This window comes from Platalea leucorodia, assembly GCF_965183815.1.
Source record: "Platalea leucorodia genome assembly, chromosome: 7".
In the NCBI taxonomy this organism is placed as follows: Eukaryota; Metazoa; Chordata; class Aves; order Pelecaniformes; family Threskiornithidae; genus Platalea; species Platalea leucorodia.
Window position 1 is genome coordinate 63,422,622 of NC_138829.1, and position 144,179 is coordinate 63,566,800.

At 38.8% G+C, this 144,179-nt stretch overlaps 1 protein-coding gene across 1 annotated transcript; it reads right to left on the reverse strand.

Moving 5' to 3' along the window:
- Positions 1-19,033: 19,033 nt before the first annotated feature.
- On the reverse strand, positions 19,034-85,540 carry SYT9 (synaptotagmin 9; the record flags this gene model as incomplete). Its single annotated transcript, XM_082317403.1, has 7 exons — positions 85,384-85,540; positions 51,334-51,685; positions 47,829-48,375; positions 21,698-21,818; positions 20,486-20,657; positions 19,716-19,845; positions 19,034-19,141 (listed from the first exon to the last, which is right to left on the reverse strand). The coding sequence occupies exons 1-7, from the start codon at positions 85,529-85,531 to the stop codon at positions 19,034-19,036; spliced, it is 1,578 nt and encodes a 525-aa protein (XP_082173529.1). The 5' UTR covers positions 85,532-85,540.
- Positions 85,541-144,179: the final 58,639 nt, after the last annotated feature.

Here is a 144,179-nt window from a genome sequence, read left to right on the forward strand (position 1 = left end):
TACTTTCCTTTGCTACCATCCAGTCATTCTACTTCTATTCTGACATCTGTAAGTGCAACATATCCCTCCAAAAAGGGTGGCTTGCACACTACCAGGTTAATAATACCAAGTTAATAATATCCTTAAACGAGGATTTAGGTTTTTTAATACTGAACAAAAAGAAGCACTGCAGTCTTTTGTTAATGTCCTAGCTCTGTCTGCCCTATGTGTTCAGGTCCTTGTATTTTATGTGTAAAAATAAATGAACAGATATGCACCTTGTTAAGCAACTTGTTGACTTAGCACTTCATAAACTGAAGCATATATTAAACTAGGTTTTCTTTTTCCTCACTGTAGTCAATGGCAATATTCCCGATAGTGTTAGTGAGTGCAAGGATAGGCCAGAAAGCTGCTTTCGCTTGAATTAAATGAGGGTACGATAGATTATTCTTTCAAGAAGTTGGAGCCTATTTAAAACATTTGTGGGGTTTTTTGTATTGTTTTTATGAGAGAGCAACATGCAGTCATTTTTTGCATGAAAAGTGCACTAAAACTTGACTAAAATGTTTTATTGAGTCACTGAAGGACTATACTAATGCCTTCATCTTTTAGGTTATATGCAAAACGAAGGACTGTATCATTCAAGCTCAGTGCTCTGAAACAGAATGTAGATCTCTAACAGGGACTGTTCACTGCAATTAGGAAGCAGCAACAGTTGTCTGAAATACAGAGACTCCATGTTAGTCTAGACTAAAGGCATTCTAGCAAAGATAATGGAGAGCTTCCTTCAGAAACTAGATGGAGTCAGTAGCACTTTGTGGTTTTTCAGTTTCTCAGCAGATGGCCAGAAGGTCTCCAAAAACTAAGTACAAAAGAAGAGCTCTAATTCTACCATTTCAAAGGACTTGACTTGCCATTTCAAAATTATGACTGCGACGAGGTTGCAGCACAGCCTGAGAGCACCACGGAATCCACCGTGAGAACTCCACACCCACCAGATACTTAAAACTATGCAAACAGAAAAGCCGAAGTTTATTAGACAGTCACAAATTCAAAAATCATAGGTCATGTGAAGATCACATGAAAATACCTTGGAAGTCTAGAAGTAACTAATATGGATTGGTTAATTTACTCTCTGATTTCTGAACACTCAGATTTCTTTAGAAACCTTATCAGAAACTAAGTGAAAGCTGAGATACTCATTCAGTGTTTTGGTTCTACATTGATATTAAGGAAAAATGCTGAACATGTAATACTGATGAAAAAATTGTGATATTTTTTGTCACTGATGATCAGAATGGATTTAAAGGTATGAAGCAGGTATTTGGATGGAATTTAGGTGTCTAAATCCAAAGCTGCAGTTTTGAATATTTTTACTCTATTAAGATATTTATGTGAGGTTTGCAAAAGCATTAGGTCTGTGAGATACAAAGGTTTTAAGTGACTTGCCAAAATTATATGTGGCAAGTGGCTGAAGAAGACCTGGATATCCAGTTATATTTTATATGAAGAAGACAATGAACAAAATACTGAAACAGCCTTGAACCACATCATGGACCAGAACATGGGTTTGACTCTTCCAATTAACAGACAGAACCTTGACTGTGATTTTTTTTTTCTTCTTTCACTTATTCAGCCACTCCATGTCACTCCATTTCTTCCCTGCAAACTTCAGAAAAATGGACAGTATCAGCACACTCTCCTCGCATAACCTGTTACTACATTGTAGTCTAACCTGTTACTACATTATATTCTAATCTATTATCACATTAGTTACTCACTTTGTATTCTTTTGGGAGGTGGCAGCTGGTCGTTTCAAACCCCCAGCTAAGAAAGTCCTTGTAGATCCTACATACATTGTTTATTTCTCTGTTGTCTACTCCAATTAAAAAAAAGTATGACCATTGATTCAAATCATAAGTTCACATTTTCTTCATAGCATCTGGCTATAGCTAGTTAATATCTACCATTATTACAAAATCTGCTTTATGCCTGGCTGGTTTGACTCATCTTCAATTAGCATCCCATTGTGAAGTGTGCATCATCCTAACTCCAAAGAGGCTGTTTTCATCAAACAGCGAAAGTGATCATTCATTACAACACCCTTCATAACTGTCAAATGTTGTATTTGTCATCTGATGCCAAATAACTGCATAATGCTGAAAAGAGGCAAATGGCTATGCAATGATATGTTAAAAGATCAGAAGTAGAAGAAATTGTTGTTACTTCAGAAAAATTACAAGCTATGGTACATTTTACTATTTCATTTTAACTGTAACTTAGCTTGAATATTTTCACATTAATTACTGAAGTCATATTTCATTGACTGTACACTGGCAGACCTTGTTCAAATCTTAAGAGCTAATTTAGGAAATAATATTAAATGACTAAAATTCTCTAATAAAACATTTTGGTTTGTTTTATAAGTTTATAAGTATTTATATGATTTCTATTATTACTGTCCTTTGACATTGCAAGTAATTTGGATGATCACACTTGTAAAACATTTTGAAATTTATAATTTCTCAAATAATGTTTATTATGTTTTGTAAATGTTCCTTTTTCAAATGTTTTTTGAGATTTAATGATGGCTTATTTACAATTGGGAACACATAACGGTGGGTCATTAAAAACCTATGCCCATTTTCTCTGAGTTAGTTTCAGGAGTAATTTAGATTAATAAAGCAAAAATAATATTTATTTGATTAATTATAGAATAAACTGTCACTCAGTTACTGTAGCCTTTGTCATATACACAGCTTGATATATTTCACAGGTGAAAATATTTATCCCTGATTTACAGAGAGGGAAATTGAGGCATGGGTTGATGACTCAGACTTATGGAAACCAACACCATAAATGGCGGAATAAAAGCCCATGTTCTTGCTCCAACAAGGGTAACATAACTTCTTGCTGAGAAGATTAAGAAAAATGGCTGATCCTTTGACATATGTTTAGCTAGAGAAGACATGATTCGTGGGACAGAGTTTGAATAAATTCTATGTGTCTGTAGGAGGAATACTCTTCTAATGGAAAATACGCATACCCAGGGAAAACCTTCTAAGTATGTGCAGCCAAAGGAGTTGCAGGGAGGCAGAGGAAGGAGGAGATTACTTGTAAAAGAATGAATGAAGTAAAATTATTTTGGAGATGAGTAATAGACCTACACAGTACTTTTCTTAGTATTTGCCAGGATATGTCCTGTGTTTTTCATTTTATTGGCTTAAGGGAAACAAATTTAGAAATCATGGCACAGAAGAAGAATGCCCAGAGCAGGTAGCACAAAAGAAAATGTCAGGGACTGCAGGCATAATACTTGTTGAAAATGAATTTATGACTGATGTAATTAAAAAAGATAACATTAGAGAGAATTCGTTTATAGAATTACCTAGCAAATACAGGTTGTGATTAATAGTTAAAGATAGACCAAAGGAAATACTGCAAATCCCTGAGGTCTCTCTATTGCTGGTACTTACTGGAAATGGGGCATTACTTTTTGTCCCTGCTGTTGTTGTGCCTAATGCATTCTGCCATAATGCTAGTTCCCTTCAGTGATGCCATGTATATATATGTTGTGGGAGCACTCAGATGCTTCAGATTTGGAAGATCAAAAATGTTACTGCCATTATTACTTTTATCATTGATAGCCAATCCTAGAAGGATTCAACACAGTTTGGAAAAAAATGAGTGGAGAGTAAATCTGGTGATGTTCTGAGTGCTCAGCTTTGGACTTTTCACAGTAGGTTCCTATTCAGTGATCTTTGTCTGAATGTACAGAAGTAAATGGAACTGTAACAAGCTGAAACTTTCTATTTGTAGATCTAGAGGAAAAATAAAAGAAAAAGAAAATTAAACACCCAGGCACAGTAAAAGTGATGGATGCACTTTTTAAAAAAAAACAACCAAAACCAACAAAAATCAACCAAAACCCTGGGTACTTTACTGGTGTTTGGGTGAGTATCTCAGAGTGACTCAGATTAAAAGGACTAGGCATCTCACATCCATGGTTCATGAGTATTAATGGCCACTGGCGGTGCAGGCTGAGATGCACACATTCTTGTCCCCTGAAAAATGATCCAGAGTTAGGTCATTCTTGGCCATACCATAAAAGTTAAAATTGCAGTCTAAGTCCTTTCCCGATGTGCATGTAAGTAGCCAGTGTCTCTTCCTATTTGTGTTATCCAGTCTTCACTCTCTCACTCACTTTCCAGATGTTTGGTGCATTGCTTCTTCAGCTAGTGCTCTGAAAAGAAGTCAGGCTTTTTTGGAATGCCTAGCGTGGCAGGCCTCTCAGAATTACCAGAACATAAGCACTGAATAGTAATAATAATGATCATGTGAAGTCTGAAATAGTCCTGAAGCTTTTTGATCTGTTATTAAATGAGGATACAGCTGTAAATGGAATTGTCAGTTCTTTTTAGCATGGGACAGACTATACATAGCAAGTGAGCGTTAGTTAACTGCTGCTTTTAGAAGTAAATCCACGACTGACTTCTGTTCCCATTTCTATTGTTGAGAGGTGTGTTTTTCAAGTATCTATGCAGATCACTGGAGAACATTTGATGTAAGTAGTAAAATGGATCAGAATAACATTTCTTCAAAGATAGATATGTAGTCCCTGGTGTCTGCTGAAGTAGCTTTGTGACAATAAAGCAGTTTTACCAGCTGACAAACAACAGAAGTTTAGTGACTTCAACAGTGCTATCCTTTATAAGTATTTTTCTCCCTTAGCTGTACAACATGGGTTAGGTAGCTGAAAACCCAGACCAGCTGGTCGGCTGACTTCCCAGGCTCTCTTTTTCATGCTGTTGAAAAGTAAAGAAAGTAGCTAAGTTTACCTTAAGTGAATTAATAAAATGTCTGCATAGTTGAAATTTTTTGACAGGTTTCTTGCCACAGTCTAATTGCAGCAAAATTGGAGTCAGTAGAATGACACTAAGGGAATTTGGATAACAGTTTCTGTTCTAGATACATTCCTTTGGCCATCAGTAAAGGGATGGAGCATTCTTTACATTGGAGAAAAATAAGTCTTTGTGTCAGAGATTATCTGTATTTAAGACATTGCAGCACAAGGGAAAAAAATGAAAAAAAGGTCTCACACAGTCTTCCCAACAGCTTCAAGGCACTGAGAGTGGTGTGAAGGCTTTAAAAGCCCATCAGAGAAGAATAAATGCCGCCTCCACCTACTGTAGTCTGGTGGTTCTTTCCACAAGTGCCCCGAAACGGAACACTGAGTTCTCCGCTAACTCCTTGCAGAACATCCCTGACATTATGCTGGTTTTGAGCTGTCGCATTTGGCATAGAAATTGTGTCAGTCGGTGGAAGAAGATCAAGAAGAGACCAAGCATATTTTTTAGGCTCTTCAAATATATACCAGTCCCTCGAGTTTGTCTGACACGCAGCCCTGGGCAGCCCAAAGATGATGTGTGCTTCTGCTACCATTCTACTGTCCTGTTCCTTTCGTAAGCATATCAGAATGAAGAATTGGGCTCAAAAGCTTTATGAGTGTCAGACGGGTGTGGACAGTTGCAGGGAAAAAAAAAAAAAAAATTACATCAGTGAAGGCAGAAACTGGGAAGCCTGGGCAAAATTCTGGAGTACAAAAGCTATGCTGCCAGACTGAAGTTGTGATGGCAGATGCAGCTGGGATTTGTGTGGTACCCTACAAAACTCAGCATTGCACACACGTTTGAGTTGAATTGGCCTTTATCCCACCTACCTGCAGTGTATAAACAATACTTGATTTTACCCCTTAATTAGCAACTTGGCAATTGTATGTCCTTTCATTGAGAAAAGAGATAAAAGGCTTTGCTTGCAGCCCTGATCTCCATAGAAGAAGTATGCTTTTCTTAAGTCATTCTATAAATGTAGTAATTTTTTACTTGGAAACAAGTTTTTGTATGCTCAGGAATTTGGGAATCTGTGAAATTCCATTTATGAGCAGGATTAGATGGTAATGATTTAATTGATGGTTGAGCATGCAGACAAACTATGCATACAAGATCTTTTCAATAATTATAACTTTTCATGGAGTGACAAGTTTTTGTAATTTAGGTCTCAGACAGTAATTACAAACCAGATGCTATTTTAGGCACAGTCTGCAGCACACCCATTGTACTTATTTTGGAATTCAAAACAAACAAAAAACCAGTGTTGGAGCACTTAAGGCAGAAAGATGAATTAAGTCACTTAGGGTAATGTGGCATCCTGCATAGATACATGAATTGCTATAAGAGTACTATATGTATTAGTATAATAATCTTTATGTGGGTTCACTGTCATGGACCATAACAGTGGTTTTGGTGGAATTTTTTTTTTTTAAGTTCTGTGTTGAATCTTCTGAGTCAAAAAGCTCAGGTTTCATTTGCAGACTGTGTTGCATAAAAATCACTGTGTGTTCGCATTTGGGGGCTTGGAAGAGTCAGGGTGAACTGTTTCCTGATAAAAATTGAGGCTTGTTAACATACTGTGAAGGCCCTTCCAGTAATGGTATGTTAGGAGAGTCTGGATAAGAGACATAATGCAGCTTAGGAACAAGATAATGTCATATTCTACCTCTACTCCCCATGCTTCTGCCGTATTCAAAGCAGACTGCATTCTCTGGAGTAATGACGGATGTGTGGTAATCAGCTGTCTATTCGACCACTGTCTTGTTTGTTGAGGCAACACGAAGGCTATGATACATCAGGCTGGGAATTCTCCAAAGAGAAAGGAGGGTCTCCTGGCTGAAGGCAGTAACTTGGGTGCTCTGTGCCTGCTTTTCCCAAAGCGTTCCTATACAATGCTAAGCAGGTTATTTATGTTGCAGATTTCATGATTCATCATGCCTTGTATTCTGTCTGTGTCCAGACTGCTTTCCTTAGAGGGGGGGATACTGAACTCTTAGCATAATACCTGTGCTTGTGCAGAACTCTATTTTGCAGAAATAACCTGCTCCAAGATGCTTATTATTGCAAACCCACACCCTTAGTTTTTGAACTGGCACCTGAATGAATATGTTAATATTATTTTTCTCTGTGCTCCTGCACTCCGTATATAAAATGGAGATGATATGCCAAGGTACTTTCATCCTTCCTTTACAGTAGCTCATTTTATACCTGTTGCTTTGAGTATAGGACAAGTAAAGTGAAATCTGTGTTCTGGAGAGCCATGTAGGAGAACTCTCTCAGAATGTGCTGTAGAAATTTGTTATGAACTTAAAAGACAGGTTGTTTCTGTGCTGTTGAGGCTGATCATAGTCAGCTGTTGTGGGATTGGCTTTAAATTTCTTGCCATCTATTGGCTTACTCTACATGGGAAAGAACTGGGGGAAGTTAATCCAACATGCCAGCTGCTAAGGAGACAGGAAGATTTTCTTCCACTCCTTTATCTTGCTTGATTGTCATCTGCTGCTCTGAATGAGGTAGAAAGAAACTACCAAGACGCATTTTTCTTTATAGTGACATGTTTCTATTTGTAAAACAAAGGACTAAATGACAGGAGATGTGAGCAAAGGTCTGATACTATATCTATGTTCCTACAGGAAACCTATTTAGGAGAGAAGGGCAGTGGTGGCTGTAAACTGGTTTGATGTTTCTCACATTATACAGGAGCTATAGTTTTGTCCAGAGCAAAACAGACAGCCTTCCAGACTCAGGATTTCCCTAGTTCTGTTTTCCATGGCTTACTATGTACCCAAATATTTCTCTGATGTACATATGGGGTGTACTCTTTGTACGGCATATGAGCATGCATATTGTACATATGTTGTTTCCATGCATGTTTTCAAGAAGTTATTCAGAAGGATATACCCAAAAGGATGTGTAATAGGGTCTTGACAGGAGAACAGAAAATCAGCTAATTCTTTTACTTCTGTGAGTAGCTAGCAATCATTAGTACTAGATGCATGATATTTTGCATTCCTCGCACATTGAAGAGCTGCTGACTTGTCTTATGCCCTGAAATGTGCTTTTTACTCAAGCATCCCAAACAAATAATGATTTTGAGATTTCAGGTTTTTTGCTTTGCCTCATGTTATTAACCTTTTTGAAACAGATCTTAGAAGGTGCAGGATGTGGCAAAGGGGAAAGGAAATTAACCCAGAGTAGTAAATCCAAATCTCCTTTCTTTAGAGGTCCTTTCTCTTAAAGATAGTAAACTAGAGGTTTGCTGTGCCTTTGGTTTAAATAAAACTTCCAGAAGATATTTCTCAATTAATTGTTGTTATTTGGGAAGTTGGATAGAGTATTATGCTAGTTCACCTGAATCCTACGGTAACACCTTTTCTAAACACAGCTCTCTTGCCTGTCCATTTGCTCTCTGAGAGCAAACGTTACTGTGTTCCTGAACATTACTTTTGTCAGAATACTTTGACATTTCAGGCTATGTTATGACCTGAAATATTTTATTAATGTACTTTTTCAAACTTCACGTGTATTGACAAATGTTTGATGTCTTTAGGAACAGACATGACTAGCTATTGATTTTGTGATTTGCTGTCACCTTGGATTTTGCAACATTCATCAAAAGTGGTTCAGGCCTGGCTATTACTATTAACTCATTAAATTTCAATCTGGCAATTTATTCTACCATGTTCTGACATTCTGTAGCAGCCCTTATGTCCCTACACTTTTGGTCCGCTACCTGAAGACAAAACACACACCTTTCTAGTGAAAATGTTATTACTGTGAGGTAATAGCAGACGAACCATGAGTAAAGGTTGAAAGAGCTCATTGCCAGTCTTGTCTGTTGGACCTGGTCTCACTGGGAAAACTGCAGGAGAAATCAACGTGTTCAGGGAAGTTTCCTTATATATGAAGAATGAGAATGATTGAAACCATCCGTCTAGTAAAAATCACTGAGGGAAAGATGATGAGGGAAAGCTTGTGAGGAAAGAATAAGAGGAGAAGAAAAGGCAGATATCAGAAATGGAAAAAAAGTAAAAGCAGTAGACAATTAAAATGAAAATTGATTGGACACATATTTAGATGCAACTTTAGATGTTATTTCTAATTGCAATGGAATTTCCAAGGCAAAGCATCTTAGATCTTGTCTGAAAAACTCCAGACTTTTTGAAGGTTTGGCTGAAATGTGCTATTCTGCCTTAGCAGAAAGGGGAGTGGGAGAGAATGGCACTCCAGTTCTCAGAGAAATTGGAGGAAATGAAAAAGCGATTCAGCAGAGCCCCACACCCAAACCTAAAGATGCTCCTGATGAAAGGCAGGAATTTCCTTTTTGAGTGAGCTCAACCTGTTATTTGGCAGTGTTTGGAACAATTAATTTTAATTTAAAGTGGATTTAAATTAAGAGTAGGAGGAAATAGCTTCCTGTCCTTTCTCACAGAGAGGAGATTCAGCTCCAGTGTCATACTGAGAATTCTTACTTCCATTTCAATTCACTTTAACTTTTCAAGTAGTTCAAGTAGTATAGAAAGGGAAGAAGTCTTGGGACATTTACAAACAACTGGATAAAGATGCCAGAAATGAATTAACTTGGGAAAATATGAGAGAAAACCTTAGCTCCTGCTACCAATAGCAAGAAAACCATCCATAGTAGTAAAACGTTTGTTCCCAATTACCGTTGCTGGAACTGTATGCTACTGAACAGAGTATAATCATCATCCCAGGCATACAGTAGGTTTCTGCTACCTTTGATGCATAGTACCAATTTAGGGAGTCTTCTACCATTTGTGATGACCTAAATTTATTTTATTTATTGACCAGAAATGTACCTATGTTTCTAATTGGTGCAGCCATAAGACTTACAGATGTTCGCAGTTCCTGTAGGTCCCAAATTCCTTTTCCATTAGATTTAAAAGATTTAATTTTTTGTAATATATTAGTAATGAGATTCAAAATGAAGCAGAATATCTTTTAAAAGTTATTTGAACTTCACAATTATGTATGTTGTTGCATGGCCTGCCAAAGCTAGGAGCTTTGAGATTCCTCAAGGGTAACTGAGGAGAGGGGACCAGGGCCAGACTTAGCAAAGACTTTTTGAACTCTTAATGTTCTTTTCCTGAAACATGTGGTATATATTAAAGCACTTTGAACTGACAGTAAAATTGCATCACGTTTGGAGAGCTGAGGTTTTGAAGTGAGGAAATACCAGTAGCATGATCAAAAGATTGCTTTCCGGAAGAAGGAAGAGGTGTTTCTACTAGAACAGTAAATCTTTGGAATTGAGTTTCAGTAAGATACAAGAACTGATTGATGAGTTTGGAATTGTTTTTTAAGCTAAGTTATGTGATTATTTATTAAATGTTATTTAGTGATTTATTTTTTTATTTTATGTAGTGAACTATCATCTTTTTAAAAAAAAAAAAAAAAGGTGACAGTCATTCAAAAGGTCCAAAACCGTTACATTTTTAAAAGATGCTTTTTAAAATTATATTTCTTTTTTTGGAGTCTTAATGTAGCTAAACTTTATTAATCTATTGTTTTAAGAATGTTTTTGTGTCAGTTACCAGGATATAGATGATATAATTATAGTAACATTCCAGAAAGAGAATTCTGCCTGCTAAACTGAAAATTAAAAAACTTTATAAAAGATCGGTATAGAATTTTGTTGTTATTATTAAGAACGCTTTCCCCAACAAAGATATTTTTATTGACATTTTTTCCTTTGGGTAAGGATCTAACACTAGCTGGCTTATTGACATTTCTCACACTTCTAAATGATTCTTTAATATTAAAGCTGCTTTAGTTAGGCTCTTTGAACCAGACTGTCTGTTCAGGCACATCTCACATTACGGAACATTTACAGATTTTCCTACTTGTTCTTGTATTGGAACATAAATTCACTGAATGTTATTTGCAAGTTATTAAGTGGTTTAAGGCCATGACTTTTTGGATGGTGTGGTGGACCAGATTGAAGTGTGTGGTTAATTAATTTGGAAATGATAAATGCATAAGTGTAGCCAGCGAATTATTTGATGCTGTTTAAATGGCAATATTAGAATACCCGTCGGGGTGATAAAAACAGTGGCTTGAAATAGGCTTTGTTCTTGTCAGTACCAAGGGACAATTTCAGCTCTCAATTCTGAGTGTTGGAACCTCCTATTTGCACAAGGTATGCAGGGGAAGGATTCAGCCCTGATCAATCTACTGATTTCTCTTTCAGGGCAGCGAGGTGTTTTTTTATTTTGCTTAGAATTTATAACCACAAGTCTCATAAAAATTTGCATGTTGCTTATATTAGAAACCTCTGTTAGGGCCCACCGTGACAAATTTTAGTGACAATATTGTCAGACATGAACGGAATTAGCTTGCGGTACAAAATGCTACGTGATTTCCTTCCCTGGAAAGGTTACTTTTGGAGTCAGAAGGTTTGCCAACTTGACCATGTGTTTAGATGCAGAGGTTTGGCCATGTTCTGTGTCTCTGCTACTTTCTGAGTTACTGATTTCTTACTGTAACAGCCCGTGTCTTCGGCTCTTCAGGGACATCACTCTGCACTCGCACTCCTGTTCCATCACTTCAGGTGTTTTCTAGAATTCGTTGTGTGTCCTCACTAGGCATTCCCCTGTGGAAAGTCATAGTCAGCTGCTTGTTATTAACAAGGTATCTCCCTTAATTTTCATCTTACTGGGTATTAGCTGTGCAGGATCATTAGGCTTCTCAGGTTTAACGTTATGTGGGATGTCTTACTTGTTATTGATTAGGCTTTTTCAGTGAGGATTCTTGACATTTGGCTTCTCACTTTCAGTTCGTTAACAGGCTGTTGCAATCAGTCTTTCAGCTGTCCTAGTCTTAATGGAGTTTTGTTTCAAGTCTGTAGGCTACATATAAAGGCTTAAAGGATGATTCTGCTGGAAAAGTGTCTTGAAAGGAGAGATGTGTGGGCCTGTTTTGACAGAGGAAAAGGCTTTTGCTTTTTAACAAAGAAATAGAAACATGAAAATAGTATTTTTGAAAGACATTAAAAACAATTTTGAAGTTCATACACCTCCTCTGCTGTAGTGTAGTTTAGTTTATAGTGGCTTATGGGACAGAGAGGGATAATTAGCACCACATTCATTGCCAGGGACCGAATGCCTATACATGTCTCCTTCGTTAATCTTCCATCTCTCTTGTTATCCTGGTACACCAGCTGTCTGGAGCACCATTTCCTTTGCAGGTACCCGTATATAATGCAGAAAACAGGAGTCTACATAGAGCCTAAAGCTGTTACCATTATTAAGGATAATATCAACTTCAAAGCTACAGGCGTGTTCTCATTTTTTTTCCATGTGTCTGTGTTATCAAATAGTCCCAAGAAGAGAACAGAACTATATTCAATGCTTTCTTACTTGCATGAAATTATTGTTTTGTGCCACATTTTGTATGTCAGTGGTCCTTTATTAATGCAGTATGTGCAAGTAGGCTAGCTCTTCCAAATGAGAAGAGACTGAGCTTATCCCTAAAGAGACAGAGAAACGCTTACTTAATTAGATGTCATGTACGTGTACAACCCTTGCTACGTAATTTCAGTTGCTGTGAAAAAAGACAAGGAAAAAAGATAAGAATATTGCCTTTTTAGGTGCAGTTTGTATGGTCGTACCAAATACATCTGTGTTCTCTTTTCCATTTGTTTCTGGGCTCTGCCAAGGGACCCCTGGGAATTTCCCTGAGCTACATGTCAGGTGTTGACAGGAGGATTGCTAATTTTGCTGGCCTGCCATGCTAAATACTAATTTTGGTAATTTAACTCACTGTCACTTGGTAGAAGCTTCTTGGTCGAAGCAAGTAGCTTCTTGGTTTTCTTCTTAATATTAAAGTATATATGAGATTCATGTTTGATATCTCTAAAAATCTTTCTGTAATGATGATTGTGGCCATGGGACAAAATAAGAGGAGGTTTCAGTATCCAAACCCCCAAATTATGTTTGAGTGCTGTAAAATAACTGTCATGTTAACAGCTTTGTCTCTCTGGTTTCATTTATTTTATCAAAACACAACATCTATGGAGAAGAATTGAGTTAAAACATTTCCGAAGTGTTTGCTGTCTTTCTGAATAATGAATTGAACTTTAATATATTAAATACAAAATAGTAATAAATTACAATTCCACAATTTCTTACAGAGTTTTTATTAAGATCAAAACTTATTTGTTCAGACTAGATTTATATAAATAAATCACAGTACATTTTTACCTGTGTTTAGAAGATTGTAATACATATTATAAAATTAAGAAATTTTTTGTCCCTCAAACCATCACTGCGAAAGGAATCATGCATTATTTCTACTAAACGAACAAAATGCCCACCTAATAGAGAGAGCCTTGATACAGGTATGGCTCTACTCTCCAAAATTAGACATGAAACACAGAGATACCAGGACTATTTATTGAACAAGAAATAATAAAGCATAGTACAAAGTTCATGTGTTATTAAAAACAAAAGTATACCAAAACAACACACCTCTCTTTACACACCTTTTCAATGGGTATTAAAAATGAGAGCTGGCCAGCATGCAACTGAATAAAACATTCCAGTTTTACAATGTCTACGTTTGAGCAAAAGAAGAAGGAACTAAAAAACCCAGACAAAACAAACGAATGAACAGCCCAGATGCTTACAAGTCCTCATGTCATCTTCCTCTCTGTGCCATGTGTGCTGTGTTCGGTCAGCAGTTGAGGTATGTCCTGATGATACCTTTCCTGAATAGTGTCCGTCACGGCCATCTGGATCAGTGCACTTTACGGACCTTCAAGGAGATGGAGGTCCTTTCAGAGAACTGCAAGACTCTGGAGAACTTCCAGCTGTAGTTCCTTGCCCAACCCACTGTATTAGAAATTAACTGTAAAAGCAGCTCTTGAAACTATTCAGCCCTGAATGTGCAGTGCCCTTACAAGATGATTCACACCTTGCACAGCTCGGTTCACATATTGTGAGGCGGTCACTTTAGAACAGAATTATGGTTGCAAGCAAGGCCTTGCACTAATTACAGCAAGATTCAAGGTGACACTAAGTCTGTCCTGCTGCCATTTTTCCCAGCACAGAGGGCTTCTATTAAATTCTACAGTATTGTGGATTACTTTCTCTACATGCTTTTTTCCTTATAGATAAGAAAGCTGTTGTTTTCTCACTTGATACTGAGGTGTAATCATTTGACAATGCACTGTTCTAGAGGGAAGAAAGCATTTAACTGATGACATTTCAGATTGAGTCACCTAGTCTATGTTTTTTCACTTCTTTCCATTCAAACAAAATGCATTAACAGCAAAGGAATTTCAGATAGATTTCTAACTGGGTCAAACAGATTTTTCAAACAATTTTCCAGTCTTCTTTCTCCCTTCCTGTTTATTGTTTGTTACTTTTAAACTAAAAGAGAGTTTGCAGGTTTTTTTTTTTAATGGCAAATAGGTCCCCTCAGTGCTCTAATGTTGCCAAGTGATAAACACATAAATATGTCTCTTGTCTCTCTGACTTTGGGTACTCATGTTGACATCGCTACATATCATGTTTGGTGTTTAAAAACACATAAGTGAAACCAAACCAAACCAAAAAAACCCAAAGAACAAAAACAACCAAAAAAACTCCCCAACATCTATCCCCTCAAGCCAAGAAGGATGGACTAAAATAACCTCTTATTTTTCATTTTTTTGTGTTGCCGTTTGCTGTTGTCTCACTTTGGATTGAACCAGCAGTTCCCTTACTGTTAAGTTAAATTGGATCTCTGTATAACAAGTTTCTCATATGTACTGCTTTGCTGTTTTACGGATCCGCTGGCATAGAAAGCTGAAGTGTGCACTGACTGGTAGGAACAGTTTGAGCCCTGGGTCTTTTATACTACAGGTTTTTGCTTTCTGTTCTGGTAGTCCCTGCTTCCCCAGATTAAGATGTGTGTGTGTTTGTCCACTGCCAGGATTATTTACAGGGGAAAATGAAACAAAAGAAACCAGAAATGTTTTTGATGTCTGGTGATTTCAGTGGAAACAGATAAAGAAATATTTGAGCACTCAACTGCAGAAGGGTTGCGTTGTGAGTATTTTGGCATGGGAATATCACACAACTGTCCATTATACTCTGCCTCAGTGTCAGTAGCTTGGAAGGCTTTCCCATTGGCACTCACTGCTGCTTCATATAACAACATCTGAAATGGTGGCTTGTTATGGAAAACTAAAACTAACAGTTTAATAGCACATCGTTAATGAGTGAGGTGGGATTAAAATCTTGCTGAGATGCATTTCTAAGGGATTTCCTTTTCTATTTTAGAATTGCGATACTTGTCATACAGCGTAATTATGCATTCACAAGAAATAAGAAAACAAATGAGGGTTGCAGATTGAAATTATTCTTGTAAGCCTTCTACTAATTTACCTCTGAGAATCATAGTTCAGAAAAGAAAGACTGAACAGTATTGGGATCATGGTTTTCTCTGGGTTTCCAGGTGATTTTGTAGCCATAGATCCTCTGTTCCTTCCAGTATGCTGTTGTATTGTTGTACTGCAGTCCAAAGACAGAAGCAAGTGTACTGGCCCACCAGAACCATAACCTGAAAATTTCAGGTCTATGGAATAGCATTGGTTAAGTGGAGTATAAAGGTGAAAAGTGAAGTATCCAAATATAGAAAATAGCTGTCATTCCAGATATGCACTGCTATGATAAGGCAGATATTTGTAAAAAGCACATAGTAATGTTACAGGCTGAGTAACAATTTGCAACTCATAAGTCATTAAAAATTAGTGAATTTAATAAAAAATTATGTTTTCTTCCTCATCCCTAAGCCTTTGAGGTATGCTGGATTCCACTTTAAATGCTCACTGAATAGAGGTTTGGGGTTTTTTTAATTTTTAATAGAACTGTGTTCTAAATCATTTTCTTGATGCCAGACCCTTGAGCATTAAATAAACTGAGTATGGTAATAAAATAAAAAACACTGGCAAGTATAATGATACCACTTTTCAGCTGATGCCCCTTTGAGTTGCTAGAGGCAAATCTTAGAAAGGCTTCTGCACTCTTCCATGGACCCAAAATGAGCCTGCTGCACAGGTGTTTTCCTTTTTACAGAAGCTACTGTTGCTAACATTGCAGTGAGAAAGCGTGCAGCTGCCTGCTCTGCATTCCAGGCAGGGATGCGTGTATAATGATTTGTCCAGGAAATCAAAGAACTCTACTCCAAAGGAACAGGTCCTCCTTCTTTGCTCATGCACATCTCACCATATTGACTCCTGGGAGATGGGCCTGAGTAAAGAGTGCAGGATTTTACCTGAAGTGAGGATCACGCATGAACAGAGATGAACATTATATTGTATCACTGGCTGCTGATATAAAGCTTCAGTTGAAAGTGTAGTGAAATAGTTTTGCCAGGGCAACTTTATACCTGTATTTTTCATTCTTCTGGAAATGCCCAGTTACCCATCTGAAATTTTGCTTGGGCAGGTTTTGAAAAGCTGTTTAGTTTGCCAGGTGTATCCTTGTATGTGGTAGCTGTATTCTCCATAGCATGTCATGAGATTTTTGAAAACTACTGTACTTACAGGACTTCTGCTTTATAGCTGCAGCACACATTTACAACAGATCCAAGATTTCCTGCAAGTGTCGAGCTGTGCTTTACCCATTAGCAATTCTCATTTTCTGGAAGATCCTCAATTGATAGGTTATAAAACTAATTTTTCAGATTTTGAATCAAAATTTCAAATATTTTCTTCAATCTGTGCATGCATATTTGTGTCAGCAAAACTGCAAACACAAAATGCTTGGTGAGCATTCAACACATACAAGATATGAAGCAATGTGTGTGCACATAAATTTATCTGAACTATATCTAAAGACAAGGGCTCCCTATCTGTATGTAGCAGGCAACTAGACTGTATAAAATACCCATACTTCGCATTTTCATTTTTAAAATAAAAATCCCCGTGTAAAGACTAGAATCAAATTCTCTCTAGAAAAGTTTGAAGGAAGAGAGAACTCCATGCATGGCTAAGTGGCAAAAATTTATCCCAGGGGTCCTCGTTCCGGGGCATAGATTTCATCATGTGAAAGAGTTCAGTGCTTTCATTTTTTTTTTTAATGGACAGAATTTGTCAGCATTTACAATATACCATGATGTAAGATAGCACAGTTAATTCGACTACAAATAATAAAGAAAGACTTCACAGGCACTATATATTTGGAACAACATTTTAAAATGGCATTGGGGGGGTGTGCACATGCACACCCATGTGTGTGCTTTTGTGTATGATAAAGCACAGCCACCTGTGATATGCTTCCAACTTTTTGCAGCGTCATGGACACAACTAAGAAACATTGACTGGAAAATCATCTACAAAGATTGAGGACTAACAACCTCCGTGTTATACAGATGGCTATCTTCTTTCTAAAAGAACATACTGTCATTACAAATACCATATGTATCTTGTTCTCACCCAACAGAACTTTTTTTCAGTTTTTCAGATTTGAAGGATTTCTGTGAAGAACCATATTAATTTGTTTTCATGTAAGGTGAGAGGAGGCACCAACTGAGACTGAGGATGCAACTTGTCATCAAAAAATAAATGTCTGATGACAATCATTCTTGAAAAAAAATTATTTAGAAAGCTATCCATTCACAATACTGCACCTTTTTTGCAAATACAAGAACCATATTTGTTGCTGCTTCCCATATTTGTTGGTTTTCATTGCTATCACGTTGCTTGTAAAACCTGGGTTATCCTAATGAACAGAAATTATGACTTGAATTTGGGTAATGCTTAGGACCATACAAATAATCTATCAGTAGCAATAGTGTCAGCTGGAGGATTAATGCTACTAGTGGATAACATTACACTACTTGAAACCAATAGCTCTTCACACAGTAGAAGACTGAGGGTCCTATTCAGCAAATATTCAGCGTCCTATGGCTGTGGCCACAGAGGTTCCAGAAGCTCTCGCTGAGTCTAATCCTGATTCAGGAACCAAAATGATACGCTGTGTATATATTTCTCTGCACAGCCTGGATGCGCTGGACACCCTCCCCCACTTGATTCCTGGGAAGGAAAAAAATATGTCTCTGTTTAGCTCAGTGACGTGAAAAGCAATCCACAGTAATGAAATCTAAAGAAGTTAGCCAGGCATGTATGAAAAGAACAGGATGCCTGTAAAAAGGGAAGAGCTGTCAAAACCTAATTGTGGGCTCTGGCTGCAATAGAATTTATCAAAGAGGGAAGACAAGTTGAATATAAGGATGTAGACAACTTCTGCTAAGAGACACTTCTCGTGTTCTGGGAAATAGTAACCATTACACTACTCCTCACGTGCTTTGTCAAGCCATTCCTATCAATGCTTGGCTACAGCTGAGAGCTGGGTGGTGTGCTTTCTAAATCCAGCTCCCACATGCCCAGGTAGGCATTTCAAGTGTGGCACTTCAGCTAGTACCTAGCTTGTTACTGAGGGCACAAAGATATAGGTGGAGCTGCCCCAGTTTGCTCGGTCTTCTTTCACAGCATACTTGCATGTAGGCAGCACCCATGCTCTGAAAAGGCATGGTGCATTCCCACTGCAACAGAGCCTGTGAGCACTCAAAGGTCTCCCTGCTGAAACTGTGCTGCTCTGGTCCCCAGGCACCAGTAAATGTAATGCCTTATGGAGACAGGGCAAGACTGGTATTTTTGCCATTTTGTAGCATCTTCCTATCACCTGACAATTATTTATGGAACTGCCTAGGGTTAGTGCTTACAACCAAATGGGTAAAGTCCTCAGTTGCGTTCCAGTAACAAGGTTGTATTCTCATGCACAAAGTATATGCAGAGAGGCTGCAAACTGCCTGCCTCTATATATTAGGTGCTTACAGCATTGTTCGTGGCTTGATATGAATACGATCGTCTTTCCTGTCTTTCAGCATTGGGGGTAACATTGTGGCTGTTCATAAACATACTGGTTTCTTTTGACTGGGATTACTGCCTGACTTTAGCCAGTGATAACAACAATAAAGGTAAATCATGGTAACTCTTAGGAAGCAATTTAGTTAGATCTTTGATGAATTTTTGTGTCTCGTGAATCAGGATTAGCATTCCCTGTATTGGGGAGAGGATTAGACAGAGGGATTAAAAGGACATCTTTACCCCACTGGACTCTGTGGAATAGCCCCTGAGGATATGGCTAAGAAAGAGTTCAACAGGAATGCCAAATTTCTGCTGAATAGGTTAAAAGGGTGAGGAAGCCTCTTCGGCAGCCATCCAAGCGCAGAAGACCTGCATAACATTTCTGCTGAATAGGGCCCTAAAGACAAAAAACAAAACAAAACAAAACAAAAAAACATAGGAACCTTGAAAAGCTTTTCTGATTGTGTGGATTCTTATCAACGCCTCAGATCTCCAGAGACACTTAAACATTTTTTTTTCAGTGCAGTTAGGCATCCCTTGAGATGTGCTAGTGGCATGGATGATATATTCTTACAAGAGAAGAAGTCAGATTAGGTTGTTATCTATAAAAAGATTAGGTCTTGGTTGTTCTGTAAACAGGGTCAATTTCTTTATATCAATTATCAGTGAAAGTTACCCAAGATCCTATTTAAAAAACAAAACCAAACCCTTAATCCAGTGTATAATGTTTGGTGTTTTCATGTATATATTAAAGACATTAACTGCTTTCTGTGCCCCTAAAATTGAAAGGAGCAGGCTTAACTTGCGTGTTATGTTTGACATTTAACATTGGTGTTTCCAAGCCCTTTTCTAGTATTCAGTGCATGCATGCGGATCTTGGTTTTGTTCACAAAATTTTATCTAACTTCTAATGCCATATGGAAGAATTTTCACAATTATAGTAAAGGGGAAGCAAGAAATAAAAGTCTTACCTCTGCAAGAGGATGCCAGTGAGCGATCGGTTTCCGAGGGTATGAAAGCATTTCGTTCCAGTGGTCACGACCTAGACTTTCTGCATCGTTGCCTACTTGACATACTCCAATGACCTCATTGTGACCTACACTGTGAAAATGTTCCATAATATTTTTTTCTTAAAATTTTACCTTTAGAACTATACCATTCACATATTTAGTTAGAAACATTAATCACAGATTTTTAGAATTAATTCTTGCCAGAAAAATGTAATGAACTATAAAATACGTAGGTTTGCTCTTTGCATTTCCCAGTAATCAGAATAATTTAGTATTTTCCCCATAATAGCATACACTGTGTGTCTGTGTGCATTTGTTTCATATTTTTGCATGAAGAATATAAAAAGTTCTTTGCCTGTGTTCTGTAATTAGCTGCAAATACAGTAAACTGTAGGCCACAATTTTAGAAATGGAGGCGTGTGTCTGAGGGGTTAGTGTAATTGTGCACAAACAGAACATCAGTGTGTGGACTGTCTGATTCAGTTATTTCAGTTCTGGTAAGCATATATGCAGCTTAGTTATGTCAGTTATGGATGCAAATATGGATTTTAAAATTTAGAAAGGAAAATCTGCCTGGCAATTCAAGAAATTTTAGTCTTCTACCAAAGTTAAATGACGTTAATTTCCCACTTATTGGGAAATAATCATAACTTTGTTTCTGGATGCAAATCTACTGTACAAGATTTTATAAGCCAATAGATGATGCTATTTTACAGCTACAGGTATCTCACCGGTCATAATCCATAACAGCTATCGACAAGCTAATTTGGTCAATGTTTTCTGGAGGGACGTCAAAGACTATGGCTTCATTGTAAACGGGATTAAGGGTATTCCTCTTGGTGGAAGTTTTTCTTTTCTTTAGTCGCCTTCCTTCACACATTAAAGAAACCTTCACGTAGGGATCTGTGTGAATCATAAGAACAACGTTGGTTTTCTTTTGCTGTTTTTAAGCAAACATACATGGAAAGTGAAGGGAGCAGCCTTTTTGTATGCCCATACCTGCTTGCAGAATTAGTCACCTGGACCTGACTGGAATCTGAGCTTCTGTATTACCATGGAATGCCTGGGAGGCAATGGAGCTTTGAAAGCTTTACCTGGCTGACTGCTTATAATGAACAATTTAAGATCAAGAAGCTTCTTGTTGTGTACTGACTTCTCAAACAGTATTAAAATATCCACTGAACCATGTTATACATGACTCTTTTATACAACAGCCTGTGCATCAGCCTATTTATAACAGCCTAATTACTTGTACAGATTTGTAGGACAGACAGAAGATGACAATATTTTACACAGTGGGATTTACTGATGTATGGTTAAATATAATTCAAAGTGTAACAATTAGTGGCTTATATTTCTCAAGAGAATTATAATTATTTTTAAACTCCTGAATGTAGTAAAAAAAGCTATTTCTTTGTAGCTCCTTTCTGGGAGCTCTACAACTCCCTGCTAGTATTTAGAAGTCATCTATGAACTCTTATTTACTTTAGTTTCTTGTTTTCATCATCAAATTTTGAAAGGGTTGCTGAAAGGAGTCTGGGATGATCTCTGTTTTGTCCATATGCCAACAACAGCAGAATTGGCTCAGTGGCTCTCGGAGACTGTCAGAGAGGGTCGGTCTGCCTCTGTGCCACAGCCGTAACAAATAGTCTGCTGTTATGAACGCAGTTTGGCCAACTCATGCTATTCTGAATCACAGTGGCTTTAGAAATAATAATCTTGCTGTCTTTTTAAGAGCAGATTATTTTAAACGGTTGGTTGCAACAGAACGAACTAAAATATATTATTTACTTCTCAGAAACTCCTGTACTCAAGTAACTCAAGAGCTTGCAGTATAAGAACCCTCTTCTCAAAAATCATTCTGAGAATTCACAGTGCTGAGTTCTGTGACTCAGGAGGGAAATGGGACAGAAATCCACATTGAGCATTAAATTCATTCCTACCTGATGCTCCTGTGATATCCATTGCCTTTAAATTTCTTGCCTTTATTATTGTAATAGTTAGTCTACCAGCTGTTGGAAGGTAGCAGAGTGAAAACATCAGGTCACCAAGATCCACATTATCCTGTTCCAAGGAAAGAGAGACAATGTGAAGCAGAACAATTTTCCCTAGCCATAACAGGAGCTAAAGGTAAAATATACATGTGGGGATTTGAAGTTATGCAAGCAAAAGCTGAATTCTCGTTGTGAAACATATCTGAAAATAGGCACATATCTCCATACAATGTTGAAGTCATTACGTTTGTTGCTAGACCACCAAAGTTCTCAAGTGTAAATGTGGTTATAGTTTCTAGCACTCAGTCCTTGGAGGTGAAACACATTCAGGTGATGAGGTACAGCGTGAGGCACTGGAATACCTTTGTTCTGTTCTATGTTTTGTAGTGATTTGTGTGTATATCATTGACAAGTTGCAACAAATGTCGGTGCCTTTCCTTCTGGCCTGCAGAATACCCATAGAGAGGTTCACAGGAAGAACATTGGTTGGGCAGGGCAAAGTTTTATGCAACTCTCAAGCTTGCATAAACTCAGGTGTGATAGGGGTGAAGTCACTGTGGTAATAGTGCAGTCTCCACCAGAAGCAGAGTAAGGACATTACTTCCTGTGCCTGCGCAGACAAGGAAGCTCCCTCAAGGAAGCTTATCTACCTGCTTCATTGATAGAATGATTTGCAACCCTTTCCTCTATCAATGGCATCAAGGTTTCAGAAAGGTAGTAGAAAATGAGCAAAGCCTGTTTGCAGTTACAAAGCATCCATCTTTTTTTTTAAAAGGAAATCCAGCTCCTTTGTAAAATATATAGTGAATAAAGATTGTATTAAATGATTTCTGGGATTTGATTTGCATTTTTTTGACTGAGCAGTGAACTGGTACTTTTATAGACCTATCTCCTGTAACATAATTTTTCATTCTTGACTGAAAAAAGTTATCCTGTCCAGCAAATTCAAAGCTACATTCTAGATTTTATAGGGAAGGGAAATACAGCTGTTGTGGAATATGTGTATCTTGCCCACTTAGCTTTGTGCAATAGCTTCTCTCCTTTCCCAGGTTGGCTTCTTCCAAAAAAGGAAGGGTGGTGGATGACACAGAAGGTGAGTGAAAATACCTTGAAACAGCACCTAACAGGTTAGTGTTTGTCTCTGAGCTAGCTGCTTTATAGACCAATGCACGGAGCCTATGCAGTAACTTCGTGTAGCTTCATGAGTTAGCAGGGGAGACATGAAGGACAGAAAGAATTGCTGTCATGGAGTTGCAGAAAAATGTTATGTTGGAAGGCATTTCTAGAGGTCACTTGATCCAACCCCTTGCTCAAGAGGCATCTTCGCCTTAGTTCTTCTCAGCTCATGCAAGGGAAAAACAAAATCACGTACATTCATTCAGAAACAGGTCCTTTGCTTGTGCTGTTACTGGAGAGAGCTGCTGTCAAAGAAGGAAAAAGCTGATATTATGGGCCCTTTGTCAGTAATAACTAGCTTTTAACCCTCACTTGACTTCATCAACTATCATCTTTTCCATTCTAAAGATCAGTGTTTCATGGTAGCTGTAAAGCTAATAAAGGTTGTGACAATATCAAGATAGCTGATATGACTCACCCTGTTTAGTGTCTTGGAAGCAGACCTGCTGCAACAAACTCTCTGTCACTGACTCACTTCGACTGTGGGAGGATCAAAGTGCTGTTTGAGAAGGTGATGCTGTAAGAAGTCCTACAAGCTAAAGTGATGTCAGCACATCCAGAAGAAATTTCTCTTGGCTATCACCTGCACTTAACATTACAGGAGGAATAACTGATCTCTGAAATTTTCCCAGTGGTCAGCTGGAGCTTGATACCAATAACCTGGGAAACAGGAAGCAAAGATTTCACTTATCCTTCCCATTGTGAGGAAGAAAAAGTGTTGAACTTCCCCAGCTCTGCGGTGCTGAGATTTGTAGCTGTGGAATTCTCTGTCGTGCTGCTAACCATACAACTCTGGGGGGAGCAGAATTTCGCGAGCCATTTAAAGAAATTACTGAGTGAAGCCAGCCTTCGACAATTTGGGGAATTTGTTGCTCTGGCAAACTTTGATTGAGAGGTTATTTTTCATGAATTGGTCACAAACTTTTAGGAGAAGATAGCATCGTTGAATCACTCGCTTTTCCCCTGACCATAAAGAAGGCCATCAGGCATCTGTTGATTTAACTGTGTATCTTGGTATTCTTAGATATTGTCAACCATGTCAAAGTCATTCTGTATTCATCTCCAGTGCTCCACTTGGTGACTAGGTAATTCATTATGTGGGTACCATAAATGCTTTACCGTTACTACCAAATACCAGAGTTTCCATTCCAGACTTGATCATCCTGAATGAGCATTTTAAAACCTTTTATCAGTTCTTACCAAGAAGTTAATAGGTAAATGAATTACTATAAAATTTCTTTAGATACAAATTCTAAGAAACATGTTACCCCTCTGCATAAATGGACTCATTCGGAAAGAAGAGATCATATGCGTTGAATATAGTATTAGGAATTATGCCATAATATAGTTATCGACAAACTTTGCATTACGTTTGAAAAGTAATCTTCACCTACACTGTGATGTATTTTTTATCAAATGACAAAATGACAATGACAAAAATACTTCGTTAATGCTTTTCCAAAAATTGTGCTGGGCATCATGCAAAAAAACATTGTTAAACTGGAAACAGAGCCTGCAATTCCTTCAGTCTTTTCCAGTTCTAGAAGTTGTAGGTGTTGTAGCAATAGATCACAGATGATTGTGAGATTCAGTCTGTTCATAAGCCAATGCTAGTAGTAATCTAACCATGGCAGTCTGAAAACGTAATTGAAGGAAAGCTTGCAGGTGGAAGCAGGAAAGAGACATTTTGGCATGCAAATCCTTCTCTGAGTCTGAAAAAGAAGCCCTGCCTTCTAACACTTTCATTTTGATTTGTAGAGAATTAACTACTACTTCATAATACTGGTTACTTGTAAATGTTTTCTTAATTTTGGAAAGAGAAGATTTTCTAACAGAGTGAGCCTTTCCCAGTGCCCTGGCTACTCCACCCTGCTTACCCCTATCTTCTGTAATTGAAGGGCAACATTTTTAACTGTTCGGAACATTCTAAATTTTGCTGTTGGGGCTTCAAGGTTCAACTTAATGAGGGAATGTTCTTCAAAGAGTTCCACAAACCGTGACTGCACCACAGAATCTGCATGTGTGTGTTCATCTGCTTGGGCAACTGCAGTGGAACAGGCAACATGCTGTGACTGGAGATCAGTGGTGTCACAAGCATGGCCATTACATCCAGCAAACACAGGTCCTTACTATAAATTCAGTTTCTTAACAGAACCAAGGTCTATGTAACAGAGCACAGAGAGGATTATTGCACATCTTCACTAGTTTAAAATCACCGAACCGCATGGCTTAAGCCATGGATCGTCACTAAAGGTGTACTGTGTTATCAAGAAATAGCTTTAAGGAACAGAATTAACAAGCACAGAGGGTAGGATCTTCTGCAAGGATTATGCTTCTGTTTGAATGGAGTACTTATGTGTTACTATGTATGCTTGACAAAATGTGGTGATATAAATATTACACTGCCAGAGACATTTTTAAATTCCTGCTTAGGAAAAGATTTCATAATATTGTAGGTTATCAAGTCATGTATTTTGTACATTCCAAATTGGTGTCTAACTTTATTTAGTGTGGTAGTAATACCATACTGTCCAAGTTACAGTGCAACCAGGACAGTCCTAATATAACCAGACCAAAAGGCTGGTTAATAGTATTAATACCTTAAAAGAAAATATTGGAAAGATAATTAAATTGCAATCATAATTTATTTATAGGAATATGGCCTATATTATTTTTATTTTGGTCCTGTTGAGCAGGAAGGATATTGTAAGAACTGAACAAATATGCTATGATAAACAGCAGGTCCAAGCTCCTCTTCCATTGTCCTCAAAAATTGTCCATGATCAGAGGAAGAAAGCACTGCCTCCATTTTTAATCTATAAGCTGTTCATTCCTGTATTCTAAAAAAGGTAGAACAAGATTGGTGTCTGCTTTGCTTTTCCAGTGCCCCAGGCCTCAGCTTTGTGCTTGGGGTGATGGCTGAGTGGCTTGGTGTTGTTAGCTGTGCCTTACAGCAAGCCGCACAACCTGTCTGTTGTCTGTTTCTGATAATCCTGCCTAGATTTGTCTCTGAGCCCATGTTCTGTTAATGTAGTCCTTTCTTCAACAGGGCAAGAGCATGAAGTTTCTTCCTTAAAAAAATTGCCCAGTGTTAGCTGGGAGAGTTAGATGTATTCAATACTGGCTAAGTAGTCAGCTGGAGAGTTCAAACCAGAGGTGTAAATCACAAGGTTTGCCTGAAAACTGTATCTTCACACAGGGAATGAATCCCTTACTGGAACCTCAAGATAAATAAGACCCTTTCATTGCTATAAGGAGCGTGGAGACACAACCTCCTTCACATTATGCTTCCTCCTTGTTCCATTTCTGGTGGAAATACTTTACATATCATAAAAATCATATTATCGGAATAATTTTCAGGGGCTTCTACTGAAAGGTTTATTGTTCCTTCTTTTCCCAGAAAACGTTTCCGGTTTCCCACTAACAAACTGATAACATATCTTTAAAATGCTGAATTCCAATAGTAACGTTAATAGCTTTCTAGTCTATAGTCACACAGTATTTATAGATTTTAAAATTATTAATTTCATTAGAGATTAGCCTGCAGGATAAATCACTCCCTAGTACTGTGTCAACAGCCCCGTGCTGCTGCTTAGGTGAGTGTAATAGCATATTAAACAGGGAGACGTGTAATCTTAAAGAAGACTGCAACGATGGGCCCTTAAATGGCTTCACCTTTGATTCCTTGGAGGCTGCATTAAGAAGCTCAGGGTGGATCAAACCTTCTCAGTGAAACCTGTAAGTTACCAGGTAGTTTAGCAGTTTCTGACAAATGAGGATAACACTTGGGATCAGATTTCTCCTCTCCCTTCTCATAAATACATTTGGGTGCAGAGAATGGGTATGTAAAATCATGCAAAACAGGCAGCAAGGGATGGAAGGAAACAAGACAAACTACAGGTTACACCTTCTGCTTTTGCCTCTGGTCTAGAAGAAGATATGCTGTCCTTGAGTTAGGCAATCATAAGTTTTGAGCCCTTTTCTTCAGAAACTTGCATTTTATATTCCTGGAGCAGACAATCTGTGATAGGTTTGCTATCACACAGTGCCTGTGCAACTCTAATTAAAGCATATGTCTCAATTATACCAGTTTCATCGGTTCCCCATCTATAAAAAGACAGACACTACTTTTTTACTTTTCTGATATGTTGCAAAAATAATGCTAATTATGGATTGTGAGGTGCTCTGATGTATTTTTATGCATCTCATCAACTTACCATTGATGGGAGCACTTACAGGCAGTGATGCCCTTGCTTATTTCTTTTAAAGTTGCTAAGTGTTGGCAGAGGTTTTCAAGGCACTAGTGATTTTAGAGATTTTATAAATTCTTATTGCTATGTCAGAGCTGTACAGCTCAGGCAATGGTAACTTTGCATACTACCTCCTTTAGCAGTTACACATGTCTCTGCAAAGGCCACTGGAAAAGAGAAAAATAGCAGAGGTTTCATGAAATGAGATGATATGATTTGAGCCTCTGAAGCACAGCAAGGACTGATTACTAGTTTTTAATTAAATTCTCTCTTTTTTTTTTCCTCCTAGGTGAGGAGCATTAGTTGTCTTTTAAATAAAAAAAAAAAATCTTCCTAGTTATTTCATAAACTTTACTGCAATTAATGGAATTATATTTCTGTAATGCAAGACAAATTTTACTGTACACCATTCTAATACCTGATAATGTGGGGTTTTGAATTTTACAGGGATTTATTTTAGAGAAGGTTCACTCTGCTATGATGAGGATAATTGAAGTATACTAGGTATATGTGTTAAGTCTAAATGAATTAAAAATACTGTGCTATCTGCTCTTTAGGATATATATTTATTAAATTGTTCATCTGTGTTGAGAAGTCCAGATTCAGTTTTGAGTGAGCTAAGATATTACTTCAGTTCAGGTACATGTCCAGGACACAAATATGCAAATACCATACTAAACAAATTTGTGACTCTAATCTGTTTGGGAATGATTGTAAATCTAAAGTATCTAACATGATGAACTCATGAAGTTAGCTCTACATTTTTGATTATTTTATCATAGACTTATTTTGAGTTATATGTATGAGAAATGTATATCGAGAAAAACTGTTGAGAAATGTTTGATTTTAATTGAATTTGCACGTGACTAGAAGAGTGCCAGCTGCCTTCTCATTACACATTTTAAGATGAATAGCTTATAGCTTGACTTTTCTCTATTTGTGTTTATATTAGTAATGCCGAGATGATACCACAACAGAGTTTCTATTACCTTTTCTCTGAGGTATTCTGGAGCACCTTACAATCAGCCAGACGTCTTGCCCGACAGACCAATTCTGCATACCACAACTTTGTGCTGTACTTCATAGGGACTGAAAGAAGTAGGAATCCTTCCTGCAGACTGGGTTGTAGAGAGCCACTATGATTATCAGCCCAGGGAGTGTATGTTCTTATTTTAACTTGCTCATAGCTTTCCCTAGCATCTTGGCAACTTCTTTATAAAGACAGTATGAAAAGCAAAGCATCCAGCAGATAGTATATCCTCCATCTCTGCTTCGGAGCCTGGAGATCTTTTGATGTAGGTTTTTTCTCTCCTGTTTCTATCATCCTTGTATCATGACTACTTTTCTTTAAGGCAGATCACTGCAGTCCACATAAGGAGGATCCTCCAGACGTGACTTTGTGTTGTGCCACTCAGTCAAGATATCTGAGAATGTGGGTAGCTGGAGTCAAAGGATAAACCTTTCACCCTCATGTATGTTTCAGAACAATCCAGTTAATGTCTTTGAGAAGAACAGACATGTATCTTGCTCTTGCCACAATGCCCTTAGTAAGTTAAAGACGGATGCCTTTTCCTGTAGGCAGTCAATGTACTTATCTCTCTAAAGACCCAACATCTCCATTGTCATAATTTATATCCTATAAATAGGATGGCAGTGATTAATTGAAACTGCCTTTCCAGTTGGTTAGGTGCATATTGTCCTCAGCTATCTGAATGCATTTACAGAATGTATTTGTTTTTACTGAGTCATTTAAGACTTTATTGATAAATTATTCTGTAATAAGATCCTTACTTTAAAAAAGCCTCCATTCAGTAAAGATAAACTTCATGCACATACTTATTTATAAACGTATGCTTAAATCCTGTAGATTTTACTGGCTTTGAATCCTTTATATAGATTTTCAATTCCCAACAACTAAAATGCTTTGCTGAATCCGGGCCTAAGAGTGAATCTAATGAATTATCCTGTAGCTATTGAGATAGAGATAACGTCTTAATTTGTTCCAAACTAAATTGATGAACTGGGGAGATAGTCTGAATTGAGCTAATGAAAATTAGTAGAGACATGATTGGAAAAGCTGGAGTACTTGTCCTGTTTATGTGTGTGTGGCCGTGCCAGAAATTGATTTCACAGGAAAACCAGAAATGAGTAATTCTGAAAATGAAACTTCTGTAGAAAGTTAATATAAGTAATTTTTAACTTCCTCATCAGTTATTAAGAGGGGGAAAGAGTGTCTACACAGAGTTGTTTCTGAAGGCTTGCTAGATGGCATTGTTGGTCAGAGAAAGAAGTTGTTAATTAAAGTTTCTCCTTGCAAGTTAAACTGTTCTTCTGAAAAGTATTTTGTTTCCTTGAATTGTTATTACTGTATGCAACTCTTCTATGTCTTGTAGCTTTCTACAAAATACAAAGTTCACTGCAGTTTTAATAATGCAAAAAACTCTGCCCTGACTTTTCTTTTGCAGGCATTGCAGGCTGCCTTTTATCATTTTGGTTGTTTCTGGGCGGCAAGGGGTGCATATGTGTGTGGGGAGGGGAGGATAGGGAATGCTAGAGAGCCAGAGAAGATCCTTGTATCTCCCTGATCTAATATTTAAAAATGAAAATGTCACAACCTGTAAGATATGCGTTTACAAGTGAGATGCTGTGGACAGATTTGCTCCTCCTTTTCTTCCAGTATATCCCACTTCAGTGTATCCCACCTTGTCAGTGTTTACAGGTTGCCACCTTTGGTATTGTGCTTCAAAAGTCTTTTGAAAGGGAAGCCTCTTGAGGGTGGTTTTGATTTCACAATGCTAAAGCTTTAAAGGAGAGTACTTTAGCACAGAGCTGACTCAAACCTTTCTCCCTGCAGAGAAGGCAGTGGTGCTTTAGAACTGTTGAGAAGCTTGGAGACAGCAATGAGATGTAAATTGTTCTATATAGGAACAGATGTTTGGAGGGCAACTGTTTTCTTGAAAGGAAATGTAAGGGAGAGCTTCAGTTACGAAACATGAGTTTTGATGTTAGGTGAAGATGGTAAAAATGGAAGGACAAGTGGGTCAGGCAGACAGGGGATGCCTCACAAAGGGAAGTTTCACAAAACAGCCTAACAGTGTAATCTGGAAAAATGGGCAGTAGTTTCCCAAAGTGAGGACCAAAGCTTTTAATGAATGTCCATCAGTCAAACCCCAACTGTCATGTCAAACCCCATAATTTTTCAACAGGCTGTAGCTGATTTGGATTAGACCTCAATTTTTTGTGAAATACTCATGTTGAAAGAACAAAGAAAACCAGAAGTTAATGGCATTGTAGTGCACAGTACCTTACAATACAAGCTAATCTGGGTGGGCCAACCTTGCTGACTTAAAAGAAAACTCTTGATGAACATCATGCAGATGGAAAGAGATGAGAAAATAAACCCTTGTGGCTTCAAGGCTAGATGCTGGCTTGTTGTAAGAAGGGAGGCTAAATTACATGTTAAGTGTTCACTATCTCTAGGCAAACGTGAGCTTGAAGAAAATGAAGCCGCAAATCCATTCTAACGCATAAAATTATTTCTACCATGAATTATTTGCCAGTTACCTCTTGCTTCCATTCTGACAGAAGTTGAAAGTAATGTTTAATTATCTCAGTATCCCACTAATAATGAAAATCTCAAATACATCCAAGAAAAATTGCAAGGGAGGAAACTGGTTTTAAAAATAAGCTAACTAATCAAAATATTTTGATCCAAAATGTCTTGCCTGTTAATATTTTTTCCTAGTGTGTTAAAATGAAAATGTCAATTTAAACTAAATCTGTATGCAAATTAATGGATTGGCCTTTCACTCTACCTTGAGTTACAATGGCTGCATGTGAACTTACAGCACCACTAAAATATCGAAAGATGCTCTATCTTTTAACCCCACTCAATTATCTGTTCGTGTGCAGGGACTGAAAGCAATCAGTATGTCAGGGCCCTGAGGGCATTAATGGGTCTTACTAGCCCTGACCACCCCCAGGGCCTCCCCCCACCCTGCCCATGGCCCAGGTCCCCACCTCAGCCCAGCCCGGGGTTGTTGGTCCCTGCCCCAGTGACACTGTAGGGTGCTGCTCTCCAGCTCCCCACAGACCTGCCCTGCCCGGCCGTGCGCCCCGCTGAGCCAGGCCCACCCATGGGCCCATATCACGGCCTGGCTTGGCCCATCCCCAAGGAGATGGCTGATGCCAGGGGCTGCCCCTCAGTTCCCCAGCCTGCCCCGCTCCCTGGCTGGGGTGGTGGGACGGCACCTGGCTGGCAAGGTCCTGCCCAGCAGCACAAGGGTTCCCCACTGCTCCTGGCATCCCAGCCCTAGGGAGCAGCAAGCCCTTGTGCCCTGACACAGTCTTAATTAAGGATAAAGTCTCACAGAGTGGCCATTCTGTATAAAAAAGAGCTAATATAGACATGCTGCTGAAATGAGATTAAATTAAAGCTTTGAGCCCTGCTAACAGTTCCTCACCTTTCCTTAACACTGAATGTCATTCTCAGTGCTTGCATTTTGTGTCGTGTAAAGCAGGCATCTTTTATATCATGTATTCTGAGCACATCATTCTGAGAAGGAGAGAAACTAAGTATCTGGGTAGTGCTGAAAAAAGATGGAGAGAGTCACAGTATCAGAAAAAAAAAGATGTTCTTTTCAGTCTGCATAAGCACCTATAGTGTTTGTGGATGTATTCATTATACTTACATTAGGTCTTCTCTACTGACTTCCTTTCTACGCAGGCTTAGCACAGGTTGTACGCAAAATGGGTAATAAAGAAAGGCTACTTTTATAAATCTGAATCTACTTTTAGTCTAAGTAAAATTTTCCTCTACAGTTTTGTTTTTGAAGAAGTTTATATGAAAAAGAGAATGGTCCAAATAATATAATGTGCTTGAAAACTAGAAAGTCAAACTTTATGTTGCAGTAGCATTTCTTTCTTGCCATTCCAGAGCTTTTCTCTGAGATATGTTTAATTTTTTTTTTATTTTTTTAAAAAATCAAATATCTCTTGTTGGGTTTTAGCCATCTGCTGCCTAATTCCATCCCAGGTCTAATTTCAGTAGAGAAGATATGGCGGTCTGCTATACACGTATCTGCATATGTGCCCTGGGAAGGCCAGGAGGGGATCAGTCTGCTCAGGGCTCCAGTGTAATGAATGCAGAAGCTGGAGAAGCACATGTGCATTGTTCCTTGCAAACAGGCAGTGAAGAAGCACTTTGCCTCTAGATTTTGACCACTTGAATATAATGGGCTCCTTTCACAGACCACTAAAATAACTATTAGTGAACAGTGTATTGCCATGAATCCAAACTCTGTGTAATAATTTTAAATTTTTTGTGATATATGGAAATCAAATCCAAGTTCAATGAAAATCCTTGTGTGCCCTTTCTCTCTTTCTTTCTGATCCTTTTTGGCTTCTCATCCCATTAAAAATAATAAAAGAATGATTACCTCCATTAATAAGGTATACCTAAGGCAGACTTTTCAAAAGTAATATTTTCCAGTTACGTCCAGAGGAGAGCCACAAAGATGGTGAAGGGTTTAGAGGGGAAGCCGTATAAGGAGCGGCTGAAGTCACTTGGTCTGTTCAGCCTGGAGAAGAGGAGACTGAGGGGAGACCTCGTCGCAGTCTACAGCTTCCTCACAAGGGGAAGAGGAGGGGCAGGCACCGATCTCTTCTCCCTGATGACCAATGATAGAACCCGAGGGAACAGCAGGAAGATATGCCAGGGGAGGTTTAGGTTGGACATTAGGAAAAGGTTCTTCACCCAGAGGGTGGTGGAGCACTGGAACAGCCTCCCCAGGGAGGCAGTCATGGCGCCAAGCCTGATAACATTTAAGAAGCATTTGGCCAACGCCCTCAGACGCATGGTGTGATTTTTGGGGTTGTCCTATGCAGGGACAGGAGTTGGACTCGATGATCCTTGTGGGTCCCTTCCAACTCAGGACATTCTATGATTCTATGATTCTATGATTTCTATGTGCATCTCCCTTTTAGTTTGGTGCCCATTTAGCAGGTGGGCAAAGAAGCATGGGTTTATGAATTTATTTCTCCTGTTTTTTTCCCTAAGAGTTGCAGAGATTTTCTTCATCATGATTTAAAGTAAAGTTATTTTTTCTTTCAAATAGGTACCTTTCCTGGGTTTCCTTGTAATTTTAAAGACAAGGATCAAGTATCTTTCCATTGAAGTTTCTGCATGTGTTTTGTTTCTCTGGAGACAATTCTGTTGTGTCGTGTCATGCATCCCCTCAGTTCAGGAACTACTGAGAATAATTCATGTTTTTTCTGGTAAAAAGTAGGTTTTTTTCTGGAGCTCCCAGATGTTGAAATGCTGTTACCTTTGAAATTGACTTGGTTACTATTAAGTGGTATAAATAAATACAAAAAGTTGGCTTGTGATCTGTCACCTGTACAAGCAATAGCACTGGTGCCCTGCCAGACTCAAATGCACCATCCACAGAAAGTGTCAATATAAAAGAAATGGTGAAAAGGGATCATTATGGCTTAAAAATATGTCTGAGAGCATTCCACGTAACCTTCCATTAGACTGAGAGCAGAAATAAATTTCACAACATGCATTTTACTAGTAACACTTCTCTATAAAATTACCCACTTTTAGCAATAGTAAAGCAATTTCCATAGAAGTTTCATTTACTTCTTAGTAATTTATTTAAATGGGTCATATAGAAAAGAAAATCACCGCAAATTTCAAAGCAAAGCAGCCAAGGCAACGAGACTACTTCACTGCTAGCAGTATTCTGCTAATGGATTGGGTGAAAAGGTGTGCAGTTGTACTGCTTTGATTGTCCCTGCAGAGCAATTCCATTTTAATTGCAATTTAAATGGAAGAAGAATATAATCATGGATGCTAAGGTTAATCCTAAAAAATAAATTTATTAAATATATATATAAAATATATATATCAAAATAGACAAAACCCCTAAATCTTCAATACTGCAAAATTGTCTTATTTTATAACTTAGAATCTGCCTGGTTTTCAAATACAAAAGGAGTTAAAATAGTAGAGAGAGGAAGGAAGAACGAGAATGACAATAAAATTAATGATAACAAGGCAGCATCATTCCAGAAGGGTGAAAAAGAGGACTGCTCTCATCCTTTATTTGTCAAACCATGTTGCAAAGAAAACTTCACTGTTGAATCAGGAGAGAAGTTGGGGGTTTGGTGGTTCTTTTTTCGAGGTGGGGGGAAACACGGGAGAGAAGGGAGGCTCTTCTGTTTCCTCCCAGAGATGCTACCAGCAATTTCATAAGAGACTGCTGTGTAAAATTTGCCGACCACGTAACATGCTGATACGCCGTTCGTATATAACCCTCTCAGGGCAAACCTCTCTGACTCACCTCCTGAATCAATGCCATGGAACCTGTGGTGATCTAGCAACAAGGGGTTACTTATACCACTTCTGTCAGGCGATGCCAGGAACATTTCAGTGTTTCTCAGTATCTTAGCTGCTGATGCTGCCCCAAAGCTCATGCAAATCCAGCTACCCTCTTTTCTTCGGACACAGTTCTGGACTATCACCATTAGGACACTTAGGCTACGTGGATGTTGTGAAGGAGAATTTATGCTGTTGCTGTGTATCATTCACCTACCTTGCAAACAAATAGAATATTTTAATCTTGAAGCTGTTAAGCGGTTTACCAATCCAGTACTACATCTACTTTGAAGCTGTACAAAAAAACATCTTTAAAATAAAACTAAAGACTATGAGGAACCTGAAGGAACGGGAAGGTAGAAGACAGAAATCCATTTTAGAAAATGCAGACTCTGAAATCAAGTGTATCATCCAAGTGTCTACAGCATGAGCAGGGGAAGATGTGATTGTGTAGAGTGTGATAACAGTTCTTTTTCTGTAATACTTGTTCTCTACCAGATATGCTCGTGCCTCCCTATTATATTTAGTCGTGTACTGCAGGCAACTTTAGGACCACTTTAGTGAGCATGTTTTCTCTCTTAAAGAATGCACAGAGGGTAGTGTAAGAAGTGAGATAAAGAGAGCACTAAATATAGTTTTAAAAATAAAGCTTTAGTGCTTTAAGTCCATAAAAGTGAGTCAACAGAACTTCCTCCTCTTAGAGGACTTTTCTTCTAACTTGTTTTACTTCACACATGCTACATGTGAAATGTACCTAGAGAGGAAAATGATTTTTTTCCTGTGGCTTATTTTACCCTCTTCCTGATGGCATCATGTGCATTTGTGTGAGGTGAGTCCGGTGAGCTGCCCAGACTTTTACCTGCTTATATTTGTATTCAGAATAACTAGTGTTATTACGTACATACTAGCCTATGGGTAGGAAAAAAAGTTGCATTTTTAGAAAGTCTGTGAGTGATTTAGTAAACAGTTATCTCGCAGTCACATAGATGCCTTCCCAAATTTTCGGTTTAGTTGCTTGTAACTTAAATAATTTGTTAGTTTTGAAGAAATCAAAGTTGTGAGTTGGCTTGTCCTAAATGGTGAGTTCACTTTAGAACTCTTTGTTACTTTGAGAATGATCAATGATTTTGGGTACTCAGTTTGACACCTTAAAAGGGCCTGAATTCAATTTTTTGGAAGGAAGTATGATTTTGAAAGAATTTAGTGTCATTATCTCTGACCATCCTGACACATAACTTTTGGAGCAAGACTGTCTGAAAAGAAGGATAGTATCCTTTTTTTTGGTGCTGCTTTAGCACTGAAAGGTTTCCTGAAATAAATTGTTTTTGAGAAGAACAAGAGAGTGGCTGGATGGGGGTGAAGAGAGTGAGCATCTACTGCTATATCTACTGGTTTGTTTTTAAAAAATATCTTTATTTTGATGAAAAAAGTATTATGGTTATAGATAGCATGAAAAGCTTTTTATATGTTGTTTTATAATGAAAGCTTTGTGTTGAATGAACTGTTTTTCACGGCTTTCCCAAGAATGCTGACACTCTATACTGAGTAAAGTGAAAAATTTGGAAGAGGAGCTGGCAAATGAGAAACACTGCTGAGCTACTGAGAGGAATGGGTCAGGGGTGCTCACTGCAGAAACCTTGAGGGAAAAGAATCTATTCTGTTTTCATTCTATTAGGACTGCTGCAGCCAGTCAAAAGTTGAAGATGTGGATGTATATCTCAGGTCATTTCTGATGGAGAGATTTCTATCTGCATTCTCCAGGACCAAATTTGATAGCTCACTCATATTTTAGCCATCAAATTTTGGGGGAGGGGGAGGAGGAGAAGCTGTAAATCTTTGTTGAGCAGGTCATTGTCATGTATTTATTTTGCAGAGAGGAATAAAAGGATGGTGATTTGTTTGTTCTGCTGCTCTAGTGAATTTTCTGATGTACATCTCAGGTGACTTGTTTACATTCTCTCATGTGGGTTTTTGTACTGTTTACAAGATGCTATTTCCAAACTATAGCAGGAGGGTATGCATGAAATCTGAGCTTCAGTGGGAATTCTTTCCCTGACTTTACAGTAGAGTCAAGATCTCATCCTCAGTTCTACTCATGTCTACCTGCATAAAATGTTGCGGTCCCAATGGAGTGAAGTTTATTGTTACATTAGCATTTACTGTAAGATTCTGTGCTCAGTGGAGCACAGACGTTGAAAGGTTTTCATTATTTTAAAGTGATTCCTTTCTTCCTGATGATCATAAATAACTCTCTAGGGGGCCTGAAACCAAAGTCTGCTGTTTTCTTCCTGTCTTTGTTGTACACACTTTTGTTTCCCTTTACTGCATACTTACTCGTTTTATTGTTGGGGTTGTTCAGAAGAGTTATCACAATGGAGATCAGATGGTTGATTAAACCACAGCTGGCTTTTAAAAATATTTATAAAATCCCAGCATGCTTTTAAAAAGAAAACACATAAAGAGTTCTATGAATTCTGAAAAGAAATATACAAAATATAGTGCGGGAATTGTTCTTTTGCTCTTCTGTGTTAACTTTCATGGTGTTTGGGTTTCTATATGAATAGGAAATATTAGATATTTCATGATATTGCTGATCTCCTATTCATTGCTTCTTTTAAAATAATTTTACTGCAGGAAGCCAAAAAGGAAATGTTAGGTAGGAGGAGCAGTGGATTTCAGTCACTCATATTGTGCTGTTAGTAATTGGTTGCCTGACAAGCAAGGTTATGTTTTCTGATGTTGTGATAAACTGCTGTTTTTAAGATGCCATATTTAGCCCAAGAATCTGAGTGGGGAATTTTCTCCCAATAGTTCATATGATCAACTCTGAAAACCTCCAGCTGTCAGTTGTTTTCTGCTTCCCTGCCCATCACAAACAAGATGCCATCACTAGTCGAAAATCTTCCAGATGGTGTATGTAGCTTTAATTTTGAGTTTGTCTGATGAAAGGAGTAGTGAAAGATTAAGCACTCACTAAGGTAAGCTGTAGCCTGTGACTTACTGTTTTCTTGAGTAAATAGAGCAGGGCGTTTAATCAAGCAACAAAGTGCCAGAAACATGTAGCTAGACAAACCTCAAATGTCACGATACCAAAGACATTGCTAATGCAGTCTTGTCATTTGAGCCCATCACTTCACCAAAGTACATGGTGTGAAATACTCATTCTAATTCTCTGGTAGGGAGCCATAGGAAGGCTCAGACACTGCAAACGACTGTATGCTTCATTTAGCCCTGTGAATACTTCCAGTGACTTCAGTGGGACTGACTACAGAAGTTATTACATCTGTAATTCTAGAATTTGAGTGTGCATTGCAAGTTGCCTTTCAGTGTTTGTGAGGACTGGTGCAGAATTCGAAGGTTTGCGTGTGTTTGTCATTTAATCCTCCCAGGCAAGCACAAAGTGATGTTGCAGTGGCCTGTTGGATTTTTTCAGGAAACACTATACTTTATACATTGTTCCTGAAACACATCTCTTTCTAAATGTTTAGAGAAATGTACATGCATGAGGAGAAATTAAATAAAATAGTGAGTTAAAATGAAGACCTCTGCTGTAAAAAGGTAGTAAACTTGGAACTAATAAATCTTGATAAAAAAGCTTTTAGTCAGGTTATATGTCCCTCAGTTTTGCCATTTTTTCTTTAGCTCTTCTCTCAGAAAAATAGCTCAATTGCTATGAACGAATAATGCCTTTCTGCCCCTCTTCCCTTGGGTAGTTTGGCTGCCAAGTAATCTATTTTTTACAAAGTGAAAGAATGGAAGAGCGTAGCTATGCATCTTTCTGCAATAATCCAAGCAAGGTTCTCCACTGAGCCTTGGAAGTGGCCCTCGTGCTCTGAAGGGCTGGGAACTGAAGAGAGAAAAGCTGTCATGTCCATCTCTGAGGCCTCCCAGGGACAATTAGGGCCTGTATAATATCTGGTATTGTACTTGTTGACCATATAACCAAATCTTAGCAAAATGTAGTGTGTGTCTTTTAAAGTTTCTACTCTCATTTATGTCAGTTCAATTGTTTCATCTTTTATTTCTTTCAAACTACATGATCAGCTGCTAAAGCTCTCTTAGACTTTTAGGAGAAAAGCTAGAAAAGCTGTAGATACATATAAAGGACATATTTTTCCTGCAATACGTCCTTCTCCACCAGTCAGCTCAAACTTCAGCTGCAGCTTCTAATGTTTTCCCCCCACAAAGGCAGTGGGGAGGTCTGAAGAGACCCCTCGTGTGATTATTTAGCAAATAGTGTAGCCTTATCTTAATTTCGGCAAGCTCTGTAATTTAGCCTGTAAGCACAAAAACCATGCCTCCAAAGCATTACAGTTATGGTCCAGCAATTCCTTCCTTCTGTACAGAGGATGGTGTTTTGTCCTCAGTAACAGGACTCTGGAAAGATCCTTGAATCTTCAGTGGTTGAAGTGTGAGACACGTTACGCCCTCTGATGAGAGTTTGAAAGGGGACAGACAAATCTGGTGAGAAGAGGAGCCTGTGTGTAGCGGCACTTTCTTTTCTACCTATTTACCTGGGACACAGGTGTACTAGAAAATATGAAGGCAAGACTGTACACCAGCAAGGACGCATTTTAGGTTGTGTTAGGATGCCAGCCTGGCAGGTATGATGTGCAGGAGGTGTTTCCCAAGTAGCTAGGTTATCCCCTGCACAAATATCCAGTATGTCTTGGTAAGAGTTCGGAGCACAGTTACAGTTAATCCCTAAGTAAATAACATACAATAAAAAAAAAGTCCACTTACTGCTTAAATATAAGACCATGGGAAAGTAACGTGAGAACTGGGTAAACAGACTGCACACAGAGGAAAACTGTAAAACTCTGAAATGCCCTGTTTGGTGGAGAAAAATGCCTGATGGCTGTGATATCTTGTGGGGATTAAAGACTAAAAATGGCTTGAGGCTTTTCACATAAGCACAGTATGTTCAGAGGGAAGAATACTTTCAAGTTTGGCTCCAAATATTGAAACTAAATTTAAAGAGTAGGATTTTTCAGAAATTTTGATGAATCCATAAGCTATTGAAATGCTTTCTGTGACCTCTGCTAGTAAAAAAGACAAATTAAGCATTCCCAAAACTGTTCAATAATTAAATGCATGTTTGAAGTGATTTTTTTCCCTGCCTGCCTAAATACATGTTTAAATTGAAAGTTATATAACCCTGTAGAAAAAAAAGGCTATGGCACAGTCTAATCTCGAATTATGTGCAGAATGGTTACAGCTAAGATCATCTTAATACAGCTATTTTAGCCTATTCACTGTGCGAATGCTCTTTGCTCATCTTGAAAAATTGCTGCCTATGAATTGAAAATACTAGAGCAATTTTCTTTGTGTTTGCGGCTCCCACTAACAATTTTGGATGGTATAATTGAAGGACAGGCTTGGCTGACTGCGATCACATTTTGGCTTTGCTTTATGTGCAGTGTGTATGTTATTGTGAGCTGTTTCACTGAAGGCTATCTCTGAGAGTCTTGTTTAGAGAGAGATTTCTAGAAAAAAAGAATTGGCAGAGGAAGTTGAAAAGAAAGAGGAAGGGGAATGGGTAGTAGAGGTATGGTTACAGACTCTTCTAGTAACCTAGAAAAACAGGAATGTAGGATTGGGTCTAACCTTTTTTAGCATGCAGCTAATGTGTGGAGGAAAGTGTTCTTCATACGCTATTGCTGTCCGGGGCTGGTGCTCCAGGGAAACATGCATAATACAAAGACAGAATTGGGTCCTCAAGAATATGCAGCATTGATGAGTGAGGTGAGAAGCAGCGTTGAAAGCAGGATTTTAATTTCATAAGGAATTTTGAGTTATTTCTATTTTGAAGCAGAATATCCCTCACTTGATTTGAAACATTTTGCTTTGATAAAAAACAGGGTGTTTTGTTCTCATTTCAACTTTCAAAATATTTGAAAATATTACAATAAAAGGGCATTCAAAATGAGAAATTAAAACATCAGAAATTTCAGTCTTCTTAAAATACTGACTTAATTTTTTTTCTTTCTTTTAAATTCTTCAATTGAAATGGTCCCATTTCTCCTACATGTATTTTTTTGTCTGCTTTAGTTTTGGCTTTGTTTCTTTTGTTTGTTTGTTCGTACTTATGTTTTTTGTAGAGAACTATCCAGACTGGAAAAGCTCATTTGGAAACTCTGATGTACTCCTGGGTTCTGTAAACTTCAAGTGGTACATACACATATACACAATTCTCTGAATTATCATTTTCTTAAACTAGTCCCAAAACCCCAACAAATGTTAGCTGAGCCGTCAGTGATATTATGATTCATCCTGTTTCTGACCATGCCTGTGGAGCTACAGGGCTGTTAGGTAACAACTGGCATTGAATAGTCACCATTATTTTTAGAGCCAAGCTTGGAGTGCTTGTACCACCGACTCGGAACCAGCCTAGCTGCATCTCAAACTTCAGTGCTCTTCGAGGCATTTGACTTTTTTTTACTTCAGACCCTTCCCAAGTTTTATTGAATATTATTCACACAGTTTGTTCCTCCAAACAGAATTAGGCATCTGCTGTCTTTAAGTTTTCTGAAAACACATGTCAATATTTTATCTCTACCGCATATAATTGTGTATAACTGTATCTGTCCTTTGTTTAGCCATGCTGAGTGCTCTCATCGCCTAATCATTTAAACATAGTTTCTGACAAATCTTCTCCTACAAAGTAATTAGCAAAATCATTAGATTAAAAAAGAAACATAAAAAGACAAAAGGAAAAGCCTAGTTTTTTAAAATGAACCCATTTAAATAGATGGTTATTAAAAAATGTAAAAACCATAGGAAAAACACTGGCTGCAGCTGTTCTCCAATGTACAATGACTATTATACCTGTTGTGCTGATGCTGAAGGCTAATTAATTACTTTTTCGTCCTTACTGTGGTGATCCTTAGAAATCTGAAGGATTAAAGATCTATGCCTTTTCAGTATCTTTTGGCTATGAAATGATTCATTACACATGGACTTTTATTTTTTCTGTACATTTGATTAAGTAAGAACAGTCAGAAAAAATCATAAAACAGAGTGACCTTTGTGACTTAAGAGAAGGTCAATATCCAGTGATCTGCCCCTTGAAGGCAATTATGCTTTCTGTATTTTTGAGTACCCCTGGGTTTGGTTGTGGTTTTGGGGTTTTTTTTTAATAAATCTAAAATTTAAGTGAGGTGAATCTTACCTCTTGTGTTTACTGCCTTAATTTGTCTAGCCATGAAATAATTGTTGTTGCTCCTTAAACTTATGGCATGCTTTAACATGGGCAAGATACATGGGTTTGCAAATCTATCTCTTCTAGAGAGACTTGCATTTGCAAATCAGTTAAATAGGTACATGTCTACATCAACAACTGATTGCCTCTCTGATGCCAAAGCCTACCTGTTTTAAACAAATGGAACATCAGGTTAATACTGGATATATTTTCTGTATTACAAAAAAAAAAATCAACTAGTGTTTCCTGTTTACTGCTACAGTCCTAAAAAGTAGATACAGCACTTAACATTGATGGTTTGGATTTGAATTCATACGTAGAGCCAGAGATTTGGTTTGTTTCTGTTCCTTCTCAAACTGTTGACTCAAAAATTTTGGTTAACCATTGTAAACATTTAAAATGCTTTTCTGAGATCTTGCTCAATGCCATCGCTTTTCTAAACCCAGTGATTTGCCAAAGCAGGAATTTTAGAAATACTGGCTAAAACATCTTGACAAGCTAAACATTTTTTAAAAGTGGAGTAGGTGGACTTAGTTGACTTACTTCCAGCTACAGTATCTGTACACTGTCAAAGGAGATAAGCATTGCTACACAGAGTGGATTAAGGCTGGTGCCAGGAATCTGCAGATTCTGGACCCGGTCTCATTTCTGCTATGAAGTAGTGTCATGTCTTAAGCAAGTCACATCCTTTTTATCTGAGTCTGTTCCACTGTCCATGAATTAGGGACAGTATTTACCTACTTCTTTGGAAGAAGGAAGTTTATTTTCCTCAAGTTTTGAGGGTGTAAATCCTAAGGATTATGACCTGCAACTATGCATGTGCATTTGGCACACATTAAATTGCTCGCAGCCTCTTAGCAGGAGTGGTCCTGAGCAATGCAACCTTTGAGGAAGTTTTTTTCAGTTTGAGGACAGAATAGTTTTGAAATGCAGAAAATCTGGTAGGTTTGGTCAGGTTTCAAAATTTTAGACTTTTATTGTGCTTTCCATAAACAACTGACTGAAATAATTTATTCTCTTTTTGTCTTCTCTTGGCATTAACATCTCTGAAACAGGGAACTTGAAACTTCCTTCTGGTGATGTTATGATTCCAGTTGCATCTCAGTTATACAACATAAATGCCTAAAAATACAAATTCTCAAATCTTTCTTTCTTGGGCAAACTTGAGAACAACATCAGTGAACAATTAGCATTTCTAGAATGCAGAATTGTAAATACTTATAACCATCCTATTTTTTAACTCTCTGTCAAAACACTAGCATGTATACCACCGACATGCAACTGAAATGCATTACTTTTTTAAAATACATTTTTGTTTACTGCTTCTGTGCAGAAGGAATTCAGCATTATCTGACACTGTTGTATCCTTGACCACTACATATACTCCAAAAGAGCTTGAAGATTCTTAAAAACAGATGCAATCAATTTCTTGGCTTTGCAACTTCTAGCATATGCTGGCTCTTTCTGGATGTCAGAGTAAACAACTTGATATACAGCTTGTGTTTCCTTATAGTTTTGAACTCTCCATACCTATCTTTTGGGTTTTCAGCGAACCATATGCATTCTCTAAAGTCTGACATGTTACTTCTCAAATTCTGTATGTATTACCCAGGGTTTTCTTTCTGTAATCTTTTCTCTCTTTCAGAAATATTTTTCTTCTATATTTTCACTCTCCTTTTGTACCCTGATATATTGTTTTTTAACTTTGGGGGCTGGATGCTACACTCTTCAATGCTTAGCTAGAAACAAAAGTACAAGTACTTCAAAATAGCCATATTCAAAAAAGAATCACCTTTTGAATCCTTTCTAGTACTCTGATTATTTGTAGGTAAACAATAAACCATGGTTTGAATCTGACCAGCTGCTTTCACCCATATCAGAGTTTCAATTTACTTCACACCTTCACAGGAGGGGGATAGAGCAAAGAGCCTCAAAGGAACCACAAGATAAGGATAAATGGTAGCAGCCAATATGGTAGCTGCAATTGACAGAATATTAGGTGCATAATCACTGCAAATCTTGTTGTCAATGTCCTTTGAGAATGGAATGTTATAGAAAGATTCACGAAAACAGGTTAGTCTGGGATGTTCAACCTCAGGGTGAGATGAGAGAAAGGTGCCAATGGGGTGTTATGAATAAGATTTTTTTTTAAAGTGTATATATAAGCTTAGACATTCAGAAAAAGAACAGTTTTCATTGTACCATGCCTAGATCTCAAGTATAACTATATTTCACAACTGAAAAGATAGCACCAGTGTCAAAAGCTATAGATACCATAAGACCAAAGTCACAAATTTGCCTCCTAAAATGAGTAGTCATTTTGGAAAATGATGGCCCAGCTAAGAATGGAACTTCACATTGTTCTTTCTTACTCCAGTTATTCCCCTGCTCTAAGTGGAGGCCACTTTTAAATACTCCTCTTGCCTAGAAAGATCACCTGCTTAGCAAGTGACAAAGGCCAAGCATTTTGAGAATCCAAACAGCCAGTATGAACCAGAGCTAGATTTCCAGTTCCCAGAAATCCTTCTCTGTGCCCTGTAGCTGCCTGGTGATGTTTAACAAGCAATTCTTGAGAAAAGATTTTCGTTTCTGGGTGCACAGCAAGTTATACAAATGGATACTTAGCATCTTCTGAAAGAGAAGGCTCTCTTTTACCTGAAATGGACTATCTATGTCCTTCATAGTTGTTTTATTTTATTTTGTGACAAAGACATGTATTTTTGCCTGATCACATTTTAGTTTGAAGTTAGCAACCAAGGAAATACTAACAACTCTTTTCTCTTCAAAACATGTCATCAGTCTATGAACATTATAAAAAGAAACAAAAAGCCCCACCCCAAACCCTGAATATGTTTTAGAGGCTACTAAACAAAACATACCAACTACTGAAACGCAGCCTAAAAATAAAGAGTATCTTTTTTTCTTGATGAGCCAGAAACCAGTGCAATCTGTCTGGTATATATACAAAAAGCTTATCTAGTTCATTTCATGTTCGTCTAAAGTTGATCCACTTAATTATCTCTTCCATTAAACAGCCCACTGCTGCTTTTTTTTCTGGTTGGAAAAAGTGTCAGTGTTACAGGAGAGAGATTTTATGCTCAGAGGACCTGGGATTAGAAGAACAATCATTTTGATATTGGAGATTTGTGTTTAGAGGCAGATTGCTTTTGAGCACGTAGAAAATTTTTATGCTGACATGTGTCTGTGTTACGAAATAATTTCAAACTCTGGGATAGCAGCAGATGTTATAGTCCAAAGAATCAAAACTGTTAGTTTTGGGTAAAAAAATCTTCCAGTGTTATTAGAAAACAGAAGAAAGCACATGGCATAATAGGTCAATTTAATGGCATTGTTTGCAGTAAAGCTGACATTTCAGGCATAATCTGCAAGTGCTCACTTGAAGTAGGCCATTTTGCTGGGCAGAGAAGAATTTGATACATTCTTTTATATTACTGCGTCAAATTGGATTAGAACATAATAAAATGGAGAATGTAAAATAAAGGCCTTTGGGATTGCTGGTTATGCAGTGTAATAAGATGCACAAGGAATTAAAATGAATGTACTCTTCAGAAGTATGACAACCTTGTCATGTGTAGTTGTGTGGACCTTCCCTTCTTTCTAGTACATTTCCTTGGTTTATCCCTTCTGTGCCGCACTCTCTGTTGATCTACATCAAGTGAATTTCCTTCAGTAAGTTTACCCAGCATTTGTCTGGTTTGTAATTATTATTATTTGAAACAAGACATTCAAAGATAAAATGATTGAAAACCTTCTACAGTTGATACAGTTTCTGTTTGCAACCATAAACTGCCCAACAGTGCTCAAAACTTTGCTAAAATGTATTTCAGAGATTCACTAATACTGCCTGCTGCCCTGGTTTGGAGTGCAGCCACAGGAGTATTCACTTCAGCAGCTTCACCGAGTAGCCCGTGTGATTCAGCTTCTGCTGTCAGTCTCCGAGATATCTAAGCTACACAGACAAGAAAATGTGCTGAAACTTGGTTTCTTAAATGATGCTTGGAGGGTTTCTCATAACTTTATGGAGTAAGGTCTAACCTTTGAAATTTTGGAAATGTTAATTAGTAAGCTGAGTACTCCATACTTTCATTTATCTGATACTTTTATCTCAGAACTCACATTAGCCAAAATTGGATTGTGTCTCCTATGTACTATGAGTCATTTGCTTTGAAAAGGTCTCTGTCAGCTGAAAACCCAGTGACAAGTCTAGATGGCAGGTCATGTGTTCTGTTTGGATAAACAGGGTTACACTTCACACAGGAATTAATATTAGTAGGAATTAATAAATGACTCATGTTTCAGTCCTGAATTTAATTTTAGAGATTACAGAAAATCTGAATACACACTATATGCCGCATTGCTTTTGAAATTTGGAAAGGGATTAAAAGGAAAAGACCAGAGCCAATCTTTTGCCTAAGTTAAAGCATGGAAAAAGGACTCGTACATATCAAAGTAACTCTAGCGTGCATGTGCATTCAACTTTCAGTTGATTGTAAAACTGAAAAGTTGAGCTTGGGACGTTCAAAGCTGTACGAAGGCAGGCTTTCGCTTGGAATGACCGTAGTCTGCTCTGTCAGATTCTTACTGTACCTTTGTGGGTGAAGAGCAGTAACTTTTCATAGAAAAGCCAGGTTCATGCCCCAGTGTGTACCCTGAGTGAGGGAACTGCTAGTGCTGCTGCTGCAGTTCCATCCTAGGGTGGACGAGGATTGTGCAGCAGTTGCACAGCACATTCCACACATGGATACATAACACTAAGAACACTGAGAATCACCTTAAAACAAGGACTATATCAATTTTTAAAAAGAAATTCCAAACAAAAAAATGGATTTAATCCATTTGGTCTGTAATATGGGCATGCTACCAGACAACAGAGGTATAAGCTGAGGGTCTGAATTCAGGAAAGTATTTGTCTCAGAACATCCTTTACTTTTCAATGGATTCTTACACTCAGCTAAACATATGTTTAAATGCTTTCCTGAACTGAAGTCTAACAAACTTACACTTTGATCTTGCTGTTAATGATGTTTGGTTTATTTGACTAAAGTGTGCACTCCATTCGAGTATGGTTTGACATAGCAAATTAAATATTTACTGACTCTTGGCACTAGTAGCTTCACCTTTGTGGATTTCTGTAATGTATCATTCTCATTGAAGATCTGTTCTCCATAGGATGCACATGATTAATTCCTAATAGCATTACAAGGAGGTTGCCTCATGCTTTGAGAGAGAAGAAAGCTCTTTCTTTTCCAAAAGTAATTTTTGTAGTTTTGTACCTAATCACTAGTGAGATTCCTGCATAGAATTTGATACCAGAGACTTTGGGACAACAGAAATATAGACTTATTTTATAACTTCCCCATTTCCCTGTGTAACAAAGTAATGCCAAACAAAGAGTTAAACCAATTCAGTGTGTTTCATTGCTTTCATGGAACATGTGCTGAGGTGGTTGTTATGTTTTTAAGTTTGTATAGGCTTTATACTTAATAGACTTTATAGTTTTTATAGCTTTACTTTTTATAGGCTGACCGATGACACTTGTGTTTTGGACAGCATTGTCTGCACTCTGTTTGTCCAGATTACAGATGTGGTGTTATCTCACTTTATGAGAATATAGTCTCTAGAAGGACTGAAGATTACTACATAAGAAATCTTGAATCTGCAGTTCTGGCTGATTCATATGCTATAGTTTATGTGGGAAATAATGCAAAACACAGAAAGACAGGCAAAAATAAGAAAAGTAGTATTTCCTTAAGTAAATTTTAGATTAAGTGAGATTAAGAGAAAAACATTCTCCAGCTTTTCTACCCTATCAGAACAGCAATGACTAAACCCACTATCTCCTACATAAGACATTCTTTAATATATCCAAAGAACGAGAAATGAGGACTGAAAATGTACTGTCAGTTTCCTTGGATTAAGGTCAAAGCTTGAGAAAGAGAGAGAATAGAGTATTTTCCTTCATAAATTTATCAGGCAATTTAAGTTATAATCAGATTAAGGAAATAAAATCAGAAACAAACAAATCTCAAAAAGAAAAATTATAATACTTACATTGGTGACATATTCAATATCCTTCCAAATATTACATTCTCTGGGAAAATCTGCCAAATCTAAAAAATTATCCACTATCACTTGGCCAATCAAGTCATGCCTGGAGAATCTGTCAAAGTCATACACAGAGAAATGGAGTTTCCTTGCATTCAGATCATTGTATGGGACAGTAAATAAAAAAACTTCATCAAATACTGGATTTAGGGTCTTTCTGTGCACTTTAGTCTGGTGTTTTGTTTTCCTATCAGGAAGCAGATATATCTTCACATATGGATCTGAAGTTCCAGAGAAGTCCTTTGCTGGCAGATTGATGGCCTTGTGTATCTTCACTATCAGCTGCTCTAAATCACAATCATATTTCAGAATAAAGTTCAGTTTTCCACATGCCTTGCTATTACTCCTCCGGCCATCGTCTGTGTCCACTGATCTTTGTTTATATAGCTCTGGCTTAATGCGGCCAATCCCCGTCAACTGCTCCTGTTTCTGAACCTGCTGGATGTTGAAGTCAGGGTTGGAGAGGTTGAGCTGTCTTCGGATTGAATTATGCCTTAAGTGAAAATGAAAGAATTGAAATAGATTGTGTTGAAGATTAGAAGAATCTGTGCACACACATTAAAGATCCTGTTCTCATTTAACATGTTTTTGTAATGTACGCCAGGGTCAGATTTTTACTCGCATGAAGTGATAAAGCCTGATACTCAACAGTTGTGGGAGCTCACCTTCAGCATTAGACTGCTAATATCACATAATTTTATGTTCGTATGGCTCAAGCTAGTGGTATGCACCCTCCAAACCTGGCCGAAGAAAATAACAAATGCAAATTCATGGCCATTGCAAATCCAAAGGATCTACCTTATTGGCAAGTATAATGTGATATGATAAGAACTGTAGCTGTTCTTATCAGTTACCATTTTCAACTGAATCCTTTGGATTAATGCCTATGAAATGAGTTACATTATGTAAATGGCAGCAGGATCTGGCCTATTATGCCAGCTAGGCTTGCTGATTTCTGGTTCTAAGACAAAGCTGGACAAAGGAGGATACTTCCTGACATCTCTGCATTTTAGTTACTAGTTGATCTCTACAACTACTTCATTTACAAGTGAGCTGTTCTGTTCTGAAATGGTTTGTTGACCACCCCAGCAATTGTTTCGGTTTTTCTCTCATACCTGATGTAATAAGCTCTGTCGTACTTTGGCTGAAAAGCTCCTTTAGTTTCATTACTTCGAGGAGAGAAAGTTGCTTTTAGCTTCGGTCCAGTGAAATTTATTACCTGGAGTCACTCAGTTATTGAGATTGAAATTTCCACTTCATGAGATGATAACAGAAATGAAATTTGCAAACCCTGTCAGGGTAGTGGGATGTGAAAGTTGGATTAGGTAAAATCCTAATCTTACATGAGTTGGTTTCCACTTTTTTGTCCTATTCATATGCAGCAATCATTCAGCGTATTGGAGTACCATAAGCTGTGGTTGAACATAGAAAGAGCACGTGGAAAATGCTAGCACAGGATTAGTCCAAAGCTATTTATGTTGAATGTAATCAGCAATAGTTCCTCTGCTATCATTGTTCATTCATTCCTTGTAAATATGTGTTTATGCAAGCTTAAAACAGGAACAGCCTCTTATATACTATCCTAATTTTTTTCTCTTGTTGCATAATAAATACATAATTTCATAGATATACCTCAGTAATTTCCATTATAAAATATTATCCTGTCACAAAAAAAGATTTATATTGCTCAACCCTTAAGCTCCTCATCACAGTGGGAGGTGCAGAATATCCTGGAGAGGAATAAAAAGGAGGGCGCTGGAGAGCCAACTGAACAAGGATTGTAGCAGGGGCAGGTGCCTGCTCTCTGTGGCCACACAGGAAAGCCACAGCTGGCTACCCAGTTATGCCAAAAAGCAGCAGAGACAAAGGTGAACAAACGAAGGATGCAGTACAAGGAAGACGGGCCCCTCCTGCTCAGTGAAAGAGTCTTTTGGAGAAGACCTGGGCAAAAGTAAGGGGCAATGAAAAAGAGCAAAGCCTCTATCAGAAAATGGTATAGGGCAGGGATGGGACCTGGACAAGTCATGCCCTTGTGGACAGAGAGCCACTCTAACACCAGCTGGATAGAGCCAGGCTGGGAACAGTTGCCAGAAGAAAGATCTCCAGAGATTCACAGGAGTGAAGACATTGTCCATGCACTGAGGATGCTGAGGCAAATTCTTTTATGGACCAGGATTGCTGCTTCTTCTTGTGAGATGACTATGCTGTGGTGATATTGTGCATTTGTCATTTGGTTAAGTATCAGACTTGCTGCCCTGTTGTAGCACAGAAAGCCTGCATCTGACTCAATACTTTCACAATATTGAAGACACACATGAGAGCTCTTGGTGTTAGATGTCAGGTATGAATCTTCTGTTGTTAATGAATCTCATGACATGCTTATTTCCCAGCAGTTTGAAAACACGGCAGCACCAGCCCTGTACCGTACTTCTGGGCTATTAGTCCTTAGTTGGAATTCAACCTTGTGTGTGGTAGGGTGCAAGCTTTGGTATCCATAATTATGGCTTTGACCTCCCTATACATTCCTACAACAATATAAGCCCAAGCCATTCTTATGCTAATCTAAGGAGGAAGGGCACCTGGAGCTTTTGCTGCATAGCATTAAAATGTTCTGGGGACTTCTCAAATTCTTTCTGAGGCACGTTTTGGACAACGGGCAATTACTAAACTGGCTGCTAGCTGCTGTCATCTTACCCACGTTCAGGTGTGCCTGCAGGCAAGAGTCTTGGCTAAGCTTGCTCTCCCAGCTGGTCAGAAAGAAGGCTAGCAAAGAGCAATTGGGCTAGTGCTGTACCTTCTCCAGCTGAAGTGCTTTGACTCAGAAATTTACTGGCTTTTCACATGCTGATCCTTTTTCTTACCGTGTGAAACAAAACCTGCCCCTGCACATACTCTCACCCTCCCTCTTTCCTCCTCCCTCCTGGACTGGTTCTCCACTTCCCCCGGAGACCTCACTGACTCTTGTTCAGTCACTTTTCCCCCCACAGTCATGATTGTGGCTAAAATCTACGATTTTTAATCCTGTTTCTAACTCTTGCAAGTGTTTCATTAGCTTGCCCTACTTTTCTTCTTTGGCTGTTTTAAAAATCTTTGAGGAGATATTACTGAGCGTTCAGCATCAGTGCTAAGTGCAAATGAATATGCTTTACAAGCTAAATCTAGGCTGTTCTGGTGCTTTAAGGGACGTACAGTGCTCTGTGTTGTCCAGCTTCTGAGGTAGAGGCACAAATGAGACAGTAGTTGATAGAAGAGTGGAATAGCATTGTGATCCTGTCCTTTCAACCTAGGAGGTTTGTGCACATCAAAGAATAACTTCTATGTAATTTTTTTTAAAAAGAATGTGGAAAGTAAATTATGCATTTTTAAAAGATCAGCGTACTGGATAATCAAGCTGTGCTCTTCTGACTGTATCTGTATTCATTAATAGCAGAGAGAAATCGGAGTTACTGACCGAGCAGAAGAGGTTGGTTCAGTGATCTGACGATGCATTCGCACATTGTGTACGCAGTTCTCCTTTGTTCCCGTCTGGGCATCTAACGGAATATCAGGGGAGGTGTGGCTGATCTTCATGGAGGACTCTGGGTAGGCTGTAGGCTGGCCCAGATAATCCTCACTGTAGTCATGGTCATTGGTCTCTGTATCTGTGTAGTTCAGTGATTCTTGTTTGTTGTCTTTGTTCCCAAATGGCAGACCACGCTCCCGCCAAGGGATCCAGCAAAGCTTCCAGGACACGAACAGAGAGACACCAAACAGGGCAAGACCACAGGCTGTGACAACTAGGGAGAGCAAGCTTATTGAGATATCTGCAAACAAGAAAAACACATGCATGTCACATCTTTGTGCTTTTCGGAGCTCTGCATCTCCAAGGCATACAATATGGGAAGTAAACATCCTTGGATTGCAGATCTACAAAAATTAAATTCTGGTCCCTGCAACAGTCATATAATAAAAACATATTAAATGTTCTATTCTTTTTTTTTTCCCCAAGAAAAAAAAAAATAACCTTGTTTGGAATTCAGTATAAGGCTCATCCTTATAGAACTTAATTTATATTTTCCCTCCAACAGCTGGGGGGGGGATGAAGGGTCATCCTAAATATGAAAAGGGCTGTTCACTTATTCACTCAACTTTCTACTGATGAAAGAGTAGTGCCTGCAGTACATTTTTTTTTTCTTTATTTTCATTCTATGTAGTGCAGTTTCCTCCATCTCCTGTACCAGATCTTACCATCTTCTCTTCCAGACACTATATTATACAACAACCATGAATACATGCACACATGCACATAAGTGGCATGAATTTTTTTTTAGGTATTTAACTGAAGTATCTTGTTTCATCACTTTAATTCCATTCATTCTAATCTTAAACTCATTCTTATCTTCGCAAATGATTTTTGTCTATCAATACGTCTTGCTTTTTATCATTTAGTTTAGGTACCAATATCTCTTCAAAACTGAGGTTTTTCTTGGTTTTAACTCCAAAGGCTTTTTTTCTGTTTCAAACTTCTGGTATAAAAGGAATATGGAGATGAGTTTTCTGTTTTTCCCCACATTCCTAGCATTATCCTACTCCATAATCATATCAACAGAAATAAGTTAAAACTGGGAGAGGCTGTTCCCCTGTTTTGCTTTGGTTTAAGTTACACGTTGGGAAAGTGACTCAGTGGAACAGCTGTTTTTATGGTTACAGTGTTTCTGAAATGAGTTTCTCTGTGGATTACACGATACATCATGCCTTAAACACAATTAGTAAGAATTCTATTTTACTGCCTCAAATTATAAAAACAACCTTATCAAAGCAATTTTTCACACTGCGTGTAGGTTCAGAATGTCAGGCTGCATCTCTCTAGCTAACAGCTAGCCTAAATTTTCAAACGATGGCATGCGGTTGAAATGTACTGCTCCTACTAGGACAATTATTTAAGAATGACAATTCAGATGAAACAGCCTCAGTCAATTTGGGGGGAAAAAAAAAAAAAAAAGATTTTTCAAAAAAGTGGAAAAGTCAATACCTTCTGCCCCTGCTGTGAGTCTCATTCTCACTAGCCAGACAGATTAAATTTCTGCGGGGGGGTGTGCGTGTGTGACACTACAATCAGTTTCACGCAGGAGCTGCCCAGTTTATTTTGCATGCTGAAAACCAATTTTAAACAATTTCAGCCAGCATGGCCCTTTCTGTCCTTCTCCCAGTCACATGAAGACAAAGCTCATTAACAGTGAGGACAGCACAGCAGCTGTTTGGAATTATAGCAAAGAGTTTCAGAGCTGAAATTAATTAAAGAAATTCCTCCCATGCATAAAAGACAATTTGGGAGAAAGTAGAATGGTGGGTCTTGATATTTTTGGAATATTTACTGGTAAACAAGTCTGGCACTGGAGGCAGAGTGCAATCTCTCCGTTTGATTAAAAAGCAGAGGAACTGGGATGCAGTAGTGAAAGAAGACCTTCAGAATAAAGCAATTTGTCTTGGATTCCCTGGAGGAGAAGCAAGAAATACATCAGAGGTCTGCAAAAAGGTCACTTTTTCAAAGAACTGATTCAAGTAAATGATCCAGCATTGAAAGAAATGAGAAACTGGGAGTTGTCAGAACCAGCCAGAAGATTACAAGGTGAGAACTGGAGACTGCCCAATACCAAGGATGTGTGAAGGTAAGGAACAATTTGACAGGTAGAGCAACAGTCCCCTACTTTGAGGATGACTTTAGCAGAGGACAGAGTCATCTAGAGAACTGACATCATGAGAAAAAATACATGAGAGCAATATGAACTACTTCTCATTTGGAGAGTTTGAAGCTTTAATAATATACCTCTGCATTTAATAACATAACACTGAGAACCCTTATCTCACAGCTTACTTTCAGAGCAGCTGGCTAATAAACAGTTCAGGTAACTTGCCAAGTCACAGAAAAAGAAGGGATTATTTTTCATCATCTTGGTTTTACTTCTTTCTGACTCCTTAGGAACCATTTTTGTGTGAAATTTTTGTTTCTGTGGATGGAAAAGGGACAGTCATCTATCTGTCTTACTTCTATGAAAGACAGTGGGGCTAAAGGGCAGTGCTCTAAACTGTTACCTGTCACTGGACAGTGATTTTCAGATACTGCACTTCTGGCTGGCAGTTTTCAGGAACTGGGCAGATCCAGTGTGAATAGCTGAGGTGAGTGCAGTCCTAAGTGAGGAGATTTTTGGCTGCATCCTGGAGCTGCTTTTACATTAGCCATTCGTGCTGTTACATACTGTATCTTCTGTATAATTTTTACTCCATCTTTCCAGATGTCTCAGTTTTTATAAGTCTGTTTATGTGTATTCCCATGTGGTAGCAGTACTTATCTGATGCCAGTGACTTCCTCTGCTTTGTAATGAGAGCAGAGTAAGTCTTGTTTGTCCTTACAAAAATTGGAGATCTGCAGCACAGAAAGTGTTCCTCAAAAATCCAGTTGCTTCTCAATTCACTCCGCTTTCACCAGAATTAGTGCAATGTGTTTTCCAGAGCAGTACCTGATGTAAGTCTAAACTGCAACTGTGAACCAAAGTGCAGGCAAGCACTGTAGACAAGGCTGAGCAGTTTACAAGTAGGCACGGATGTTGGGACCAGTGAGGAATGGTGCTAAGTATTTCAGAAGGAACGGGATTTTTTCAGTAGCGTTGCAACGCATAAATGTAGTGCACATGTTTTGCTATGTTTTTGATGATCACCTGTGCTCACTTTCAGCATCTGGCCAGTTCCATTAGTGGCTAACTGATATATTTAGTCTCTGTACCTACTCTGCATTGATACAAGCTCTTGATGCTTTGCAATGGAGAATCTCATGCACACAAGGAAGGCCCCTGTGCCATAGGTACTTGCATTGATCACTTTCCTGGTGCAACCATGATGCCAGCCAAGTGTCCTGAGGTGTTGATATGAATCCAAGTCAAAATTTCATAAATATAGCTTCTTGATCATGGCTGCAGTGTGACCTGAGCTCCCAAACTCCAGCATATCAGAATACCTGGACAGTATTATAGCATGTTAATAATGGGTAATGTGTTCCATAGAAAGTAAGTCCAAAGTTTTTGTTAAAAACATACTTTTAAAATGGGCTAAAGGAACCAATCAATGCAATTGCATATACGTACGGTTAATTTTTATAAACATATCCTCTGCTATGTGCTTTCATACACCAGTAAGGAGAGCTTTTGACAGACAGAAAATAAGATAACAGAGCGAGTCCAAAGGAAGGCCACGAAGATGATCAGAGGGCTGCAGCACCTCTCCTATAAGGACAGGCTGAGAGAGTTGGGGTTGTTCAGGCTGGAGAAGAGAAGGCTCCGGGGAGACCTCATAGCAGCCTTCCAGTAGCTGAAGGGGGCCTACAAGTAAGCTGGAGAGGGACTTTTTACAAGGGCATGTAGTGATAGGACAAGGGGGAATGGCCTTAAGCTGAAAGAGGGCAGATATAGATTAGATATAAGGAACGAATTCTTCACTATGAGGGTGGTGAGGCACTGGAACAGGTTGCCCAGAGAAGCTGTGGATGCACCATCCCTGGAAAAGGTCAAGGCCAGGCTGGATGGGGCTTTGAGCAACCTGGTCTAGCGGAAGGTGTCCCTGCCCATGGCAGGGGGGTTGGAACCAGATGGTCTTTAAGGTCCCTTCCAACCCAAACCATTCTATGATTCTATGATCTTCACGGTGGCCCCAGATGTGACGTTCTCAGGACTAGGGAGCTTCATCTGATTTTTTTCTCTATTAAGACTGTAACTTCATTGTTAGAGGACTTGAAAGACACTGCTATTATTTCCATGCAGTTATAACAACTCAGTACCCCAGCTGTGGTTTGCAGTAAAGCCATGGGCACGTAGGCTCTCTGAATATCTTGCTCATGGCATGTCTTACAGGTATTCTGACATACTCATCAATTTTTGACCAGGTTAGCATGTTTGAATCCCTTTTACTCCACTGACTTTCAATTTCTTATTAATCTCCTATGCTTATCAGCATAATTAGTGCATTTGTTCATTTTGTTGGTAGCAATCACAAGGTTAAAAACGATGCAGAAATAGCAAGTGAAATAGAGTTTTCCACCAATGGATCCTATCATCAGTTATTGTAACAGACTGGAGAGATGAGCATGGCCTTTCTGCAACAGATTTTATTACAATCGGTTCTATCATAGCTTTATCAAAAAGATTTAGTTCGGTTATGGAGTCATTGCTGGATTTTTTTAAAATTTTTTACTTAAATTTTAAAGTAGATATGTTGTACAAAAGAGGAAAATCCCACTCTTTATGACAAAAGACTGTATGATGGGAATATAAATTCTCAGCTTCAGATTACCCTATTAACAGATTCACACAATTGTTGGGGAAGGGACCCTCCAGATCATCTAGTTCAACACCCTGCTCAAGCAAGGTCACCTGGAGCAGGCTGTCCAGCACCATGCCCAGACAAAATTTCCCCAAGGATGGAGACTCCAAACCCTCTATAGGCAACCTATTCCAATGTCTGATCACCCTCAAATAGACTAATGACATAATTTTATTTTGGTAGGGTTAAAATACTAAGTGGGTAACATTTTTTAGATCACAATACAAAAAATATCAATAAAGCTCTAAGATATAACTGGACTTTGTAGATTATCTAGTAAAAAAAAAAAGAAACAAAATTATGCCTCTGTTTATATTGCACAGGTTTTTAATATAGATCTACTGAACATATGCTTTTATGTTAACTTTGAATGAAATCATAGATTGTTCCAAAAGCATCTGAGTTAGTATTGAATGTATACATATATATTGCATGTTTCTTGTTTGGTGTTGAAGGTTATAAGACCAAACGTAAATGTAGAATGATTCCATTCAGATTCTGACAATACAAAATTGCAGGCCTGTGACTTGTTTTTCTGACATAAATGATTGTGCCTTACCCTCTAAAACTCTGATGTTGAAAAAATTTACCAAAAAATTAAAACACGTGAAATACAGAAATAATAGTGGTGGTTTGTCTGTTCATATGTGAAAAAAGTAATGAAATATTTTTTTTTTCCTTCTTGTGTTTATTAAGTTACCATTTGGATTCCTAAATATTAAATAAAATCAAATAGCTACATTAGCCAACAATGGGAGACATCAATAGCTAATGCAGATCAATGCATGTGTCCAGATGCGCAATTGGAGTTACAGAGTCAAAAGGTACAAGCTAAACTATTTAGTTTCAGCTGAGTCTAAAAGTTGCAAATAAGAACAAACATATGAAGGAAAAAAAAACAACTCGGAATTTCTGAAAAACCAGGCATAGACAGGACATTTGATCCAAGCAACTGCTGATCAATAATATAATTATTTGGGTAATCAAGTTTTTGGTTGCCTGCATGTGATCGGTGTTCTATCAAATTAACTCCTTTCCCAACAAACTGGCTGTAATCTGGTTTAACTTGAAGCTGAAAGAGTTTTACCATAAAACCTAACTGGGAGAGTTCTTTTAACAAGTTCTTATTGAAATAAAACAAGCTTTCTTCTCTATGCTTATTTTACTCTTCTCTTTTTATTAAAATGAGTATTCAGATATTCCAGCATTATTGTAATATACACATTGATCTATTAGGTGAAGTTTGGCTAGCAAGAAGTTAAATAAATCTTAGCAATTTAAAATCTGGTGATACAGATATTTTTCATCCAATACAAACAATCTTTTCTCATTTAAAAAACAACAAATTTCAAAAGGCATTCAATTCAACATTGCAGTCAAATAGAAAATGACAAAATTAACTTGTTCTGAATAGTCATGTTACTAAACTTTAGGATATATTGGGACAAATCCATCAATCTTTGTCAATATGATTCAGTCCAAATTCAATGGTAATTTCAAGCTGTTATTTCCAGAGAAAAAATGTACCTCCTTTCATTAAGGTCTTGTTGCTTAGGGGGAAATTTTAAGGAATATGAAGTGGTTAGACATCTAACTTCTTGAAAAACAATGGAAGCATCGGTGCCAATTACTTAAATCCTAGCTGTTCTTTTGAAAATCTAAGTTGTCTTTCTTCCATGTAAATACAACTATGGAGGGTTAGCCATAATTCAGCTCAGTAATTGTACTGTAAGAGCAACTTTTTTTTAAACCTAGAAGTCTAAGACCCTAACTTTCCTAGAGGAAAAGTGTTGTTTGGATGAAGTATCTGAAGTACTTACTGAAGCAGTTTTAACCTAATATTGCAGTGTAGTTTCATTTGTGCTTCACAAGTTTTTCTTACTTAACATAGCTGGCACTTGTTCAGGATGAAAGGTGTCTCTTTGCAAAGACTCCTGAGACAAAGGAATAATTCTCAGCTAATATATTCTCTAAACTATTCCTGAACAGAGGTAATTATCTTTAACACTGTGTTTAGAAACTTTCTGGGAAATTCTTTAAGGTAAGGCAGCTGGAAACCAAGGGAGTGAATCTCAGATTATATTAATTTGACTACACATACATACTCCAACTCTTATCTGTCTGACCCTGAAATTTATGAATGTGGACCAACAAAACAGGCCTAAGTGAGATCAGTGGCAGGGTTTCATATAGCAATAACATCTTCCATGATCTAGAAAAGTATTTGTAACTGGGCTTTACTGGTATTTGAGGTTGTTATTAGCTTTTAGTGACTATTTTTTTTTTTTCCCCAAGTTATGTGTTCTACATCTTACACATAGGCCTTAGGGTATGTAAATCTCTTGTGTTGGTTAAGACACGGATCTAACCCTCTGAGTGACTTGCATATATTTTTATTCCTAAATAGTGTTACAAATTCCAGTTTATCAGCGTGTGCTTTCTCTTCATCTGCTTTGCTTGGGTTACAAATTTGTGTAATGTTTTTTCCAGGTGTTGCTTAAAATTAACTAAATTTCATAAATGAACTAGATCAATGAAATACAATCCTAGGACTTCACCAAGGTCACTATCAATTGGTTTAAATGTACATAAATTCCATCGCACCATTTCCATATGAAATCAGAATTACTAAACGGCCATTACAAAATACTCACAACAAAAAGTGCATGAGCAATAGAGATTTGTTTGCTCAGAATATTTTTCCAGCAGCAATTGCTGTGATATAATCCAAAACTGACACAAGATTGACATAATAGTTTATTGGCAAGATGACAAAATTAGAGCTTTAAGCAAAAAAAAAATGAAAGCAAATTGTTTGTGGACATTCATAAACAGGAAAAAAGGACTCAAAACATAGCAAAATATTTTTTTTTAATTTTGTATCAGCAGAAAGACTTTAGTTTTGCTTACTAAGAAGAAAAGTTATGTAAGCAGAATATCATGTTTGTAATTCAGGTAAAGTAACTTCATATTGAGATAGTTTATTAATTGCAATCAAAACTGTATATGAGCACGACATTCAAAAGTATACTTGCTGAAGAAAACTGATCAGTCTTTATGATAAAGCTTAACATCTGTAATCCAAGAAGTTAAACTTGTTCTAAGAAGAATTTCTTCTTGTTTGCACATCTATTTCCTCTTAAAATATTTAGTCTGCATTAATGCAAATTTCCTTGACAACTTAGCTGACATATAATACTCTGCTAGAGTTTGTAAGTGACAAAAAATGTCTTTATTAATCAGACAGCTGGCTGAATGAGCAGTGATTTTTAAAGACAGAGTTGAGAGGAGTCATATGTTCAAGGGCTTGCATTTTTCTTTCTGACATCTTGCAGCAGTATCTACCGACAAAGGATTATGGTGTTCCTCTTGTGAAAGCTAAAGCTTCTGTTTCACAAGAAACATGGATACAAACAAAGCATAGTAGAAAATAAAATTTGTCATGACTGCATATACACAACTGTAATAAGTTGTATCCAGGTTCCCATTCCTCAGACTTGGTCCATTTTGGACCAAGTCTTATCATATTCTCTTGGAACACATATTTCACACGACTGATAAAATATGCAAAATTACTGTATACATTTGGTCTTGTAATATTCAGTGAAAAATATTACACAGTGTAATCTAGAAAAAATGCATAAATAATAACAGAAGAGAGGACACCAGTTTTAAAGATACCATGCCAGATTGTCAAGTAGTCTATGTGTAACATGACATAGAGATGGCTTAAAAGGCTCTGTTACATCCTGTTAGGCAGAATCAGTTCGGGTGCGACGTTTGCAGGACAGGAAATGCTGCTGGAGTGAATGAATACGAAATTTTCTAAAAGCCATTTGGCATTTGAGACACGCTGGTAGCTTCTTAGCTAAAAGGAGAAGCTGGTGATATGCTGAGTGGGAAAGAAATTTTGGGGGTATACATGTCTACTGTGAATTCATATGACCATCAGGCCTGTTAGGTCCTTCATAGTGCAAAAACTGAGTAACTGTGCTTTGTAAGAGTTACGGTTCCCATGACTGTAGTCAAGAGCTGTAATGCATATTTCTGCCCATCCACTTGCTCTGCTACTTCTTGGGATATGATAAATAGAATCAGATTAATTATTTGTTTGGAATAAATAATATGATACGCTTAGACTTTTCTTTTTCTTGTAGGATCTTTCACAAAGTGAACTGGGTTGCTAATTAGTAATTTGTAGATGTTTATCCCATTTTTTTTAGGGGATGGAAAATAGTAGTTCATAGGGTTATTGAAGAGTTTAACTTCTCATCTAGTGTAGAAAGTGACTAGTCACTTTTGGCAAATACTGTCTATGTTCCCTCATTGGCAGAATGAAAGGTTTTAATAGAGAAATGAATGATGAAGAATGAATAAAGAACAACCATGCTTTCTAGCAGGAATTTTTGGACAAATCGTGTGTGTTAAAAAGTATGAAACTTTCAAGATTTGTGAACATTTTCACGAATAAGCCATCAGAGCAAACATTTACCTTGAATGTTATGACCCTATGAATAATAATGAAGAGAAATCGAGATTTATTTCTGCAATATATAGCCCGTAGCAGGAAGTCCCCACGTTATGGAAGAAGAGCAAACAGCTTATTTGAACCATGCCAATAAGCTTTAAATTCCATTATAGTCCTTGAAAGCCCAGTTAGTTGCAATAAATACTAAAGAAGCATTTGAGAGCACTAAAAGAAATGACGGAGAAGCATTTCGTTTCCCACTTGTATAAAACTGCACAGTAATATTGTACCAAAGTGCTCAAAACAGTAGTTACAGAGGTATGTTATAAAAAATAATGATGAAATAGTAACATTTTCTGAAAATTTTTAACAAATTTCTTTTAATTTTGATCTCCTTTGGGGCACAATCTTTCCAGGAGAAAAAGAAAAAAAAAAAAAGTACTTACCCAAATCTACCCCAATGTTTCACTAAATGCCTTTCTTTTGGTGAGAAAATTTGTGGAATTAAATGACTTTAAAGAACTATAGGAGATGTGGACAGACCACTGCAGGGTTTAAAGGGTTGTTTGACCTTTAGCAAAGTTTAAGTTTCGCATTCGTATCTAAAGACATGTATATGTAAATATATATATGCACACGCATCTATAATACTATGAATATGATGAAAAAAATATTTTCACAGAACTAGCCATAAGGATTAATAGGAGTTGCATTGCTCATATAGTTCTAGAACAAATCTATATAACGTATTTTTCTTTCGAATTTCCATTTTCGTTTCTACTGGAAGCACTGAATTTCATCTACCAGTTGGCTACTTGTCTTTTCAGTTGTCTACTTGTAATTTTCTTATGCCCAGTGGAAACCATTAGCCTTTCTAATTTTGAATAACCTAAAAAAATTATCTGTCTATTTTTCAACCTTACTTTCTTCATTTTGGTTTTTTTTTTTCGGAAATAAATATGTAAGAGATAAGAGGACAGTATTACTCTTCTGGGCAATTTATGTAGAATAAAAGTGCAAGCTTCTCTTTAAAGTCAGATTGCTTGGAATGGAAATGAGGTCAATTATTTCATTAGCTTCCTTTTCAGAATCAGCTACTCTAAGCCTATATTATCGGAGTCTGGCACATCACAGTGGTTCAATATTTACAATCCTTGCTTTACATTTAAGGAAGAGCCAAAATTCATTTGCTTTCTGTACACTGGAAGATCATAAAAAGGTTGCCACAAGTGCTGAAAACTCACAAGGGACTTGAGGAAGGTTGCCTGCATAGACTGATATGGATAAAGAGGAAATGTATTACTTATGACCTTCATGAACCTAATGAGATGCTTGTATCTGTTTTTCAGTTTGGTTGGTCTTTATTTTTCTTTTTCCTGAATGACTGCACTCTCATCCCTACATAATATCTGGACTAGAAAGATAGTTTACAATATTCTCAAACTGTTCCGGTTAGGACTTCTTCATATGAACTGATTGTCCTGGACTTGTTACACATTATTCTTCCTGAAAAGTAAACAATCACAAACCGCTAGCATCTTAAACTGATTAAATAGCCTGATTATCCTTTTAGGGGAGAGCTGTTGGCATAAAGGAAAATAAAGACAGCTTTGAAAGCATTTATCCTTCTCGGATGAAGAGCCAGTACTATAATGCTCACACTGACTTTTTTTTTAAAAAAGTATTTCAGAAAATGAGCCATGGTAAATGTATTATGTATCTGTTGTTCTTTGTGAACTTAGGGTTCCCATTTTATAAAATCAAGCTTTTTGCCCTGATCCATACGTATTACGGTGTGATGGAAGTCTTATTGATGGGGATATTTACTACTAGTGAATTAGTAATTTACAATCAGATCAAGTTTACTATGAATTTACTGTTAGAAAAAATATATAGAATATACTTCTTTCCCATCCACACTCCTCTTCATCTCCAGAGAGCAAAAGAAACAAGGTCAAGGCTTCTACAGACTGTTAGTAGTGCATAGTTCCGGAAATCCCATCTGTCTAAAATACTGTCTAAGAGAAAACTAGAACAGATATGAAAACAGAGAAACTAAGAGCAGAGAATCAAGAGAAATCTGAAGTGAAACAGCTTAAAAACATAACGGCCAAAGAATAGAATTCAGAAACATATTTGATAAAAAAATTATCATTCAGACTGCTCTTCTGCTTTTTCATTCCTAGGAAGTAATTATTTTAAAGCTGAGATGCCCTCGGAAGCCCTCCTAAATTTGGCAAATCCAAATACAAAGGAGAACTTCAACTTGCTTATTTTTGCAAAGCATATACTAAAGAATGTATGCTTTGTGTAAGAATTGAACATATCTGGATTTCTGCTTTCCTGGGTGTAATTGTACAGTCGTGCAAGACATTCCTTATATTAAAAGGAATCTGTAAAAAGAACTAGCAGCAACAACTCTTTGAAGTTTTCTTATGAACGACACAATTTTATGTTGTACTTAGTTGTGAATGTAAAATTGAAACTGGAAAGCTTGAGGGGTTTTTCCTCTTGTATTTAACTAGTTTTATGGAAAGGAAAGCTGATATACTATAATTATGACCAACAAAGCAAATATTAAACACCATGTAGTAGTGACACATGCCCACTCCTCCCAGATTAATGGAGCCACCCCGATCAATATTTGTTACCAAGAAGAAAGCAGTAGAGTCTAATCCTGCTGTGCCAGTGAGTGTACCCAAACTGTGCACTGGGTTACAGAAATGAATGCATTGCAGTTCTGATATTGAGCAGGATGGTAATGATCTTCATGCCCAACTTTCTGAGGCCTGTCAGTATTCTTACTCCATATCATGCAGGAGGTGTCCAAATATGTGGCTTTCTCACTGAATAGCAAGCTAGTTGACTGTAGGGGTAAATTCTGGGCTTTACTCTCGACAGCTGCTGATCTAAGCAGTTTTACTGAGCTGTAATAGATTAAAAAAAGAAAAAAATCAAGAAAATAATAAATCAGAACAGTGCATTTTAGCATTCATTTACTATCCGATCAGTGAAGTAACCATGGGATTGGTCCTCTCCGAAATCTAGATGTCAGTTTGAGTCACAGACGTGATGCGAACTGTTGTCAGTGACTGCTGAAGATTAATGTATTAACGTGTCCTTAAATTCCTGGAGCAAAATCGGGCAGAGTTATACCTGGAGAAGCCTGGCCCTACCACATGGTCAAAGGGGCATGCTCAACAAATCGGTTACTAAGAAAGGTCAGGAGTTTCTGAGAATCTGTTGGATTCGCAGGGAAAACAAATCTTTAGAAGGAGAAAGATGGGGGACAAGGGACAGATGAAAGCTTGATACGTGCTGTTTTTAACTTCTAAATTTGCCAGTCCCTCTTGTACCTTCCTGTCAACAATAAGCATAGCTGTGTGCTAGAGAAACAATCAGCTTATAATGTATAAGTGCCAAAGAACAGTATCAGTAACTAGTTCATTAAGGCTAGAAATTCTGGCAACTGTCAAGATTAAGATGTTTCAGCTTTTATGGAAAACAGCTTAGTTTTTGCCCTTACACCTATATGTAAAAACAGGGATATTTTCTAACACACACAATCCTTCAGAAAGGCCTGCCGAGTCAGAAGTTAATTTGTTTTTCATTCATCTTCACATAAAGGTCAAGATACTAATGCTTCAGCATTTCAGGATTTTAAGGCTGATAGTAACTTAACTGAATACATTAGCTTTGCATCTGTCTGGAGGTTTCAAAAGCTGCAAGGAGCCTCATGGTGCATTTTGCGCCTAAGAAAAGCAGGAAGTGTTATTATTTTAGCTATTTAAGAAACACCGCGAGCCTTTTTGCACAAATAAGGAAACATGCACTTGTGAGCACCAGAGACTCTAAGGTCAGCGAAAGGATCAGAAGCTCTTACATTTCATATAAGCAGTCATTTATAGAAATGACTGCCTGTTGAACCCTATTTACCAGTATCAACCACTGTGAAGAAGTGTGTTACTTCAATGCATCTAAAAGTGTTCAGCAATTAAAAAACTAACAGTTAATATTTTAAACATGTCCCGAAGTTGGTTTTTTTTGGTTTTTTGTTTTTTTTTTTTTTTTTTGTCTACTTCCCTCAATAATGAACAGGAGCAGTTCACACACTCCAATTTTCAAATGCTGCAGACTCAGGCAGATGGCTCCATACCGATTTACATTGTTTTGTGTGTTCAAAGGGTTCTCCACTGCTTTCTGTTCTCACTCACTCCATCCCTCCCCTCCCATACACACACTCACACGTGTACATCCCACGTCTAAGACACATCAGTGTGGGTGGAAAGCTAACATTCTGAATTAAATTCATAGAAATTAAATTCATAGAAAGTGACCACTGACATAAGCTTAATAAATTATGTTGCCTCTAGGGCTTTGGTGTTTTAAAAAATTACTAAGTTCTGATGAGTAAAATAGATACTGAGGGGTCAACAACACTCAGATCTGTAAGGCTGGAGCTACAGTTTACTGTAGGGACCTCACTCCGTTTTGACATAAGTTGTGATGAGTTGTGTGAGAAAGCATTGCCAGATGCAAGCTTCCCTCCTCGATCATACAGGTACTGAGTCTCCATCCCTGAAGGTATTTAAAAGGTGCTTAGGGACATGGTTTAGTGGTGGACTTGGCAGTGCTAGGTTAACGGTTGGACTCGATGATCTTAAGGGTCTTTTCCAACCTGAGTGATTCTATTCTATGATTCTATGAAAAAGTCATTGGTTGATGACTCATCACAGTGACCTCAGAATTACAAAAGGAAATCCTCTGCACCTAGGATACCCTGATTTTTACTAGCAGCTAGATGCAGGCTTAGTGTATGCCCAGGAATGTAACTATTTAGGAGTGATTAAGATAAGGGGTCGCCTGACACCTTTCTTGTCAATGTCTTCAGACTACCTCTCTGATGCACAATGTATTCATCATTACCATCCATTAACTAACAGTATGCCTCCCACCCTCTTGGATGATGACAAGAAGGTCCATTAAAAATAAATATTTTCCTCCAGTAATTTCAAATATCATACCAATGGAAAAAGAAATGCAAATCCAGATTTTTAAGAGAAAGATATAATTTAAAAGATTTTTAAGAGAAATTTGCAAGCTATCTTTCTTCAGATTTTGTCTTAACAGCTTAGTGACTTCTGCTGTATTGAGACATAAATGACAGCCTTCTGTCCTTATTTAACTCATTAGTAATGTTGCCATTACTGACAGGATGAGTAAATTGCTTTTTTTTTTTTTAAATCAAGGATTATTAATTAAAATTTTGCATGTATTCTCTCCGAGAGTCTGGACATACAGTTAAAAACGATTGGGAGTAAATCTGAATCTGACAAATGTTAATGGAATGTAAACAGTGCAACAAATGTGTTTAGAAATCCTAATGGATATTTGAAGAATTGTTTGTAGTGTTTTTCTACCCACATTACCAAGCAGCTTGTAGAACAAAGCTGTTAAATTATCACAATGATTAAACTGTTTATCACTAAGCAGCTTTTTCCCTTCTTCTATAAATGTCAAAGTTATTTAAATGTCTTTTTACAAATGGGCAACAGAAACCAAGATGCAGCATAGCTGCTCAAGGTGAAATTAAGTAAACCAGTTGAAAAGTTAAAAATGGAACCTGGATCTTCTCACTTCTAATTTTGAGTCTAGCAACTTTCCAGTTAGCTTCTAGCGAAACAGCATGCAACTAAATAGAAAGGGATGCAGAGAGTTTAATAATCATTGCTTAGCACACAAGCAGGATTTTGACCACTAAACAGATGGTATGGCTTTTTCAAATAATCTAGTTATAAATGAGTCAATTAAATAATTGAGTTCTAAGAAAGCTGTCATCTCTCCAAATGCACCTGCCTTCTATGAGACAACAGGCATATTGCCACCACACGTCCCGTACCAACTGACACAATGAACAGACTTTTACAGGAAGACAGTGGTACAGACAACTGAAAAGCCATGCCACCATACTCTGCAGCATAAAGGGACTGCAGCGCATCAGTTCTTAGGTTGTAAAATAAAAGAATTTATTTTTTTCAGAGTAGATACCAGGAAGCCTGAAATACCACAAAAAGCAATTACGATCAACATCTGTAATAAAAAATAATTAAACATAGGTTTTGATAAATGTAGCAATGCTGGAAGAAGCATTTTCTAAGCAGAAAATCCAAGCAATGGTATTTATGTACAGTTCTAAATGATTCCTACAGTAAAGATCTGTAAAGATTTGTACTAGTCTTCTATACCCCATGTAATATATCCCATCTTCTTGTGGTATATACTTGTGCATGTAATTGCTATCAAAGTTAATAGCCTCTTTTAACTTGGAATTGTGCAGATTTCAATCTTGCTATGCTTTCTTCTAAAGCAAACTCTGCAGTATTTCTTTTATAATCTTTTATTATGAAAACACCATTTTACATATTATATAAGAACTTTAATCTGATAATTAATTGAATGGAGAATAGCAAAATAATTAACGGGATTAAAAGTAAGGTCTAAAATAGTTTGAATGTGCTGGAAATCAGTCCATGATATTTAGGCTGGTCTTTCCACTTGCAGTAGGTAAAACAAATTCAAATCAAATAGTCTCTGTTTTCATCCTACATTCTGATAGAAGATATTTCTAATATTTTAAATGTACAATTATTATTTGTCATATCCAGACTCTTGCAGAGATTTTGTGCTTGCAGCAAGTAGAATCTACACTCTTATTCTACTGGATTTGCATTTTCTTTAATTAAGTTAATTTAGCTAGATCTGTATCTTATCTCCTGAAATCATTTTCTCCAGAAAAATTAGAACAGCTAGTTTCTTAATAAGAGGAACTAAAGAGTATCTTCGGCTTTAAAAAGGACAGCAAGGAAACCTATGATTAGCTGTTCCTTGAACAATCCACTATGAAACGAAAAGTGCAGGTGCTGTCAGTCTAAACTTGAAAAACAAGCCTGCGCTCCAACATCCAAACCCTGGGTGATACCAGGAGACAATGCAGCTCTCCATTCCCGTGAAGGGAAATTTTGCAGATCCTGTCTTTTATCTGAAGGAAAGGCTTCACTTTTTTGCTGTCCTAGAATGCTTCTTGGCAAAGCTTTTTCTTTCATTGAGGTTTCCAGACAGTCCATATCAATTCTGGAGCTTTGGCTGTTTAAATAGAAAATATTGCCAGGCTAAACTGGCAGATCAATTGATGTGAGCAGTGCTTCTTCCACCTTGTAGCCTAGAATAAGCGGAGAAAATACACTCCTTTCAAGAATTACTGGAGAGTTCCATAGGCAGAAAACAATTGCCCTGTCTCACAGATGGCATAACAATTTGTTTCAGCATCTTTAGCCGGAGTCTTCCTAAATAACATAGGATGTGTCCACATTAGTGATTTAGCATTGGAGGAGGGAGGGGGAAGGATTCTTTTGCTGCAGCTCTGCCTTGTATCTATACTTGGAGCCTGGCGGTACTCACTTGAGTGAGACACACCACTGGTGGGTGTGTTTGAAGTAGTTTTCCTCCTGGTGGAACCAGAGTTCGGCAATGCAGACACAGGGTCCTCCTGCAGGTAGTGCTCTAGGCTTGCCTGATGCATGCCTTGAGCTGGCAAATGGCACAAGTTTCACTGCTGGTAGTAGCACAACGGGGACATTTGGTCCTGTAACCAGAATGGTGTGCAGCAAATCAAGCTCCTCTCATTGTGCCACACAAGTTGCTAATGTAGATTTACCTGTCCTGTCTTTATGCACAAGTTACTCTCCCTGAAGTTAGTGGGATTTCAAGTACAGGAGGACTATGAGTTTGGAACATGAACTATGTTAAAATCTTCCTATTTTTCTACTCTGAAAAAAAAAACCAAAACAAACCCAAATGCCCACTACAAAGATCCTCTTATTTTGAACAGTATTTTTGTAAGCAATTAACTCCCAAATTTTGAGATCTAAACAACAAAGCAGTAATGTATTGTGCACTTTAGAATAAATACAGTATAGCAATTACAGTTAATTGCGTATGAGATTCTCAATGAGACCCAGGATGCAACAAAGGTGACAAACAATTTAACAGACTCCACTTTCAGTGCCAAAATCAATTAGGACATTCCAAATCCTGTAAACAGTAATAGTAATTAGTAAGCTATGTGTCACTGTGCGTCTTTGACTGATGTCCAGCATGTACTGTCTTCTTGTGTTTAGCCACAGGGAAGACTTACTAACAAATCTTTTAAGAGACAGTCTACAGCACACATTTATAGAGAGAGAACAAAATATCTGCATGTATATATACCGCTGCTGCTACTGCCAGCGGCTTGAGCATGTTTAGGCCAGCCTCTGGATGTCATTCATAGCATAAATGCAGAATAATAATTAATTACTAGGCAATGCTAACTAAAACAGAATGAGGCTGAATATGAAGCTGTGTTCCTAGCACTGAGCTTATTATTCAATTTGGCTCACTATTAGATGATGTTAGTACCAGGGGATTACAAATCCCTTCGGGGGTTATTCTGCAGTGAAATACCACCAGTTGCACAGTATCTTACTTCTTCTAAAACATAATTTCAAATGTATTAGGTTCACTCAAGCAATAAATAAGAAAAAGACGATAAACAACCTTACCAGAGAAATTATAATCACAGTATATGGCACTGTTTTTTTAAGAGTAGTTCAATTATAATCACTGATATACCCTTCATGTTTCACGATAGTCCCTCCAGGTGGGTGTACATAAACAAACGGGACGTACAGAAAGGACCATCAACTTTGCAACGTTCTTCTCGCAGACTCCCAGCTGCTCTTCCTCGGGCCCGTTCCCTGGGGACAACAACTGCTCTCCTTACCTCCCTCTCGGAATTATAGAGCATATAAAGAAGAAAATGTTGGCAGCAGCCCCTTGTTCCCAGAAGCCGTAATACCACAGCAGTGGGATACTTAACAAAACAGTGTGGAAACACTGACCCACAGCTTTCGTGTCTTCTCTCCTCCCCCAAGAATTGCTCAGCTGCATTGCTCTCAGATCTGGGGAATTCCTTGGGTTTTTGAAGAACTCCAAGAATTCTGCTACTTCTGAGGGAAAAACAAACATACGTAACAGAGTAAACTGATGGTAAATTTCTAGCCACTGTTTCACCATCTTCTGGCCTCTACATTTTTTATTCTTGTCCAGAAAAAAAATACAACTCAAAATCGTAATGTGGGTTTCTTCTCAGCTCTCCAGAGACAGCTCCAGCCCACTTTCCTTGCTAACTGGAATGCGCTGATGGGATTTGCTAATTTTTCAGCTACTTCAGCTGAATGATTTAGGATAATTTTTTTGAACACTTGGTACTTTTTTTTTTATCATCCAACATCCTTAGGTAGATAAGGCACCCACCAGTTTCCACTCCTTATCCTGGCCCCACATGGCCCCCAAAAATAAAGCAGGAAAATGGGATTAAAAGAAAAAACCCACACTTCTCATAGTTTGACCATATTATGAGAAAATATACATAAAACTATATTACATGAACATTATTTTAAATCTTCTCTCTAGAATCAGGTGCTTGTATACATTCTCCTCTCAGGAAGTGTCTGTGATCCTATTTGCTTTAAATTAACACTATTCCCACCCTGGGGTTGACATTTAACAACCTATATTTGCCTCACTAAATTAGGGAGGATCACCTTTCACACTGTAAATTTCAAACTTTTGCTGACAGTGCATAGCATTGAGGGGAAAAATTGATCATGGTTTTTTTTTTAAGGAAAAATTTGTTAATTTCTTGTTATAGCATGCATTTATTATTGAAGTAAGACAAAATGGAATAAATGAGATGAGACCATTCACAATGGATCACTATAACACTGGGATAAGTATTTTGAACAGAAGCAGTCATTTCTTAATTTATGCAACCACAAACTATAAGGCTTGCATTGTCAAAAATACATGAAGGGCGTATATATCAAATTCCCACTCAGTTTCAGTGAGGTACGAGTAATTTCACTCGTGTACCTTTCTTTGAAAATTTTACTCTCCAAGATTATTTTGAGTAAAAGTAGTAGTCATGAGGTCAGATTTAGTGGCTCTGGTTTAGCAGCATTTGGAATCTGACTGACAGTAGATTTACGTTTTGCCCCAAAATTATAGAAACTCAGATGCATGTAGGAAAAAGGAATAATTTTTTGAATGACTAAAATGTGAATGTTAAGAAAACAGAAAACATTTCACTTGTAAGGATAAGATTACATTCACTTAAGAAAAAACTGACAAAAAGGAAGAAAATGGGAAGGGGAAAGGAAGAAGAAGGGAAAGAACCGTGCACTTCAAAGAGCTGCATGTTCCAAACTTCCAGACCACTGAAAGTTGGGCTGTGAGCAGGTTGCTGAGTAGTAACCTCTCTGTTAAACAATTTCTCCAGAGGACTTTCATGTAAGGGGTGGGTGATTCATTTTGTAAGTTTCTTAAACATGAGCAAAACACACATGTTGAGGTATACAACTGAAATTAATAAACAAATATATATCCTTAATAACAAGTACATTGAGTCAGTAAAAATACACTGTTTAATCCCGGGGGGGGGAGGGAAAACTGGAGAATGAGGGCACATTAAAAAGGCTTCTCCCTCCAAGAAACATACTTTGTATTGTGCATTTCTGCTATAATAATGTGAACAGGATTACCTTTATAGTAGTCCTTTCAGTTTGAGTCTCAAATGGTATCATGCTGAGGTGTGCATTTGCAATCCAACCCAGGCCCTCAAAGTAAATGTTTGAAACTCTTATGCCGAAAAAGGGGCAGTAAACGGCAAAATGCTGGGACATGCATAAGATAACTAAAAGTTACCCTGTTAGTACTACTGCACAGTCAGATGCAGGCTAGAGTGTGGGGTGGGATTTAGGTCTGAAAACATAAATCCAAGCTTGTAAGCAGATATAATGAATAAATTCCATAGCTAAATGTTCAGATTAAGCCCAGCACAGAAACAGAGGTTTTGAAATCCTCCTTATGCTTTTATTTATTCCCATTTGAATGTGTATTCCGTCAAATCTCTGCCTCTCAATTATGGCTTCCTTGCTGGTCACAGAGGCACATTTCTATTTGCTAATGTACACAGAAGGAAAATATATTGTTTATTATTTATAAGAGTAAAGTGCTGAGAGACCCCAACAAAGCACAGGCTCTTGTTGCCTGTTCACCATGAAAACAGAGCGCGCCATATTCAGGCAGACTACTTTCTACCTAAGTCCCTGGGTCTAATGTTTTCTCTTGGCTGCTTTTTAGGCAGTTTTCTGCTCAGTGCTTTACTGACATCACACTTGAGACATGCCCTGCTTTCTCTGCTGATTACAGACAGGGGATTAGCTGGAATTTCAACTGCATATCAGTACTGAAAAGGCAACTGAAAGGGCAGCAGAAAAGCAGCACTGAGATTTCTCCAAGATGACACCCCAAGTCACTGGCACAGTTAGTAGTAAGAAAAGAGCCTTAGTTTTCACAGTCCCCAACTAGTAATCTATTCCAGTCAACTAAACCATACTACTGTCTCTAAACAACATCCCTGAATCAAACAAGTTTGTATTAACATATTGGATTCACAGGAGTTACAGTCAGATATCTCCCATGTCCTTTTGTATGTTCATAGTCCTCCTTAGCTGAGGCGAAGTCCTCCCATTATCTTGAACCAAGCGTGTCAGCATCATTGCTTTCATTCAATTGCTGAGCCAGGAAATACTCTGTAAAAGCTTGGGGTTTTTTCCTTCTTTTTTCCAAAGACTATCTAATAGGTAAAAGAATAAGCAACGTTTGGATTTTTAAACTCAACAATATTAATATTTATCTCAGAAGTATTTAAGGACTTAGCACTATTTGTTGTCATTCACTGGGGACAGCACTGCTTGAAACGTTGTAAAAGGGGTCCTTCCTTGTTAATCAAGGGCTACTTATGCAACACTTCTGTATCTAGCATTTTTCCTACTCCTGTCCTAAGAAAACAATTTCTATTTATTAGCAACGTTTCCAGATTTAATGACCCTGGCACATACTATACTATTTACAATGAATCCAAGATGTTATGTGAATACCCACTTTGAGACGATGTTTCTTTTAACATCAATGATGTTATGATTGCAATAAATACACTGGAATGGCTGCCAACCACATTTCAATCTGCTGGGACTGTTACAGAAAAGTAAGAATTGCTCCTCTTTCACAGCTTTCGACGTTTTATACTGTTGGAGTCCATGGACTTGTGTATTTCCTAGATGCAGCTGGCTGTTCTTGCTGTCATGCATTCCACTACACTCCTTTACTGATTGGTTTATCACATCTAGTTTGCTCATACATCTTTGAGATAGCATTTTAAGGCACTAATTTTACAGCTTTCTGATCTGTTCTGCTTACTGAGAAAGTAAAAAGGGATTTTTACATGGTAAACATCCTAGGTCTTGATGCAGCAGTGATGATAGAAGGGAAAACAGCAGATGGAGGGACTGTGCAGCTTCTTTGCTCCTCCATCTCCTATACAGCATACATCATACTGACTACTGTTAACACGGCTGGGGAGCAGAAAAGGACAATAGAGAGAGAAAAGCAAAGGGAAGAGAGAGGGCTGAACTCGTCTCTGTACACTGTTAAATTCACCCTTGGCAAAAGTATGTCACAAAGTCAGCAAGACTGTCCTGAGAGGAAGTCCAGTGTGGGAAACAATGAGGGATACTGCTCAAGAGAAAAAGGCCCGCTGAAATAAAAGGCAGTACTGATTTGGGGTTTTGAATTCCCTAATTCCCCTTCCCTCCTCCCTGGCTCTCATAATTTTGAATGAAACATTAATACTGCTTCAGATGCTTCTTCCCTCCAAGGCCAATCAGCTGCTCGGCAGGGCGTGAAGCGGTTGTTCATTTGAACAGCTAACGAGGGAGTGGAAGGACAGAGCGAATTCTAAGGCTGTTCCAGCACTGCTGAAGCTCACATTCGCCTTGACACACGGGGAATGACCTGAAGAGCCTTTCTCCACTTCGGAATAAGAGAAGTGGTGCTGTATTAATTCTGTGTAAACAAGCCTGACTTGTCAGAAGAGATAATTTTTCACGATACGACCATAAACATAGTATTAAGATTGGAGTAGACACCTCATGCTGCTTAGTACCATGGCAACAACTACCACTGGAAATCTTCCTCATAAGAGGGGTACAGAAAAAAGGAGGTAAACCAGCCAAACCACTGAAAAAAATTTCTGTTCCTTCTTCTCTCAGTACACAGAGCCTTTAGGATGAGAAGTGTATCCTGAGATTGAATTTTAGATGTTCCTGAAGGTGAAAAATTGCTTTCCCCCACCATTTGGGAAGGAAAAAAAGTTGAGGTGGCTGAAGGTGTTGCTGGTTCTGTTGCTATTAAGGTCTGTTCTGGTTTCCAGCTCCCAAGAAAAACAGAAAAGAAGGAAGAAAAATACATCAAAGGAAGAAAGTGCAGTTTTTGTTCACAGTACTGGGTCTCACTTGTAACACCACACCACAGAAGGACAGATACAGTAATTACTATCAAATCACTCTGGCAAACCTATACCTGTGCACTGCTATTTTGGGCACTGCTTTTAGCTATTTTATTGTCACTGGCTCATAGCAGCGGTATGAAAGAAATCATCTTGACTAGTCAAATCCCTCTTTATAACATAACGGCAACAGAATAAGAGACAGGTAGAGAATGAATAAGGTAGGCAGGAACAAGACATTAACTTGAGAATGAGAGCAGATAGAAAAATGTTACACCTTCTGCAGTTAACAGAAGCTGGCAAGAGCAGTGATGCTGCTGCATAGGAAAGAGCCAAGGTGACAGGTTTTCCTTGCTAGGTGAAGCCATGATGGCCAAGCTTTCTCTTTCCTGCTTAGCCTCAGCCCTACTGTCACTGCCAAATTATGCTTTCTCAGGCAGGCTTACCAAACTATGAACCCTCAAAAAAAAAAAAAAAAAAGAAAAAAAAAAACAAACAAACCGAAGAGCATCTGATGGGACCCCAAGACAGCCAAGGCATTTAGACAGATCCGCTTTTATCTCTTTCTACAATGAACTCCCCAAAGAAGCTCAAAAGGCTTTTAAATTCAGAAAAAAAGGCAAATTTTGCTCTAATAAAACCCAGAAATATAATTTCTTACAACAGAGGCATAACAAGGTATATTCACAACTGTCCCTGTCTACTGTGTCCCTGTAGGCAGGTCCTCAAAATCCCAGGCTTCAATTCAGTTAACTCCAATTTCCAAGTGAGAGCAAATCTGCTTGGTGCTCTTTGGTCTCTTAGGAACACGAGTGATGTCTGCCTCTTCAGAGGCTCGGCTGCCTGTTCTGCTCCTCACGTCCATCTCCTGAGCAGCACAAGCGACAGGCTTCCTGCTCGTGCCTGCTGCACCAGGAGGTTTCATCTCTCTTTGTGGGACAGCTATAAATTTAGAACAAACAAATCAAACAAACAAAAAAAAAAATAGGTCAACCCCTCACCTTTCTGTTTACCAGCTAAGACTAATTTCTGGTCTCCATTTTCCAGTCCCATACTAATTTTCTTCATGAAACATGATTTATCTCACAGTCCTTGACTTGGATGGAGAAAATTTTTTGTTTTGACTCATTAATCATCATTAATATTTGTCAATTAAAAAAAAAAGAGAGGAAAAGTTTAAGTTAGACTTCTGTTACCATGGATGCCTTAGTGGCATCTGCAGAAATAGGAGCCTTTCCTGATGACATGATCTACTGCAGAAGAGAAGACAATCATAGAATTAAACAAAATCAGAGCTATTAGTTTAGATTTCTGTCTTATATTACCCCAAGCAAATTGATAAACTTAAAAAGAATAGTACTGATAAGAAAATTTCCTGTTCAGAGCTTCCTGTATTTTTTTAAGCAATACCAGATCTGTTTTCTCTTGTATTTGGTTGCTAATAGACCTAAAAGCTCTTTTCAGCAGGTAAGAATTGCCATAATGCCACGGCTACATATCAGCCCTACTATGGGGAATAGAATAGCACTCAGCGAGAACCAACTCAGTACCTGCTTTATTTCCCTGTAGCCAGACTCAGGAAACACTCTCTTCCTTTATGCTGTGCAGAGAGACTTCAGCATAATGAATACTTGAGATCACCTACCTATTTATGGTAGGCTTCTCAAAAGAAGATAGAATAACTAGGCATTAATTTTATCCATTAAACTTCTCTAGGGGAAAAAAAAATAAAGAAACTTCTCTTTTACGTGGGTAAAACATCTGCTACAAATGGAAACAGAAGATCATAAGACTGTTGGTCTCATTGATCATTTTCTAATTAGCATTGTACATTCCTTTCTATGTATTATAGTAGGATAACTCTTACTGAATTACAAGTTGTAATTATTTATATAATTTGATAGATGTGAGAAACACCTTTTGTAATATCTTAATATGTATTAGTGAAACCATTAACTCCAGAGGCATGAACCTCTTGCAAATTACAAAATAAGTAGAAAGTTTTAAAAAGGAACTCTAAAGAGAACTTTATATAGCTGTGGCCACACGCCCAGTGAGATGATCTGTGTGTAAGATGGGTCAGACATTATATATTGATTGATTAAACAGCAATACAATTACATTCTGAAATTACACTAAATGTGAGGAGAAAATGAACCATAGTGTTGAGGTCAGAGAATTAAAGCACAGATGAATTAATAATATCAGAAATATGGGCAGTAAATAAAATGAGATGCTGCTTGAGAAATGGAGTGGGAACACCCAGATGAAAAAACATCTGAAACACAGGTATATACACACATAACCTAGAAAACGAATGGAGAAACCAGACACAAAGTAACCTGGGTGGGAATGATGAAGACTGGTTTACAAGAATAAATTTTAAAAGATAAATATTTAGTGTTTTGTGTACGGACAAAAAAGGTCCATCACATGGGGAAAGGAAATATTTGGGGAGTTTCACAGACAGTAAGATAGAATTAAGACATTTTGAACAAACTTCCTGATGGAAATGTAGCAAACTGAGGAAACATATTTCCAAGGGAAGTCAGTAAGGCTTTCTTTTTGCGTGCATGTAAAACTAAACTGGAAAAAAAAAAGTGTGAAAGTATACTGGAAGGCATGACCCTATTTCAAATCCAAATTCTTATTCGTTTACATGCCCTTTGAAAGTTTTAACTCCAAAATCATTAGTGCCTGACTTTTTTTTGTTAATATGGTAGATTTACATCAATAATCTAAAAGCTTCTTCTGATAGATTATGTATTCTTAGACCCTTCCAACATTTATCTTTGGTAGACACACATCAAATGTAAATTGGCTCAAGATGCACAGATGCATATGGCAGTTTCAACTGCATCCACTGTATTTCTGAATTCCAACTAACCATAGGAAGTATACAAGATAAAATCCTGTAGCGTACACGTCTGCCAAAGGAAGCCAATCTGACTTTACTTGGCTAATGAATGTCTAAAATAAAAAAAAAAAATGCAGCTGAACATATTGATCAACTTAAAACACACAACACTCAGAGTGATTACAATAGCTAATGTAATAAACGTGCAAACCCCCCGCTGTTATATATAACAGTTTCTTCACATGACAGAATTTTTTTGTACTCTCCAAATAAATGGATCAAGTACTCACTACTTAACAGTACTACAGAACATGCAAAAAAGACTTATCTTGTAAGATGATGAACTTTAGGAATTACGGATTTTATAAGTTGCAACTGACAGCATTTTTATGAAAAATCCTTCCATCTGTAATTAATTATTCCAAATTCTTATCCCTTGAACTAAAATTTTGTTAGCAATATGAAAGGGACAAAAAGCTTTAGACCAAAATAATCTCTCTTCATCTCTTGGTCTAAATAAAGCCACAAAAGAGCTTAAATTAATGACAAAATATAGCAAAAGATGCACAATACAATGTTCTTAAGTACAGCTTTGCACTAAACTGACAATGATCATTATTTTCAGTGGGGGAAGAACTGAAATCTATGTGGTTTTAAACATAAATACATTTTATGTTCATTTTTATACATTTTATGTTTATGTTCAACCTCTACTTATTACACACCAAAGATGCTATAGTGCTGCACAGCCTCAAGACTGAATTTAACCGCATCTGCTGTTATGACAGCAATCATTTTGGACTTAGGTTTCTAGGTCCCTGAATTGTCAGTGTAATTAAACTCTCACAAATTAGTTTGGAAAGGAAATTTCCAGAAAGTTATCTGGGGGGACAATGTGGCTGATCGTTTGTACTTGGGTCACTATATGTATGGATGACACAAAAACAACAATTCCAAATTCTACCAGTACTGAAAAACAGTGTTATTGTAACACAGGTTCATGTTTTTTGAGGAATTAATGACCCATAAATCCATTACAGTAACACCTCTACTTAAATGATCAGAGCTTTGTGTCTCCAGATGTAAACTGTTGCCTGTGGAAAGGTTATGGATATTTCTTAGGAAACTATAATTAGAAAATTATCTCCCCTCTCTCCCCCATCAAGGAGGAATGTGTAAATCCCATTGAAATACGAGTTATGACAAATGCAGTGATAAAGTTTTAGTGGCAAGTACAGTCATATGTACAAAGGCTAAATTTAGCCTACTGTTTTTCATCAGCAAAACTGGCATTTAAGATGAAAATTCAGGTGCAAGACAGACTGTATGCTATTTAGCCCTCCTAATTTTTAAAAGGTTGATGTTTCTGTCATTACTCTTTAGGTTATTTTCCATTATATATATTTTTGTTACTCACAACTCAAAAGAACCATTTTTTTTAACATTCAACACACATTTGGAAGACTTGCATAAACTGTGGGATGACTGTAGAGATAACTGACTTCTGATTCAATTGGGATGTTATTCTAACTTTTAGGATTACTTCACAAATCTGCTTGCAATGACTTCAGTAAATAAATATTATTTATATAAAGAGAGAATGAATAGAGTATATGAGTAAACATACTTTTTTTAGTTAAAACACGAAGTAGTGTAGTTGGCATCGGTCTATTTAACACAAGCATAACACAATGTTATCCCATAGTTTCAGTGCATAAGTGCATACTGTAAACAACAGGCATTTGGTATAATTCCCATGTAAGTGAGACGTAAAAACAAAATGGAAATGGAATCCCCAGAAAGCTCTTCCTTTCCACACCTATACTGAATATGGGTGCAGAGGCCAAGAGGGCTAGAAGCCACCTTCCTCTTGTCATTTTCTCATATAGTTAAACATGCTCTCCTCCCCACAATGTCCAAGAGCAGCCACAGGACAGCAGTGGCATGAGTCTTGGTCAAAGGGACCACAGAAGACCTACTCATGTTTGTCTTCTCAAGTTAGAGGAAAGTACTACTACACTGAAGTTGCTTTGCACCACTGAGAAATGCAAAGTGATTTCAGCAGTGCAAGGATCTGTCCTTTCATGTTTGAACAGTGTTTAATATGACTGTGCTCCAACCTGATCAAAGCTTGAGGTCAGTTTTATTGTAAGAATGATCTCTGTAGTCTTCCTTTTCTCTGGTTCCGAAGTGTAAATTATAACTTAAACATCTATACGTCTTTAGGTTATCTGTAAAAAGAACAAAAATCTATTCTAAAGTTATATGTGGTTACATTAAAGTAAAATCTTTAATTTACTTTACTTTTATTTAAATTAATTTAATTACAGCTTCAAGCCGTTATTAAGCACACAGGTAGTCCCTTTTCTTTCAAAATAACTTGCTCTTTTCTGCACTTTGTTTCAAAGTTTAGAGTTACCTGTTTAAGACAGATTTCCCAGGAAAAAAACAACACTAAACTCTAAGTATGACAGTAAAATCTCCGAGAGCCTATTTGTTTACAGGGAATTAAACTTGCAGAGCATCTTAGAATACAGGGAACAGGAAATAATTATTTTTACCTTCTGCAAGCTTATTCCTGATTTTTCAAAAAGAATACATATTTTTAGTCTAAAATACATAACATGACTGTATTTTTTTAAACTCTTTAAACAGTACTTTGGTTCTTGAAACCTAAAGGATCTTGGACCTCATACTTCCTCATTCATTTGACATCATGTCAGTGAATACGATTCACACTTGTCCTCTATCTTGAGAAGAGTTCTGCACTAACACGACATATACAATACTATCGATTTTGAATGGCAGTATTTTACATTCATTTTGCAGGAGGAAAATAAAATTAAAAATATGGAGAGCAATGGCTCATAATGAGTAAAATAAAAATCATACTGAAAGTTATTTCACACACTCAAATCTTTTTCATGTCTTTACAACTCTGTAAATGCTTTTTGCATTTATCTAGATAAATCTAGATGTATTTAGCATCTTGATGAAACTGTGCAGGTTGTTATGTTCCTGGAAGTCAGGGGGTGATAAATCAGTAAGTTATTTGAGTTACAAAAATTTTAAAATGCCCTCTTAAGAAATTAAACTACTTCCTGAAGACAGGCTTTGTTTTTAAACTCAGTTCTGAATTAAAGGGAAGCTTGCTGGGATACTATTCAATTGCAAGTATTAGCTTCCTAGGGAGTGACCAGTCTACAGGAATGATACTCTCCACAGAAAACCTTGACTCCCACATTGCACTGGTGGGCTGGGAGGCCACGGTTATGCCAGTTAGGCCTTTTTGTTTCTTTGTGCTTTTCTCTTTCCTGAAGTTGAAAGTACACATTAAAAAATAAAGTACTGATTAATAAGGTTCTTAAATTCTACTGAAAGACCATAACTGCACCTTCTCACACATTGTTCCTTCAATATCCATCACATGTCCGTGTCCACATGTTTTAGTTTCTTGATGGTCAACTATCTTTACCTCCATCAAATACTAAAATCTGACTTTCTGTCACTGTACAATATTCATCTCCTACTTAGGACCTGTACCATACTTTATGCCTAATGGCCATCACTATACCCACAATATTCGGCATGTATTCTGATTTAGCATGTATTAGTCAATTTTAAAACACATAATTAAGAATATTGTAAGACCATACTGGCTTATCCTCAAGATGTGCAATCCAACACAACAGAAAAGGATAGAAAACTTTACTTTTTGTTTCTATTCATTTTTCTACTATGACATCAATGAAAATTCATTATGATTAATAGCCTAGATCTTTTTTATATCCCTTATCTTCGTAAGCATCTTTTTTATCCAGTCCTCAGGTTCATAACAGCTTCCTCTGACCTTTCTAAATTTTTTATTCCAAGTTTTCAAGGGTTGTATACTTTTTAACTAAAAGAAGAAAAATTCAATCTGTAGAATGTGCTAAGGACATGAAGTTTTGTGTAAGGCAGTCTCAGTGTGCAACTCTTTTATACTTTTCTTTCATGTAACTTAATTTTAGTGATATTCACCAAATGTCAGCAAACATATAACTATGCATTAAGCACTTTGTTGCTATAGCTAGCAGTCACTGGAAGGTATGCAAGCAGCACAAGTCGCTGTGAAGTTGGCAAAACACTACAACAAAAGGCAGTGCAGAAATCCATCAGGTCTACAAAGAGCAATGGCAGCCTACCACCGCCACCTCTGGGAAGCTAATTTTTTAAAAACAAAGATTCACCACAGAACAACAACAAAAAAATCCCCAAAAGACCCAGAATCACCTACACCCAAGAACTATAACAACAACTAGTGGCAAAAGCTTTAAGGTTGATTTCTGAAATGTCTGAAATGCAACTCTAAAGCAGCCAAATCAGCTACAATGGAAGTGTAATTCACAGTCACATACCAGGCAGACTGAGAAGAGGGCACTATCTCCAGCCACCAAAAGAGTTTCTTCCTCTCTTCTATGCCAAACTCTAAACTATCCTAAATCAAAACCATGTAACTCTTCCTCTTGATTTTTTTTCCCCCCAATGTGTCCATCTTTTTAAAAGTCCAAAGTCACATGTACAAAAACATACACACCCTTTCTGGCAGGCTTGATTCATGCCACACCAAGTTTTTCACTTAAGAAGTTGCAAGGTAAATCTATTAGAGAAATGGTCCACAAGGAACTGCGACTTTTTTTGGTCTTAATTCCTCTTTTAGTGGTCACTCTCTCTACTAAGATCTACTGCCTTCATGTTTTGTTTTGGTTTCGTTTTTTGTTTGGGGTTTTTTTTTTTACACATTAGTATAATTCTTCTAGTCAAGCAACTTCCATTCCTCATCTACAGTATTTGCTTTATCTGGTGTCATGGGGTGATATTACATGATCTTGAGTGATTGTTTTCAAATGCCCATATGACTAACATGGTTTTCACTTGAGTATCTCTAAGAGGTCCGTATGACTCTCCCATATGAGTATATTACATATTTGGTGTGCTCAGACTCAGCAATTTACCCTCCTTCTATGATATAGAAATATTATCAACATTTTACAAAATAGGGAATGGAAGAATAGAACAGAAAAAGATCCAGCTTATTAAGATATCTAAATGCTTAAGGATGCTGATTGGGATTTTCAAGGGTGCTCTGACATAAAACTCTTATTGAACTAATTGAAGATTTTTCACTAAATACCTAATTTGCATTTTTAGTTTTCTGAAAACCTTTAAAATCTGACTCACCCATGTCACCCTTTAAATCCAGCGGACCAGCGCGTTAAACCTGGAACTCATTAGCCCTTAAACTTACGCTCTAAGCACTGTGCAGTACTTCCCATAATAGTGCAAATTACGTGAAAAATAAAGATGCCGTACATACCACAAGCATCCAGTCCCCTCCTGTCCCCCTCCCTCCTGCCCCCCCGCTCCGAGTCACACACCAGATACTCAGACAGCGAGGAGCCACGCAGCCAGCTGCATCAGATGTCAGGCAAGAAAGGCGTGGATCTCCAGGGATCTGGCTGCTCAGCGCTGGGACTGAGGGGCGCCGTGAGGTTGAGCTTGTAGGCGAACCCTGATATCAGGCTCAGCAACCCCTCAGCTCACTTCCAGTATTTTTCCAATAGCTACTGTGCCTGTACGGACCCCCTGCTGCTCACGTAACAGAGCCAACATACAGGAATGGCTCCAACCAAATGTGCTGTAAAATCACCTGTATCTACCATGTAGCTGGGTTCAGGCGAGTAGCCACTTTATTGGAGAAAGACTTCTACAAGCATGGGGAAATGCTTTAATTCCTGTACAAAAGCTCATCATGTATGTTTTCTAGCTGCACTTTTCTCAACTCGAACAAAGTTGTACACATTTTTAGATAGCTCTTTTGTCTGGCCTATGAGGAAGATGTTCAGTTCAGCTAACGCATGTCACCTTCATACAGGAAAAACATAGGTTATAACAAGTATAGCTTCATCTTTTGCCTAATTCTGTCAAGAAGATGCTGTCTTTCAGCACAGGGTTGCTTCACACCCCGATGTTGAGACCACTAGTGGCTGGAAAGGGAATGGATCTGCTGTCAGGGCTTTTTAATGACAGTTGGCCATTGTTAAGTCAATGAAACTCACTATGTAAATCAAGCTGGATTTGGTCAATGTCCTACCCTTTGACTGTGAATCATATTACTTCTTTTTGGAACTCAGGTACACTGTCTTCTTAAAGCCCATACCATCACATCCAAGGACCAGCTAAACGAACCTCATGGGCAGCCAGTTTACTGGGACAATATATGTATTTTAATCAAAGAAATATAAGACAAGGTAAATTAATAAATTCCTGACATCGCTACCATCCAGAAGTGGTTTCCGAGTCAGGGCTTATGGATAACGTGTTGCCTGCTAGACCCTCTGAGACTGGCTGCAGCTGCAAAAAATAAAAATGCTAAAATTGAGGCCAATCGGAAGATGCTGCCTGCAGCATAATTGCTCACTGTTGTTGCACATTGGCTGGCGAAGGTTAGGGACCGCTGCTCTGTGTAATTGAGCAGGTTTGCAACAATACCGGAAGGCTGTTGTATAATAATGGCTTAAGCAAAACAGGTAGAAATAAATACAGATTAATTTTTTTTTAGCATTAGGTAGACGTGATAAATTTTTACTGAGCACGCCATGTTTTAAAAATGCTCCAAACAGATGCCAGGTACTCTTTTTGCCTGAGGCTGATGGAAAAAAGCAGGTAGCTTCTGAAAGAAATCTGAAAAGCTGTTATCCAAGCAGCTGAGGTTAAAGTCTCCCTATGCATTTCAAGTAATTTAGTATTCAAAGTGAGCACTGATTTAAGTAGACATTTTTGGAATCATCACCTGATATACAAATATGTGATTGATCCCTTGGTAAATGAAAATTGCAGAAAATCACAGGTGTCTGTCACAAAAATTACTGCTTATATGAACAAAGCAATTAAATCTGCCTATATGAACAAAACAATTAAATTTGCCTAATTTTAAAGAATTCTTATCAAACATTGCATGAACCACTTTTATTTGAATATTTTTAAGTGAGTGAAAAGCCAGAATGGCTGCAAATAGCTCTGGAGACAAGCGAACTGAATGTCAGAAAATTCCGTATTAATTTATTGTGATAGCAGATCTTTTTTTCCCAAAAATATTTTTCCTAGTTTTACTTGTTTCCTCCAGGCCTTTTAGCATATCCAAGCATTTGTCAGTAAGTTGCACAGAGTGTTACTTCAGACTCACCAAAATACAGAAAAATATTTAAGAACAGTGTCATTAGACTGCCCCATGCTAAATGAACTAATTTATTTCAGAGGATGTTAAAGAAACTAATACTGCGCTGTGATGATCAGCTGATCTAACAGCAAGGCTTGCCAGTACCGCAAACGTTTATCAACTTCTCTTTTAACTCTCTAAATTTCTCCTCATACTGAGCAAACTCAACTTGATGGTGTAAAAATAAATATAATAAACTCCTGCTTCCAATTGCAATTTGCCTTTCCCTTATGGCCAGAGATGTACAGAACATCATCCATCTTTCAACATCTTTCTGCAGCTGGTGCTCAGCTTCCTTGTTAAAAAGCTTCCTAAGTTAAAGTTTTTAAGTCAGTGTTATGCCAAGATATGAAAAGGCAACCATAATCCAGACACACACACACACAAACCCACTCAGTCCTGTCAGACCTACAACCCCCACATCTGCTACAGAAATGCAAGCAATAGGCTTTTTAGGTTGTGAAATACAGAACTGGAAAGTTCGGTTAAATTGTGTTGCATTTCAGCCGAGCTACGAAACCCCCCTGTCTCTTACAATGAAACCCAGAGCGACGGGAAGGGCCACAGGAGCACAAGAGGAGCCCCCTCGGCTTGTGACACTGCAGCAAGCTCCGGAGGAGGCAGCGCTGGGCAGGGAGGCTCCGCCGCGCTCAGGGCCGGGCAGAGCCGAGGCCAGCGGCGGGGCACGCCGGCCAGCCGAGCAGAAAGTTGCCTGCCATCCTGCCGCACCGCGCTGCCGGCACTCGGGCGGCCGACACCCGGCTCCAGCGGGGAGAGCTGCCGAAGGAGGGTCTGCATCCCCGCCAACAGCTGGGCGCCGGGCGCCTGGCACGGAGACCCGGCAGCACCGCCCGAAACCGGCGGGCGCAGCGGCGGGCAGCCGAGCCCGGACCGGCGTCCTCCCCCGGCCGGACCGGGGCAAATCCCTGCCAGCCCCCCCGCTTCTTCCCTCCCCGGCCGCTCGCACCCCGGGGCAGCCCCCGCCGCGCCGCCAGGCCTCGCCCCGCGGCACCCGGCCTCCGAGGGATGCTCGGGGACCGTCACCCGCCTCCCGCAGCCAGGGGCCGGGGGAGGCCGCCGGTGCCCGCGCCCAGCCCGCACCCCTAACGGCGGCGGCCGTACCTGAGTCGGTGAGGCGGGGCCGGGCTCTGTCCCGCAGGTAGTAGATGAAATCCCGGCAGTTCTCGTTCTCCACCGCCCCGACGGAGCACAGCTCGGCCAGCAGCTGCAGCGCTTTCTGGCAAATCTCGTCCTCCCTGTCGCCGGGCATCGCCCCCCAGCATCCTCGGCAGCGGAGCGGAGCCCTGCGGTCAGGCGCCGCGCCGCTGCCCGCCGCCCGCCTGCAGCCGCCCGCGCCGCCGGGCCGCCGCCCGCATCCTCCGCCCGCGGCGCCCGCCCCGCCGGGCCGAGCCGGGCCGGGCCGGGCCGCCCGCCGCCGCCCCCCCGCCCCGCTGCCGCCTGCGTCCCGCCGCCTCCTGCGCGCCGCTGCCGGGGGCGGAGGAGGGGGGGTCCCACCAGTTGAGTGCGAGGGCGGGGAGGGCCGGCGCCGCGACCGCCCAGCCGCGCTGGCGCAGCGCTGCCCCGCGGCGGGAGCGGGCGGGGGGCCCGGCCGTGCCTCCGCCCGAGCGGGCCGGCCGCCGCGCCCCTCTCCGCCCCCCCCGGGCAGGGCTGCCCCGCACCCCGGCCCGCGTCCTGCCCGGGGGGACCCCGCTCGGCGGCGGGGTCCGATCGCGGCACCCCCCGCCCGCGAGCCGAGCTGCTCGGCCGTGCCTGAGAACAGGCGCGGGGGAAAACTTCAGAAGCGGCGTAGGGTCTGGTGAAGGACGGTCCTGAACGCGGGTCCCGATGGGCAGCTCCTCGTCCGCCTCCTCTCCATCACTAGCCGGGCCCAAACCTCCTCTTTGCTGGTCCGCGTTTAACGTTGACAAGCAGTTTGTTAAATACCGTGTGCTTTTTGTGTCTCACTGCCTACTCCTATTCAGAAATTGCTCCATTCACTCAGCTAATTGTCTTGAAATTACTCTCTGTAAATAATGTGTGTCCTCACTGCTGGGAACCTAGCGGAGGGGCAAATGTTAGAAATTTATTCTGGACAGAACAGCGTTCTTCAGCGGGTTCATGCTTTGGCCTGAGCGCTGAGTTAGAAAGAGTTAAAGCACCGATGAGAAGCCTCAGGCACCTGAGAACTGGCCATAGCTTGAGGGGAAGGCAGGAGAGCCTTTGCTGGAGGAGGTGGAGGCTGAGAAGCCGTCTGCCATTAAGCATGTTTATCCTGACAAGTAGGAGATTTGTAAGGTGCTGCTTCGCTTTCTGGATTTGTAGGCAGGGAGGCTGGTGGGTGTCATGAGGGGAAAAGCTGAGAACTGGCTGCTCCATTTAACTCTTTTTTTTTTTTTTTTTTCTTCTCTCTCTCTCTTTTATAATAGTTTAAGCAAATATCAGAGGCCATGATGAGCTTGGAAGGTTCAGACTGGTGTGGATGTTCAGCCTACCATTTAAAGACTGGTGATAATGGTTCTAGAAATAGTGTAGACAACAACATCTTCTAGTAGAAGCTTTTTTCTTTTTTTAAGGAAAAAAGTATATTGTTGAAATAAATTAAAATGTATTCTGTGAATGGAGTGGATGTTAACAACAAAAGTCGTTTACTGGTATACCTTGATCTCTCCTAGTGCTGTGGCAGCATTGCTTATGTCTCAAAGGCATGGCTTTTTTTTCCTCACTTTTAATAGAAAAATAATGTCTGTAAAACATGATTGGATGAAACAGGTATCATTCCATCAGTAAACAGGCAACTTTTTCATGCTGGCTTGTTCTTATTAGGAATTAATCATAGATAATAAAATGGTATGTAGCTTTTATAGTCGTTGAGGACATATTTTTGAAGCCCAGAGATTTTTATGACATATGTTTTCACATCTAAGCATGGGGAAACTTCCTATATCTCAACAAATGCTGCATAAATCTTTATCTTGGTTCTGGGAATACCAATGTGATTGGCTTGTTTCTCCAAGCATGCAGGGAGGGAGGGAAGAGAGACAATTCTGAAGAGGTACTGTCAATCACAGCTCTTTCTCTGAAACTAGGGACCAGGCTTTAGCAGTACTGCTGCTCTTCGTACTTCGGTGAAGAAGGGGTACAATTTAAAGAACTTGGTAGAACCAGAGATGATACCAGAATCCCTTTTTGGGATAAACAGCTGCAAGAGGGCTAGTGAATTATTCATAGGTACGTAAGCTTTCTGGGGGTAGAAACTTTTTCATCTATAACACAAAATCAAGTCCTGGCCAATGCTGGCACTATGTAATGAAGAGGAGGAAAGACAGAGGAGCCATCAAAGATCACTGACAGAGACATCAGTGAAGTACACTCCCAAGTAGTCCAGTGATCATGCGTGACCAGATTTTGAATGACTCTACAATTTGTGCATTGTGACTCATTTAGGCAGATTATTTGGCTATATTTTGGTAATTTGGCCCTGACCTAGATGGCTGTGCTGTTCTATAGTTTGTACTCTGTCCAGGATGATCAAATATTTCAACTGCAAAGTGATATTAATGCATTTACTAGAGCATAGTTTTTATTCTGTGGGACCACAAGCCCATCGCTAGCCTGGGATTCTGCTTGCTGCGGCGTGAACTCTGGACAGCCTGGTGATGAAGTGGTAATTTCTTTATCTTTCTCCTATAACCGAAATATCTTGTTTCATTTTTTAAACAGCAGCAATTTGAAAGTGCTGAGATGTTTGTAATGCAGGTGGTGAGGGTTGGAAATTTTTCAGTCTGGTGGAGGAAAGACCATGAAATTTTTTGGACATCACTGCTAGTAAACAAAGGCATCTATTCTCAAAACTCTAAGCCAGTACTAAGTGCACAGTGTAAGCAAATCACACAAGGAAATGCAACTTTTCCTCCCTGTGGTTGTTTGTGAAAAATGGATTATATCTGCCATTTTGTTGTCATTGATTGCATGCTTCTGTTCTTGCAGGCACGCCTAGTTGTGATGAGTTTACTCTTGCGTCAGCTGCAGATTTTGCCCATTCAGGGGATCGTGTTATGTTTGAGATCCCTAGTGAATGCAGTACTAATTAACCTTGGTCCTAGAAGGGCACTGCATGATGCAGTGGGACACTCCTGTTAACCTTATCTTGAGAGTTACAACTTGTACTGACCATAATTGTATTTTTTTTCTGTTTAGCTCAGAGCCGCCCTCACACAGTACGTTGTATTTAGAAGTTAGAAAAAAAATCCCCAAGCCTGCTACACATGGAGTCAGAATAAGTTTAACTGTTTGACCTACAACAGTTCTGTCATCATCAATTGACAGGTTTTTCTTTCTTTTCTTGAAATAAAGCTTTTCCCCAGTGTTCTGGCAGTAACACAAGGGTTGCTTGTCAATGAAATCATCTTCAAAGCTAAGGTGTTCATGAAAAAAATGCCTTTCTGGAAGAAAGTAAAGCAACTTGCATCAGAATTTTTATTACGGCTATGCTGCAACCAGAACTTACCGAGTATTTGTATCAAGTATCTATAATTGCCTGAATGACATTTGGCCTCAAATAGGTGGATATAGATCATTATGTTAATACTTTTTTAATCAAAAGGGAAGAAAGAGGCTATGTGTATTTCAGGAAATCAAGGAAGCATGTAGAGCAGTAAACTTAGTAAACGCAACATGACAAACAGGGTTTTGTTGTTTATTTTTGAAAAGTCAAAGTGGGTGAACTCTGCGATTAAAGAGTAGGAAGGCAAGGCAGAGATCAAGGAGGACATTGCTGTGGTTAAAGGATGCCATTGTGCGAAAAGCAGTCACCTGAAGTCCAGGCTGGAGATGGGAAACGCCACTGTAGGATCAAAGATTGCTACATCTATCAAACCTTTCTGTTACGGGCTGTGCCAGACTTTCTGCCTCACTCTCCCTCATGTATGTATATACTCCTTACCTTCTGTTCTTAATGGATATGCCTTTTTATGCTACTGAGAACTAGAGAATGCTTAGGTGAACATACAAGAAATAGGAACATGGGTAACTACTACTGAGTTTTTGTGAGATGGTGCTTTTCTGGGCAGCTTCATTCTTGAGATGCATTAGTTATTCTTCACAGAAGGTTTTGGGAATGCTTCTAAGGGGAGGGTAGTTAGAAAATAGATACGGCCCCATTTGGGCTTTTTACTCGTCATTGACTGCTAAAGGTCATATGGAAACAGCTTAGTGTTAACTAAAGGAAAGGTGATATCCTTTTGAGAACATCTTATAAAACTTTGATAGCTGTTCTTGGGTGCAGCTAATAATATGGAGACATTTAAAGATTTTGAGATCAGTATTAAATACTGTGTTGAAGGAACATGAGAAGGGATGGTGGTGTATGGTATTTATAAAATCTTAAGGCTTTTTATATGGAATCACATGTCATTTATTGACATCTGTTCAGATTTTTAAAACATAATGCATAAAAACAGTGTTAAGCACTGGATAGTGCAAAGCTTTGTTTTTTCCTCTGCAGGAGGCCTGTAAGCTGTACATCAGAATTATTAAAATGTCGTTACAGAGTTTTCTGAATGATGGTAGGTAGGTTGCTTTCTCACAGCTGGTCCTGAAGGAAGAGCAAAATGTCTATCCTGTATTGAGCAGAAAAAAAAATGTCAAAATCTCTTAGATATCATCAAGCATCACTAGAAGCCGTGCTGTATTAGAGGATTAGAAATATACATCTGACAGCCAATGTCCTGATACAACTGGGGCTCAGCTACATTTTATGAAGTGAGTGGAAGGGGTGTAGATAATGAATGAGATGTTAGAATGAAGGTTATGAGAAAAAGCAAGACAACTACTTTAAGTCTACTGTAGCTCGTAAATGGGATTTTTTTGTTTGGTTGTTTGGTTTTTTTTTTCCCCATGTTGCCATTGGACAAAGCTTTACCACCTAGGGAAGAGGAAGAGATGCAAGCTCAAAGTAGAAGATACTGCCTAGAAGACTGTAAACAGTATAACATGAATACAAGCTATTTCAGATGATGGATCACTTTCATGACCTCTTTATAGCAGATAACCATTTTTTTCTTGATCTTCATACCCCTCACATTGTTACTAGAGAGGACTGTGGGTGCTGTAGCTTGTCATCTGCTATCTTCATCTATCTTAAGAAAGCTTCCTCAAAACTAGAGAAAGAGGGAGGAAAACACATCTTCTCTTCTGATTTGACTTTAATTCTAATTTGACAATCTTTTCCTTGACAGCTTTTGCAAACACTACTGGGAAAAGAGAGTTTACTGAATAATTCAGTCTTGAGAGTGAATTGAGCTCGAGGAGAATTGTTGAATTCCCAAGTCTGTGGTCTGTGGTTTTTGTTATTGACTGCTCACATGGATTTAAAGTCCTGTCTCCACAGCCAGTGGTTTTTATCTCCCTTTTGGATGCTGCAGTTTTGTCTAGCTTTCCATCCCTCAATGCTAGCTCTCTGATCTTGTGAGTAAACATATGAAGAACCATCGAAGGACCTTCCTGCTACCAAGGGGAGCCATAGCTAGCATGCTACACCGAGCTCCTTTCTAGCTGCAGTTCTGCATATATCTATGCAACTATAAATCAGAATTTGACCCTGAATCTGGGTGTTGAGGAGAGTCCAATGAAAGCTGATGGAGTCAGCACACTGAGTATGAAGCCATCTTTTCTGACTTCTAAGGTCTGGTGGTTTTTTTCCTGTTCTGTGGGGTATTATTTAGGACACTTTCCCTTAATGTTTTCCTGTTAGTTGATGCTGCTTTTATTACTGAATTTTTAATCTTACAAATACACATGAAGGCATGGTATGAAAGGATATCCCAGACATAAACAATCAAATGAACGCTTTAGTTTCACCTTGCAAGTAAAGGATGGTCCAATAACCAAATCATCACCTGTGATGTCTTTCTTTTACTGCTAAAGTGTGTTCCCTAAACTGCACTATAACTGTATCTAGGTTGGAGGCACAACACTGTCTTGCTCTTTAATAGCTAGAGTTATTCTTGGATTAAGAGCAAAAGCATTGATCTTTACATTGCTTGGTGGACTATTGTTTAGAAAAAGCAAATATGCTGAAAAGAATGTTCTTATGTTAACCTGGACAACCATTGCACTGTTCTTTTCTGAGGCACTGTTCCTAGTATCCTCCCTTCATGTGCTGAAGCATCCAAGTCCTTAAGGAAGATGAAAACCTGATATCAGAAAAGAATCCCCTGAAAATGGAGTGTCTTACTCATTCCAGATATACCCGTGAAGTCTGTTATTTATATTAACATGCTAATGGGAGCCAGCGGATAGCAAGACAGGAGTTGGTCCAGTACTTTATGCGTCTACAGTCAACAAGTAACAACAAAATCTTTATAACATTTGAGTATTTGTAAATGCATAAAAAATAGAGCCCATTTTGTGTAAGGTGGAATGATGATGATGTGATAAAAGACACTGAAAGTAGCTCGTCCAGAAAAAAAGATGATAGGAATCTGGCTCATATTCAGGACCGTATATAAAATCTGAACCAGGCTTAGCAAACTTTAAAGGCACTGAATACGGTAAATGTTATTATCTCTAAAGCATTTTTTTTCTAGTTCAAGAAGCAGAATCATCTGGGACAAAAATGAGTCTCAAAATTGGTATCATGCTGTCTAGTAGGACCTTTATATAATTAACTCTTATTGATGGTCTCACTCAGTGGTAGAGTTCATACGAGTAAATATATAAGAGCTCAATCATAATGTGGACTGCAGGAAAGCTCTGCTAATGTATTTCCACTCAGCTGCTTACAGCTACATGTTACTGTTTCCTATCCAAAAGAAGGAATAAAAATGTTTTGTGGTTTTATGGCTTATAGCTTGATGAATTTGTAAGAGAATGCTAAGAAAGTACCTTTCAGTGAGGAGGATGTAGTCTCTTATTTTTGAACCTTAAAAGGTTACAGAACCTTCAGCTAAACAAGAAAATAAAACCCACCCGTAAGAAAACTTTTTTTTGATTTCTGGTAATTTAATGCTTTGTAAATTATAGCTGTCACTAGTGTTTCTGTAGTCACGGCCTTCTTTGAAAGGTAGTTAAATTTAGAAAACATTTTTAATTAAGTGATAGATCAGATGGGATCTGCTTGCAAGTAAAATAAATCCACAAGTCCCCTTGTGGATCCATGAAAAGTTTTGTTCCTTTCAGATCTACCTTTAGCTCTGGTTATATGCTCTATACCGTATAACCAGATAAGCTAGAATCCGTCCAGAAGGCAGTAGTGGTTAAAAATAGTCGATCAATTGCATCAAGAATATGCTTTCTGCTAGGTATTCTTGAAGTAGGAAGTGTAGAAACAGTAACTGAGGTAATGGAATAAATGAATTAATGTTAGCGTGTTTTTGAGGACTCACTTGGACAGAAAGTTCAATTTTTGTATTAATTACAAGAATCTGAAAAGTCTAGGTGGCCTCATTTGGCACGTTCCGTTTCAGATCCATGGTCTCTAGCGGCTATGGTCATGAGCAGATGTGTACCAATGTTGTCTCTGGTAAAGAAAGTACATGGATAGAGAGGACAAGTGTTGATCCGTTCCTCTTCATGTCTGTTGAAGAGCAGCATTTTCTTGCTCAAATTTGTTCCTGTCGCTTTATTTTAAACAGGAAAACATCATGGTGATTTATTTTCAGTCTCATTGGAGTTCTTCCTTTTTTTAACATGCATTTGCTGCTTTCTGTCTCTATTTTTTTGGACATACATAAAAGAGGAAAATCTGAAAGAAGAAGGAGAGAGGAAGTTATGAATTTGGCTTCTGGCAGTAAATACCTGTGTAATGCTTTTACCCATTATTTTTATATGCTAACTAAATTTTTGAGAAAACATGAGCACTGTAGTAACATTGTTACAAGTATGGTATCTCAACAGGCATGTTGGACCTTTGGGATCAGGCCCTTATGTTGGAGGTAAGGGATAATTGACTGGTTTCTTGAAAAGGTTACTCAATATTTTTCTTTCATAATAAAAGAGCAATATAAAGCAGAACAGTGGCATGGCTTTTGGCCACAATGTAGGTAGTATTTAATGCAAGCAAACATCTTATCTTCTTGAGAACCACTCTTAACTGTTCTAAGGGTAATGATGTTGGCCACGGCTCTGACAACACTGAGGACAGAGATTGGTGTGTATGTGTGTATCACGACGGGAGGTGCTCTGCACTGGGGTGAGGAGGGAGCGAGATGGTGCAGGGCTCTTTCTGGATCTCAGTAAGAAATGCCTAGCAACAAATGGCTTAATAAGACAACCGCTTTAATAAGACAGAATAAGAAGAGGGATATAGATAGTAAGTCTTACATCCCTTTGTGCCGCAATGGATGGAGCCTGGATGGATTTTCCTACGGTGTGCTGCGCAGAGCAGAGCAGCTCCTGTCCATGGAGAGAAGCTGTCCCTTTTGGTCATCTGAGCTATTATAGAATTTCCTTACAAGAAAACAACTCTAGTCCTAAAAGACACTTGCATGAGAACCTGTTGCTGCACTGCTAGATACAGGCAGGGCCAGGCGGGTGACGCAGGCGCTGGTGCCAAGCAAGAGCTGCCCAGGGCTCCTCTGCTGCCGTGAGCTGGCCGAGCCTGTCCTGCGGCCAAGGAGCTGTGAGCATTGCACAGCCTGACGGATACGCTGTACACTGCACTGCGCCAGCCCAGGCTCTGGTTAACTGTTAGGTGGATCACTGACTCCTAAATGTGCTGTGGTCTCTCAGTCAGGATGGGGAACATACTACTGCTCTCCCTGTGTGTATAACTTAAGCATGCGGGTTATTAAATTGTGACTATCTCTAGTAGGGGACAGTATTTTGTTAAACTTTTCCTTTCTCCTAGGTACTCAATGAACATTTTCACAGTGTGTGTGGCCCATGAGCAGACCATGTGTGTGGAAGTGTAGGGACTTAAAACCTCTTTTCACTTTTGATGCAGCATTATGCTGGTTTTTAGGAAAGGTTTTGCCTTATACATCCGGTTTTCTTCTTTTTGGAAGTTTCCTTGGCTTGACTCTTTTTGTAATAGCTCTGGAGCATGTGTCACATCCACTGCTGTTCTGGGCTCAAGGCAGAATTTGGGTGTGTAATCCCTTTTCCCACAAGCAAGAATTCAAATCAGAGTTGAAGCACATGCATGTACATTGCTTCAAGCACCAGTGTACTTCTCGTTTTAATTAAATGGGACAATCCATGTCCCTGAAGTTAGGTGCTTCCCAAGTATCACTCTGAATCAGGACTGCCTACAGTAATGCTCCTGGACTGCTTATTTGAGTTAAGATGGTAGGATCCTTTTCTCAAATCTCTGGCTAAAGATGAAAAACTTTATCCTGAAACTACCCAGCTTTTATAACAGCTAACTTGGTCAAAGCCCTGTTACTAAGCAAGCAAATGACAAAAAAAACATTGTTCAATTTCCTCTTCTCTTTGGCTTACTTCACTTGAAGAAGGAGATTAAGGAATCCCAGCTGAACATAGCGTTTTGGCCACAGTGTAACTTGCGGTACCTCAATGCAATGGTTGCTGGCCACCTGTTCCTGTGCAATCACAGGACCCAGTGCTTGGCATAAATCTGCGTAAGATGGCGAGAGTTTTATAGGTTTTATAGGTAGCTTGGACGTCTTTCTTCCCAACAGACTGACAAACAACTTCTTTTTCTATTGCAGTTGAAACATTGGGTGAATAAATGAGCTGCGCTACTGTATGAGATACTTTTGAGGGAAAAACAGGTAAGCTGTTTATTTGGCATAGGAATAACTTAAACTTATGACTGAGGCCCTATGTGCAAATGAGTTTCTTCGAGACTTACTGGCAACACAGTGGTAAACACTTTGATCAGAAGAGTAGTGGGTTTTTTTATATATCTCTCTGTGATGCTGAGGCAATAGACTCTGCAGTTTGCTTTATTGGTTGTAAGAATTACAGCTTATACCTTGGAACAGTTTTTCTTCCACCCTCTGATCATCTCCCCAAACAGTTAAGAGCTATTTTTTCTTCTCTGAGGATGTTCTGATGAAGCTGATGCTATGTGGTAGGTCCTGGCCACCTGCTTTACTTGCTCATGTGAATGCTTTCTTGAGTCATACTCCCAAAATATATTGTTGCCTAAATCTAGGGAAGACTGGCAATTGGTAGCATTGAACTTTCATATTATACCAGAGTTTATGTTAAAAATAAACTCTTACAAATTATCAGTGTCTGGAAAACGTATGGGTTGTTTGCTAAGAAACAAAGGGTGGTAAGCACCTAGTGTGCTGTGTGAGAAAGGTTTTCTCCTGCTATTAATTACTCCAGGAAGAAAAATCCACAGTAGGAAAAACATAGGAAATTGAAATTTGTTGTTAAGTACTTTTCTTGTTAAATATTGAAGCTGTCAAGGAATGTTCCCCAACCTATGCCAGCTACTGTTAGCTTTAAGAGCCACGTTCATTCTTCTTTAGGCACTGTGAATTTTCAGTTCTTTTCAACACAGTAATATCTTTTCAGCCAGAAGAGTTAAGGTTGCTTTAGCAAGGCGGAGAGCACAGGGTGTCTGTAAGTGGGCTGTTGAGTTGTTCTCTGAGCCAGAACCTGTGGGCAAAAGTCTTTTCTGTGAAGAATTGACTCCTGGTCTTGCCTCTTTGGAATGTGATCTAAGTGAGATGCTGTTATACTGACTGAGGCCCTGTTGTTTTGTCTACTATGTCTTTTGATTTTAACCTCCTGGAATAGTATCTGTCTTTGGAAATGGATTCTAAATGGTATTCCAGGTGGATGATGGGGTCCACCTTTCAGTCTGGAGGAAACAGAGGGAAAATGTAAAATATTGTGCTGATGCCAGCATTCCTCTGGGCTGTCTCTGCAGTGGTACTTGGAATGGGCTGACTCCAGCAAGCTCCTTGGTCAGTAGCTGAGCTATTTTCTGTTTTGTTGAGGCGTGTGCCTGTCCCCATGGATTATGTGTGAAAGTAAATGGCCCCTTTCCCCCGTATTAGAAAGTGGAAGGTGAAGAACCCTGCACTTGTGCTGTTTGGAATAACTGACTAGAGCAGGACTTGGAAAAGAAACTTAGGGTCATAGGGAAAAACAAACAGAGTGAGTTGACAACGTGAAGCTATTGCAAAAAGAGTCAAATGTTTATGATCAGGAATATTACATGGAAGACAGGGGACATAATTATCCTGATTTGAAATTGCTGAGGCTTCATCTAATGCAAGTCTTGGATACTGCAGTTTCAGATACAGACAAGCTGAAGGATCTCCAGAACAGAGAAACAAAAAAAAGTCTTAGAAAACAGTGTTTTATAAGCATGACCTGTGAGCAAATTCTAAAAGAAAGAGGAGTTTTTATAAGCTTTTCTAAAGAAAGAGAATGATCTTTTGACTGTTGAAAAGTTTGTTAGGTTTTCTGACTTCTTTAAATAGAAGATGAGTATGATTACATAGAAAAGTGGGAAAAAATATAATCAACTCAACAAATAGTAGAGAAAATGCTGTTTTCTGTGTAACAGAAGGCTATCTAACTGGATAAGAAAGAAATTCAAGTGAGCAATGCATTTTTGTCTTCAATGCAAATCATGCAAAAGCATTTTGTCTTGATGTCTTAGAAGTGGTGGCTTAGAAGCAAAAATTTATTTTGTTTTAAAATATTTTTTCTTGAGTAAATAAGCATACCTTTGCAGTTGCTGTTGAATATATATTAAGGTTAGACAAAACATAAATGCTTGTCTTAATTGTTTCCAAACAGCCCATCTCAGACCACTTAACATCCAGTGCAATTCCCACCTAATTCATTGTGAAGATTATGGTGACTATCTTTATACTGTATAACAGCCTTTACTCATAAAATTGGGTAAAAGCAAAGTAATATGTATGGGTGACTGTATTGGATGTTATTTGGTGCAACAGAAACATTTCAGTAGATTGCAGCAGCTGGTTCTGAGATTTGTTTGTCTGTGTGTGGTCTGGGGATTTTAGTTCAAGGTGGATCTCACCTAGTCCTCTGGACCATAGATTTCCATTTGCAAATGCTGTTCAAAGCTGGCCAATGAACCACTCATGGTTTCAAACTCCCACTGGGGTTGGAAAGCATTTGGTGGGTAGCTGGAGCATATTTCACTTCCCTCAGAAACAAATTTATTTCATTCACATCAACTTTGAACTGTCCTGGTGCACCATAAGCATGGATAATTAGGGGATTCACTTCAGTACTGCACTGTTGCATTGAACCAAAGGATTAGGAGATGAAACCTTTACAGTTCCTCCTTCTGAATCACACAGTGAACATTCTGAACTTATCACATTTTCTCTTTTGTTTTTACTTCAAAAATACAAAATTACTAAACCAGACAGATATGCCTACTTTTTAGCGTATACTTTATCACAGTACAAATGTGAGCAAACTAGGGAATGTGTGATATGATTTTTTTATTGGTAGTTCTCCTTACTGAACTGTCAAAGGTGACTTAAATTTCTCTACTGAACAAAGACGTTGTTGGTAATAACTTTCCTTTGGCAGACATGCCAAATATCAAGGGTATGGAAATTTAATCTTATTATTGATAGCAACTAGACATTTTTAAGATATTCATCAAAAGGATCTTTGAACTGTTTCGTCTGTCCAACAATTTGATACTCATGAAACAAGGAGAAATACTAATAAAATGCGAGCACCATGTTTTTTTCCGAGTGCACATCTGTCTGTCACAGGAGTTCTTTAACATTTGATCAAAGTACCGAAAACCATACAGTAAAGACCTCAATAATTAACAGGTCAAGATTTGCATTCCGTTATGTCTCACAACATAAGCTGTATTTGTTTGAAAGTAGAAACAGAGTCTTCTGACTCAATTTGCTGCTTCTCATATTGGGAACTAACATGGCTTAATAAATGTTAATTAACTTACTGTAGCCTTACATAATTGGAGTGCAACTTTTTAAGCTGACAGTTTCTGACCTTAAGGTTGTATTTATAGTTTGTATCTGAATGCAAACTTTCCTTCTGTTCATTATGGTACAACCAGAGTTGGATGAGAAATGTCTTTCCAATTTTTTGAAATTTTGAGGAATTTCATGATAACTTCTGTTCCAGTGTGGGCAGAAAACATGCTTTTTTCAGAGTGCTTTGGGGTTTTTTGTTTTGTTTTGTTTTTTTCCCTAATAAAAATGGGACTGTCTTCATTTAGCCAAAGACTTTGGCTTTTGGAACACATCTTGGGAAGAGAGCACCCAGAATCAAATGCCTAATACCTCCTTCTACACGAGTTTCCTCACACCTAGTTTTGCTATATCCAGCTGATAAGAAGGAAGAAAGACCTACCTTTTAAATTTTTTTCTTCCCTGCTCTCTCAGAATGTTTATTTTGCTTATTAATATTCCTAAACCAAATAAACAGATTGGCATTTCCTTACAGAAACTTGCTCAGTTAAAGCATTCCTAGCAATTCACATTGCAGTCTCTCAAAGGCTTTGGCAGAGTAAGGGGTGAGTGGGGCTTCCCTGTTCTAGTCCCAGCTGATGGACTTGGGTTGACTAGCAAGGTTCTTCCTCCCTTGAGACCTAAGATGACTTCCCCTTTCTCTGTCTTTTTTGTTGTTGTTTTTTTGTGATGTTTTTTTTCTTGTACAGCTTATAAAGTCTTTACTTAAAGACATGAGGGGTTGATTATCTGCTTTCCCCAGGAGTCTGAACTCTTCAGTCCTAGACTCCTTGTTGCCATTAGGTCAGTAGGGCTGATACGAGCTTGCTTACTGCAGATTGGCTTCACCCAGTGCATCCAGCTATTTTTCCCTCAAACCATGTGGAGAAGGAGAAATGATCCATAGCCAGCTATAGTCTTTGTTTTTTCCTTGCTGTTATGTTTCTGTTCATACACAGGCTTTTCAATTTCACGAAGCCAGCTTTACATGAAAGCTGAAATGTAATTGCATCCTCCTGAGTAAAATGGACAATTTCTGTGCCAACTGCCTTTTTAAAGGAAAAGATTACAGCATTCACTTTGCTGCCTGCTTTCATTGCCGATGAATCCCTTTGCTGATGTAAAGGGATTAAATATTCTAAAACACCAGCCAGACCAATTCTTTATAATTCTATAAGTGCACAGAATACCACCTTCATTATTTTTGTCAGGGGAAGAAGTAAAACATAACAGGTAGGCCTCTTCCGATACATCTTGTTTTACTTTAGCAAATACTAGTGAGGATTCAGTTCAGTATACATCATGCTTACGGTTCCTCTCAGCTCTCCATGTTAACTTACACTGTAATTTCCTTGTGGAATTTGTGGCTTTTTGATATACTTTGTAGATCTAAGGCAACATAATAAATATTGTGCAGTTTGCAGTTTTTTGTGTGTTTGTTTGTTTTAAACTGAAGACCTCAATTGTGATAATATTTGTTTATATCATGGAAAGAAATTTTTTAATAAGGATGCATGGTTGCACACAAAGCAGTTTCAAATATCTTTTTCCTCCCTTTTTTATAGTTTCTAGCATTCTTTGAATCGTTCATAATACCTTTGCACAGCCTCAGGAAATGGGTGGCTTTTACAGAGTTGAATTTAGATACAGTATTTTGTCTTTCATTGATTGCATTTTGTAAGATTTCCAGGCTTACTCATGCATTTTATGCTTGCCTATGGACAGTCACAAAATAGTTTACTTATAGTTATGTTGTGAGCATAACAATGCCGATATATCTCACTTTCTTTGAATAGTGTACAGATTTCTCTTTTCCCAGCCAGATGATGTTGCAGACTTACCTGAAAGAATACTTGATAGCAAGATTATGCAATATAGTTCTTGTTCTCAAAAGTGTGCTTCTCCAGCTCAAGTCTGAACAATCCTTCTCTTAACATTGGAATTTATTCTTTGAAAGCCATCTCTGATATCCCCCAGAGTGGTCCAAACCAGCCTAATGAATAGAGGTTAGGAAAAATGGTACTCTAGCTGTTTTGAAAAAGGTTGTATTTGCAAAAGTGGGAGAGGTTCCTAAACTCAGGACAACCTGAACTCAAGAGGCTGGGCTATCTGTGGTAAAATAGTTCTACTTCGGGCACAGCTGAGATAACTGGAAGTATAGTTAAACTGTAAGACTTGTAGTCTCCTTCAGGAGGTGCTGAAGGGCTAATTCCCATTAATGTCCAGTTCAGCAGATTCAGCAGTTCTGTATCACGGGATGAAGGGGGTGACAAGCTGCTTCTCCTTCAGTTATTGTCACAGCTACATCCATCCTAGCTATTGATTACAGCTACTGCAGGAGAGAGTCAGTGGTGCCACATCATTGACTTTTTGAGCACTGTATGTGCAGAACTGTGATAGCCTTAATCAAAACATGGGCATGAGACCTAATACCGAAGGAAATATGTTCATCTCAGCTAATCCTTAGAGACACAGCAATAACCAGACAAGCCTTACGGAAGTATTAGAACCTATGTCTATAAAATAAGATTGTGTTCTGAAAGATGCTGAACATCAACTCTGGATAAAATCAGTAAGAACAGAGAGTGTGCAGCCAACAAAAAGCAATGCAGAGGAGGTATTGTAAGTCTAAGAGCACTGCAAATATGAAAGAAACTGTTATGAAATTAAAAACAGTGACATGTATATAACTACACTCCAGTAGGCTGGATTATAAACCAATGTGAGCACTGATACTTAGAGGCCTGGGGGAGGAGAAGGTGAGTAGATCATCAGAAGAACTGTAAATGCCAAGAGAAAAGACTAAAACATCATAATACTGTAATATCCTCATGTGGGGTCAGATAAAAGAGTGAAACTTTAGGACAGGAATTGTCATCTGTGTATCTGCTTCTGTATGTGGAATTCTAATGGATTCTGAAAGACTTCTTAATGTGCAGTTTTTAAGGAGACTCTTTAACTCCTATTTTTTCCCACTAATAATAGAAATTTTCTTGCTGAGATGTAAGGTGCTACAAATGCTGTGATTTATTTTTTTTTTCTCATTAGGAAGCACAAAAAAGGTCTATAGTGCATTTTCAGAGAACAGCTGGGTCTTGATAGTATGTTTTCTTACTGTTAACTTTACTAAATCATGAGGGATGTAACCATTAACCTGATTTTAGCCAAATTAAAGCTAATTTACTCTTCAGTCTCTACCCGAACAAATGCATTCATCAGTCATCTTCATGATTTCGCAGAATCCTGAGATTTCAGGCAATTCTCATGTATTGTATAACCATCTGCAGATCTTAATGCCAGCCATCTTTTGGCAGTGTCGTCTGCCTAAAAGGAAAAATGGTTCAAAGCTGTTGTGGGAGAGGATGGAGTTGAGTTTTCTCCCTTCTAAGGCAAAACTTGCCTTTCTTCCTTCTTAGCACAAGTCTGTAACTATTTCAACCTCACAAAGTCTGCCTTTCAAGAGATGCTTTCAAATTATAGAGAGATAGTACTTCAAATCTGAAGCCAATGTTTTTTTCTACCATCTTCACTACTTAAGGTGTATTAAGACATTTGTTAAATGGTAAAAGCAAGAGCATTTTGTTGAAGGTTTATTGATGATTACTTGCTGTTTGAAGCACTGATTTTTTTTTTGTGATATTCATGTACAGCATTACTTGAGTCTAAAGTTTCAGTCTTCTATGGTAGATGTTTCTGCCAGGCCTTTAGGCCTTTCCTAGTCTAGTTGATCTTTGAGAAGGCAGAGCCTATACTGTTGGACAAATGCTAACCAAACCAGCCCTACGCGTTGTGTAGCACTCGAGAAGCTTGGCCTCTCATTTCCCAAGATTTAATCCTACTCTAAATCCAATCTTATCCCTAGCATAAACTGGTATCTGTCTTAAAAAGAGTGGTAGCTCAATTCCCTCTGCTTCCTCTAGCCCTCATTTTATCCCTGTGAGCTTTTCAAGAGTCACCATTAATTTCAGCTTTCCAGCTGTCCATTCCCAACTTTAAACCAGCCTAATCTCTCCTCTGGATTGTTGCCAGAGGCTCCATACCTGCTTTAGCAGGAGTAGTAACTCCTTTACAGTTTCTTCGATGTGTCTTCATTTTAAATCGTTCATGATCCATGACTAGTTTCACTTCTAGAGTTTCTCTTTTCCTGACTGGTCGCAGCCTAAGCTGTAGTCACGAGTCTCATACCTGCTTTAGAAGGAGAGACATTACATTTCTTCCATTTCTTCCTGTTTCTTCAAGCTCTTCTTTTAGCTGTGTGAGCATGTCAAGATCTATCACTCAGCTGCATATGCTCTCCTTTTTCAAGCTCTATCCTTAACCTAAATCCCATCTTTCAGCAATGCAGTGGGACTTGACGTACCTTACGGCCAGCGGCAGCATGTTTACACCTCTGTCCCACAGTCCTCACGTCACCCTGAAGGCTCTCAACCCGCAGCATTCATCTCAGTCCTGCTTCTCTACTTTCCTGAAAGCTTACTCTAAATGCAGTCGTAGGGCTGGTTAGTACTTGCCTTCACTGGAGTGACAGCTCTGTTAGCCCTGCTTCCTCCAACTTTCATTTCGGGAGCATCTGCAGAACTGAAGGTAGGGCTGAAGTGAGTGCTATGGACAGGAGAGGAAGATACAGTCCAGCCTGCAGGATTTGGGAGATAGAAATGCATGCTGGATTTTTTAAGGCCTGCAGGGCTAAAATGGGGCAGGTGTAAGTCGTATGTCCAGTGTAGCTTCTAACCTTATTAATATATTTTTATCATCCTTTTACCTGTGGTTTCGCATGTCTCTAGTGATCTAACACCCACTTCAGCTTCATAGGCTCTCCTTTCTTGAGCAGTCCCTAATTACAGTCTAAGCCATGACCGTTGGGCTGTTATTTGTCTTCCCGCGCTAGATCTTTAAAACAGTTTCTAGCATGTCTTCCCATGCTAGAAACTCTTTTAAAGATCTAGCGCTAAAGACTTTTTTCCCCTCATCCCTGAATATATTCCTGGCCATATGACTCCTATTTCCCATTTAAATCATAAATCATTAACTTGCGCTTTCATCATAAACGTGTCAAATGGAAGAAAGCTATACCTCTTACTCAGGTTGGAACTGGAATTAGAGTTACATTTTGGAATATTGTTCTCTGGAAGATGTCCAGCTGCAGCAGTGAGTCTAGACTAAACATACTCCAAGTTCTTATACAAAGATAGCTTTTTTTCTGATTAATCATCATCTTGGGTCTTTAGCCCTTGCTTTCCTGATCCCTGTTCATAGTTTGGTCTGAGCCTTATTGCAAGTAATAAACCTAGCCCAGTGATACCAACTTGATTCTCTGGGTAACCAGCCAAGTAATTTTTGTCCAAAATAGAGGACTAATCCAATAATAATTCTAGGTTTACATCCCCTCCTATGCTGATCCATAGCCTTAGTACTAATTAGTCCAGCTGCTCCTATCCTTTTCCTAACCTTGAGGCAGTTGTGTATGGAGTACTGAATTTAGTTCTTTATTATGTTTTCTGGAACTCAAACCTTCTCTTTGACTATCTAGCCTAGCAATACATAACTGTTACTTTCTACACTGTGTTTACTTTCATAAATAAATAAATTGAGTTTATAACCAAGCAGTACAAATCATAACTAAAATTTTAATTGAAAAGCCTGCAGAAATAATGTATTTACATAAACAACTTAATATACATATACACATTTTTATGCTTAGAGATGAATATTTCTTTTACAGAAGGCTACCATATATACTAAGAGGACTAATAAAAAGAAATATTTTTTTGTATGTAGCTTATCCCTGTGCAATTACATTACATTTTCAGAGCATAAGGAAAAAGGCTCAAACCCTGCACCCCCTCCCTTCCCTTAGGGCTAGATTTTTCCAAGAAGCTCCTCTCTTTAGGAGGAGCACAGGGAGTACTTTGTGTGCTGTGCTCTCTTGAAAAATATGTCAACCGGCTATGATCTCTACATGGCAGCTGATCTCTTCGAAAATCTGGCTTTCATCCAAGTGAACCAGCATATGTGTATGTAGTACAGCCTTCCTCAGTGGACACATGATGAGCTTATTAAAAAAGCTGTATCCATACTGTGGTTTTTCATATAGATTGAATTCATTCTAAGCACTTTTTCACTGATGCATTCAAAAATACTTCTCAAGAAGGGATGTTTCTAGGCAGCTGCTCAAGTATGTTTCTTCAACCATTTGAATGGTAGAATATTTAAAATATTTAACCCTTTTGATGATGAAGTGTATTTAGAAAATATATTCCATCTTGCAAAAACTAAGATTACTAATTTTACTAAGAACTCACTGTGAATTAAGTACAATATTCTAGCTGTAAATAGTAGAATTTAGCTGGGAAGGTTAATGTTCTCAGAGTAGATTGCAAGCAGAAAAGCCAGATTACAATTAATCTATAAACACAGTTTGTTAATATAACTTCTGTAATGGGAAAGCAGTTTTCAGGTCTTGAATTTTCAGACGGAACGAGATCTTAGCACACTTTAATGACCTACTATTAGATGAGATTAACTTTATGAAGAGATTTCAATAAATGCTCTATATCAAGTGGGCATACAATAGGCTAACTGCATACACACGGTTATTGTCAACTTTTAACACTTTTCTAAAGTGGATGATGAGAAGCATAAAAGATGACTGGCAATACCTAGGTTTCCTAGAGTTCTACACATGTTCTGAGTGCTAAGGCCTTGCCAGCATCCTGCTGCCTTAAAAGATCACCAGGCTGGTGGCTGAAGACAATGATGTTCAGTGATGTTAAGCTAAGGAGTTGCACCTAGCAGCTGTGAATCCCTGGAAGACTTTCCACTACAGGGATCCTGTGCTATCCTGGGATAAATTAGAGATAACATAGCAAATTCCATAATACAGTTTACTGCAGGTAAAGAAGGTCCTTTACTTCCCTTGGATTGAGATTGACACACAACTGCAAATATATCTTGCCTGTTTATTGGTAAATCATAAAGGGTATGCACTTAAAGAGCTTTAATTATAGTCCAGAAAAAAACCTCACTCTTAGCCAAATTATACTGCAGCTTTTTGATTTATAACCTTATGGTGTACTTGTCCTTTTTAATCTGTTACTGTGCTTTTGAGTTTGAGGAGTTTTGAACACCGACAGATGTTTTGTTGCCTGCCAGTAGGAAAGAGAAGAGCCTTTTGTAAAAGCAGCAGTTTTAGTGAGAATTCCATGGCTAAGGTTCATAGTAGTCTGACCTTTCTTTAAGCTGTATGCAGCAGTCTTTTTCTATTTTTTATGAGATGAAAAGGATTGATAACTTTACTTAGCCTTGCTCCATGCTATGTGATTTACCTTTATAAAATATCATTTTGCCTTGGACTTTCTGCTGACTGTGCTGTAAGACTTGTACCCCAAAATATGTTTGTCAGTATGTGTCACATCTCTTATCTAGCATGGTCTATCTGCCTACTTATGTAACGTTCTGTATCATCAAATGCTTATCAGCACAGGAATTCTGGAAAATGCTCTGTCACAGAGATATCAGGGCAAGAATCCTGTGTTTCTCATCTTGTTTCTGTAATGATGCTGCACACCTGTGTCAGGTTGTACCACACAGCTGTGAGTGCTAAGGATCTCATAATGAGGTGAGGCTGTGCTTCCAAGGAGAATTAAGAGTCAGCACAGGACTGTGAACACTCAACATTTGATTTCTGATTTGCTTCATTTTCCTTTCTATCTGTGTAATATGAGAATTCACAGTAGCAGGGAGATGCTATATGAATGAGCCGTATAAATTTCTCAGAGGGCCTTGAGGATAGGGAAACACAAAAGTGGTAACTTCAGCACTTTTTCTCTAAAAATAAATTTCTGTGAGTAGTGACTCTATTTGTCTGTCCTACACAAGGTGAAAGACTATCCTTTATGCAAACAGTTAGAAAGGAGAGAATTACAAACCAAATAAGAGTGTAAGGGGTGCTTGACTGGTCAAGAGGTAGACTAGGATACAGCAGTATGTGTATGTCAACAAAATCACATAAAAATGTTGAATTCTGTGGTAGAAAGAAGTCTCATTACAGCTGGCTGCCCATAAAACTCATCATGAATAGTGGTAAGTGTATGATCCAAGTAGGTGGTGAGTAAAAGAACCTGAGTGGCAACTCTGCTGTTGAGTTCATAGTGGATCAAAGCCCTGCTCAGTGGTAGGGGCACTGAAAGCATTTGCTAGGCCTCTTCAATGTGGGTTTTTTTCTATGTCTCTTGTGTATGTTTTGTCAGCTGCAGGATCAAGCAGAATAGAATTAACTAGATATCTTTTTCATTAAGATATCTTTATGATCGCGTATGTTGAGGTTTTGTGTGGTGTTGTTTTTTGTTTGGTTGGTTTTTTTTTAAACTCTTTATTCTGTTTTCTCTTATTACCAACTGTGCTTAATATCTGATCTCTTAGTCTTCTTTGAAGATTAAGCAAAACAGGTATTGAATGTATTTGGGGCTTTTGCATTTGTTATTTGCCTTATTGGGGAAGTCCTTGACTTGCATTTTTCTAGATCTTGTTTTTTATGTTTCTTATTGCTGTTTGTGTCTTTTCACTAATCCATTTTGCATTGCAACTCCTGATTCTGGTGTTACGTGCTGATGTTTTTCTCCTGTGTTTGTTAGCATTGCACTTCATTTAATGCAGCTGTGAGTTTGACCTATAGCTCTCTTGTTGCTGTTCAGCTTCTCTCACTTGTTTTCCTCAGAATCATGGGCTCTGTCTCTCATGATCTCATTCAAAACACCTTCACGCATTTATATTCTCAAATGCGTTATTAGACAGGTCCAAAATAACTGTCTCTTCCAGCTTTTTTTTCTGTCTCCTGAAACAAAACTTTTTCTCAGCACACTTCATGAAATTTTTGCTTAGCCTGTGCCCTGACGTATGTTTAGGATGCCGGGACTTACCATCAACAGTTGTGAATCTCTTAAAGCCACTTTCCCAGTCGTACCACACAAGTAGTAAAGGGCTCTAAAGCTAGTCTTGGAAACACCACAAAGAGCCTGTTCATCTACTATACAATTACAAATTAGAACTGGTATCTAGGGCTTTCAGATATTTTGATGATCTCTTGGTTTCCTTTTATTGCTGTCAGCTGAGATAGATTAGGACAGGCTGAAATTAGTCCTAACTTACCCCAGGCTTGCTATTTGCATGCTGTTTGCTCACAGCAGCACACCAGAGTCCTGCAGCTCACCATCTCCTTCTCTGTATTACTGTAGCATTCTGCCTGAAATGAGTATGTGGAAGACAGACAGCAGGAAATGAGGGTAAGGGATGCAAGGAAATCAAAATGTGTGCAGATGCCTGGGAATGGATGATAAACTTTAACTGGAAAAACTTGAAGCAGATTCTCTAAGAAAAAGCTAGTTCAATTTTTACCTAGTATGTTGTAAATGTGTGAGTGATACTTGATAGGGAAGTGGGGGAAGACAGAGAATCGCTTTAACTGTATGCTTTGCCAAAACAAATCTGCTTTTTGTAGATTAGGAGGGCATTGAAAATACAATTATATGTACTGTGGGCTCCAGTAGGTTTCCTGAGCTTGGCTGAGGAAGAAAGTAGAATCCTCCTGAGATTCTGGAAGACTAAACCAGAGAATTGCTGATACAACATAAATGTTTGCTTCGAAGAATTGCTGATGGACTTCATAATTGAAAGGATGGATTTCAGATCACAGGAAGTTTTGTCCCATGTGTGCTGAAGTTAGATTACTGCCCCGATGGTTTGTTAGTTGTAGCTCTCTGTGCTTCCATATTGGAGCAGCCTTTCTTGCCTGTATTTTTCCTTTTTTAAAATAAAGATTGGCAATATCTGTCACAGTGAATGCTCTATTAGTAGGAAGCTTGTGAACTGACACCAGTAATGAAGCTGTACTGGTAAACAAACTACCCAAGCTGTTATGCTTCAGACTAACTTCAGTTTTGAGGAGCCGATTGTCTCTGTAGCATTGAGTTACTTTCTTATGGTTTTTATGGCTTTACTTGCTATAATATGACTTTGATACACTTGTTAGGAGAAGCATGTAGAGGTCAGTTGTCTCCTTGGAAACCAGAAGATAAAATTACTCTAGTTGTATCTGTTGCCTGTGTTTTGATATAAATAATTTTTTGCTTCCTAAAGGATAGCTACCTAGACGCTGAGGCATTAACCATTTTGTAATGATTTTCTGTCTTCTGCTAAGGCAAGGGGGTCTTACAGTGGAAGAACAGTAACAGCACTCTTAATTGACCAGCTCAGATATGCTATTTGCCTCAAGTGTCTTGCATTCTAATTAGAAACCACAGCATTACAAGGTGTTCCCTTTGCCTCATACTCCTGACAGTTTGTGGAGTTTCTCTGCTTTTCCTCCAGCCTTCTCTTCAGTGCAAGGTTGTTTCTATGCAAATATTTTAAATAAGAGCCTTGTAGAATATGTTCTTCCTATAAAACTTAGACTGCTAATGGTAACAGAGCTCATTTATAATATATGTCATTGAGGTAGTTGTTATTCCCATGGCGATACTAATGCTGCACTGCAAGGAGAATGAACATGGGAAGGTGCTAAGAGTCTGATAACTGTAGGTCAGAAACACTTTAGCAAATGTAAAAGAAGAGCTATGTTCTCTTTAAAAGATAGATATGGTGTGACAGGTGATTTTTACTAATAATGTTGTGGTAACAAGTGGTAACTAGACAGTTGTGGTCTTGGGAGTTTTTTGTCTCTAAGCATCTTTATTTACTAGAATATTTCTTGTACCTTCCCTGTGTTAAACGCTGCAAAAATGACCACCTGCAGTGAGCTTTGGGTTTGATCTGTATCACAACTATTGAACTTATGACTTGTTTTTAGGCATTAGAAAGTTGATAGTGTAATAGGAACATTCTCCAGTATAATATCTACATAGGCATACAGTGTAATACCTGTACTCTAAGATAATAAAATTGCTCCTGCAATGCAGAAAAATTCGTTATCTTATCCTTTGGTCTATCTTGGATGCCTCTCCAGATGCCACCTATGATGTGTTACGTAAGTAACAGTAAAGACCTGAGCTTCTTAACTCCTAATATCCTTTATAACATCCTTTGCATATAGAGGGAAACCACAAGGTTTGCTTCAGTGAAAGAGTTTTAAGAGAACTAGAACAAATCAATTTCCAAGACTGAACAGAGCAGTGTATTGGTATGGGTTTTGACTTGTGAAAATTCCAGGTGAACACAAATCTAATATCAATTTACGTTGATCAGAGGAATTGCACACTAAGACACTCTGATTGTCCTCTGGTTGAACAAACTAGCACTGACCGTGTGTATCTCTGTGGAAGAGGATGTATTTTGTTTATTCTTTGAAGAAATTGCTAAACACTTCCTATAGACATAGCTAATTTCATTGTCAGGAGTGTGTTGCACCATTCTAGAACCACGGTTATGTTTATGCTGTCCCGTGTGCCTCTAGAGCTGACTGTATTTCACAAGTCACAGTTTATTTTGGGCTAAGGCTGTCCAACTGGCGGATCATTTCTCTAGTATTATTAACAATTTTGTAATTAGTATAGCATGACAATCCACATTGTCTCTTGTGGAGAATGCAGTCTCCGAGGCTGCTATACTGTTAAATTTCTGAGCTACTAAAAAATTAGGAAGAATTGCCCTGCTGGTGAAATGTGCATTTCCTTTCCAGCCCTTGTTGTGTGCCCTAGTTTTTATTGCGCTCTCGGAGGCTGTTGGTGATGATGGAGTTGGAGCACACTGCTTCCAGCAGCGTTCTGACTCTTTCCTGATTTTTCCTGGTCAGCAGACTTTCTCCTATCACCATGCAAACCAGCTGCAGTTCATCATGAAAGATCTTGTGACTGTGTCCACTGAATGATGATTTTGGAAGTTCAGATTTTGTACTTTTGGGTTCTGCTTTGAGCAGGTTGCTGTAGGGCTAGAAATGGTTTGACTGAAAACAGTTGGCAGATCTAAAAGTGAAGTTGAGTGTTTGGATGAGTTGCATGGCAGATGTTAGGTGGCAAGAAATCGTAATGGCATTGGAATAGTTTGCATACATGTTGTTTCTGTGACTTTCCAGCTCAGGACCTGATTTTTGGTTACTTTTGTGTTCATATGTCCTGATGAACAATGTGTGGAGCCTAGCTTGCAGTGCTAGGTTGATGCTCCTGAAGTGATAGTGCTCATTGTAATCTGAAATAAAAATATGAAGTAAACTACTTGGTGTCAGCTACTTGCTAGGGGGTTTCTAGGTGTTCAAATTAAGTTATCCATGGAGAAAGAGACACTAGTCCCTATTAATGTTCTGCAGTATTTTTCTGTGGTTAACCATTAGTAACTTTGAAAGGGACAGGAATGTGCATGATGACTAAATTGTGCAAAGTGGTGGTCTTCTATCACTTATATGAAGTTACTACTGTTTCTTTTTCCTGACTGATAATATAACAAGAAATAACAAATTGTGTAGCACTGAATGTAGAAAAAGAGATACCTGACTAAAACATTTCTGAATTTTTATTTTTTTTTAGCCTCATATTACTAGGATTATTTTTTTTTTTTTTTTTAGGGGGGCTCTGACGTTAAAACCTGCCTGTTTGCAGTATTCTTTGATGTTTTACTGGGTTTTGTACTAGACATTGTAAATATTTGTCTGGGAATCTTGGAATTTTTGTTTTTTATTAAAACAAGGCTGCTGGAAACATAACACAGGGGAACCTTAGGTATAAGGTAGCAGTCCTGGTAATAGTGTCAGTGTTTAGCTTAATTTCTTTAGCTAAAAAAAAAAAGCCCTAAGAGTCTAAGGGAGTCTGGAGGTACTAAGTGTTTTGGAGTAATTTAACAGTTCTAGTATGACAGAGAACCTTCTCAAGAAAGTAAAATGATCCTGCATTATGAATGATTGCAGAAGATATCTGCAAACATTACTCATTGTCTATATTGCACTTCCCATTCATTTAAAGTTTTTCTGACTCTGTATCATAAGCCTGCAACACTCACCAAAGCAAAAAACAGTTTAATGGGAAAAAGCATTTAATCTCTGTTCAAGGGCTAACGTAGCTTAAGGTTTGTAATATAAATTGCAAACTTTAATATTATATTGTAACACAGCTAGCAAGCAGTAAGTCAAAAATGCAAAACACAATTCACCATTTCAGAGAATGATGTTGTATTAAATGTAAGGTTGATATGGCTGCTGTGGTACAAAAAAAAAATCTCAAACACATCACTATGTAAATCTCAGTTTGAAATGTGGATTTGACTTTCAGTGAATCAATGACAAATATAGTAGTATATTAGATGAGCAAAACTGAAATAATCAACAGAATTATCCAGATCAGAATTTTTTCATTTCTGGATAACTAATCGTAGTGTACATTTCTGATGAAGCTTTGATAAGCATCTTCCATTGGTTAATTTGTTTAACGTGGTAACATAACATACCCAGTTATGTGTGGGTAAACTTGGATGAAAATTAATAGGTAGATTCTCATTAGACCTTAGCTGATTCCATACCTTATTAATACCATCTGTGAGCTATTTTTTTTTTTTTTTTAATTCTGTAAGCTGGTCTGTATTTGACTATAAGTATTTTCTAGGAAAACTCCAATAAAACTTTGACATACAGCACAATGCTTTATAAAAGCAAATGAAACTGTCTAGAAGCAGAAAAATAGGACATATATTTGAAAGTCAAAGTTGCTTTCCAAAAGACACCTGAATTTCCACCAGAAAAGATTTCATCATGTCTTTGGATGAAAACTAAAAAAATTTGAGAAGGTTAATTTTATTAACTGAGTCATCAGTAAATGAAAAAATGTTAGGAGCAAATGCCATAGTTGTCTAGAGGTGCTTGCTTTTGTGTCCTTGTAGCCAACGTGGTGTTAAGGGTCTATATAGCTTGGTGAATGATGCTGGGGATTAACCTCTGTGGGTTTCTGCCGGTCTCATAAACTAGCTTTTGAATTTGATCGAGTGACTTGCTGGGCAAATATGTCCATATTACCTGCAGACATGACAAAACCTAAGAGTCTCTTGATGCTTATCTTATTCCCAGAAGAGTAATAGCATGGAAACCTTTAATTTGGATATATAGTGTCAGTGGCAATGATATTGAAACTGGTTTGTAGCAGGGACTGTTTAGTTTATATCTTCTAGCTGTTATGAAACCATTGGTATTTGTAAAATGATAAATCATATTTTGGCGCTCATTTCTGAGGAAATGTCATGGAGGTATTTGCGAAAGGAACAAATCCAAAGGCAGCCAACTGCACAGCTGAAGAAAAAGGCTATGGAAACTTGTGAACACAATGCAATAATAAGCAAAAATCTGCATTTAAATAGTGTATGGTCCAAATAAAGCTGAAGTTGCCATTGATGAAGTCTTATGTGCAGAATTTACAGGGCCCAGGGCAAAGTCTTATCTTTTTAGGCCTATCTGAAAAGGAAGATCAAAAGCCCAAAACTTTTTTTATTTTTGCAAGTATTTTGTGAAAAATAGGAGTTTCTCTACAAACTGCGATAAAGGCCTCTATCAATTAGGTTTTTCTCTGTGGAAACTGGAGAAGACTGTTGTAGGAAGTGCAGACAAGAGGTTGGTTTTTGGTTTGTTTTTGGGGGGGGTTGGGTGGGGGTTTTGGGGTGGGGTTTTGTTTTTTGTTTTTTTTTTTGTTTTTTTTTTTTGTTGGTTTTTTTTTTTTTTTTTTAGAAAGCATGCAGCATTGACTAGTTGTTGCCCTTTCTGTATCAGAGGTATAACTCCATGTAATTTAATTCGGCTTCCAAGGAAATCAATGAATCAGGAAATTTCCAAGGAAATCAGGTGAGTTGTCTCACCGTTTCCCAGTTACTACTAAAGCATTTTAATGGTTCAGGATTGATCTAACAAGCCCTTCCTGGAATAATTAATATCAAAGTGGTTTGGTAAAGAATAATTTACTTTTTCTGACTAATACTCTGAAGTTTTTAGACCTATTAGGAATAATCACCAGAAGTGAATGGGTGTACTAAGGGGAGCTGAGGTTGCGTAACAACGCCTTGCTGGCTATGGGTGGTCTGATGTTCTTTCATTTCCAGATAAAACCCTACTTTATCTGTATGCGTCTAAGATTTTTACCCACTTTCAGTTTGTGTCTATGGCACTGATATGAGTATTTAACAGCAGAAAGAAAGCAGAATTAGTAATAGAATTAAAAAATGTTACATGATAGAAATGTATTGAAATGATAGTTTGAATGTCAGTTGAAGATAAAGTTTGTGTAATGTAGCTCTGTTTTCATTAAGGTAATTATTTGAAGTTAGCATTTTATTACTTGTGATAGATCTTTGCTTCTTGGAGGATCTCTACAGCTAGATGTATTTTAATGAATATGTTTTTCTTTGGTATGCATAGTTATATTAGTAACTAACTGCAGCTTGGCTTAAAATATTTTTATCCCACCCAGAGGGAACTGGGAAAAGAAGCTGGAAAATAAAAGCAAAACCAAGTGTTTTGTTCTAATAACAATGTTTAGTTTTCTTAAGAGTTTATAAAAAACCTGGCACTTTTAAACTATTTACTGCATAATACTGTGAATTATTTACATGAGTCAAGGTTATATGAGGCTACTCATCAGCAAGGTGGCATTTTCAATGTGAAACTTTTTTTTTTAATTGGGATGCTTTGGATGTTGTATTAGATTAGCCTAACACTTAGGTTTTGAGAGCTTTTGCAAATACTATCTCAAAAAAGCTTTTGCAGGAGACTGCAAGTGAGCTTGCTTTCCAAAATGCTTGAGGTGAATACAGCTGAAGTTAATTAAATGTAAAATTTGATGCAGAACTTCCTGTGTAATACATATAAATGTGTAGGAAGGGCAGATTGGGAAGCCCTTGTTCTGTGAAAAGGTTTTTAGTCTGTATAAAACTCAGTGACTTTGATTAAACTATTCATAGATTACAGGGCTCCTGAGCATATGCATATTTTTAATCTGGCCCTAAGGGATATGTATGAAGTTTTAACAGTGTCTGAAAGAGATACATTTGTATTATTTCAGCCATCACCTGTTATTTAGTTTGCATCACTTGATGCTGTACTGTCTGTTAAATTCTAAGCTGACCAGTTCTGAAATTTTTATTTTTTTTAAAACAATGTGTTTATATAAATAACATATTGTTAGGTCACTGGCAAAGCAGAACTCTATTGAATCATAGAATCGTTAAGGTTGGAAAAGACCCTTAAGATCATCAAGTCCAACCGTTAACCTAACACTGCCAAGTCCACCACTAAACCATGTCCCTAAGCACCACATCTATCTGTCTTTTAAATACCTCCGGGGATGGAGACTCAACCACTTCCCTGGGCAGCCTGGTCCAGTGCTTCACAACCCTTTCGGTGAAGAATTTTTTCCTAGTGTCCAATCTAAACCTCCCCTGGCACAACTTGAGATCGTTTCTTCTTGTCTTATCACTTGTTACTTGGCAGAAGAGACCGACCCCCACCTCGCTACACCCTCCTTTCAGGTAGCTGTAGAGAGCAATAAGGTCTCCCCTCAGCCTCCTCTTCTCCAAACTAAACAACCCCAGCTCCCTCAGCTGTTCCTCAGAAGACTTGTGCTCTAGACCCTTCACCAGCTTTGTTGCCCTTCTCTGGACACGCTCCAGCCCCTCGATGTCCTTCTTGTAGTGAGGGGCCCAAAGCTGAACACAGCACTCGAGGTGCGGCCTCACCAGTGCCAAGTACAGGGGCACTATCACCTCCCTGGTCCTGCTGGCCACACTATTCTTGATACAGGCCAGGATGCGATTGGCCCTCTTGGCCACCTGAACACACTGCTGGCTCATGTTCAGCCGGCTGTCAACTAGCACCTCCAGGTCCTTTTCTGCCAGGCAGCTCTCCAGCCACTTCTCCCCCAGCCTGTAGCGTTGCATGGGGTTGTTGTGACCCAAGTGCAGGACCCGGCACTGAGCCTTGTTGAATCTCATCCAGTTGGCCTCAGCCCGTTGGGGTGCTTTTTCAAAGAAAGCAACTAATTTCATAATTCTTGCAGTTTATTTGTTGTTGCTGCTATAGTGCCAGGAGAAGATAACTTACTGTTACATATCCTATTGACCTGTCCTGATTTTACAGAAACTGAAACAGAGACAATTTGTCAAGCATAGTGAGTGCAATGCACTAACACTAAAGAAGAATGCTGAAGTTTTGCAATTTCTTAGAAACGTTATATTGACTTTGCTTGTTGGTTTAAAAAGAAAAGTAAGGATGGTATGTTTGCTGCATTAGGATATTGAGGCTGTTTGCTAGAATCCATTTTGGGGCAATAACAAAAGTGCTAGATTAAGTTGCAATGTAAGAAGCAATGGAAGTGCTGATTCTACTTTTGTAAGTATTTTTGCAGGGAAGAGATACAACAGATGTGTTCAAGAGGATGTTGGGAAACAGCCAGTGTGTTAACATATCATCCAGCTGCTTCTTTTGCCTTGCCACATGGAAATAAATGTGGTAACAATTGCTATTATTTTTGCCATGTAACTCCAATCTCCTGGAGTAATTATGCTTATGGCTTCCTATAATTTATCGTGACTAGTCAGAAATCATTAGGTAAGAAATGTTATTTGGATTTTACTTAGACCAAATCTAAGTAGTACGTTCCTGGAATATGATAGAAGGCATCTAGTAGCTCTCTTATATGCATCTAAACCAACATCTGATAAACATAAATATGAAAAGTAATCAAATATTAGAGCCTTTGCTGAAGAGTCAGGGAAAAGATCTTAAAGACTTGGATAATTTCCTGTAATTATTTTTTCTGATGAATAAAAAAGGATGTTCATTACTTTAAGGTAGGCTGTATATCAAAATGAAACCTTCCTATGCATGCAATTGGAGGCAATATGCAGTAAATGGGTAGTAAGAGCTGAGAGTCATCAGATTAAAGTGCTGCTCTCCATTACAAGGATATTAGTCTCTTTTTTTTTTTTTTTTTTTTCTTTAAGGCAATTTCTGAGCCAAACAGAAATGGCTGCTCTCAGACATTCAGAAAGCAGGATTTAAGAAATAGCATATGATAGCTATGTTGGCTTCAAAGTACAGGAAGTCCTTGGAAAAATTTCTTCTTACCTAATTCCCTTTGGAGCTGCTGGCAGCAGCTGTGTGGGATACAAGTTGTAAAAATCTACTGGGAGATAAGTACTCAGATGCTAGAGTTTTTGCTAACTGAGTTTTCTGTTTCTTTATTTTGGTATCAATTCTATGCTTTGCAATCAGTACTGCAACATGTTGAATCACAGAATGAGAAGAAAGGTGAGGGTCCTTAACAGTTAGTTTTTAAGTGTGTCAGCTTTTTTTAATAAAGCAATGCTGTGCTGGACACTACTGTTATGTATTTTAAGAGCATACATAATTTGAGTGCATGTGAGTGAGAAATTGTATTGACATTAAAATTTAAAAAGAGCAGAACTTTTGGGCCCTAGCTACAAACGTTCTACCTCTAATAAAGTAGTTTATTAAGGGCTGGATGGAGCCTTTTGACTTCATTGCAATTTGAAATGCTTTTCCTCTCCAAGAGGTCTGAGAGGAGGTTGTTCCTCCAGGACACAAACTCTTCTTTCCTCTTTGTCCTCTAGAGCTCCTGTGTTAAGAGTGCCTTTGCTGTGAGATAAAAGAGGTAACCTCCAAAGTGCCGCAAAATTTATCCTGCGTGCTTAGCCATATTTTGTCCCATTCCTCGCCACCTCCTCAGTAAACCTAGTCACGTAGTCCCTGCTCTCCACATGTGCACTCAGAGTCAAGCAAGTCCTGAACAGTCAATACATTATATTTCTCAAAATGCTCATCTTGAGGTGTGGCATGGTGAAAAGTGGTCTCTGCGTGCTTTTTCCTTGTTCAAATCTAATTGTGAGATCCAGCACAAGTCAGAGTTATGATACTGAAGAGATGATGCTACTAGTAATTGAACTGGAAGCTTTAAATTGGAGAGTATGTAGCACAAATAATCTGTTTCTGATTTTGTGATTAAGACCATCTGGGAGAGGAGTAGAGTTCTGTTAAGCTGTGGGAGTAGAAGGGTGCTGCTCAACAGGTATCAACCATGCCCGGAGCAGAGCTGACAGAGATTGCTCTCCCCTCGCACTTGCGTGGAAGAAGCGGCTAAGACTTTCAATTTTGGGTCTCTGTAGGCTGGGGGAAGCTTGTCAAGAGCAGGCTGGTTTGGAAACAGAATTTTTCTTCTGATAGCTGGTTTGACTAGACTTAATACCTCTAGTGCTGTTTATCTTCTGTGTGAGGCTATGCTAAAATTAAACTGTATAGATATGCAGTGTTAATATGGAACATAACCAAGCCTGTCAGAGTTCAGGGTGCATCAGGACAATGCTCTTAGTCATATGGTTCAGTTTTAGGTAGTCCTGCGAGGAGCAGGGAGTTGGACTTGATGATCCTTATAGGTCCCTTCCAACTTGAGATATTCTATGATAACTTCTGTTTGTAGTCTTTTTTTTTTTTTTGTTTGCCAATGCTGCTTTTCCTGGGGCTTTGATATGAAGTTCCTGGGCAATAATGTTACAACAAAGGTTTGGAGCTTTTGATGATGATTTGTTTTGGTTTTCCTTTAAAATAGTTAATTAAATTGTGGTATTTACTGTTGCAGAATGCAGTTGCAGAGGGCAAAACTAAGAGTTCAGAAAGGAATTTGATATACTTATGGAGGAAAAAAACAGGGCCAGAGTGTCTAGTAGCCTGGTCATCTGAGGTTCAAGAGGCTTCCAAACAGCAGGCTTCCAGAAGGAAGTAGGATAAGCAAGAAGACCTACCTTGTTTCTTATACTTCCCCCACCCCCCCTGAATCGACTGGATTTGGATGTGGAAGGTATGACCAGAGAAGGATGGCAGCGGGGAGGAAATAATGGTCATTGGCATCCTTTGTGCCACGCCTTCCAAGGCTGTCCTCTCTAGATGAAGCCATCTATCTGGCAAGCTCCAGACATTCTGCATCCTGCCATCTGCCACAACTGGTAAAGTTAGAACAGTTTGTCCATTGATATGTCTTATTTTAAAACATACTGATGTGTTTACAAGATAATTTGCATAAAATGACATCCATGTACAAAATTTGGTAGCTCTGAGCCAGATGCTTTTCAAAATTATTTACATAATATTTGCTGAATAATTTTGGCAAGGGAAATTCTGTATGACCCACTTGTAAATAACTCATGACAGTACTTCTCATTGAAAATTTGAACTGTCTAGGTTAGAAAGAAGTAAAATCATGCAGTGTACATCCTTGATAGGACAATGCATAACTCTTAACAATTGCAAACGTGACATAGCGTTGCTTGATTGCTTCCATTTTAAGACTCTTGCTTGCAAATATGCGCAGCATTTCCATATTGTCAGTGGTTAATTCATGATTCCGCACCCCTTGCCCTCAAAAATGCAGTAATACTAATGTTAATAATTAATCTTATGAAAGAACACTGAAATAGCTGTGGAAACACTTCTTGCAATGTATACTCTCTTTGTAATTTTATTATCACCCTGAATATAAATACCTGTATTATTTCTGAGCAAATATAATTAGAAGTATGTAATGGAGTCTTGTTAGGAAAAGACCCTGCTGCTTTTCTTCTCCTATTCTACATTGTCAGCTTCTTTCTCTTCCTACCCCACACTTCTGAAACTACTTTCTTTTACTGTGCTGCATGTGCAAGAAAGATTTAGGAAATCTTTGCCTTTGGGGCTGACTTGCACAGGAGTCTTCAGGGTCCGTCTTTTGAGTTCACAGATGACTACCTGCTGGACCATCAAAAGCCATCAAAACATGCTTCCAGGTGAGCAATGCTATGTCATCTGGCTAGGAATAGTTTAGTAATCCATATTTTCTGTACATCTTTCGTTGGCTTGTATGCAGCCTACTTTTAGCACTGGAACTGGTGAAGACACTGGGCCTATGTATGTCTAAAATGTTAGTTTACAGGAGGAAAAAAAAAAAGTTGTTATGGTCAGAAAATGCTAAGTGGTGTTACAAAACTGTGTTCTAAGCTGCTTCTGTCTTAAAGTACTAAAGCATCCTCCTAGGTGTGTGCGAAATCCCACTTAGGTTGGATAACTATTGTGCAAACTATAATTGTATTTCAAACCACTTTGAATCAGTGATGCTAGTAAGAACATAAAAGCTGCTACCAACATTAACACAGGCAGGAATTTCAACAGAGGAGATGAGAGAATAATGCACAGAGCATCTTGTTCCGCTGCTTGATTCTGGTTCTCTGAAAACTTACAAAGGCACTTGTTAAATCCTGGATAGAGAGATGAATGCTTTGGAAATGCTCTTGTCTTTGTTTTCAAGACACTATCATCCTAAATTTCCTGGACACATGTTCTGTGTGTCCTGATGGCAGAATTTCAGAGAATGATTGACTGAATCTGTTACTAAAGACTATGCCTAAGGAGAAAATGCTGCTCAATCTTTTGTCTGTTGGAATTTATTCCTTTCCTTCCATATACTTCTATTAATATTAATGGCTAGTATTAATTACAACCTGTAGCTATATTTCAAATAATGCATTTTTGAAGGTTTAGCAACAATTTTTCTGTTTGTAATGTAGTAAAACTGTAGGATCCTAAATATATGTCCTAGTTTCTTTCTGTTGTGTAACTGCATCCTGGGCTATACTAATAAGAGTGAAGCCAGCACTCTTCCCACCCTTCCCCTCTGTTCAGTGCTTGCAAGACATGTGGAGTACTGTATTCAGTTTTGGGCTGAGGAGGGGGCTGGAGCTCAGGCACACAAGAGGAGGTGGAGGGCAGTCCCTGTGCCTAAGGGGCAGCAGAAGGGCACAGGGGAGCGATCCCCAGGAAAGGGTCCCTCAGCTCCCCCGACCCTCCTCCTTCTCCTACATGAGGCCATCTTTCAGGCCACAGGCCCCCCAACTCCCAGAACAGCCATACTTGACCACATGCATTGCCATCACAGTGGCCTCCTGATGTCACAAGCCACCTCACAGCTGTTTGTTCCAGACCCTATAAATACAGGGACCCTGGCAGCTGGCCCGCAATTCACTGAGCTTCAAGGCCCTTGGATTCCAAGAATGATTGGAAGAAAGGGGTCCCACAGCAGCCAGGCAAGTGGCTGCCCATGTTTGCGTGGGAAGGCAGAGAGGCAGCTGCAGGAGAGGTGGAGGAAAAGGAGGCAGTGTCAGAGGGGGAGGCACCATCAGTCGCATGGTAGCGATGGCCATCGCTCATGTGCCTGATGGTGTGGAGCCCATGGAGGTGGATCTGCCAGAAGATCAAGAAGAATCGATGGAAGTAGATCCATCTCCAGCATGGCTCCCCTTGCACCACTACACTGTGCCAGGGCTACCCTCCATGATGCCATCAACATGGTGTCACAGGAGAGCCCGGCCAGCGCCCTACCATTGGCCCACCTTCTGTACCTGGCATTAGCTGGGAGGCCCAGCCTTGGTGCCTGGCTGTCCTACGGGCTCACCCATTGCATCTCCTGCCATCAACAATTATTTTGTTGATTGCCCCAGGTGGTGGGGTGCCATCTTCTCTGCTCTGAGCCCCAAGAAAAGGGGATGAGACAACATGGCTTCTGACAGGCTGCTGTGCCGGGGTGACAGGAGTTTCTCCTCAGAGGGCCACCAAGGTCCCTGGGGCCTGGAGGTGGGGTTTCTTCACTCTGAGGACGAGAAGGTTGCCCTATAGGTGGTTGAAGATGAAGCCAGACCCTCTGTGGCGGTGCACGAAGAATAGCAACAGATCAAGCAAAGAAGTTAGAGAGACAGCTGTTCCTTTGGAGAAGCAGAAGAGTGCAGTTCTGCCAGGAAGAAGTGCTGGTCTTCAGCATGAAGGTCCCTTTTAGCTGCTTCATGAGGAGTTCTTTTCAAAGCTAGGCAATAAACAGTTAAACCCCAAAACAATACACCAAGAAAATAAGAGTAAAAATGCTTTCCTCCTCTCTTATTTGGTACTTTGGCGACTGCATCTGGACTCCTCTGTCCCCTCCTGGTCTCCCCAGTCCAGGAAAGACACTGATGGGTGGGGTGTAGGCCCAGCCTTCGAGATGGTGAGGGGCCGGGGCACATGGCACACAAGGGCAGGCTGAGGGAACGGCCTCTGGTCACGAGGGTGGTGAGGCACTGGAGCAGGTTGCCCAGAGAAGCTGTGGATGCCCCGTCCCTGGGAAGTGTTCAAGGTCAGCTTGGCTGGGGCTTTGAGCAACCTGGTCTAGTGAAAAATACCTGTCAGCCTCACCTCTGTGCCTGGGAGGATCATGGAACAGAGCCTCCTAGAAGCTATGCTAAGGCACATGGAGGACAGGGAGGTGATTTGAGACAGCCAGCATGGCTTCACCAAGGGCAAGTCTTGCCTGACCAACCTAGCGGCCTTCTATGGTGGAGTGACAACATCAGTGGACAAGGGAAGAGCTATGGATGTAATCTATCTGGACTTCTGTTAAGGCCTTTGGCATGGTCCCCCACAACATCCTTCTCGCTAAATGGGAGAGATATGAATTTGATGGATGGACTGTTGGGTGGATGAGGAATGGGCTGGATGGTCTCAGCCAGAGAGTAGTGGTCAATGGCTCAATGTCTGGATGGAGATCAGTGACGAGTGGTGTCCCTCAGGGATCCGTACTGGGACCAGTACTGTTTAATATCTTCATCAATGACATAGACAGTGGGATTGAGTGCACCCTCAGCAGATTTGCAGAGGACTCCAAGCTGAGTGGTGTGTTTGGCACACCTGAGGGATGGGATGCCACTCATAGGGACCTGGACAAGTTTGAGAAGTGGACCCATGTGAACCTCGTGAGGTTCAACAAGGCCAAGTGCAAGGTCCTGTACCTGGTTCAGGGCAACCCCCAGTATCAAGACAGGCTGGGGGATGAAGGGATTGAGAGCAGCCCTGAGGAGAAGGACTTGGGCGTATTGGTGGGTGAAAAACTGGACATGAGCTGGCAATGTGGGCTCGTAGTCCAGAAAGCCAACCGTATGCTGGGCTGCATCTAAAAAAGTGTGGCCAGCAGGTCGAGGGAGGTGATTCTGCCTGTGTTCCACTCTGATGAGACCCCCACCTGGAGTACTGTGTCCAGCTCTGGAGTCCTCACTACAATAAAGACATGGACCTGTTGGAGCAGGTCCAGAGGAGGGCCACAAAAATGATCAGAGGGATGGAACACCTCTCCAATAGGAAAGGCTGAGAGTTGTGGTTGTTCAGCCTGGAGAGGAGAAGGCTGCGGGGAGACCTTAGTGCAGCCTTTCAGTACTTAAAGGGGGCTTATAAGAAAGATGGGGACAGACTTTTTAATAGAGCCTGTTGTGATGGGACAAGGGATAATGGTTTTAAACTAAAAGAGGGGAGATTCAGACTAGATGTAAGGATGAAATTTTGTACGATGAGGGCAGTGAACCACTGGAACAGGTTGCCCAGAGAGGTGGTAGATGCGCCATCCCTGGAGACATTCAAGGCCAAGTTGGACGGGGCTCTGAGGAACCCGTTCTAGTTGAAGATGTCCCTGCTCATTGCAGGGGGGTTGGACTAGATGACCTTTACAGGCCCCTTCCAACCCAAACCATTCTATGATTCTGTGATAATGATGGTTCTGTGAGTCTATGATTCTAAAAACTGTCCAGAAATGTTTTAGCTCTAAAACGTAAATGTAACCCAAAACTCTGCTAACAAGGATAGCTGGGATTTGTTGCCATTCTTTCTTGGATGGCATGAAGCAGGATAGCTGATAGTGGTTTTCCAGCTGAGTATTATGCTGAACTTGGGGCGTCTTGGAGTGCTTCGAGTCATAGGAGAACGGTCAGGATCATGTTAAGTGTGTGCTGTAGTCTGGTAAACTCAAAACCTTTGGACTTTAGTCAGCTGAGATGGGTCAGACAAGGCCTCGTGGCTGGTCCACGTCATTTGGAAGAAATCACACCCCCATTGCAAATATCCTAAAATGTTGACTGCATCTTGTAAAACTGTCTTGGTGAAATTCTGATGGCTTTTTCAGTGCAAGCTTAGTTTAGCTTAATATTCTGTGCTCTAAAAGTCAACGATGTTCAAGATGACAAACTTATTTAATGGTATGTATTGTTGTGCTAGCTCTGCCAGGGAAGAGTCAAACCACGGCAAAAATGTTCACCAGCAGTCTTGCAAAAGAAGCTTTACAAACTAGATGTATAGTCAACATCTAAAGTCTCCCAGAAAGATTATCCACAATAAAACTAATCTCGCTAGATTGCTAACAGCTACTGCTGGAAGATAGGCTTTGGGACTTTGAAGAGGGCCCATTGCATTTTGATAGGTGGCTTAAAAAAGCAACCAAAAGAAATCAGAATAAAACTGAAATACCATGTCTAAGTTTTGTAAAACAAAATGAGGATATAAAGGAGAGTTTTGGAATATCCTAATTCTTCCAAACCTTCATTTAAGTGCTTGCTAGCTTCTTTGAAAATTCTGGAGTTAGCAAAGGAGACATAGCCATTAAGCTAAGAACAAAGCTGTGTTACTTCAATTCATGTTTTTGTAAATAGCATTCCCACACTACAATATACTAAAAGGGTTAGTACTTAAATGACTCGTAAAATATTAGTAAATTTACCTTGAGTTGTACTTTTCAAGACTGCTATATAGTATTAATTATGCAGATACAACAGTAATGGTTTATAAGGCAATATATGTTTGCTGATTCATTATTAAAAAACCCCAACAGTTTTGGGGAAAATACTGTCTAATGAGCCAAAACTTTTAGAACATAAATATTCATTTCTTATGGTTGTGTGTTTCTTTAAAACTCAAGACTTTGTCTACTAAATGTATGATATCCGTAGAGGCTCAAAGGAAAGTTAAAAAGCTATGGAAAACTACCCAATTGCTGAGTGGCAAATGAAAACAATGTTTTGGAAAATGGGCTATATTTGGTGGAGAGACTGGAAATAAGTTTGTTTTAAAATTTCCTGCACATAGCATCTGCTTGGGCACAAAAATTTTCCTTTGCTTAATTTTGCAAGAATTTCTTTAGCTGCCCCAGCTCCTGCTCTTAATAGCCAGCGGTGTTGTGTTATCAGAGCTTAGGACTGTTACATTAATATCCTGTGACAGTATGTATATTTAAAAGATGGAGTACCTTGTTAACTGGAAATGTTGCTTAGCAGTTTCTCTCAAAGGACAGATTTTGCTTCAAGTTATTGTACAGTTGTAAGAAAGTTAACTGAAAGTTAAGAACTAGCAAAGAGAATAAATTTTCTACCTACACTCTAGCGGCTTTCATGGTTTTTTTATTATTTATGCTCCATGAATATACCAATGCAAGTAAAGCCTGCTTATGAGCATATGGGTGGGAAAGATAGATGTTAGAAGAAAGAAGATTTTATGCACTGTCTCATGATTATAATTATTCAAAGAACAGTGTTTTCGCATAGAAGAGGTTTTAATAAAGACTTTAAAACTAAGCCAAATGATATGCAAAAATTAACATGGAGGTAATAATCAGATGACAAACAATTCCTGTCATCTTTTTTTTTTTTGTAAAAAATAATATAAATCCTGTCATCTTTTTTTTTTTTTTTTTTTTTTTGTAAAAAATAGTATAAAGAAGTTTGAAAATGATCAGGATGTCTGGCCCAATATTTTTCAACAGTACTGTTGACAAAATGTCCATCAAAATTGTTTACTGTGGAAATCCTTTGCAATAATAAATCATCAAAAAACCCCAGATAATATTTTTGCTGGATATGCTACAAGTTCACTGTAGCTGTCTTGGCATTTAACTTGGGGAGAGATAGAGTTTATCTTATCAGCCACTTCTTTCTTTCTGGGTCAGAGCCCATCATCGGATGCAGCCGTGCAATTCCTGTAGCGCACGACATGTGCTCATCAAGGGAGAATGAACTGTGGGAAATGTCATCCTCCCGAGGTGGCTGAGGAAAAGGGAAGCCTGGGGGAGCTGAACGCTTGCTGCCATAAGGTACTGTTGGGGCATTTCAAATTAGTGATGTGCTAGATTTTTAGAACTCCCAAACAATATATTCTGTGTAAGTAAAACATCCGTTGTTTTCTATATCCTATTTTGCAATGGTTGTAAGGGCTAGAACTGCTGTGACTAATGCCACATAAAATGAACCCATTTTTGGCTTTAAAAATCTCATGACTTTAAACCTATGTTTGAGGCTTGACTTGTGCACGTCATTGTTTTCAGTCCTGCAAGAGATAGAGTTGGACTGAAAATACTGCTGTCTGGTGCTAGGGTCCTGCCTGACAAATCTTTGTTTGAATCGTTTTCTTTTACCCGTGTGGTGCAGGTTGCAACATGGAGGTTTAAAATCAAGGATGCTTCAGGTTGCTGGTTTTTTGTTTTTTGTGGTTTCCCCCCCCCCCCCCCCCCCCCCCGTGGTAAGAAAACCCATTGCAGTATTTCTGAAATCTCCACTTAGTTTTGCATCTCCACAGGATCTTTGTTCTCTGTTCCTACTGGCCCTGTGTGGCAGGATGCCTTCTCAGGGGGCTGGTTAGTGCTTCCGTGAGAGAAGGAAGCCACTGGCTTGGACAAAAATGGGACATGTGGATTAAGATAATCTTTCTAAGAAGTAAAAAAATGCATTAAATTCCAGTAAAGTTTGCGACTGTAAAAATCGGCTTTTGTCATTTGCTAAGTTCTTCAGCTCTGCTAGGCACCTGTGCACTTATGCAAGCACCATTCAAGACACTGAATGTTTTCTTGTTATATGCTCAGTAAAGAAAAAGAAGAAAATGCGTGAAAGTTATCCTTGCTTAAAGTAAGGGACTGGATCAGATGAACTCCAAAGGTCCCTTTCAACATTAAAATTATTCTGTGATTCTTGCTGCTGGTTGGATACATTAACTGGAAGAAATGCTGGCTGTAATAATCTGTGTCTGTAGACTTCCCATAGCATTTCAGGGATCATTTATATATTTTCTGAGAGGCATCTCTATCCGCAAAAATTACTTACCAGGGCCTTTTACCCACTAATACAAAATACTTCTTTGAGAATTCTAAAGCCCGTTCAAAATAAAATCAAACCAGTTCTGCCACAGATCATCTCAGATCATTAGCTTGCTTGAATCATAGGCTTCTGTACAGAACTCCACAGCTCTGTCTCTAATGCATTTGCACTACCTGTGAGCGTCCAGCTGAAGCTACTCGTGAATGATCATCCATCCACAAGCCAGACGGCTTTGGAAAAGGGCTTTTTAAAAATGGTTATGTCCTTTGATTAGGGATAGAAACAAGTATGCAGCTTTTTGCATTAGTCTGTGCTGCATGGTTTTAATTCTGTGTTAGTTGAGTCCAGGAGGGCTGTCATCAGCAGTCACATTGTGCAAGATAGTCCTCTTTTTTGTTAAGCTGCTCTGTGATGCAATGGCACTGTTTAGTGAGATTTGCTGGTAAGAAATGTGCTGTGAAGCTAGCTCCCTTTCCGTGCTGCGCAGAAAAGTGTGCACTTCGTCTAGTGCCTCATCCTAATGACTGTCTGAGCGAGGCTGCTGTGGCCAGCCCTTGGGGAATCCTTCAGCAGGAATATCTGGCCATGACTTCCAGAGCTGGGGCTGCTATATGATACTGCAGTGATGCAAAGTAACTGGTAATGTTTACACAATGCTACCAGCATTCTGAACGTAGTGTTCCTTGGTGTAAGAATAAGAAATAACCAACAGAGAGAAGAACAGGTAATCATCTGCTAATCTGTCATTTGGCAGTTAGAAAGCATACTAAAACAGAAAAAAATATTTAAGAGACACTGTAGAAACAGCTAATGCTATAAAATATTTTTTACTTTGGTTAGACGAATAAAGTAATACCGCATGTTTGAAAACTCTTGGAAGTCCAAAAGGTGGCAAGCGCCACTTTCTGTATTTCTGAAAATACAAAGACTGTACTTTTATGGGTTTTTTTAAGTCCTGCTTCTCTCTTTGGGAGATTGATATACACAAATAGAAAAAAATATTCTGCGCTGCATCATGGTTTTGTACTAGACAAGCAGTTTAGTGCTATAGGCAAGAAAGAATACAGGTAAAATAACTTATGTCTTAATGGTTAGTTATTTCCTGTCACTTCTGCCAGGCTGCACTGAAAGTCAAGGAAAACCCTTCAGGTATAAACTTGGGGAAGCAGCTCCTGTCTAGGAGAGGGAGACCTAATTGGTATCTGACATTGTTCCGAAAGGAAGAAAGAAATTAGCACCGGTGAAATGCTGACTGCATATATCCTCACCACATGGTGGTTTGGGATGTGCAGCTTTTCATAAAGGTTATCCAGATACATGGTCAAATTAGAAAAAGGTGTGTTTCATTTCTGAGTGTGTGTACAGTGATTCTGGAAAAAGAACGAATTTATGAATTAAGTTTAGCATTACATGATGACGTGTTTCTGGTTGTGAAATCCCTGTGCCATACATTATAAAAAACAATGGCCAGTTGTAGACTCAAATAAAAACTTTTTTGACTGTAAATGACAAATTTTTTTTTTATTTTTTAAGCATGTAATTTTTGTTAAACTTGAAATCTACAAGAAGCAAACTTTCAAGGAAAATTACATTTATTTTAGAATTGCTAGTTTTTCATTTACTTTTGCTCATCTCTGTATTTTGAGAAGCATTATAAAAAGGAACAGAGTGTATCAAAATCAACTGGATATGCAGTCCTTTCCAGATGTATAAACCTAGGTACCTTCTTGTCTGATACAGTCAGTCAAACTCACTTTTTCCTTTTGGCAAGCATCCCTCTTTTCAGGGGTATGTTTTTGGTGCCGGAGGACACCTGCTTGTTTTCCAGTGGGTAGTACCCACCACAAGTGTCATTTCCCAGACCAGCGTTGCACCCTCATCCCATGGGAAGGCAGCAAAATGGGTTTGCTGTATGGGGTTGCTGAACGTGCCTCTTCTCAGCAGAACTGTTGCTGGTAGTTTAGAGGTGAAAACGATCAACAGTGCACTACTTATCCCACCACTTCAACAGATGGAGCTTGGTCTGCAGGAACGCTATGTTTGCACCATGGCTTGTATTTCTTCGTGTTACAATTGGTTGTTGAACTAGCCGTCGGGTGCAGGCATGAGAGCTGCTCAGGCTCCTTCCCGTGGCTGCCATGGTTTCCCTTGCTCAAGCAAAGGGCACTTGCTCCGTTCTTAGCTAAATAACTGCGGCACCTCCTCTGCCTCAGCCAGGTCCTTTCCTGGCTGTGTTACTTACCTTAAATCCCAGAGGCTGTCTATTTAGCAGTTTGGTTGGATGTAATTTGAGTTCTTTATGAAGGGACTCTTCATTTGGTCTGGTGTCTTCATTTTCATGGATGTGCAGCTTACGTTTAGTCTTATGTAGGTTCCCTCGCTTCCAATGTCTTTATACTGTAAGTTTTAGCACTAGTTTAGACTAACATTTTGAATTTTAAGTCATGAATCTGAGATTTGGTTGTAAATTGAAGAACCTAGCCTGTGAGTGGTTTGGAATTCAATAAACTAGTTAAAAAAGAGTTAACAAGTGGGTTGAGCTTCCCTCTTGTGGCTACACTACATAACTAAACACATTCTACAAAACACCTGAGCTTAATCCTGAGATTTTTTTTTTCATTGAGAAAAATGCCTCTGTGACCTCCCTTGAGTTGAGTTTGCTTGGGATTTGCTGGTTTTGAAGGCCCCAGTTGCTGTTCTGTTACAGGCATGTCTTATGAGTTATAGTTACTGTTCAGTTACAGTTCATGTATATTTTACATGAAATGAAAAAAACCCCAAAACCCTAAGATAAACTAAGAAGATTAAGGGTGATAAGAAGCAACAAGTAGTAATAAGTAGAAAACTTCATTTTCTCCTTCTGACACTTGCAAAAAAATTCCACTTACCTTGCTGAGGCATTTGGTCTCAGGGGTCTTCTCTGCCAACTCTCTCACTCAAGGAAGAAATTGGATATGAATGAATAAACTGTTGATCATTTCTATATTGATTAATAGCATCTACCCTTAATTTTTCCAGTTTCATATTTGCTGTAGTAGAAATATGTTGGGTTTTTTTAATTTTTGTTTTTAAATGCTGTGTCCTAAATGACCTCTGTTATTAACTGTTTATAATAGTCATCACAATGTTGTATTTGGACGTATTCCTCCAGGAGGGAGGTCTGCCACTAGGTGTGTTGCATGCATGACTGGGACGCTTACTCTCAGCGCAGGAGCCTGCAGTTCCCTGGTAGGGAGTAAAGTGCTGACAGTGGAATGATTGGCACCCTAAGCAGTTCATAACTAGAAACTACTTCTCAAATCTCGTGTGCATGGAGATTAGGTGGTATTATAGAAGAAAATGCAATGATTTTAATTTGAGATTATATTTACTCCTTCTCTCTTTGGTATTGTGGTGTTAACCTTGCAAGACCATGTGTAACTTCTTCCTCTTGTCACTTTATTGTTGTCTTGAGTAGCTTCAGCCTTTGCAGCAGCAACAGATCTTATTCCTCCAGCTGAAGGGGAATCTTTGTTAATTTTCAGGAGATAGTACAGTGATTAGAAAGCCTTACATGGAGCTTCTGCAGTCCTTCCTGCTATGTTGTATCTGATCATTTGGTTAGGACCATGCTGTGTGCATTTGGAAGATTCAATAGTGTATACAGTTAATAGAATATTTTAAGAGAATTGAAAAATGCAACTGATGTAGGTAACAATGAACCCCAACTGAAGGTTAAAAGCATCTTGAAAACACGATATTTAATGGAGTTTGAACATAAATAGAAAAAAAAAAAAAGAAGTGTGATTTTCCTCTTATTAACCATTAAGCTTCAAGGAAACTTTTTACATTAATAACCACTTTCCTGGTTTAGCTGTAATACAGGTGGTAAAGTAGAAGTTCACATTAGAAGTGTTGCTTAGCTGAAAGCATGCTAAGATTGTGTGCAGAGTGGGGAAGCTGTGTCAAGAAGTCACAAGATAATTGGTCTTAATACCTAATAAACTTACAGATGAAAGTGAAAGGACTGTAATTGCTCACCTAGAAGAATTTTTTTGTAGAAAAATAGCTACAGTACGTAGAATATTTTTATAAGTAAATTAAAAGTAAAAAACGAAGACTGTGGAGATAGTATGTTTTTCTTCACATTATTCTACTTCATTCTCTAACCTAATACTTTACTATATCATTTCAGTTAATCAATAGGAAAATCAACATGTGATCCTAATCAACCAGATGTAATTTATTGGTTAGTATACAAGACTTGACCCCTTGGGAGTATTGTGGATCAAAGATTGTCTTATAGCATAAACTATTTTTATCTTTTTGAAAGCACATTAAAGATAAAGCATTTCTGTCAATTCACAGAATAGTTAAAAACGCACCGCAGCCTGAAAGGAGAGACAAAATCAGAATCATGGTATGGATCCCAGGGACAGAAGTTACTGTGACTGAAAATCCTGAAATAAGCCTTGTGTTTCTTCTTGGTAAGACGTTGATCCCATATCCTAAAATACTCCTTGTTGTGTTAGCTTGGAATGACACGTCTTCATTTTCTGAAACACTTGATTCTAAAAAGTTTATTTAAAATAAATATTTAGCATATATTATTAAATCCATGTGTTTTCCCATTTAATAATTAATATTGTTATGACAAGCAGTGTAATGTCAGTAGTCAGTATTTAACGTTGACAACTTTATTATGTTAACATAATATGGTACGTATGGTTTTCCTTATTCCATTGCGATGCAACCTGAAAGGTCTGTGTCAGTGTTTGAAGGATGAAGAGACTAAGGATGATGTTTATAGGATAAAGGAAGTATTAGTAATTGTTTATCTTGATAAGTGGATTAGAGAAAACAATTTTAATGGTGCTTTATTTTAAGGCTGTCTAATATGGTGAAGAAGAGGTGTATGTGTGTGTGAACATCGTTAAAATTCATGCTCTTTCTATTGCTTTTGGAGTAGACTTAATGTGTTTCTGACTGTAGAACTGTAAGTGGCATTGAATCTTGCTGAGGAATTGTTGGTTTTTTTTCTTTCTTTCTGATGTATCAGAGTGCATGATGTAAAACCAAAGGTGAGGTTATACTGGTAAAGTCCTCTATTACATTGTTTTGCTTTGGTGGGAGATCAACAGGTTCCTTGGCAAGCCATGGCTTTGGGGCACACTGAAAGAGCTATGTTCTTTCCCAGCATATGTCAGCTGGTAGCAGCAGAGTGAATGTTTTATTAGGTTTTTAGTATTTTTAGGTTACTTGGTTTTAGAAAAGGTAACAATGGTATCTAACTTTTTGGCAAGGGTTCATGATGCCTGAGATTGATTTGCTTTTCTCTTTTTGAAGTAGAAAATAGCCAAATGGCATTTTGGATCCTGTAATAAATGTTATCTTGGTACCTCTAGTTTAGTACAGGTGACTTTTTAAAAGATTTCTGTTGTGTATAGATTATAAAGTGAATGGCCAGATGACAAAATGAAAGGATTTGATTCTTAGCTATTATGTGCCATGAAGTAGAGGGGGAAAAAAGCTAACTGATAAGTGCGGTTATGTTTAGACCTCAAGTGGGGATATTTAAAACCATCAGATCTCTGATCAGCGATGTGTTTAACTGTGGGGTTTTTTTCCCCTTTTGTTACTTCAGCCTTTTTTATAGAGAAATATATGTCACAACACTGTGATTAACAGCTGAGTTGTTGAAGCTATGGCAAGGATTAAGGGTGATTGTGTTCTCAGTGTTGGAAAATAACGTCTCTTCAGAATTGCAGCACTGAATTGATGGATATTAAATGTATTTTCTGAAAATATTCATTGACATGTGTAAATTTATAATTTAATGTGTATCTTAAGTCATCAGAGGAGATTCTCTTTGTACTTTGGATATAGCCATAACTCACTGCAATCTCAAATATATACTGTATTTAAAGATAGTTCTGAGGCTTATTATTGAACTTTGGCTTTATTATAGCTGGTAACACATTTCACATCAGTGTACACTGAAGTTCCATCCTCTGGTTAATTTATAAAAAATATTCCGACCCAGTTGACTGACAGGCTTTCATGTGTCCATATAGTCTGGTTTTTGAGGTCTGGTAGACAAGCATTATTTCTTCTAGTTGTGCCTCATTCTTCCAGCCTCTTGTGATTCTCTTTTGTGCTGTGAGAGGCTAATAATTCACCTCTCATCATTCAGTTACTTAGCTTTTCAAGTCATAAAGGATTTTTAAAGTCCTGAGATTCCCTGAAAGAATATGAAATGCAACTACAACTACAGAGTGCTCTGGTGGTACTCTAAAATTTCTGGCTCTGTAAAAGTGAGGAGCCTTGAAACAGTATCTCTTTAGATGTCAAGAACTGTCATTTCTGTCCTCCAGACACTGATGATCTTCAGGGGCCTGCAGAGTCTCTCAGGAGTCATTTTAGAGAGAGAAGACAGACAGAAAAGTGATGGGATAGCTGATAAAAGGGTCAGGCTTCATCACAGAAAACAAAAAGGAATTAGAGAGCAAATCATAGAGTCAAAGAATGGTTTGGGTTGGAACGGACCTTAAAGATCATCTGGTTCCAACCCCCCTGCCATGGGCAGGGACACCTTCCACTAGACCAGGTTGCTCAAAGCCCCATCCAACCTGGCCTTAAAAATTTCCAGGGATGGGACATCCACAGCTTCTCTGGGCAACCTGTTCCAGTGCCTCAGCACTCTCATAGTAAAGAACTTCTTCCTTATATCTAATCTAAATCTACCCTCTTTCAGTTTAAAGCCATTACCCCTTGTAAAAAGTCCCTCTCCAGCTTTCTTGTAGGCCCCTTTCAGGTACTGGAAGGCTGCTATAAGGTCTCCCTGGTGCCTTCTCTTCTCTGGGCTAAACAACCCCAACTCTCTCAGCCTGTCCTCATAGGAGAGGTGCTCCAGCCTCTGATCATCTTCGTGGTCCTCCTCTGGACTCTGGAAGGTGCATGTCCTTCTTGTGTTAGGGGCCCAAGAGCTGAATGCAGTACTCCAGGTGGGGTCTCATGGGAGCAGAGTAGAGGGGAAGAATCACCTCCCTCGACCTGCTGGTCACAGTTCTTTTGATGCAGCCCAGGATACGGTTGGCTTTCTGGGCTGCAAGTGCACATTGCCAGCTTGTCAACCAACACTCCCAAGTCTTTCTCCTCAGGGCTGCTCTCAATCCATTCTCTGCCCAACCTGTATTTGTGTTTGGGATTGCCCTGACCCATGTGCAGACCTTGCACTTGGCCTTGTTGAACTTCATGAGGTTCACATGGGCCCACCTCTCCAGCCTCTCATGCCTCTGGATGGCATCCCTTCCCTCCAGTGTGTTGACTGCACCACACAGCTTGGTGTCGTCAGCAAACTTGCACTGATTCCCATTGTCCATGTTGCCGACAAAGATGTTAAACAATGCCAGTCCCAATACTGACCCCTTAGGAACTCATCATGGGTCTCCACCTGGACGTTGAGCCGTTGACCACAACTCTTTGAGTACGACCATCCAGCCAATTCCTTATCCACTGAGTGGTCCATCTGTCAAATCCATCTGTCCAATTTAGAGACAAGGATGTTGTGCGGGATGGTGTCAAACGCTTTGCACAAGTCCAGGTAGATGACGTCAGTTGCTCTTCCCTTATCCACCAACGCTATAACCCCGTCGCAGAAGGCCACCAAATTTGTCAGGCACAATTTGCCCTTACTAAAGCCATGTTGGCTGTCACCAATCACTTCCTTATTTTTCATGTGCCTGAGCATAGTTTCCAGGAGGATCTGCTCCATGATCTTGCCGGGTACAGAGGTGAGACTGACTGGCCTGTAGTTCTCCAGGTCTTCCTTTTTTCCCTTTTTAAAAATGGGGGTTATGTTTCCCCTTTTCCAGTCAGCGGGAACTTCACTGGACTGCCATGACTTCTCAAATATGATGGATAGTGGCTTAGCAACTTCATCCGCCAGTTCCCTCAGGACCTGCGGATGCATTTCATCAGGTCCCATGGATTTGTGCACTTTCAGGTTCCTTAGATGGTCTTGAACCTGATCTTCTCTTACAGTGGGCGGTTCTTCATTCTCCCAGTCCCTGCCTTTGCCTTCTGCGACTTGGGCAGTGTGGCTTGAGCGCTTGCCGGTGAAGACTGAGGGGAAAAAAGTCATTGAGTACCTCAGCCTTCTCCATACACCGGGTAACCAGGTCTCCTGTTTCCCTCCAGAGAAGGGCCCACATTGTTCCTAATCTTCCTTGTATCACCAACATTACCTATAGAAGCTTTTCTTGTTGCCTTTGACGTCCCTGGCCAGATTTAATTCTATCAGGGCTTTAGCTTTCCAGCCTGATCCCTGGCTGCTTGGACAATTTCTCTGTATTCCTCCCACGCTACCTGTCCTTGCTTCCACCCTCTGTAGGCTTCCTTTTTGTGTTTGAGTTTGTCCAGGATCTCCCTGTTCATCCATGTAGGCCCCCTGCATTTTTGCCTGACTTCATCTTTGTTGGAATACACCACTCCTGAGCTTGGAGAAGGTGATCCTTGAATATTAACTTATATTTTGAACTCCACCATTTCATCGTCACTGCATCCAAGGCTGCCCTTGAGCTTCATATTCCCCACCAGCCCCTCCTTGTTGGTGAGAACAAGGTCCAGCATAGCACCTCTCCTCATTGGCTCCTCTGTCACTTGAAGGAAGTTATCATAAACGCATTCCAGGAACCTCCCGGATTGCTTATGCCCTGCTGTGTTGTCCCTCCGACAAATTTCGTGGTGGTTGAAGTCCCCCAGGAGGACCAGGGCTTGTGAGCGTGAGCCTACTCCTATATGTCTATAAAGGGCCTCCTCTTCTCAGCCTTCCTGGTCAGGTGGCCTGTAGCAGACCCCCATCATAATGTCACCTGTCCCCACGCTCCCTTTAATCCTGACCCATAAGCTCTCAGTCGCCTACTCATTCATCCCCAGATGGAGCTCCACGCACTCCAACTGGTCATTGACATAGAGGGTGACACTCCCTCCTCGTCTCCTCTGCCTGTCCTTCCTAAAGAGCCTGTGTCCTTCCATTCCAACACTCTGGTCACAGGAGCCATCCCACCACGTTTCCGTGATGCCAATAAGATCATAGCCCTGCAGGCATGCACACATCTCTAACTCCTCTTGTTTATTCCCCATGCTACGTGCACTTGCATAGAGGCATTTAAGTTGGGCCCTCAATGAAGCCAACTTATTGGCTGGAGTGGCTGGGATTCCTTTGTGCTGCTCTTCAGGTGCTCTTCTGCTGACCTGTGGTCCTCCTCCAGGCCCTGGGCATCTATTGCTGGCACTGGCATTAAACTGGTAGGAGTGGGATGGATTGAGGTTCCCCTACCCTGGCAACTTTAGTTTAAAGCCCTATGACCGAAGATGCTCCTCCCCTTCTCTGACAGGTGGTCCCCATCAGCCCCTAGTAGACCAGGTTTCCCAAAGCAAGTCCCATGGTCTAAGCAGCCGAACCCCTGGCTGTGGCACCAGTCCTGTAACCATTTGTTGAATCGCCAGATTTGACTGGCCCTTTCAAGCCCCTTCCTTTTGACCAGGAGGACTGATGAAAAAACTGCCTGCACTCCAGAGTCCCTTACCACCACTCCCAGGGCTCTGTAATCCTTCTTGATACTCCTCAGACTGCTCCTGGCTGTATCACTAGTGCCCATGTGAATCAGTTTCAGAAGTATTTAGTTTCAGTAGATTTAAGGATGAAAAGCTAAATTCCATGATAAAGGAGTTAATGTAGGCATCTGGGAGAAGAGTAAATACAGAGATGTGATATTAGGGTGAAAATGAAGAGAATATAAAACAGAAATGAAATGAAATCAGATGCAGGATGTTTAAAGAAATCACCTGAAAATTGGGAGAAGGAAACTAAAGGAAGGTGGTACCATGGTAGGCATCAAAATGAGCTGTAGGAACCTGGGTGCATAAATTTATGCTTTAAAATAAAGGAATTTAAAACTGATTGTGATTCAGTCTGAAAAGTGAAAAATGGATAGCTTACAGTTCAATCTCGTGTTTTCTTGAACTAGTGACCTCATTGCTTATACCTTCCTGTAAGCTCTTTGCTTAATGCTATGATGTTTACAATTCATTCCAACAAGGATGACCTCTTCCGTTACATATTGCACATATTCTTTTAAGTTCTGTGTAGCTGCAGTTTTTCCCCTTGTCAGTTTGTTCTTTTTGTTTTCTAAATATAGCTTTTATTCCCTTGAACATACATTACTGGCCTGACATACTGTCAATAGTGAGAAATATACTGGTACAGAAAGAAACCACCAAGACTTAGAAAACCACTAATGTTTCCCACATTAATTGTGAGAGAGAGAGTGAGTGAGCAAAATATAGTGGCTAGTCTAAAGGAATGTTTTTAGGAATCCATTTTTTTCTTTGTATTCTGAATATCCCTGCAGTAAATGTTCCTGGCTTCAGATACAGTGGTCTTTTATTTTTCTATATTAAGCCATTGAGTCTTTGCTGCTGATGAACACTTTTGTGTTATTAAATAAGTCCTCTTTGCACAAATAATGAGATTTCTTTGAATTTAATCAATTCATATTAAATGTTAACCAAGTAAATATACTTGCACTTTTTCAACTGTAGTCCTATTTTAGAGATGATCCCTAAGTTTTATTAATTGATTAAATATTGGTTAGCTATTAGAACTGCCTCTTGCACAGGCAAACATCTTAAGTGTTTGAAGTTAGTGCCTCAGTCTTTATCTGTTGCTGTGCTAGACTACTTAAGTACACAAACTAGTTCGGACAACTTTACCCCAGGATGCAGTTTGCGGTACAGGCGTATCTGCTCAATGTAGGGCTGAATATACCTTACCCAAAAACTGCAGATGAAGAGCTGACATCATGAGTGCCCTTTGGCAATTAATCAAAGTCAGCAGATGTTTCTGAACATTATTAATCATTTGAATATTGATACTGATAGATCTAGAAGGCAGCTTTGAAGTGAGGTAGAGGTCTCCTGAATCTAAGTGGTAATACAATTTTAGTCTCTATTAGAATATAAGACATTCTATGGGAATGTTATAAAAAGTGGGATTCTTACAGGCCTAATTATGCTCACAGCTAGAACTGTTTTCCTTGAAGTTAATTCCTTACTGGTTGAAATGGAAACAACACTCTGAAAATCTCAATAAGGATGTTAATAAATTCAGTTTCCAAAGACATTTTGGCTCGGGACAACCTTTTCTTTTGTGAAAAAGAACCTGGATACTGGATTTCGCTTTGCTGCCTTCTTTGAATTAGGGCTGCTGTCTACAGCAGAGAGGGTTTGATAGCAGGTATCAGAATTAGAAGCACCACATTTAGATTCAGATATCTAGGTCCTGAGAGGCTAATGTGAACTGTGCGTCTTCTCTAGTAACCATCCGTGAATCAGCATGCACTTCAATTAAAGTAAATTTAAGAAGCTGCTTCCATCAGTTCTGATGAAGTTTTGGCTTCATTTTTCCATTTGTGATTGTGTTGATAGTGTGTGCAGGTATGTGAGGGTATATTTCTGACTTTTGAGGGTTTGAGGATAAACTGGAGGGATTTTTGTTTGTATTAGTCTGTGACAGAATTTGTTCACTCTTCTCAAAGAGAAATTTGGAGAAAACCCATTCTTTCAGTTATATCCTTTTTTTTTAAAATAGCAAAGAAATTCTTTGGTGAAGAGCATACCCAGCTGTTTATGAAATACAGTGGGATTTTTTTTTCCAGGGATGACTTTGGAATTAGATAGGTCCCTGGATGCCTCATTGAACTAAGCATGTATTTTCTTCCTTGTGATGCAATGACATCAAAGGTCTGTGCTACTCTTTTGTTCATGTACTAACTAGGGCTGTTTGCAAAGATGCAGGGGGTGAGCCTTCCTCTTGAAATAGCATTGAAATACACTTAGTGCTTGTGGATGGGGTTGGATAAGGAGCTTTGGAGACAGAAATCATCTGCTTATCCAGAGAGCACATGGTGGAAGCACTCTAAGCTCCCGACAGTCCATGTAAAATTTTGATCTGGAGAGCTTAGTACAAGCAATAGTTCATTTGCATTCACCTTCGCACTCATTTAGCATGTAGCCTTTACAAGGAACTTTTTGAGATTTCACATTCAATTAGGACCAGAAATCTGATAGCTAAGAACTGAAGTGAAAACATGAGTACTGCTCAGGTAGCCAGCCAGAAGGATTTGAGATAATGGCTTTCAGGTAATACCTGGAGTTAGTAATGAAGGCTGTATTTCAATCGCTGGCTAAGTGGTAAAAGATGTGATGTCACTTAAACACTCATCTGATGATGAAAACTTCTAGGGGCAGTCAGAAAGTTTAAAAACACAAGTCACTCCTTAATAGGTAGAACTTATGTCTGAAAACTATGCACATTTTGCAGCTCTTGGAGGGTAAGTCCATTCTGCAGCCTTCCTTGCCATCAGTGGGGACTGCAAGGGCTTCTCTCCCTGAACATGTTATGAGGTTTACGAGCATTTTCAATACCTTGGGATTTTTACTTCCCCATTGCACTTAACTGATATTTGCAAATGGATTTACAAGTCATTGAAGTTATGCAGTTTCAACGCATAAATCTCATTTCCTTAGGAGATCTGACTAAAAAATAAATTTGCCTATACCTTAAGAGGAAAAAATTAAATGGGAAAAAGATTCCCTTTTGTAACAGTTTAATAGAAAGTACCAACTGAGCCTGATTAATTTAAATAACAATAGAAATTGTTGTTACTGCAACAAATACTGTTGCTCATGTAGAGCCTCATTTGTTTAAAGCTATCCAAAAGTTTATACAAATTCTGAAGTACAAATTGCTTTATTCAGAAATATAAAAACAGCCACCATGTTAATCAATGTGTTATGAAGGTACAAACAGGTGAATATGCCAGAGAACAATTGGAAAGAGCTGTATTATTCTGTATTGAGGTACTGGGCTTTAATCCAAGAAATGACACCTTATTGCTCTTTATATATTTGGTAAGTGGTCATTGGGAGAAAATTTCTTTTAGGCAGTTCAGGAATTCTTTTAGGAATATCAGTAAGGCTTGTTTTGTGAAATTTTGTTTTAAATATGATTAAGAATTAAGTCATCCTAAGACAATTTTCTCTCTAATATTGACACCCAGAATGGAAACTTAAATATGGTTATTCCAATTCCTGTACCCATAAAGACTGTAGTGAAATCAGCTAATTTATCTCTTTTCTGAAAAGAAATCCTGCAGATTTCTGATGGAAGTGCCATATGGCTTTGTGATCCTTAAAATGCGGGTTTTATAGAAGGCTGTTGTGACTCTCTATATGACTTTTTTTCTTTAATGGTAACAGGCAGCATAATTCTGTTGATGAAAGACCATTATAATACAAGAAACCTATCTCTTAGTATGGTCCCAGTCTCTGAAAAAGGAGACAAAACCATCTGAGGACAGCACGTTTCTATTGAATTGTGTACAGAAGCCCAGTTAACTTTGATAACTGGAGACAGAGGTATAGAGCAGTTGGGAAATGTTAGTAAAGGACTACTAACAGTGCTGCTTTGAACTCCAGGTCTCAGGCTGTGAATGCAGAGCAGGACTTGCACCAGGTGGAAAGTGCCTGTGTGATTTTGCTGAGGACGGATGCATGTTCTGTTATTAGATTACTGAATCTCTGGTTGCTTGCATTGATTTTTTCAAAGCAAAGACCGGTCTCTAAACTTAGAATAGTTGAATGAGCTCTGAAAACTGCTGACTGCTTCTTTTTCATAAACAACATATCTTTTCTTTGGGCTTTTTAAAAATCCCCTTAGTTTTGCCTGTATGTTATCTGAATCTCCCTAAAATACTAAGAGTTTTGCATGCTTGTCTCTTTTGCTTCTCCAGTGACAATTTTGGCCTGGGATGGAGCTTTTAAAGAATACACTTTGAAGGACTAAGTCTTGGTGTCTTGCCAAGATTTTTTAATTGAAACTGTCTTCATCAGATATGTGTATTTCCTTTTAAAAAAAATGGCAGAGCAATGACTACAACATGATACTGGTGGAATATACTTTAAATGTATGATTAGTTTGCATGTGCTTGAAATTTAATTTTACAGTTTTTTCCTTCCCCATAAGTTCCCTACTGTGGCTTAATTGTTACTGGCAGTGAATATCTGTAATAATCTCAAAGGCATCTGGTTCCTTCAGTTTTATTAACTTGAAGCAGATAGGAGAAGATGTATTATAGCATAGCTATGTCTCAGATATTTGCAATCTTAAAAATATTATTTATGTCTTATAGGAATGGTTCAACCTTTTGTTCACATGCTGCGTAGCTTTCTTAATGTTTGGGGGAAAAACATTTAAACCTGTGTTTCTGGTATAAACTGTGAAAATAGCCTAATATTAAAATCACATGGAGTTGGAGAGCTAAAGTGTGAGAAGGTAAAGGGTCCAGGAAGAATCTTACTGTTGGTCTTTCTGTAAGATAGAAAGAGAAGAGAAACCTCATCAGCTCCTTCTGGGAGAAGTAGCTGGACTCCAGCAGTCGCTTTGAATGTGGCAAAAAAATGTTGCAAGAGTATTTGAATATTGTGTGCAACACAAATAGGCTTTTTATTGTGGCATTCTATTATAATTTTAAGGATCTCTAAAGGACTTGTGCTTTTGTGAGTGTTTCAGGTTGAAGATGTTTTAACCCTGTGACTGCTTATAGTTATCTCCTTGAATGAAGCACCACCTTGCATGATAGTCCCAAGCCTGGGGAAAGGTCAGGCCAGCCGAATACCTGTTCTGTGTGTAAGAATGAACTGCCATATTAAAGAGTGCGAAAGCATGGCAGGTATTTTGTTTGCCAATCCTTGCAAATTGAGTTTAGGCTCCAAAAATGACATTGGGATTTTTCCACTGCAGATCCAGCAATAAATGAAAAACAGGCTATCAAGTAGCCCTGCACTAAACCAGTTGCCTTCACTTAGCTTGGCATATGTGTAACAGAGGCTTTTCTTTCCTTTGCATCATCCTTAGAACTATTTTGTAAAATCCATCTAATCTCACCTTCCTGTACCTGCGTTTTGTCTGGAATGCCACTAGGTATTGATATTTTCTAAAAATAAATAAGTAGAATACATGCAGATATGACTGAATAGCTGATGGAAACCATTATGGTGAGTAAGAGGTACCATTTCTTAACCGTCTTTTCACCATAACATAGGTATATATCATCATATAACCATGCTTTTGTTGTGTGAGTTATTAGTAATTAAATAATCATGGGCTTGCTAGAAGAAAGAATTAAGGACCAATATTAGCATTGTTAAATAGAAATATGTACTTAAAGGAGCATCATATTTTTATATTTAAAAAAAAAAACCCTCTGATTTTTCCTAAGTGCATTGCAAAGCTCTTAAGGATAATAAAGCATTTTAAAGTTCTTCAACATTTGGTAAGCTATATTTATTATTCATAGAGGGAAAATGAATAAGTAATATTGAATGGCAGCAGATAGTTGTATTTTGCTTGTAAAAGACTATGTTAATGGGGACGGCTGTTAGCACACATCATGAAAACAAGCCTGTTTACTTGAGATGTGAATCAAAAATTAGGCAAAAAATGTTCTGAATTAAAGCAGACTCAAAAGTCTTTGACTTATTTATTGGGGGGATTGGACTTTTCTACTTTCTTTTTTTTTTTTTTTTTTTTTCTTTCCTGAAGACTTGTCATGAAGGCAACTGGGTTAATAGATCAAAGATTAGTATTTTGTTCTAATCTGGTATGTGATATCAATTTCCTTATTTCTATCTCATAGTACACTTTATTATACAGGAGGAACCTCCTGATCTTTGCTTTTCCAGTATTTAGTGCAGAATCCTAGAAAACAATACAGCATAAGCTCTGGAGGAGCCCTTTGGCTCTATCAAAGGATCTACTTGTGCTTCCATTACATTGTTTTAACTTTATTTGAGAGCTGTCTAAGCAAATTTTAGAAAGTGAAATTTCTTTGAACACTGAAGTTCTTTTGAGCTCAACATGCTTTAAATGATTTCTGCATTATTGGCATTATTCTAGACAATATCCATAAAACAAAGTCAGAAAGGGGAGAAATTCATCTGACTAAGAGTAGGCAGTTTCAGATGATTACCAGGCGTTCGGCTGCCAGCCTTGGCAGGAGAGAACCCCATAGATTCCCAGGCATGTCTTCTAGGCCACTGAGGTATCTACAGTGAGAGTAAGGGTGGTTGGTAACATTAGTGTTTGAAAAAATAATGTAAACCCATTGATAATAGAAAAAAGCTGTGAAACTAATAAGAGGGTGGAGGGAAAGGCACTATTGTGCACAGACAGCATAATTTAATAATGCTTTAGGAGTCTGGACCACCAACTATAATAAATGAGTAAAGAATCTGTTCGTGTTTGACAGAACTAAAACTTACTTAGAAAGTGTTACTGTCATTGCAGTTACTGGTATTCACAAGCTCTGAACTTTAAAATGGCAAAATAAATAAAATATACAATACGATAAGATAAAAGTAACAAAGCACAGTTCTGTCTATTCAGCTACTCATTGCCATAATAAAGCAGATGGGAAGGAGAACATATCAAATTACTTTGTTATGTGTGTACAAACTCTAATGCAGCTCCCCTGTTTTTTCCTTTATCTGTTTTTTGTGCTGATAGTACTACCTAGCAAATGCCATTTTAGTATCTATCAAACGTCACATTTAGTTGGCAGAATTTACTCCCTTCTAATGCAACCGCTGCTCTTGCATTCAAAGTATCATGAGAGATTTTCTAGCACATTAAATTAAAATACATGAGTTTGAACTTTTATTCCTTCCTTTGCTGAATTTGAAGTTGTAATGATTGTTTAGGGAAAGCACATTTGAAATGAGTGTGAAAAACAACTCAGTTCAAAGCAGCAGAACAAATTTGGATTAGCTTCTTGTTTAGGAGCAGTTGAATCAGCACACAGTGCTGATAAAGTTGTCTAAAATTCATAGGTGCATTGGTGGGAAAGTGCCTGTATTCTTTAAATCCTTCCTGTAGTACTATATGCTTCTTATAGCTTTTAACAAATACATAGCAATATTTTTACTAATAATTTGGTTCTATAAAAGTGGTGGGAAAGTCACTGTTTTGAAACAAATGAAAGATTGCTGAATGTTTCTGTCAGGATGATTTAACACCAGGGATTAATTTTACCCTCATTTGCCATCGTGTCCCCTGCTGATTAAGTTACTGCAAGGGCTTTAGGTCAGAATGTGGTTTGTTTCTAATCAGCATCAAACCACTCTTTGCATTTGTACACCTAAGTTTTATCTCCTCTTTTCCCATACAGCTTGTAGGTTGAGATGTCAATAGTGTCGTACTTAGTTGACTAAAACTCATTAGCAATCCTTCAATATAAATCGTCAGATATTGTGGTTTGGTGGTTGGAAAAGGATTAAGATTTGCTTCCAAATAAATCAAAAGGCACACAGGATTAGCACAAATAGGGCACATTTCTTGGTGTCATGGCCTGGACATTTCTTTGCACTGCAAAGAGAAATAGGTCCTACTTCTGCAGTTGTCAACTCTTACATTATGCCATTTCCCTGGACGCTGTTTGGTTCTGCCCCCCAAAGTAGCAATGACAGCAGTTGTGCTCTCTAAAGTGAAGAAGTCAGCAAGTGCAAAAACATTGACTATTGAGAACAAGAAATACAATCTGCTGCACTTTCTAGATCAGCCCATTCAGTACTTCACTTAGCAGAACAAGCGCTCCGCTGGAACGGTGTAAGCCAGGTAATAACGTACTTTGTTAACAATCTCACTGAAGTTATGCTGATACTGCGCACGGGTAGTTAATCTGGGATAATGGCAATATCCAGTACAATCACAGGCCACTTCAGGGTTGAAACGGGAGATTCATACCGTACTTGGCTTTTTTCTGCGGTCTCCAGCCCCTGGTTCCACTTGCAAGTTAGCACAGGTAAGGAGACGGAGAGGTTAAGTCTCCATGTGTGGCTGGTAGTATGGGAGAGAGAGCCCACAAGGACAGGGGGAACAATTTCTTCAGGGTTAACGAAGTGTCTGGAATAGTGGAAGCCTACACAGGGGGGACAGGCTTGGGGGTGGTGGTGGGGAACTAATTAAAATGCTGGCACTTAAAATTTAAAAGGATA